The 142548-nt window shown below is 37.0% G+C and overlaps 12 protein-coding genes and 6 pseudogenes across 16 annotated transcripts; 11 read left to right on the forward strand and 7 right to left on the reverse strand.

Moving 5' to 3' along the window:
- Window positions 1–2707: 2707 nt before the first annotated feature.
- LOC137724347 (acetylserotonin O-methyltransferase-like) lies at window positions 2708–4075 on the reverse strand (annotated as a pseudogene).
- A 3373-nt stretch (window positions 4076–7448) lies between these two features.
- On the reverse strand, window positions 7449–7589 carry LOC137727164 (U4 spliceosomal RNA; annotated as a pseudogene).
- A 264-nt stretch (window positions 7590–7853) lies between these two features.
- LOC137724867 (acetylserotonin O-methyltransferase-like) lies at window positions 7854–23751 on the reverse strand (annotated as a pseudogene).
- An 8729-nt stretch (window positions 23752–32480) lies between these two features.
- LOC137722601 (acetylserotonin O-methyltransferase-like) lies at window positions 32481–34535 on the forward strand. The gene is made up of 2 exons (XM_068461646.1): window positions 32481–33260; window positions 34233–34535. Exons 1-2 carry the CDS (start codon window positions 32481–32483, stop codon window positions 34533–34535), a joined length of 1083 nt encoding a protein of 360 aa, XP_068317747.1.
- A 267-nt stretch (window positions 34536–34802) lies between these two features.
- On the forward strand, window positions 34803–34941 carry LOC137727165 (U4 spliceosomal RNA; annotated as a pseudogene).
- A 3004-nt stretch (window positions 34942–37945) lies between these two features.
- On the forward strand, window positions 37946–39390 carry LOC137724868 (acetylserotonin O-methyltransferase-like; annotated as a pseudogene).
- A 2296-nt stretch (window positions 39391–41686) lies between these two features.
- LOC137726341 (GPI mannosyltransferase 1-like) lies at window positions 41687–44199 on the reverse strand. The gene is made up of 4 exons (XM_068465256.1): window positions 43887–44199; window positions 43483–43665; window positions 42464–43008; window positions 41687–42216 (listed from the first exon to the last, which is right to left on the reverse strand). Exons 1-4 carry the CDS (start codon window positions 44155–44157, stop codon window positions 41905–41907), a joined length of 1311 nt encoding a protein of 436 aa, XP_068321357.1. The 5' UTR covers window positions 44158–44199; the 3' UTR covers window positions 41687–41904.
- Window positions 44200–49455: 5256 nt separating this feature from the next.
- On the forward strand, window positions 49456–50992 carry LOC137725793 (heterodimeric geranylgeranyl pyrophosphate synthase small subunit, chloroplastic-like). Its single transcript, XM_068464586.1, has 2 exons — window positions 49456–49934; window positions 50205–50992. Exons 1-2 carry the CDS (start codon window positions 49587–49589, stop codon window positions 50862–50864), a joined length of 1008 nt encoding a protein of 335 aa, XP_068320687.1. The 5' UTR covers window positions 49456–49586; the 3' UTR covers window positions 50865–50992.
- A 4478-nt stretch (window positions 50993–55470) lies between these two features.
- On the forward strand, window positions 55471–58570 carry LOC137725931 (F-box/LRR-repeat protein 10-like). Its single transcript, XM_068464773.1, has 4 exons — window positions 55471–55755; window positions 55863–56068; window positions 56206–56299; window positions 56831–58570. The coding sequence occupies exons 1-4, from the start codon at window positions 55570–55572 to the stop codon at window positions 58280–58282; spliced, it is 1938 nt and encodes a 645-aa protein (XP_068320874.1). The 5' UTR covers window positions 55471–55569; the 3' UTR covers window positions 58283–58570.
- Window positions 58571–60164: 1594 nt separating this feature from the next.
- LOC137727169 (U6 spliceosomal RNA) lies at window positions 60165–60274 on the forward strand (annotated as a pseudogene).
- A 10595-nt stretch (window positions 60275–70869) lies between these two features.
- On the forward strand, window positions 70870–77520 carry LOC137725698 (serine/threonine-protein kinase STY46-like). 2 transcript variants are annotated; one of them, XM_068464467.1, is made up of 16 exons: window positions 70870–71192; window positions 71577–71691; window positions 72463–72554; window positions 72720–72839; window positions 73262–73319; window positions 73618–73728; window positions 73951–74001; window positions 74219–74391; window positions 74507–74614; window positions 75094–75167; window positions 75295–75470; window positions 75600–75695; window positions 76249–76329; window positions 76416–76469; window positions 76584–76718; window positions 76809–77520. In XM_068464467.1, exons 1-16 carry the CDS (start codon window positions 70990–70992, stop codon window positions 76878–76880), a joined length of 1719 nt encoding a protein of 572 aa, XP_068320568.1. In that variant the 5' UTR covers window positions 70870–70989; the 3' UTR covers window positions 76881–77520. The 2 variants fall into 2 exon arrangements, 1 of the variants encoding a protein (XP_068320568.1); XR_011067536.1 differs by lacking the exon at window positions 76809–77520 and having other exon boundaries at window positions 76233–76329; window positions 76584–76669.
- Window positions 77521–84149: 6629 nt separating this feature from the next.
- Window positions 84150–88635, forward strand: LOC137726209 (mechanosensitive ion channel protein 6-like). The gene is made up of 5 exons (XM_068465096.1): window positions 84150–86318; window positions 86960–87083; window positions 87257–87550; window positions 87638–87840; window positions 87970–88635. Exons 1-5 carry the CDS (start codon window positions 84418–84420, stop codon window positions 88256–88258), a joined length of 2811 nt encoding a protein of 936 aa, XP_068321197.1. The 5' UTR covers window positions 84150–84417; the 3' UTR covers window positions 88259–88635.
- A 157-nt stretch (window positions 88636–88792) lies between these two features.
- Window positions 88793–90399, reverse strand: LOC137723628 (histone deacetylase 5-like). The gene is made up of 5 exons (XM_068462828.1): window positions 90064–90399; window positions 89811–89923; window positions 89267–89478; window positions 89058–89122; window positions 88793–88980 (listed from the first exon to the last, which is right to left on the reverse strand). Exons 1-5 carry the CDS (start codon window positions 90121–90123, stop codon window positions 88801–88803), a joined length of 630 nt encoding a protein of 209 aa, XP_068318929.1. The 5' UTR covers window positions 90124–90399; the 3' UTR covers window positions 88793–88800.
- A 7341-nt stretch (window positions 90400–97740) lies between these two features.
- On the forward strand, window positions 97741–111415 carry LOC137721088 (serine/threonine-protein kinase ATR). The gene is made up of 16 exons (XM_068460207.1): window positions 97741–97959; window positions 98038–98182; window positions 98386–98498; window positions 98650–98984; window positions 99139–99263; window positions 99947–100091; window positions 100224–100799; window positions 100879–100954; window positions 101529–101844; window positions 102297–103553; window positions 103786–107188; window positions 107282–107851; window positions 108281–108904; window positions 109253–109447; window positions 110050–110380; window positions 110914–111415. Exons 1-15 carry the CDS (start codon window positions 97800–97802, stop codon window positions 110215–110217), a joined length of 8208 nt encoding a protein of 2735 aa, XP_068316308.1. The 5' UTR covers window positions 97741–97799; the 3' UTR covers window positions 110218–110380; window positions 110914–111415.
- Window positions 111416–116334: 4919 nt separating this feature from the next.
- Window positions 116335–120030, forward strand: LOC137725428 (uncharacterized). Of its 3 annotated transcripts, XM_068464100.1 has the most exons (6): window positions 116335–116691; window positions 117212–117463; window positions 117555–117698; window positions 118026–118778; window positions 119395–119563; window positions 119664–119824. In XM_068464100.1, exons 1-6 carry the CDS (start codon window positions 116581–116583, stop codon window positions 119678–119680), a joined length of 1446 nt encoding a protein of 481 aa, XP_068320201.1. In that variant the 5' UTR covers window positions 116335–116580; the 3' UTR covers window positions 119681–119824. The 3 variants fall into 3 exon arrangements, with proteins under 3 accessions (XP_068320201.1, XP_068320199.1, XP_068320200.1); XM_068464098.1 differs by lacking the exon at window positions 119395–119563 and having other exon boundaries at window positions 119664–120030; XM_068464099.1 differs by lacking the exon at window positions 119395–119563 and having other exon boundaries at window positions 119667–120030.
- A 2344-nt stretch (window positions 120031–122374) lies between these two features.
- On the forward strand, window positions 122375–124389 carry LOC137725376 (uncharacterized). The gene is made up of 4 exons (XM_068464036.1): window positions 122375–122765; window positions 122950–123047; window positions 123309–123563; window positions 123951–124389. The coding sequence occupies exons 1-4, from the start codon at window positions 122645–122647 to the stop codon at window positions 124125–124127; spliced, it is 651 nt and encodes a 216-aa protein (XP_068320137.1). The 5' UTR covers window positions 122375–122644; the 3' UTR covers window positions 124128–124389.
- A 142-nt stretch (window positions 124390–124531) lies between these two features.
- On the reverse strand, window positions 124532–131869 carry LOC137725375 (uncharacterized). Of its 2 annotated transcripts, XM_068464034.1 has the most exons (15): window positions 131385–131866; window positions 129365–129476; window positions 128293–128405; window positions 127748–127870; window positions 127443–127654; window positions 127278–127353; window positions 127115–127201; window positions 126835–126915; window positions 126425–126457; window positions 126266–126319; window positions 126124–126165; window positions 125827–125905; window positions 125643–125713; window positions 125480–125559; window positions 124532–125348 (listed from the first exon to the last, which is right to left on the reverse strand). In XM_068464034.1, coding segments are annotated over exons 1-15 (1329 nt in total). In that variant the 5' UTR covers window positions 131550–131866; the 3' UTR covers window positions 124532–125347. The 2 variants fall into 2 exon arrangements, with proteins under 2 accessions (XP_068320135.1, XP_068320136.1); XM_068464035.1 differs by lacking the exon at window positions 124532–125348 and having other exon boundaries at window positions 125418–125559; window positions 131385–131869.
- A 6069-nt stretch (window positions 131870–137938) lies between these two features.
- LOC137724869 (uncharacterized) lies at window positions 137939–138892 on the reverse strand. The gene is made up of 2 exons (XM_068463528.1): window positions 138634–138892; window positions 137939–138531 (listed from the first exon to the last, which is right to left on the reverse strand). The coding sequence occupies exons 1-2, from the start codon at window positions 138890–138892 to the stop codon at window positions 137939–137941; spliced, it is 852 nt and encodes a 283-aa protein (XP_068319629.1).
- Window positions 138893–142548: the final 3656 nt, after the last annotated feature.

Consider the following 142548-nt stretch of genomic DNA (forward strand, 5'->3'; position numbering starts at 1 on the left):
TATTCGTAATTAAATAATGAAGAATAAACAATCATATATAAATTAATCAGAAGATAATCACTTAGATAACCATTTTAAAATAATTAATCAAGAGATAATCACTTAGATAATCAATCCACAATAATTCTAATTCGAATTTGATAACCAGAATAATATGAAAATCAAATCACCTAATTAGAATTAATCTCATGAAAAAAATATTCCACAAAAAGAATATTTTTCTCCATTTAAATGCTCAAGTCTCAAAAGGAGCAATTAAAATAATATAATATCTCGTTTAAAATATTCAATTGAGACTAAACTAATATCTCAAAATATTAGAGATTATCTTCCTCCAAGAAATGTGAAAATCCCAGATTTTCGATTTCATAAGGCCAAATTCCAAGACCGTATTTCACTCGATATGCTTCCGTTTTGATGTGTATCTTATACCACAGGAAATCCCAGATTGCAAGCTACAACTTCTATTTCAGGAACATATTCCAAAAACTGATTCTAGTATCACGAAAAAGAGATCCCAAATTTGAACATAAAATTACGTTTTTTTTTCCTCCAATTTTTCTGCAGAAATGTTTGTGAAGCCATATCTTATTCAATACTCGTCTAAATGACGTTATTTTATATGTTTTTGAAGCTTATGTGGCTGACTACAAACCCAAGCAAAAAACTACAGAAAAATAAGCTCCATGGACCCTAAATTCAACCCGCAAAAAGGCTGAAAAAACTGAAATTTTCAAGAAATCACAAAACTAGGGTTTGGGATTTCTCTCAAACTGTGGCACATAGTGGTTCTTACAATTTACATCGAATTGTAAGGCGAGGAACGAGCCCTATGGCACTGATACCACTGTTGGGAATTTATACTAATAATATAAGGAATTCGATATAGGACGTACCTTCCGGAATTAACGAATTCTGGATCGCCATCTCGTTCCTACAAATCGTTGCACGAACCATGAAGGAAAGCGTCATTCAAGGAAGGATTCGGTTGCATCTAGCCCTGTTAAATTGCCTACGTACCTTTGTGAAACCTTGCCTTGCATGAGATAGACTCATTTGGTCTTCACGAAGTAGCAGCTCCTCTTGAGCTCATCACCTCATGGCACCGAGATCAACACGATCAATGATATGATATGATTTTATGACATACACATGATATCAGAATTTAAATGACTAGTCTGATTTTCCAATTAAACAGTCAAAGGAAGAATCTAACTTGAATCCAAAAGCTTGGTCTAAAACGAATTTAAAGCTTAAAACCAAACCAAGACATAAATGTAAACCTTAAAACAATGAAACCCTAGTATAGAATGATTGGGTGTTTAATGCATGAAGAAGGTTTGACTGTTAGGGTTTCTTAAATGGAGAATATGCAAGCTCAAAGCCTTAAAGCAACTATATCTCTAACCAATAAATTTTGAACCCCCAAAGAACAAAATGAAACTCTAGGAGCAAATATACCCAAGGAAATCTGACTTTCCATCAGCCAACTTGTCCGACTTGTCCCAATGACACTTGTCGACTGCACAAGAGATCTAGGAAGCTGACTACCATCAGAAAAGTGTCAATCAACCCATGTGGGCTATCTTAGTGTGTGCCTATACAGTAGGAATCAGCGCGCAAAAATGACTAGACAATCAAACTAGATAGAATGCAACATAAAAGGAGATATGAAATGCACATGCATGAACAACCTTTTGATGTGAAATGAGCCACTTCATGAACATTTCCTCCAGCAGCAATAGCCCATAATCTAAGTATATTCTAAAGCTAGATTGAGCATGTGTGATGGTTCAATTACAATATTTGACAAGAAAAGTTAAACACTTAAAACTAGACTTTACAATCTCCCGCTTTGGCTTTCCTTGACAAAATATCACAAGCCTATAACTGAATTCACTCAAAATCCACACTTAAGAGAACATCAATCAACAGAAGAAGACCAAGTAACAACTTCTGTAAAAGAATAACTCTTGACAAGAACAAGTGAAATTTACCATGGGTAAAAGCTTGCAAGATATGAAGCACAATGACATTTTTTTCTCCCTCATGTTATCATGATAAGACAAAGAAATGGTGGAAATCACACATGATAGTTAAATTTGCTGCACAAACACATAAGAAGAACCATAAGAGCATAGCGGAGAAAGAAATTGCAATAGATCATATGGATATGCCCAAGCAAAGTGTAGCAACAAAAAGACTAACAACAAGTAAGCACAAAGAGATGCATACGTTGTGAATTGACTCCCCCATAATGGAAACTCCCCCAAAATTGATTCGCTTCATGTAAACACACTCCCTCATAATTCTAAATTATAATTTCATTTATTTGATGAGAGACAATGACTCAACAGAAAGAAGAGATGACCATTGAAATATGAATTTGAGCAAAGGCAAAGACAAAGCACCCAAACAACCAAATGCAGCTCATTAAGATGATAGAGATCAAGATAACAGTTGAAACTTTGCACCAAAAGACAACCAACAACATAATGACTAGATGAGAATGAACTACAATGTAGCTTGAGTATCTATGCTTCCAAAAGATATGTAATTTGAAGAACACAAAAAATGGATGTGCAATGCAATTCTTAATTGACAAATCTTCAAAGGCATAAACAAACATTACTAATGAGATTAAAGGTATGGGAGAAACAAAATTGGCATTCTCTTGCAGTAAATAATTCTCGACACCTTTACACCACTACCAAGCTTGAATCATTAATTGGACTGCATGAATAGGCGTGATTGTGTATCGGCTAAATCCAGCCTCACCAAGAACATATCCCCAATCCTTCAAGGTCATTTCTTTCCCTATGTTTGTATGGGCCAGCATCACTATGTCTAGCATCAATCTCACATCTGCTACCTTGTTGACTTCTTTTCCATCTTCTTCGATCACAGCTTCTATGATTATAACTTTCCCTCTATCGTTCGGAATAGCTTCTCTGCACTTTTCAGGATATGAATACAGTCGTCGTCTCTCCAGTTGTAAAGAACCCACTAAATTCACAAAAATATCATACTTTTCACATAACGCATCTTGTCTATCAAGCAAGAATAGAGGAACCCCATTTTTCTCGATGGTAATAAGCAAATCACGTGATGTGATAGTTGATATGTTTGTTAACTGACATCTTAATTATATTAAGTGATAAGTTGTTATCCCTAGCTCTTTTGAGGTTTCATTGGGGGATTAATATTAAACAAGACAACTGCTAACTAGTAATTTTTAAGCCAATAATCTTCCCAAATGTTTTAATTTTATTGGTTTCCATAAACTATAAATATATTGACCATGATAATGCAGCATCAACCTTTGGAACACTGAAAAAAAAGTCACCACCGACATTCTCAATCCGATCACACTCCTGAGAAACAAACACAACATGAGGAAGATCACAGCCTTGAATCCACGGACAAGTCTCGACCAACAAGCACAACGTAGTCCCATCACCACCACCGACACCTGCTATAGTCTCAAGCCCTTTGAACACCTCTAAACAGCTTTCAATCACTGCAAGCACAGCCACCTTTGCATCACAAGCCATTGCATCATTGATGAGCTTGCTGTGATTAGGATTGGCGATGGCAAAGCTCCATACATCTTCTCCATGCACTTCCTCAAATGACGGATTGGTATTTCCTCGAAGTCGAGCACTTAGGTCGTGCCATGGTGCCAGCATTACCAGGCTACTCTCAAGCAAAATGAACGCAGCCATGCTATTTTCTCTAGATTTTAATAGCCGTTTGGACAAAGGTGTTTGTGCATAACCTTTGGGGCCTAATTCCGTTGGTTTTTCTTTGAATATTTTGAGATGGACTAGTACCCTAATGACGTGGTAAAGGTGACAAGGATCACAGCTTAGAGCAGATGAGAGCTCTAATAGTGTTATTAGGCTGCCATGCTTTCAATTGCACCCTCTATCCCGAATTCAATGGCGCATTTTACCACCACGATTTCAACAAATCCGAACACATATTTCCACAAATCCACTTTCGCACGCTCTTCTGCTTCTTCTTCCCACCTTAACTCTCTTTTTGTATCTTCCGTTTTTCTCTGCGTGTGCATCTTGTTGGGCGAAAGCTCAACAAAATGTGTAAGATCGTGAGTGGAAACAAACAATGACAAGCAAGAGATAAACAAACAATGAAACCAAGGATGTTGAACCAAGGAGGTTACATATGGGTATTTGTAATACAATGAAATACACTCATATGATATGACACAATGTTACTAATTGAAACCTGAAATTATACTCCTGTAAATGAGTTCTTATGAATGGAGAATTATATACGAAAGGTTGTGAGTTGCCCACATCATATCTCCATAAGTAAATCCCTCAAGTATACATGGGAGCAAATTGCTCTATATAAGTTCTAAAGGGGTAATGTGTCATGAAGTGTAGAAAATCTCTAAAGGATTCAAATTGCTTGAAGTAAGCCCTGGAAGGGTAAATCATTATGTACTCAATAACCAATGGATGGTATAAATTGCCTTAGTGAGTACTTTCATTATGATATTGTTGCAACATACTAAATCTCTTGCAAAAGTTGATATTAGATTGAGACTCCTGAAGAGTCTAGAAAGATTATAAAGTGTTGAAAGAAATATTGTCTCGAGATGCAGATCGAACAATATGCCAACACGAATCTTATCCATCATGTTTATGATATTAAAGAACCATATGGATTGAAGATTATGAGTTGAATACTCAAATTATTAACCAATATTTAGACACTAAGAAGGATCATTTATCTTCGTGAGGGAAAAGATAAATTGATATTTGGTCCAAAAGTACCACATTTTAGTGAAGTATATGCTTTATTGTATTTAACACAATATATTGGAATGAAATGAAGCTTATCTATTAATTTATATTCTTGGAACTATAATATTTCATCGTTTCCTCATTTATTTATTGATTATGGAATCAGAAGTTTCTATGGGTTTCTATATCTAACAAGCTATAAAAGTTTTCAAGCATATAGGAGGAAATTTTCATACATACATTACTTACGAGAACCCTATAAGGAGGAGGCACTGGAGATTGATCATGTGACGCCTCAGTACTTGACGGAACTCTAGAAAAAAGAGGCACCGAAGGTTGATTATTTGGAGCCTCAATACTTGATAAAACTCCAGACAGCGAAGGCAATTGGTGCCTGTGGAATAAAGCCACAAACCTCTAATGGTCACTTTGAATCTGACTTTTGAATTCCGGCAGCTGGTCAAACTTTCTTTTCATGCTCGTTGAGTAATTATTTACAAGCCTATGCAACTCTCTATTCTATTGCTTGAGCCCTCTGATCTCTTGTTCAAGATTTGCCACCTCAGCCATTAATGACTCAACTTGGCGAGTTCGAGCAAGTAGACATTAGTCCATGTTGGATACAGAGCTCGCACACTGAACACTGAAAGCCAGGGGGTCTTGAACAACCAATTCATCGGACCGTTTTGGAAGTATCCTGTTATCCTTGGGAGTGAATTCCTAGCTACCACTGTAGTGGTTATGTCATTCTTCATCACAGAGTCCCCAACTGTAAGAGGACCATTACCGGATAAGGATGGGTGCCAAATATTGTCTTGAGGAGACATGTTTGCATTTTCCACAACATTCAAATTGAAACGACGGTCAGATGGGCAAGCCATTTTCAGAAATGATGAAAGAAAAAGATGTTAGATAAATTGAAATCTCAGAAATGCAAAAAAAAAAAAAGGAAATTTCTATAAGCTGCATCTTTCCGAGCGTGCATTTTAAACACAATTGTTGTCTTTATAAAAAAAGAGGCAACATGGCTACTTGTTCAAAAATTGAAGAGGTACTACTCTCCGAATTTCAAAAGCCAGATTTTCCTGAATTAAGTTCGTTGACACTTTTCAAACGCAATCTCGGGCAACTTTGTCAAAGATTTCTGACAAAGTTGAAACGCTTGAATTTTACATTTCCAATTACACCACTATTGATGACAAGCGTAAAGGAAATGATCCCAACAACACCACTACTTTTTATTGAGAAATCCCTATATATGTCGACATCTGTCCTTTATGGCAAGGCAAACCTGCAAGAATGTCTAACTCTTCATCCTCTCCGAGAATGCATTTTCAACAAAGCATCTCGAAATGCTCTACTTTCCTCCTCTCTGAGAATACCTCTTCAACCAAGTCACTCAAAATGCTCAACTCATTTCCTCAACAAGAAAATAGTTTTGATCGAGAAGTTTTGCATCAGTATCAAAACCTTTTACTGTTTTCTTCAAAAGCAAAAATATTTGATATCATTAGGGTTAAAAGCAAAAGTATCTCATATCATGTTTTTCCTTGTTTTTTCCTTTGCCCCTACTCTTACCTGCAAGACAAGGAGAAAGAAAGCAATCAGTCGAAACCTGAAATCAAACTTCCAATCAGGAACCGACTGTCTGAGACCTTTCCCTGATTGCTTACCTTGCATTACTTTCGAGAAGTCATCTTCAACTGTTGTTAGGTCTCAGATTTCCTCAACAAATACCTTATAACAGTTGATATGATGTTGACTCTTTATGCTGAAGCTGTCAATCATGGATGAGTCGCTGAGAATTGATGTTTTGAAGGATCATTCAAAGGCAAAGGTTGTGCACCACTTCTGCTATACAGGAGACTGAAGTAGAAGGATCAATGAAAAGCCCATAAACATTCAAATATTTCATTGACACGCATCAGCCTAAAGAATTTGAAATCAGGGGGAGCATCCAAAACTGATCAAGATTTTAACAATGCAACTGATATTTACATATGGCCATCTAAGGGGAAGTGCTATAAAAATATGTGGATGACCCACATGAATAGTGATTCCTTTGGCTATAAAATGAATGAGGGGAGAAGGAGGAGAGCATGCCAAACCGGAAGGAAGAAACATGAAGGAAGAGAGAAAAGAGAGAGAGAAAGAAGAGGGAAATAATAAGGAGAAAATAGTGAGAGTTATCTTTGTACTCTTATTATTCCAGATTATAAATGAAAGCACCACTGCCCCGAGGACGTACTTCAGTCACACTGATTGTAGAGAAACCTCATAAATATTGTGTCTTATTTCATTTATTCCACTACACACATACCGTCGATTTACTTCAATTAACTCATATACGCCAAATATTTTCTCGTATATGCAAGAAATGCGAAGAGCACTACAAAAGTGTTGTGCACAAAATAAATTTCTCTCTCGTATTTGAGCAAATTAATTAGAATCTAATATTGTTAATGATTAAAATAAAGGGAACTTTAACGAAAAGTTCCATGTACTGTTCACTTTAACGAAAAACCACATTTTTACACAAAAAAGTCAATCTTGGTACTATTCACTTTACCCTTTATTTTGTCCTTATCGTTAAAACTCAAAGTTTTCAAATCATTTTCATTAGTTTTCCTTAAAATAAATTGTTTGAACTAAAAATTGTAAGGGCTCCTCCAAAGACTTGACCCTTTCAAAAATTCTCAAAGAGACAATGCTGAACCCAAGCCTAAGAGGGAGTTTGTAAATAGTTTTCAACCAGCAATAGACTTGCCACGGTTGGAACCTCATTTGCTACGTCATTGCCCCAAGAGCAAAGATACATTCTAAACCGCCGTTGGCCCCATTTTACAGCGCATTTGCAACTCTGTATTCTTCACTTGACCGAAGTGGGACAAAGTTTTTCTCTTAAATATGTCTCAAGAATCTTAACAATCTAACACATCACACAATTATATATTATTGTCAAAACAATCCGCATACTACAAGACAGACGACAAAGCAACAGCACTAGAAAATTACTTTTGAAAAAAAAACCAACTGAGAATACCAATCGACATCCTTAAATTTAATTGCTGTGTAAATTTATGGAAAAGCTTGAATCACTGATTGGACTGCATGAATAGGTGTGACTGTGTATCGGCTAAATCCAGCCTCTCCAAGAACATATCCCCATTCCTTCAAGGTCCTCTCTTTGCCTGTGTTTGTATGGGCCAGCATCACCATGTCTAGCATCAATCTCACATCTGCTAGCTTGTTGTCTTCTTTTCCATCTTCTTCGATCACAGCTTCTATGATTATAACTTTCCCTTTATCGTTCGGAATAGCTTCTCTGCACTTCTTCAGGATACGAATGCAATCGTTGTCTCCCCAATCTTGAAGAACCGACTACAATTCACGAAAAGAGAATTAGATCATACCTGTTATCATAACATGTGTTGTAAATCAAGCAAGAATAGAAGGACCCCACTTTTTTTCTTCATAATAATAGCAGACTACATGATGTGATTGATGTGATAGCTGATATATTTATTAATCCATCATCTTAATATAATAAGTCATAAGTTGTGATCCCTAGTTTTATTGTGGTTTCATCCGGGATTTTATTAAAGAAGATGACTACTAGCAGGTAATTTTAAAGGATATAATCTTCCTAAGTGGTTTGTTTTTAAGTTTTTAAGCCAAAATGGTTCGTTTCTGAAATTGACATAACTCTTTACTTTGGTCCTTTAAATTTGAAATCAAAAGAAGTTGTCCCTGAATTTGTCTACCATCAATCGTTTTGGTCATTTCTTATAAAATCTTTCTTAAATAAGGAGAAAATGACAAAAATATCTTCAACTTAGTAAACAAAGGGCCAAAATAATTTGACAAAAGTTGAGGGTATTTTGTCATTTTAGTCCTTATTTAACAAAGATTTTTCATATAAGAACCAAAACGATTGATGGTGAACAATCTTAAAGACCGCTTCTATCGATTTTTAATCTGGAGGACCAAAGTTACGAGTTATACCAATCTTAGAAACCATTTTGGATTAAAAAAAACCCCCTAGTTTTATTGATTTCCTTATACAATAAATATACTGACCATGATAATTGCAGCATCAGCCCTTGGAACACAATAGAAAAAGTCACCTCCGACATTCTCAATCCGATCACACTCCTGAGCAACAGACACAACATGAGGAAGATCAAAGTTGATGCCTCGAATCCACGGACAAGTCTCGACCAACAAGCGCAACGTAGTCCCATCACCACCACCCACATTTACTATAGTCTCAAGCCCTTTGAACACCTATAAACAGCTTTCAATCACTGCAGGCACAGCCACCCTTGCATCACAAGCCATTGCCTCGTTGATGAGTTTGCTGTGATCGGGATTGGCGGCAGCAAAGCTCCATACATCTTCTCCATGCACTGCCTCAAATGACGGATTGCTATTTCCTCGAAGTCGGGCACATAGGCCGTGCCATGGGGCCAGCAGTACCGGGCTACTCTCGAGCAAAATGAGCGCAGCCATGCTATTTTCTCCGGATTTTAATAGCCGTTTGGACAAAGGTGTTTGTGCATAACCTTTGGGACCTAATTCCGTTGGCTTTTCTTTGAATATTTTGAGGTGGACTAGTACCCTCATGACGCGGTAAAGGTGAGAAGGATCACAACTTAGAGCAGACGAGAGCTCTAAGAGTGTCATGGGGCTGCCATGGCTTTCAATTGCATCGGCTATCCCAAGTTCAATGGCGCATTTTACCACCGCGATTTCAACAAGCCCGAACACATATTTCCACACATCCACTTTCGCATGCTCTTCTTCTTCTTCCGATGTTATCTCTTTTGGTATCTTCCGTTTCTCTCTGCGTGTCCATCTTGTTGTGCGAAAGCTCAAAAAAATGTGCAAGATCGTGAGTGGAAACAAACAATGACAAGAAAGAGATACGCAAACATTAATGAAACCAAGTAACAAGTACTCAAAGATTTATGCTAGTTGAAGTTTTGTAAACTGCAGGTTTAATATGAATGATTAGTAATCCACCATGATTAAAGAGGAGCATATGGATATAGTGTTTGAACACTCAACATTTAGGATGCACAAGTGAAAGATGGAAAAGTACGAGATTCAACCGCAAAAGAGTGGATGTAAATAGCTAGTGTGTTTTATTTGGGATTTCTAGCATCTACAAATATATGTTGAAAGCTTGGGATTTCTCACACACAATGGCCTTTATGGGGTGGGATACCATTTTTTTTTTCTTTCAAAAAATAGGGATTAGTGTTGGGACCTATTCAGCTATTGCACGTCGAACTTTAACAATCCAAACCATCTATTTTTTTCAAGTCCCGATTCATAGATCATCCATGCAAAACTTAAATTTAGTTTGAGACAATTTGCCCATTTAATTGTTATGAAGAAATTTCAATGTTTCTTAGAATATTGTGTTCCTCATCTTCTTTGAACTCAACAAAATGACTCAATTATTTCCGATTTGCCTTTTGAAAGAATGATCTTACACCTTGAAAAATAGATGGTTCGGATTATTGCCGTTCGACGTTGTGTGAGCCCAAAACAATCCCCATTTAAAACAAAGGGATGTGTAGTCATTCCCTTAGAGGCTTTGTGTATATATATATATATAACATCCAAAGGTTTCAGGCTGAATTGAATTTTTGCAAAAAGTTTTATACTCCTTTTAACCATTGGATTTTATAACATCCAAGTGTCTTTATTAAATGTGATGAGAATGTTTTTAAACATTAAATGACATGAATTATAACTAATTAAAAATAAGAAGGCTTATTATATTAACACCCCACAAATTATTGAATAAACCTCACATACTTAATACACCCCACATTTGCTTTTTCACTTATAAATTATCTTAATACACCTCACATACTTCCCCATAATACCTTCACACCCCACATTCCCAATATACACCTTATATTTTCTACATACACCCCACATTTCTCAAATCTTATAACACTTATTTTTAATTTTCAGGAACTAAATCTAAACATTTGAACGTTTAGTTTGTCGAATGATTTCAAATTATATGAACGTTTAGTTTGCTGAATGATTTCAAAATGAATGATTTGAAAAATGTTTAGATTCATTTGAACTTTTTCAATAATAATAATAATAGTAATTTTTTTTTAAACCTAATAAGATCAAAATTGTCATTGCATGGTGAGGGTAAATAAGTCATTTAATATTAAATTTTATTGTGAGGTGCATTCAACATTTTGTGGAATGTTAATATAAAAAGCCAATAAGAATGTTAAATGAATATCAAATAATTAAAATAATAAAACAATTAAAAATATCATCTAACTTAAGCTACTGGCCAAGAATGAGGTGAAGAAAAAATTTCAGCATCTTCAATAAATGTTGTTCTCATTCGATTGATACATAATTTCAAAAACATATTAAGCGATTCGCTTGATCTCTTGAATTATTTGTTAGGTAAACAAAACGAAATTCTGGATCCTAAATCTTCACTCTTGTATATTTGGGTGATAAATTAGGTTGTAGAAAAATCGCAATTCATTACGTAAAGAAACATGTGTTAAATATTGTAGATTATATATATACATTATACGCATACGCATGCGCACACATTACACATTATATGTTTGTGAATTGGGGTAGCTTTGGTTCATTGCATGGAGAAAATGTGTCAAATATTGTAGATTATCTGTCACGTTCAATGGGATCTCCGCAAGATTCAACCACCCTAGATATACAATGGCAGACATCCTTTTGCCCCTTGGTTGCAAGGATTTTGTCTTATATCAAAAAGGCTGGGCAAATGTGCAAACCAAAGAAGCCGGGGTTGATAGAAAAATTCGAATTCGGAAAGCGAGCCAAAATTAAAAATAAAATAATTAAAGAGAAGCTGAAAGTGAAGATAAATTCCTTTTATAGAAATAAATTATAATTCTTTACAAAGTTAAAATTAATAAATAAATAATTAAACTTCTAGTATCACATTTGATCTGATCTTATCTCGTCTATCCTTTTGATTGTCTAGTTCATAAATATGCATAACAATAGGGTGATGAGCTTTTAACAACTCAATAAAAACATAACTTTATCACAATAAATTGACAATACTAAATTAAGTGTCACGACATCGTACAATCAAGTATCAAATCATCAGCGATAATAATGCATGAATACAATGAAAAACACCTTAACTATACTCGTTAATTCATAAACCAAACAACCATAGCTCGGACATCCCATTATGTGTGTATACCCCTTGATCCCAAGTGACAAATTATACGAACTAACCCAGTAACTCAATCATCCCAATTTCTCTTTTGTTAGTCGTTTTGCCTAAACTTTTTGTTGCTATTCCCGAATTACTCTAAAAAATTATGCATTATGGACTCGCTTGAGATCTGGCACATGTTGAAATTTTAAGTGGTATTTCAAAACACAAATTCTCATCTTACACTACCCTTGTTGTTTATATTTCTTTTAATTCAAAATTACATTTGATTCTTTAATTTAATTTCCTTTTGGTATTAATGCATTTATAATCTTTGTTGACCGTACCTTTAGAAATAACTTTCCAGGTTGAATTCTTATACCACACATTCAATGCATTTGACATCAAATCTTTTATATGTTTGTTTTGATTCCAGTCTTACTTAATTGGACCGTTTGCACATCGCATTAGAATTGGTTTTTACTTACTGTTATTTTCAAGTTAGATGAGAACAAAATCCTTCAGTTTCATGAGTCTGGTTTTAACTTATTGGTTAAAAATCATATTTGAAAGCATAACATTGCAATCATTTGATTTAATTTGTTTTCATTGCCATGACTGTACACAGATTTTTGGGGCTCAGCCTCTGGCTATATATGGGCAGTCGTGAGTCTTTTTTGGGATCATATATACAAGATCATCATCTGTATTCCCTAATCGAATCCCTTATTTTTCCAAGTGTGGCTATATCATTCAATTGTTTTGTATCAATGGAAAAATCGAGTTATTCATCCGAGTCAAGTTGGCTGGCACAAATGGCGAGTGTGAATGTACCAAAAATTATTCATCCAAGTATATCATTCAATTGTTTTCTACAGTTAGACTTTTGAACAATTCGCATGTGAAGTTGAATCTAAGGTGAGCACACAGTGCGGATGTGAACATACACAGGAAAGACTGGCCATGGCCCTGGCCCTGGGCGAGCACTAACACCAGGTGTAGCAATGTATGATGAGCAGGTAAAATACATATGAACATGCCATGACAGTATATAATTCTCAACCACGTAATAACATTTCAAAAATGAAATAAAACATGGCATGATAGCCATAAATCAATCCAAAAGCATATGCGGAAACTATAAAGTTTATATATATATATATATATACACACACACACACGAAAACAAATGCCCACTCACTGATACGTCGATGGATCGTAGCCTCCTAGCCTTGCTTGACCTCGTAAGTCCTCAAGATAAGTCTCACCTATGTGCGAAATAACTAAACTAATTAATTAATAAGGACATAAACGAAAAGGCTAGGAAAAACCCCCATAGTTTGCTCAAATGGAGGGTTTAAATATACAAAAACATTCTACTCGACGACGTGGACCCGTACATGTCAACCACTCGCCAGCCGGTGGCCGGACGAACTCTCACGCGCCGCCAAGTCACGGCCACGCGCCTGACAGATTGACAGAGGAATATTCCATCAAATCTGACGAAATATTATGTTAAATCTAACGGCGACAGTTAAATACCTTAATGGCATTAGAATATTCTGTTAGTCTAACAGAATATTCCTCTTTCTCCAGTGGACCTCGTTTGCCGTCAGCCGCCGTCGTTGTCTGGTTTGCCAAAAATTGGGAAAATTTCACCGATTTTTGGAAAAATTTCAAATCTTCATATCTTGCTCATTTCTCAACCATTTTCAACGCACTTTATATAGAAATGAAGCTCTTGAGGAGTAGAATAAGATTATACATTTCAAAAGTCCAAAAAGTGGATGGAAATGGACTGAAATTGGCTCAAAAGTCTCAGACCTAAACTCGACTCCTTGAAACTAGGTATTCCGACATTGGCTCCTCTCCCAACTTAGGTTAGTGGCCATGGGGAGTTGCGTAGGTGCTTCCAAAACTCTCGAAACCTTGTAACTCGCATGGGAACACGTCGGGAAAACTCCACCCGAGTCGGAGCTCTGAGTTGGACTCAAAACTCGTCCATTTCATGATCAGTTGGTACATATGAGTTCGTCAGGATGAGGGGAGTGTGATGGTGGTAATTTTAAGTTCGATCTATGAGGGTTTGAAGGTGGTCATTGGAGTTGCAGAGAATAGAGAGTGACGATAAGGAGAGAGAGAGAGAGAGAGAGAGAGAGAGAAAGAGAAAGAGAATATGAGTGTGAGAGAAAGAGAGAGAGAGAGAGAGAGAGAGAGAGAGAGAGCTTTCTGATTGGGCAGATAGAAGAGAGAATGAGTGATGTCTGATTGGCTGAGAAAAGTGAGGAGAGTAATTGATTGGTGAGGGAGATAGGGTCACGGGATAAATTTTAAAGAGAAAAACAAATGATAAGATTGTACAATTCGAAATCCGACGTAATCTAACGTACCTTATCAAAAATAGTGTTTCCAATACTGAAATATTAGTATACACGTGTACAAATCTACCTATTGTTAACGCACTGTAACTAAGCGTAACTTTTTCGTTACAAGTCCGATCTAGGTCTAATTTGCACTCACACGATCGTAAAAATGAGTACTATTTAACTATGATAGCGAGAAAATAAATTAAAAGCCGAATAAGTACATCCACATCAGTTTCCACTTCTGCCAAAAAGGACATAAACGTCAATTTACACACTCGGGGAGAAAATTACATAAGAAATTAGGGACGGGTCATCACAAAGGTTGTTAAGCCTCAAATAAATATCTTTTCCAACAAGCGTCAACTCATGCTCCAATTCAAAGTGAACATGCATATCTATTTAATTAAGATATCTCTACCAAGCATGACATCTCAACATAATATGGCGTTTGCACGTATAACATTACCATAAGCTATATAATAATTACTGCTAATTCAAATTAATATATAATATATAGTACCTCAAGTTATTTAACATTCAGATTATGCCTCTGCAATGGTCCTGAAACTTTTTGGTACACTTGTTCAAATCTTTTACATCTCACCAGCTGAGTGTTAATATCATAATGGTTACATATAATTTCCATACCATAATTGGTGAGTACAAAACTGATTTTAAATTGTATCTCAAAATATTATATCAAATGCATATATGCTAGATAAATTTAAATTCAACTCAAGCTCATTGGTAGGATATCGCCACATATAAACACAGATAAACTAATCTCTTCCACATAAAGGATTCTAAAAACATTTTCCGTCCAATGTTGGTCTTCGTTAAGACTACCAACTGGATTTCATATTGGGAATGCATGTCTAATTAGGATAGCTCTAGACATCGCTTCTCAACATAACAAGGTAAGTATCACAGTTGAAATAATACTATCATCATACATGAAAGATAAAACTCACCATACATTATCTACTAATAAAGAGTACCTCTCATATATTTGTACGAGAAATATATGGCTCTTTAAAACTTTTGAATGTACTCCAATTAAGTGTTTCATCATATATGAATTCACAACTACATATTGTGGTTGTCTTGGTATCTTCTTAGCTATGTACCCCACATTTCCAAGTATGTTGTCACCTGAAAGAAGATTTTTCCATACAAGGTCTCTCCACCCCCACAATTTGAATGTATTCTGGAAAGGTGTATAGCATCAAGACCTGCAAACTTTAGCACTAACATAGTTCCACCGCTGTCATAATCGGTTAAATTGGAACCTTCTCGATTTGGAGCTGTCACAAGGGTCATCACAATTGTACTACCCCTTCTTTATAGTTACTCTGATTATAGTATTACAAAGGCTCAACCAATATCATTAGTTCCATACAGATCAAATTGACATCATGCACAAATCAACATCACAATTAAAATGCATGTAAGGAAACCTCATATTTAATTTCAAAATGGTGATAACCCCCCACAATTTCTAATCATATTGCAGTAAAAAGAGTAACCAATTTATTTTAATAAATCACAAGGTACGGTGAAAGAAACATCCACAAGTTCTAGAAAGCCTTAAAATTTTAACAAATCACACCTGATTTACTGTCATACGTATTGGACATGCTCCCACATATAGTGCAGTAATCTTTATCCCAATCTTCTCTAATTGAAAAAACAAAACCCCAATCTCTACCAATTCGAGATCTGACACCACCTGGCATCTCAAGTATTCCCAATCTACAGGATCTTCGGCTTCGTCTCCAACTAGAAAGCACGAGATCTCACCGCTGTATGTCTTGGTGGATTTCAAAGGCGAGGCTTTGGCACAATCACCGTTGTTAGTTTGAATGGGAATCGACCTCTCGAATCTGCTTTGGAATCGATATTTTCCCTCTCTATTGCTCTATTTCTTTCTCTTGATTTGTGTTGCTGTTTGTTTAGAATTTAAGATATGTGATTAAATTTTGTTGATTTGGGTTTGTTTACCTGTTGGGTTTTAGGCGAAGGTAACACAGGAGCAGATAAATAGGAAAATCTAGGGGTGCACGTACGGAATTGCGTTTCCACTGAAGATGGATCTTGAAAGGCAAATCCTTTCTCGGTATGTGATTCTTCTTTTTTTGACGAATTTTGACTTGTGTTTGTGAATTGTTGTAATGGTTTCCCCTTATTTTTTTTAGGATTATTATACAAAATGGTCTCTGAGATTTGCATGATCAATAGAAATGGTCTCTGACATTGAAAATTAATAGAAATGGTCCATGAGAATGTCCATCATCCATGATTTTGATCCTTCCGTTAAAAACGATTTTGGGCAATTTTCAAAGCTTTGTAACTCAATCGTTTCTTAACCAAATTCGACCCATAATATATCAAAATGAAGATAGGAAAGTTTAAAATAAGATTATACCTATTTGGAAGCCCAATGGTAGCCAGGGATGGCCGGAAAATAGCCTGAAATGTGACTGGTCCGCGGGAAAACTGTAAAACTCGCCGGAAACTGGGTAAACTTTAAACGTTCATAACTTCTTCAATACTCAACCAAATCGAGTAATTAAAAAACCAAAATCATACTTTTCAACGAGATGAAGAGAATGGTATCTTTCTTTACTGCTAACTCACCTTGGTTTGGCCGAAAAAAAGGCTCGAAAGTGGCTAACCATTTTCGAGTTAGCCACTTTCAAGCAGTTTTCCCGCCAAACCACAGCGATTTAGCAGTAAAAAAAGATATCATTCTCTTCATCTCATCGAGAAGTATGATTTTCTTTTTTGAATCATTCGATTTGGTTGAGTATTGAAGAAGTTATGAACGTTTAAAATTTACCCAGTTTCCGGCGAGTTTTCCAGTTTTCCCGCGGACCAGTCACCTTTCAGGCTATTTTCCTGCCATATCCAGCAATCATTGGGCTTCCAAATGGTATAATATTGTTCTACACTTTCTTATCTTTATTTTGATATATTATGGGTCGAATTTGGTTAAGAATCGATTGAGTTACGAAGTTTTGAAAATTGCCCAATGAGTTTTTAACGGAATGACCAAAATCATGGATGGTGGACAGTTGCAGGGACCATTTCTATTGATTTTCAATCTCAGAGATCATTTCTATTGATCATGCAAACTCAGGGACCATTTTGTATAATAACCCTTTTTTTATGATTGAGTAGAAGTAAACATGTGTTGCTATGTTGAAAAGTTAGGTTTTTCTTTTTTTTTTTTTTTTTTTTTTTGTTGTATTTGTCTATTATGCTGCCTTTTTATGTGAAACCCGGTTGCATTTTTTGTTTGGAATCGTTGGGGGATTGTTGGTTATTATTGGAAGAAGCATGGGTGTACAGACAGCACAGCACAGCAAGCAGCAAGCATGGGAAAAGGAAAGACAGCAAGGGTGTGCACTCTGGAAAGGAATGTGCATGTGATTGCTGACTCATGGACAGCAGGGAAAGGAAGGTGCATGTGCATGTGTGCTGTTGCATCCGATTACAAGGGTGTAAAGTGTAAAGCTTTCAGCTTTCTTTGTATTGTGTATAAGTATGCCTTCCCATAAGGCTTTCTATGATATGAGAAGTATTACAATTCAAATCAGAAAAATCAACAGTTATGTATCGTAACGGTTTTTCAGTATGAGTTTTGCATTAGAGCTATGTTGGTAGTTCTGTCTGTGCAGGTCTTAATCTCTTTATAACAGTTGTGCCCAGTTTGTGTCATTATTTCTCACTCATTGACGAAAAACTGATTCAATCAAGAATATGTTGATGGAAATTTGTGTTCTTATGTTCCTTCGTATCCTCTATATTGAGTCGATTATAACAACAGCTCCCTAACAATTTGAGGTTTCGTTTTATCAAATATCCAGACTGAGTATGAGTGTAAGAAAGAGCTTACGGAATCTCATTTTGTAGTCTGAGTTTCCTCTAAAGTCCTTATATTATTGGTGGATATAATTGTTTATGATAGAGCTTAAAACACCGAGTTTTTGTTTAGTTTAGTTTGTACACTCCAATGCATGCTAGTTCAGGTAGTGCATAAATGTGTAAAAGTGGAGTTAAATCTGAGTCTACTATTTGTACTCTGTTCTTCGAATGCAGCTTCAAGAGGCCTGCTGGTTTAAACTTTGAACTTTTTTCTCACTGACAACTCAAATCATTGAGTTAAAATAATAATAATAATAATAATAATAATAATAATAATACTTGTGTTCTCCTCATGGGGAATAAACATATTCCATTCCCAACTTGTGATTCTAATTTCCACTTCTTGGTCCTTAATCATCCTTCTCGTCGAATTGTGAAGTAGTAATCTAATGAAATTAATATTTCAAGTCACAAAATTTGATACTTTCTAGCACTTTTCTCCACAGGTAGTTTTTGTATGTTTTGAGTTTTTTAATACAAATTTTCAGTGATGTTTTCTAAACCTGTGGTTTTGGTAGCTTTGCGGTTTACCCTTTTTATTTGCACAAAGAACTTGCAGACAGGGTAAGAACTTGATATTGATTTCTGGGCTAATTAATGATTTAGCTTATAGCATTGGTTTGGTTCCTATTGTTTTATGTTTATAAAAACAAAATCTTTGTTTATGGTATTGGGTTGGCTAATCTTGTATCGTATATATTTGCAGTAATATATGTAGTGGCTCCATTTAGCAGGTTCATAATCTATCATGTGTTTATCTTTTCTCGAAGGACCCCCCTTAATATAATTTTTCAAGAGTTCTATTCACTTTTCTTGATTGAGATCAAATGTATATTTCTACCTATACAAGTACAAGATTTTTTTTCTTGATCCATATGATATGCTTATGTCCATGCAGATAGAGAGAGGCAACAATTGCTAAGGCTCAAGCATTAGGGGCAGTAGTTCGCTCTCAAGGTCATTTGTTTGGAGGTGTTCAAAGAAATGTGAAGTCTTCAAGTGACAATGTCCTTGTTTGTTGGAGGTCTTTAGATAGTTTGGTATTTCTTTGTATATCTCATCGTTTTGTTGTTAGCTTTAGTTTAGTGTACAACTGTAATGTTTGAATCTATGATTTTTTATTTAATTGTTATATTGTAGTAAATGTGTAATTTTGTGTATAAATATTATATAATACATTTATTAAACAATTTTTTTTTTTTTGGAAATTTTTTTAGAACAGGCATTAGCCGTGGCCAATTTGTAATCCACAACGGTTATAGTGCACGTGTTATTAGATCTTAATCTACAACCGGCACAATCCGTGATTATATTAAAATTGATAACGAGCATAACCTGTGATAGAATCTGTGACTTTCTATCACATCCAGATTACTAACGGACATAGTGGCCGTGGTGGATTGTAAGTTATCATGGACATCGACCATGATAGATGAGCTTTTTTCTACTATAGGGGCAAACCTTTACACAGTGAGGGACAAATACAGTGACCTACTCCATTAAATGAGCCTTCCTTGGAAGTGTTTGGTCATCACAAGTACATCACCCCCATTCCTAGGATCACTCGTATTGTTGCAGCTTCACCATAGAAGACAAACACAATACTACTCTATAGATATTGCAGACAAGTCAAATATATAAGTGACAAATAGCAGTCCATTAGAATTTGGAATGAATAATACGTCTTTCACAACTAATTAAGGAGATTAAAAAAACTCAAGCATGTATGTGTGTCTTAACTCTATAATGCATATGTTTTTCAATTTAAGCTATCTGATTATTAAGAAGTGTACCACACAAGAAGCATCAACAAGTTATCCAAAAACTAGCTCACCATGAACCCCCACAAATTGAGGTAAATCTCCAGCAAATGTAGGACTTGCAAACCTTATAGTGCATGCTCATATCACAAGGCTATCTTTAGCACATCACTGCTTTTCATCATAACCATGGTAAGCTCGTGAGGTACTTGACCAATATTATAATGGATTACTGATAAATTGACTTTTGACTATGGAATCATAATAGATTACTAATAGGCTAAATTACACAGAACTACCTCAACTATTGGGTCATTAACAGTTTCATACCTCGTCTTTAAAAAGTTTCAATGTCATACCTTATCTTCGAATTTGTTGCAATGTCATACCTCCCGTCAGTTGTCTGTTAATTCATCTGTTAAATGATGACGTGACTTGAGATGGAGCCCATTTTCTATTAAAATAATAATTTACCCTAAAAAAAAAAAAAAAAAAAAAAAAAAAAAAACCACACCCATCTTCCCTACCCCTTCCCCACACCCCCTTGCCAACATCTCCACCCGCCTCCACCTCATCTGCCCCCAACCCCTTCCCCACCCACACCAACAGCTCCAACCTTCCCCACATCCTCTCTTCCTCCTCCCTCCAATAGCTCCAACCCCCAATTCCCTTCCCATTTTCCCCGTAGGTTGCCCACCCCCCCCCCCCCATGCCCCCCAAAATCTTCCTTCCAATCCCAGAACCCCTCCCCCACCTCCCCCGCAACCCCCCTCTTCTCCCTCACGAGCCTCCCAACCACCTCCCTCTCCTCCACTCTCTTCACCTCCCCTCTCATTCAAAAAAAAAAAAACAAAAGAAAAGAAAAACAAATCTGAACCTAGATTGTCCAGATCGTCGCACCCCACCCAACCCTTCCTTCCCGATGAAGTCGGACCACCTCATCATTCCCGTCGAAGTCGGACCACCACAACTGGTTTTTTTTTTTTTTTTTAAGTTTTGAATGGGAAGGGAGGTGAAGAAAGTGGAGGAGTGGGAGGTGGTTAGGAGGCTCAGGAGGGAGAAGAGGGATGAGGGGGTTGCAGCAGAGGTAGGGGAGGGGTTCTCGGCTTGGAAGGAAGGTTTTGGGGGGTGCGGGGGGACCGACAGGGAAGATGGGAAGGGAATGGGGGGTTTCAGGAGGAAGGGGATCTACTTTCGAATAGTTTTCCGGCCAAACCATGGTGAGTTAGCAGTGAAAAAAGATATCATTCTCTTCGTCTCATCGAGAAGTATGATTTTTGTTTTTGAATCATTCGATTTGGTTGAGTATTGAAGAAGTTATGAACGTTTAAAATTTACCAAGTTTCTGGCGAGTTTTCCAGTTTTCCCGCGGACCAGTCACCTTTCAGGCTATTTTCCTGCCATCTCCGGCAATCATTGGGCTTCCAAATGGTATAATCTTGTTCTACACTTTCTTATCTTCATTTTGATAGATTATGGGTCGAATTTGGTTAAGAATCGATTGTGTTATGAAACTTTGAAAATTGCCCAAAGAATTTTTAACAGAATAACCAAAATCATGGATGGTGGACAATCGTGGCCAAAATCATGGATGGATGGAGGGGGCAGAGGGATGGGGGGGTTGTAGCGAAGGTGGGGGAGGGGTTCTAGGCTTGGAAGGAAGGTTTTGGGGGATGTGGGGGGACCGACAGGGAAGATGGGAAGGGAATGGGGGGTTTCAGGGGGAAGGGGATCTGGGTTTGGGATTTTTGGGTTTATATATATATATATATATATATATATATATATAATTTTTTTAATATTTAATTAATTTTTTAATAGAAAATGGGTCCCGCTTCAAGCCACGTCAGCATTTTAACGGAGAAATTGATAGACAACTGACGGAATGTATGAAATTGTAACAAATTCATATATGAGGTATGACATTAAAACTTTTTAAAAACGAGGTATGAAACTATTAATGATCCAATAGTTGAGGTAGTTCTATGTAATTTACTCTTACTAATAATTTTAATTTATATAGGAAAAAAAACAATAACTAATTAAAATAATGTGTCACTTATCTGTAAACTTCATAATGAAAATGGACCTTAATCCAGCACATCCGGGTCATCTAGGAAAGAACTTACTTTGAACGCTCTTGGTGATGAAGTGGAAAACTTTGGGATGCCAATCAATCAAGTGACACAAAAGTATCGTTTAGATTTGTCGACCTAGTTCTCAATCAAGTGACACAAAAGTATCGTTTAGATTTGTCGACCTAGTTCTTAGTTCACTTGTAAATATGACACAAATCAAAATAGGTAGCAATCGAATCACAAGGTCCATGGAAAACCCCCACAAATATAATATTATAAATGTAAACAAATATTCGTTAGTAACATTTCAAAAAAAATGTTTTCTACAAGCTCAAAGAATAGTAGGTATCTTTTAAGAATCAAAACTACCTTTTGTATACGCTGCAAACATTCTTACTTTCGAAGACACTTTGTAATGAATTGACACAAATGGTTGCAAAGTTTTGGTGGGGGCGTGAGCTTGGCAAGCGTAGAATCCATTGGGTACAGTGGCGTCGAATGTGTAAACCAAAATGTGAGGGAGGATTGGGCTTCAAAGACCTTTATGCTTTTAATCTTGCATTACTTGCGAAGCAGATTCAACAACCCACATCCCTTGCTGCTCGTGTTTTCAAAGCTCATTATTTCCCCAATTCGGATTTCATGCAAGCAGTGAAAACCAATGCGTTCTATTGTTGGCGTAGTCTTGCGAAGCCCGAACTATTATTCGACGAGGATCGAGATGGAGGATTGGGGATGGAGAAAAGGTTTTTTTTTTTTTTTTTTTTTTTTCTTTTGGTTGGGGGCTGGGGGAGAGAAGTGGATTGAGCATTTTTTTTCAAGGTTATTAGCCCAATTCCGCATGGCATTGATCACGGCACCAAGGTGGATTGGTTGCTAATGGAGGAAGGGGGTTTGAAATGGAAAGTGGATTTAATTACTTGCTTTTTTTTCAGTGGAAGAAGCGGGTTTGATCTTGAGTATTCCCCGTAGTTATTTTCAATCACCGGATACTCTGATAAGGATTGCGAAGAAGACCGGAACCTTCAGGATCCATGATGGGTGCAGGGATCCATTTGCTATAGAAAGCCTTATGGAGAGCATGTGTCCTCAGGAAAGTTAAAATCTGTGTATGGTGGGGATGTATGAACGCATTACCAACTAGAGCTAATTTGCAGAAGAGAATGGTGGGGATGTATGACACACATGTTTTTTGTGCAAGCGCGAGGGAAACTGTTGAACATCCATTGCTCGATTGACACGTTCAGTTTCAATTTGGTTTTCTAGCCCGTTGAGCTTGAGAACAAGGTGGCCTTCGAAGTTGGCTGGCACAAATGGCGAGTGCTTTATCCAGACAAAACTTTGAGTTAACTTTGATGTTGCTTTGGAGCATATGGAAGGAAAGAAATTCCTTCTTATGGACCGGGAAAGCGATGAACCAAGTGGATATACATTGTAGAACTCAAGCATGGCTCCAAGAGTATAGAAAGTGGCACGAATCGAAGAATTTGGGGGGATTGGTGCTGTGATCCGTGATGACCAAGGTGTGTTTGTAGCAGAGATGGCTGCACGTATGCGGGGTGTGAAATCTGCAGAAATGGCAGAAACAATGGCAGTGCGAGCTGCTGTCCATTTTGTGTAGGAGGTGTCATGCTCGGCCATGGAGATACATGGGGATGCTGTGGTGATAATTAATGCCCTCCAGGCAACTGATGTAGCGGCATTAAGTGGGGAATTTGGGCATATTCTAAAAGATGCTAGACATATTTTGAAGTCTTTCTCACAACGAAGGTCACGTTTGGTCGACGGGAAACAAATAAGGTAGATCACAGATTGGCCAGATTGGGTTTAACATTAGATAGTCAAATTTCTTGGTTTGAAGAACCACCGGATGTAATCTCTGATATTCTTTTCGAGGATAGTATTCAACATTAATTTTGATGTAGGTCGCTCTTTTTCCCTTCAACTAGGTTGAAATCCCCTACAAGTTTTTTATCAAGGCCCATTGTTAGCACCCTATACATATTCTTTCATCTTCAATGAATATCACACTCTTTTTCTTAAAAAAATAAAAAATAAATAAAAACCATTAGTCATAGGTCAATGACATGTTTTTGTTTTGAACTTAATCAATGACATATTTTTATTAATTAGACATAGGTCAATGATGAGTGCTACATGTACTTTAAGTCATTATATGTATTTAAAATTTGACTCTTTTATCCTTCTCTCTTTCTCTCTATGAATGCAACATGGCCTCCTCGACCTCAACAAAGTCCACCAATATCCCAGTACTAAAACCGAGACCCCAAGTTACGAACTCGAACTCAGACTTCTACCTCCATATTTTCTGGCGAGGTTTTGTGATTTTCCAACTAGGTGAGGGTTGGGAACTCAAGAACTTCTTCCTTTTTATGGTTCGGATCTTATGCCAGAGTTTGAATATGAAAATCCATTTGATTTGGTGAAGGTTAAACGAAAATCAACTCGAAGAAATTTCCCCCAGTTTCTGGCAAAGGACCAGCGATGTTGCAGGTATTTTTCGGTTAACTCTGGACATGGCTCGACCTCAATTAGGTGTATTTATATTCCTTACCTCTCGAGCTTTATTTTGGCTTTTGAATCTTTGAATTTGGTTGAGAAATGAAGCCGTTATGGCCATTTGAAGTTTTTCGTCCACCTCCCTTGCGATTTCGGTCTTCTTCTTCGTTGGTTTTCAATATGAATTCACAGAACAAGAAACAAACAATGCGTTGCAGTGTCTAAATCCACAAACCTATTTGAATCTCAATGCACAATCACAAAACAGGAAACATACACTGCAACAAAGTGTCTGAATCCACAAAACCGAAAACTGACACTGCGTTGCAGTGTCTAAATCCACAAACCTATATTTGAATCTCAATGCACAATCACAGAACAGGAAATAGACACTGCAACAAAGTGTCTGAATTCATAGAACAAGAAAGTTTGAATCCACAAACCTATTTGAATCTCAATGCACAATCACAGAAGAGGAAACAGACACTACAATGAAGTGTATGAATCCACAGAACCGAAAATAGACACTGCAATGCAGTGTCTGAATCCATAAACGTATTTGAATATGAATACACTATCACAGAATAGGAAACAGACACTATAACGAAGTGTCTGAATCCACAAACCTATATGAATTTGAATGCACAATCACTGAAGGTGGTGGGAGGCACGATTTACAATGAAGGAGATGGAAAGGTTTGGTGTTTTACGTATCTTAAAATCTCATTGACCTATTTATAATTCCAATAAATTTGATTGACCTATTATTAATATCATAACTTTTAATTGATTTTATACAAAATCACCCATAAATATAATATAATATATATATATATATATGTGTGTGTGAGAAGAATCCCATCATTTAAAGTATGGGAATTGTTATTAGCACTCCAAAAATCTCATTCTGCACTCCAAAAATCTCATTCTACACTCCAAACTTTCTATATTAGGAAAGAAAAATACAGTTGTGAGAAGTTTAGAATGAGATTTTTGGAGTGTCAATAACATTTCCCTAAAGTATATCCTTATTATGAAAATATAAAATATAGGGTAAATGACAAAAAATTACCTCAACTATTGGTGTCACGACACTTTCATACCTTATCTTTTAAAATTAACAATGCCATACCTCATCTTACGAATTTGTGACAATGTTAGACCTTCGTCAGTTTTTCTGTTAATTTCTCTGTTAAATGTTGACGTGGCTAGAGATGAGGTCCACTCCCTAATCCAACTGGATTAATAAATAATTAAATATTAAAAAAATTAAAAAATTAAGAATAAAAAAAAAAATTTAATGGCCTAGGGGTGCGGGCCTCCCCTTTCCTCCACCCGCACCAACCTTCTTCTTCTCTTCGACAGCCACCAAACTCTTCCCTGTCCCCTAAACCTTCCCCAACCCACCCCCACCCCCCACCTCTTCCATTCCCCTACCTCTTCCCATCCATTTCAAACCCAAGCCCTAACCCTAATTCCCCATTTTCAAACAGAAAACCCCAACCTTCCTCACCCATCCCCCCAACCTTCCCCACTCGTCCACCTTTCCCCACCCGACGTGGGAAAAGAGCTATCCCCGGCAAAGAGGTGGTCGGGAGGTGTCACAGGAGCATCCATGCAACAAGCCCAAAAAACAGGTTTGTATGCACCAAAATCTTTGCCATCAAAATCCGGTCTCGGCATTTGCTGGAGAGCTATGCGGTGATGATTTTGGGGTATTTGGACCCGTCGAAGATTTACAAATTGGCGAAGCTGAATCGGGCGTTTCGCGGCGATGATTCTGGGTTTTGTTTCTTGTTTTCTGTTTGGGTGCTGAGAAAGTGTGGGAAAATTGGGAAAGTTAGATTCTTTGAATTGAATTGTATCATTGTGTTGTGGGTTTGATTGGTTTCTCTGTTTTCTCATCTATCGAATTTCGTTTTCAATTTTTGTTTAGTCGAACCTTGGGAAGGAGGTGGAGATGGAGGAGGAGAGGGTGGCGGTGGAGTGGTGAAGGAAGGTTGGGGGGTACGGGTGGGAAGGGTAGGAAGGGTTTCTGGGTTTTGGGGATGCAGGTGTCCAGAGAAAGAGAGAAGAGAGAGAGGCGATAGAGAGATGAGAGAGAAAGGGTGGTGGAGGAAGGTTGGGGGGACGGGTGGTAAGGGTGGGAAAGGTTTCTGGGTTTTGGGGATGCAAGTGTCCAAAGAGAGAGAGAATAGAGAAAGGCGAAAGAGGAGAAAGGTGAGAGAGAGGGGAGAGAGTGGATCCCACAATTTTATATAAAAAATAATTTTATTTTTAATTTTATAATATTTAATTATTAAAAATATATTTAATTATTTTTTAATTCAATTGGATTAGTGAGTGAGCTCCGTCTCTAGCCACGTCAGCACTTAACAGAGAAATTAACAGAAAAACTAACAGATGTCTGACATTGTCACAAATTCTTAAGTTGAGGTATGACATTGTCATTTTTAAAAGATGAGGTATGAAAATGTCGTTCGACCCATAATTGAAGTAATTTTATGTAATTTACCCTAAAAAAAAAATAATATATATAGGGCTAATCACAAAAAACGTTGGCCAAATAGTGGGAATTCACGGAAAATTATTGCGCAATCATACGCTAACATTATAAATCCTTTCAATGCATCAGTTTTGGTTAAATAAAACTGAAATTAAGAATTAAAAGAAATCATTAGAAATGATATTAACATGACAAGTGAAGCATTGAAATACACACAAGTCGATGATATATGTGTATATATATACTACAAGATATCCCAAACCAAATATGCAGCGGCAGAACACCAACCATAATAATATTGACAACTATTATTTCAAAAAAAATGTATAAATCAAAATAAATATGTTGAAACCAATATGATCATAATCAAATCATTAAGACAATATGCTCTGCAACGTAAATTTATAAAACAACATCCTACCTTGTACTCGGAACAGACAACTGGTTATGTATGTTAGTGGTTACGGTAAGAAAGATAAATACTTTGGATTTAGGGGGGAGGGGGTGAAAAATTAAAAAATTAAAAAAAAAAAATAATCGCCACTATTCCATCGTGGTGTGCATCCATGAGCCCATCATCTGGGAAAGAGAGGAAGGAAATGACAAGCAAGATCACCATTACCCCTCCCTGCCGACATAGATAATAGTTGTGCGGAGATCAAGCGATATAGAAGTAGCTTCCAAATCTACTCTTAAGATGGTTGGAAATATAGGCGAGCCGAATGCTACTTCTTTTACAATAAATAATATAAAATAAATATATTAGTAAATATCATTTCACATCAAAATAACAAAATAGATAAAACTAATCTAATAACAACAAAATACTTGTCTTTTGTAATGTAGAAATCTTTCTTCGTCGATAGTTAATTAGAACAAGATTTTAGGCTGAGGCCTGTTAGTTTATTGTCCCTAAAGTAGATTTCGCCCTGCGAAGACAATGTCTCGGTGGAACAAGTTATGGCGTCCTATCCTTCAAGATACAACAACCTATGATCATTGCAAGTGTACACTCATCATACTTGAATCGGATGAATAACTCAATTTTTCCATTAGTACAAAACAATTGAATGATATAGCCACACTTGGAAAAATGAGGGATTCGATTAGGGAATACAGATGATGATCTTGTATATATGATCCCAAAAAAGACTCACGACTACCCATATATAGTAAAGGCAGAGCCCCAAAAACCTGTGTACATTCATGGCAATGAAAACAAATTAAATCAAATGATTGCAACGTTATGCATTCAAATGTGATTGTTAACAATACGTTAAAACCAGACTCATGAAACTGAAGGATTTTGTTCTCATCTAACTTGAAAATAATAGTAAGTAAAAACCAATTCTAATGCCATGTCCTAACGGTCCAATTAAGTAAGATTGGAATCAAAACAAACATATAAAAGATTTGATGTCAAATGCTTTGAATGTGTAGCATAAGAATTCAACACCTGGAAAGTTATTTCTAAAGGTACGGTCAACGAAAGATTATAAATGAATTAATACCAACCAAAAGGAAATTAATTTAAAGAATCAAACGTAATTTTGAATTAAAACAAATATTAACAACAATGGTAGTGTAAGATGAGAATTTGTGTTTTGAAATACCACTTAAAATTTCAACATTTGCCAGATCTCAAGCGAGTCCATAAATGCACCCTTTTTTTAGAGTAATTCAGGAATAACAATAAAGAGTTTAGGCAAGACGACTAACAAAAGAGAAATTTAGATGATTGAGTTACGGGGTTAGTTCGTATAATTTGTCACTTGGGATCAAGGGTATAAGTACATAATGGGACCTCCGAGCTATGGGTGTTTGGTTTACAGATTAACGAGTATAGTTAAGGTGCTTTGCATTGTATTCATGCATTATTATCGTTGATGATTTGATACCTGATTGTATGATGTCGTGATGTCATGATATCGTGATACTTAATTTAGTATTGTCAATTTATTGTGATAAAGTTATGTTCTTACTGAGCTACTAAAAGCTTACCCCTCTATTGTTATGCATGTTTACAAACTAGACAATCAAAATGATAGATGAGAAAAGATCGGATCAAATGTAATACTAGAAGTTTAATTATTTATTTATTTTCACTTTTTAAAGAATTATAATTTATTTCTATAAAAGGAATTTATCTTCACTTTCAGCTTCTCTTTAATTATTTTATTTTTAATTTTGGCTCGCTTTCCGAATTCGGATTTTTCTATCAACCCCGGGCAATCGGGTTTGCACATTTGCCAGCCTGTTTGATATTAAGACAAAATCCTTGCAACCAAAGGGCAAAAGGATGTCTGCCATTGTATATCTAGGGTGGTTGAATCTTGCAGAGATCCCATTGAATGTGACAGATAATCTACAATATTTGACACATCTTCTCCATGATCCTTTTGCCATTGTATATCTAGGGTGGTTGAATCTTGCAGAGATCCCATTGAATGTGACAGATAATCTACAATATTTGACACATTTTCTCCATGCAATGAACCAAAGCTACCCCAATTCACAAACATATAGTGTGTAATGTGTGCGTATGAGTATGCGTATAATGTGTATATATAATCTACAATATTTAACACATGTTTCTTCACGTAATGAATTGGGATTTTTCTACAACCTAATTTATCACCCCAAATATAAAGAATATTGCTTTGTCTGATATATTTTTCACTTACCAATGCTGCAATGGCAGCATGGTTTATATACAGTTTGCATATACACGCATGCAATAAACAACAATAAAGGTAGCATATAAAAAACATTAAAGGTGGCAGAAGCCATGTGATTGTCTGGCTGGGATTATTCCTTCTGTTGTCCAGGTTGTACAGCAGATAGTTGAGAGAGTTGTGCATGTTGGGATTATTCCTTCGGTTGCAGATTGCAGCGGGAAGGTTGTGATTGAATTGGTGGTGCTGACGTGGACCTTTTGTTAGGTTTATCACCTTTTGTTAGGTTTATCAAAATATACAAGAGTGAAGATTTAGGGTCTAGCATTTCGTTTTGTTTACCTACCAAATAATTCAAGAGATCAAGCTAATACCTTAATATGTTTTTGAATTTATGTATCAATCGAATGAGAACGACATTTAATGAAGGTGTTGAAATTTTTTCTTCACCTCATTCTTGGCCAGTGCCTTAAGTTAGATGATATTTTTACTTGTTTTATTATTTTAATTATTTGATATTCATTTAACATTCTTATTGGCTTTTGATATTAGCATCCCATAAAATGTTGAATGCACCTCACAATAAAATTTAATATTAAATGACTTATTTACCCTACTATGCAATGACAATTTTGACCTTATTAGGTATTAAAAAAATAAAAAATTTCTAAATACACCCAAATCACTTTTAGCGTATTATTTCTCTTCTTCAACTATCAAAACTCCTCCCACCCTCCATTATTGAACAAAACCCTAACCAATGAAACTTCATTATTGTGCAGTGGTGATTTTTTTATCCCGTTTGCAATGCCTCTCATTCCTACCTTTATATGTATTAGGAGATGATGAGTCCACAAATCTTCCTGAGATTGTTATTGGTTTAGTCAATGACAATCACTTTATACAAGTACTAAGAGATGACTTACTTTTTTTTGCAACATGGAACATTGTTTTTGAAAGCTAATTGACTCCTTTTGTTTTGTATAGCTACGTTTGGCACCAGGACATCCCATGCCACCGATTGCAAAAAATTGGCATATTCTTGCAGTAAATAACTCTCGACACCTTTACGCCACTACCAAGATCGTGTGGAACAATTTAAGCTATTACCAAGTCTAAATAATATAGCCACCACCAAAACGATATGTCTAGATTTTGACTAAGTTATGTTTTAGAAGCTGAACTAAAATATATTGATTGCCAGGCAAGAGTACAACTTAAACAACAAGACTTTTTTTTAATGGTGATTTTCAACTCGGCAATGGTGATTTTTAATGGTGCTTTCTTGCAGTATACTAAGATGTTTTCTTGCAATTCGAATTTGTTCGACCAAAATATGCACAAGAAAATGGAAACAGCATGGTAGCTTTGAAATTACTATTATTATATTGAAAAAGTTCAAATGAATCTAAACATTTTTCAAATCATTCATTTTGAAATCATTCGGCAAACTAAACGTTCATATAATTTGAAATCATTCGACAAACAAATGTTTGGATTTAGTTCTTGAAAATTAAAAATGAGTGTTGTAAGATTTGAGAAATGTGGGGTGTATAAAAAATATGGGTATGTAGAAAATAAAAGGTATATATTGAGAATGTGGGGTGTGAAGGTATTATGGGGAAGTATGTGGGGTGTATTAAGATAATTTATAAGTGAAAAAGCAAATGTGGGGTGGATTAAGTATGTGGGGTTTATTCAACAATTTGTGGGTTAATAAAATAAGCCTTCTTATTTTTAATTAGTTATAATTCATGTCATTTAATGTGTAAAAACATTCTCATCACATTTAATCAAGACCTTTGGATGTTATAAAATCTAATGGTTAAAAAGGAGTGTAAAACTTTTTGCAAAAATTCAATTCAGCCTAAAACCTTTGGATGTTATATATAGACACACAAAGCCTTTAAGGGAATGACTCCACATCCTTTTGTTTTAAATGGGGATTGTTTTGGGCTCACACGACATCGAACTTCAATAATCTGAACCATCTATTTTTCAAGGTGTAAGATCATTCTTACAAAATATTAGGCAAATCGGAAATAATTGAGTCATTTTGTTGAGTTCAAAAAAATTGAGGAACACAATATTCTAAGAAACATTGAAATTTCATCATAACAATTAAATGGGCAAATGGTTTCAAACTACATTAAATTTTGCATAGATGATCTATAAATTGGGACTTGAAAAAATAGACGGTTTGGGTTGTTGAAGTTCGACATGGAATAGCCGAGTAGGTCCCATAACTAATCCCTATTTTTTGAAAGGAAAAAAAATGGTATCCCTCCCCATAAAGGCCATTGTGTGTATATATACACACACATGTGTGTGAGAAATCCCAAGCTTTCAACATATATTTGTAGATGCTAGAAATCCCGAGAAAAACACACTAGCTATTTACATCCACTCTTTTGCGGTTGAGTCTCATATTTTTCCATCTTTCACTTGTGCATCCTAAATGTTGAGTGTTCAAACACTATATCCATATGCTCCTCTTTAATCATAGCGGATTACTAATTATTCATATTAAACCTGCAGTTTACAAAATTTCAACTAGCATAAATCTTTGAGTACTTGTTACTTGGTTTCATTGTTTGCTTATCTCTTGCTTGTCATTGTTTGTTTCCACTCACGATCTTGCACATTTTGTTGTGCTTTTGCACAACAAGATGGACACGCAGAGAGAAACGGAAGATACAAAAAGAGAGTTAACTTCGGAAGAAGAAGAAGAGCGTGCGAAAGTGGATGTGTGGAAATATGTGTTCGGGTTTGTTGAAATCGCGGTGGTAAAATGCGCCATTGAACTTGGGATAGCCGTTGCAATTGAAAGCCATGGCAGCCCCATGACACTCTTAGAACTCTCGTCTGCTCTAAGTTGTGATCCTTCTCACCTTTACCGCGTCATGAGGGTACTAGTCCACCTCAAAATATTCAAAGAAAAACCAACGGAATTAGGTCCCAAAGGTTATGCACAAACACCTTTGTCCAAACGGCTATTAAAATCCGGAGAAAATAGCATGGCTGCGCTCATTTTGCTCGAGAGTAGCCCGGTCATGCTGGCACCATGGCACGGCCTAAGTGCCCGACTTCAAGGAAATAGCAATCCGTCATTTGAGGCAGTGCATGGAGAAGATGTATGGAGCTTTGCCGCCGCCAATCCTGATCACAGCAAGCTCATCAATGATGCAATGGCTTGTGATGCAAGGGTGGCTGTGCCTGCAGTGATTGAAAGATGTTTAGAGGTGTTCAAAGGGCTCGAGACAATAGTAGATGTGGGTGGTGGTGATGGGACTACGTTGCGCTTATTGGTCGAGACTTGTCCGTGGATTCGAGGCATCAACTTTGATCTTCCTCATGTTGTGTCTGTTGCTCAGGAGTATGATCGGATTGAGAATGTCGGAGGTGACTTTTTCTGTTGTGTTCCAAAGGCTGATGCTGCAATTATCATGGTCAGTATATTTATTGTATAAGGAAATCAATAAAACTAATGGATTTTTTTTAATCCAAAATGGTTTCTAAAATTAATATAACTCGTTACTTTGGTCCCTCATATTAAAAATCGATAGAAGTGGTCTCTGAGATTGTCCATCGTCAATCATTTTGATTCTTATGTGAAAAATCTCAGTTAAATAAGGACTAAAATGACAAAATACCCTCAACTTTTGTCAAATTATTTTGGCCCTTTATTTATTAAGGTGAGGGTACTTTTGTCATTTTCTCCTTATTTAACATAGATTTTATAAGAAATGATTAAAACGATTGATGGTGAACAAACTCAAGGACAACTTCTATTGATTTCAAATTTGAATGATCAAAGTAATGAGTTATGCCAATCTCGTGGACAAACCATTTTGGCTTAAAAACTTTAAAACAAACAACTTAGGAAGATTATATCCTTTAAAATTACCTGCTAGTAGTCATCTTCTTCAATATAAATCCCGAATGAAACCACAATAGAGCTAGGGATCACAACTTATGACTTATTATATATTAAGATGATGGATTAATAAATATATCAGCTATTGCATCATGTAGTCTGCCATTATTATGAAGACAAAGAGTGGGGTCTATTAAACTTGGATCCAATCTATATTTGAATGAATGATCTGCTGCAATTGCAGCAAAGTTTTATACACAGTTTACTACATACGCATGCAAATAAACAAAGCAACTGGAAGTGGCATCCTTGCTGTCTATGATGCATCAGTCAGTATACACATGCAGTGGCCTTGCTGTCCACTATGCATAATCATACATCCTTAACGTGGGAACCATATTCCAATCTGTAAAGCACAGTGGAATCTGTAAAGCACAGTGCACTGCATGTGGAGCATCTTTAACAGGGTCCCTCTATTCTTGCTTGATTTACAACACATGTTATGATAAAAGGTATGATCCAATTCTCTTTTCGTGAATTGTAGTGGGTTCTTCACGATTGGGGAGACGACGACTGCATTCGTATCCTGAAGAAGTGCAAAGAAGCTATTCCGAACGATAAAGGGAAAGTTATAATCATAGAAGCTGTGATCGAAGAAGATGGAAAAGAAGACAACAAGCTAGCAGATGTGAGATTGATGCTAGACATGGTGATGCTGGCCCATACAAACACAGGCAAAGAGAGGACCTTGAAGGAATGGGGATATGTTCTTGGAGAGGCTGGATTTAGCCGATACACAATCACACCTATTCATGCAGTCCAATCAGTGATTCAAGCTTTTCCATAAATTTACACAGCAATTAAACTTAAGGATGTCGATTGGTATTCTCAATTGGTGGTTTTTTTTTCAAAAGTAATTTTCTAGTGCTGTTGCTTTGTCGTCTGTCTTGTAGTATCTGGATTGTTTTGACAATAATATATAATTGTGTGATGTGTTAGATTGTTAAGATTCTTGAGACATATTTAAGAGAAAAACTTTGTCCCATATCGGTCAAGTGAAGAATGCAGAGTTGCAAATGCGCTGTAAAATGGGGCCAACGGCGGTTTAGAATGCATCTTTGCGCTTGGGCCAATGACGTAGCCAATGAGGTTCTAAACGTGGTGTGTTTATTGTTGGTTGAAAATTATTTCCAGACTTCCTTTTAGGCTTGGGTTCAGCCTTATGTCTTTGAGAATTTTTGAAATGGTTAACTCTTTGGAGGAGCTCATACAATATTTAGTTCGAACAATTTATTTTAAAGAAAACTAATAAAAATAGTTTGAAAATTTTGAGTTTTAACGATAAAGACAAAATAAAAGGTAAAGTGAATAATATCAAAATTGACTTTTTAGTGTAAAAATATGGTTTTTTGTTAAAGTAAACAGTATCGGAAGTTTTTCGTTAAAGTTCTCTTTATTTTAATCATTAACAATAGTAGATTCTAATTAATTTGCTCAAATACAAGAGAGAAATTTATTTTGTGCATAACACTTTTGTAGTGTGCTCTTCACGTTTCATGCATATACGAGACAATATTTGGCGAATATGAGTTAATTGTTGTAAAATCGACGGTATGTGTGCAGTGGAATAAATGAAACAAGATACAATATTTACGAGGTTCCTCTACAATCAATGTGACTAAAGTACGTCATCGGGGCAGCAATAGTGCTTTCATTTATAATCTGGAATAATAAGAATACAAAGATAACTCTCACTATTTTTTCCTTATTATTTCCCTCTTCTTTCTCTCTCTCTTTTCTTTCTTTCTTTTCTCTCTTCCTTCATGTTTCTTCCTTCCGGTTTGGTGTGCTCTCCTCCTTCTCCCCTCATTCATTTTATAGCCAAGGGAATCACTATTCATGTGGGTCATCCACATATTTTTATAACACTCCCCCTTAGATAGCCATATGTAAATTCTTTAGGCCGATGCATGTCAATGAAATATTTGAATGTTTGTGGGCTCTTCATTGATCCTTCTGCTTCAGTCTCTTGCATAGCAAAAGTGATGCGCAACATTTATCTTTGAATGATCCTTCAAAACATCACTTCTCAGCGACTCATCCATGCTTGACAGCTTCAGTGTAAAAAAGCCAACATCATATCAACTATTCTGAGGTATTTGCTGAGGAAATCTGAGACCTAACAACAGTTAAAGATGACTTCTCGAGAGCAATGCTAGCAATCAGGGAAAGGTCTCAAACAGTCGGTTCCTAACTGGAAGTTTGATATCAGGTTCCGACTGATTGCTTTATTTCTCCTTGTCTTGCTAATTGGAAGTTTGATTTCAGGTTCCTAACTGGAAGTTTGATTTCAGGTTCCGACTAATTTCAGGTTCCGACTGATTTCAGGAAGTTTGATTTCAGGTTCCAACTGATTTTAGACAGTCGGTTCCTAACTGGAAGTTTGATTTCAGGTTCCGACTGATTTCAGGAAAATCTGGCTTTTGAAATTCGAACAGCAGTGCCTCTTCGATTTTTGACCAAGTGGCCCTGTTGCCTTTTCTTTTATAGAGGCATCAATTGTGTTCAAAATACACACTCGAAAAGTTGCAACTTGTAGAAATTTCCCTTTTTTTGCATTTCTAAGATTTCAATTTATCTAACTTCTTTTTCTTTCATCATTTTTGAAAATGGCTTGCCCATCTGACTGTCATTTCAATTTGAATGTTGTAAAAAATGCAAACATGTCTCCTCAAGACAATATATCGCCCCTATCCTTATCCAGTAATGGTCCTCTTATAGTTGGGGACTCTGTGATGAAGAATGACATAACTGCTACAGTGGTAACTAGGAATTTTCTTGCTCCCAAATATAACAGGATACTTCCAAAACAGTCTGATTTGTTCAAGACCCCCTGGCTTTCAGTGTTCAGTGTGTGAGCTCTATATCCAACATGGACCAACGTCTACTTACTCGAACTCGCCAAGTCGAATCATTAATGGCTGAGGTGGCAAATCTTATACAAGAGATCAAAGGGCTCAAGCACGAGAATAGAGAGTTGCACAGGCTTGTAATAATTACTCAACGAGCATAAAAAAAATTAAGCTTGACCAGCTGCAGGAATTCAAAAGTTGGATTCAAAGTGACCATCAGAGGTTTGTGTCTTTATTCCAAGGGCACCAATTGCCTTCGCTGTCCGGAGTTTTATCAAGTATTGAGGCTCCAAATAATCAACCTCCGGTGCCTCTTCTTTCTGGAGTTCCGCCAAGTACTAAGGTGTCACATAATCAATCTCCAGTGCCTCCTCCTTCTAGGGTTCTGCCAAGTAACGTATGTATAAAAATTTCCTCCCATATGCCTGAAAACTTTTATTCCAGCTTGTTAGATATAGAAACCCATAGAAACTTCTAGTTCCATAATCAATAAATACATGAGGAAATGATGCAATACTCTAGTTCCAAGAATATAAATTAATAGATAAGCTTCATTTCATTCCAATATATTGTGTTAAATACAATAAAGCATATCCTTTACTAAGATATGGTACTTCTGGGCCAATATCAATTTATCTTTTCCCTCACGAAGATAGATGATATGTCTTAGTGTCTAAATATTGGTTAATCATTTGAGTATTCAACTCATAATCTTCAATCCATATGGTTCTTTAATATCATAAACATCATGGATAAGATTCGTGTTGGCATATTGTTCGATCTGCAGCTCAAGACAATATCTCTTTCAACACTTTATAATCTTTCTAGACTCTTCAAGAGTCTCAATCTAATATTATCAACTCTTGCAAGAGGTTTAGTATGTTGCAACAATATCATAATGAAAGTACTCACTAAAGCAATTTATACCATCCATTGGTTATTGAGTACATAATTTATGATTTACCCTTCCACAACTTACTTCAAGCAATTTGAATCCTTCAAAGATTTCCTACACTTCATGACACATTACCTTTTTAGAACTTATACAAAGCAATTTGCTTCCATGTATACTTGAGGGATTTACTTATGGAGATATGATGTGGGCGACTCACAATCCTTCGTATATAATTCTCCATTCATATGAACTCATTTATAGGAGTATAGTTTCAGGTTTCAATTAGTAACCTAGTGTGATATCATATAAGTGTATTTCATTGTATTACAAATGCCCATAAGTAACCTCATTGGTTCAATACGTTGATTTCATTGTTTGTTTATCTGTCGCTTGTCATTGTTTGTTTCCGCTCACAATCTTACACATTTTGTTGAGCTTTCGCACAACAAGATGCACACGCAGAGAAAAACGAAAGATACAAAAAGAGATTTAAGGTGGGAAGAAGAAGAGGAAGAGCGTGCGAAAGTGGATGCGTGGAAATATGTATAGGATTTGTTGAAATCGTGGTGGTAAAATGCGCCATTGAACTCGGGATAGCCGATGCAATTGAAAGCCATGGCAGCCCCATGACACTCTTGGAGCTCTCGTCTGCTCTAAGTTGTGATCCTTCTCACCTTTACCGCGTCATGAGGGTACTAGTCCACCTCAAAGTATTCAAAGAAAAACCAACGGAATTAGGCCCCAAAGGTTATGCACAAACACCTTTGTCCAAACGGCTATTAAAATCCGGAGAAAATAGCGTGGCTGCAATCATTTTGCTCAAGAGTAGCCCGGTAATGCTGGCACCATGGCACGGCCTAAGTACCCAACTTCGAGGAAATAGCAATCCGTCATTCGAGGCAGTGCATCGAGAAGATGTATGGAGCTTTGCCACCGCCAATCCTGATCACAGCAAGCTCATCAATGATGCAATGGCTTGTGATGCAAGGGTGGCTGTGCCTGCAGTGATTGAAAGATGTTTAGAGGTGTTCAAAGGGTGTTTAGAGGTGTTCAAAGGGCTTGAGACAATAGTAGGTGTGGGTGGTGGTGATGGTACTACGTTGCGCTTGTTGGTCGAGACTTGTCTGTGGATTCGAGGCATCGATTTTGATCTTCCTCGTGTTGTGTCTGTTGCTCAGGAGTGTGATCGGATGGAGGTGACTTTTTTTTTTTTGTGTTCCAAAGGCTGATGCTGCACTTATCATGGTTAGTATATTTATAGTTTATGGAAACCAATAAAATTAAAACACTTAGGAAGATTATTGCCTTAAAAATTACTAGCTAGCAGTCGTTTTGTTTAATATTAATCCCCCAATGAAACCTCAATAGAGCTAGGGATCACAACTTATGACTTAAGATAATTAAGATGTCAGTTAACAAACATATCAACTATCACATCACGTGATTTGCTTATTACCATCGAGAAAAAATGGGGTGCCTCTATTCTTGCTTAATAGACAAGACGCGTTATGTGAAAAGTATGATCTTTTTGTGAATTTAGTGGGTTCTTCACAACTGGAGAGATGACGACTGTATTCGTATCCTGAAAAAGTGCAGAGAAGCTATTCCGAACGATAGAGGGAAAGTTATAAACATAGAAGCAACAATAGAGGGAATCATAGTTTTTGTTGGGAAACACATATTTCCAACCACTGTGCAAGGAACATCTCCCGTTTCTATCTGATGTTATATCACATTAGGTGATGGTGCTGGTTGTTTGGAATGACAATCGAGAAGTAGCTATTAATATTTAACACGACGAATCATGTCAAGATTGAATATCTTTGTGTTTTTGTTGTTTCTTTCAGGAGTTTGAGAAACTGCAACTTACAAGGGCCTATTCCTGATTTGAGTACGATTCCTATGCACAGGTTTAAGTTTAATTGTGTAAAAAATGGAGAGATTGATCGCCGTCACTCATAGCTGCGTTTCAGGAAACGAGTTTATCTCTTGCCAATTTTGTGTACCCACTTTTTATTCATGATGATTAGTGCTCGCTTGCAACCCAATTTGCTGCTATAGTGTTTTACGTTTTACAATCTGTTCATGCTTAAACCTCTTCCAATTTTGCAATTCTGTGTAAATTTTGCAGGTCAAGATGGGACACCTATTTGGGCAATGTTGGGATGTCTAGGCTTGGGTGGAGACGTAGACTTATGGAAGAGGCGAAGTAGCTTAGCTCTATCTCTTTAGCTCTTATCTGTTCTGTTTAAGCTCATTGGTGCTGACTCTAAGGTTTTTCGAAACTCTCTGTTTTCGAAATCTGAAGCTTAGAATCCCATTCAACCACAGGGAACAAGAATAATTGAAAAAGAAAATGTTTTGGCGTCCAAAAAGAAGCATGTGCAATCCTCTAATTTTATTAATATAAAAGAAGTGATGCAAATCCAGTAAAGATGTAAATAAGAGTTATTAGTGGAAAAAATAGTTGTATAATTCCAGGCCTTGAAGAAGGCTACAAAATATATGAGAATAACGTATCTTCATAGTGTTTATGTTTGTTCATTTCTCCCTTACGGTTTTTTATGCCTGTTAACGCTTGAACAATGATGCAGGTCAATCAAGCAGATAAGATTCAAAAAGAAAACTCCACATCTGTTGCCAGCAATGCTCATGGGGAGAAGTACAGGAAACCAAAGCCTACAAATCCAAAGCCTTTTAGGTTTAAAACTGATGTATGTGAAACCTGTTGTGACCAATTTCTTTACCCTCATGCACCACTTAAGGAGATCACATTAGTCAGGACTCCAGGAGCAAGGTCAAAAAGCAAGCATCATAATGTGATACAGGTATACTTGGGAGCTACAAATGCTTTGTGTGTGGTTTGAATCTGAACAATTACATTGTGTATCACCGTCATATAGGCAAATTTGTTATGTGTGATGGTGTATTTACGTATGACTGAAATGGATGATCTAATTTTATGCAATTTATAATTTTGGGTTTCTCTAATTTTCTGCTTTTTTGTGATTTATTTGATGAAACTTTCAATCTTGAAGTACATTTTTCATATATGTACTCATCAAATGTCATGATTACTGCTCCTCTGGTTTTTTGGGAACAAGGGAAAATGAGTAAGCCGGAGGACTCTGAAGGATGATTGTTGTTGTTGCTGCTATAGATATGCTGGCGGATCCTATGGAGGAAGAGTTAAGCTTGGATTGAGAAGTGGGATAATCCTCTGCAATGCTATCACAAAGTTCAAATTGGAGCTGTGCCCAAGGTGACCCTGATCCTTTGATCCTTTTCCAGATTCTCACATTTGTGGTTATTATTGAATGGTATGCATATGGAAGAAACACGGGAACCGTTGAAATGTTGAATACTCTGATTTGTGTGTTTTTTCAAGGAATGGGAGAACCTTTGAATAAGTATGGTTCCTTAATTGAAGCAATTCATGTTATGACTGGATCACTATTTCACCTCTACGTAAACTGCCATTTCTTATAATAACTCTTCTGTCAAATCATAGGTACATAACTATGTTCCAACCACCTACGGTATCTCAATGGGGTAGTCGAGCTATTATATCAATGCCACGGAAATCCTTGACAGTCAAAGAGTATACAATCAAGGAAATGCTAATAAGCTGCATAAGTAATGATGTAGTTCGCAATTGCCAAGAACATTGGCCTTACTACTTTGTCAGTTGTGCATCTAATCTTCTGTAGCTCGGCATTATTCATGCTATCAAAAAGCTCCACAGTGATCTTCTAGCTATGGAGTGACTCATGAAAAGCAACGTGCACACCTACACGGGAAAAACTCGGGAAATTGCTAGACATTTCAAGTGGAATGCTTTTTTCGTTTCTGAATTTTTTTTTTTATTATTATTAATTTTTTTTTTTTTTTTTGGGTTTTCAGATCATGGAATGCTTTTCTCATGCTGAGATTGTAACCCTATCAATAAGCAACTGAAACACAGAAGTTCTTCATCGCATGTTAGTTTTGATCCGTTTCTTAAAATCCTATGCGTGGTACAAGAAAAACATCTGTTTAGCAGCAAAGAAGAAAGAGGAGTGAAATACCGAACAAAAACGTGAAAAGTTGGAATATAGAAAACAAGATATTTTTTTGTGTATTATAACTATATGGATGTAAATAAGATAATTTTTATGTATGATTTGTTCTTTATAGAACATAGGATGTCAATAGATTTTTATATGGATGTAAATAAATTTTTACAAGTCCCACACATTTAACAAAGTTTTAAAACCCGCGGCATCGTGCAGGCTCTTTTGCTTGTGTGCTTATCTAATCGCCAAATACAGCCAAAATGTGCTTATCTAAACGCCAAATAAAGCGGGAAGAAACTGAGAACTAAATTGTCAACTTATACACAAACCTTCAAAACAAATCTGCATGTTCTATCACTTGAGTTTCTTCGAGTCCTTGGAGGTTTTCTCCAACGGTGCGAAAACTGGAGAAAATCTGTGGTCGCGGATGAGAGAAACTAAAACGTACGTGTTTGCAGCTAAGAATATGATGCTTGCCATCCAGAGTTGAAGAAAGACGTTTTGTCCCTTAAACTCAAGCATATAACCCCACAACAACCAATGAAGTTGACCGCCTACCCACAATGCGATGTATGATACACCTTTCCATTTAAGCTTCATGTTGCTCCAAGCGAGAACCAGCGGCAAGAGGCAAAAGAACCACACAAAGTATTGTGCAGTCATTACCTGTCAACAATGGACAGAAGTAATTTAGATTCAGTCGGGAAATCAAAATTTTCTAAGGCCGAAAGTACAGTATTCCACGCCAGCGAAAAAAAGTACAGTATTGAAGCAGAGGTTTTCAATGCGAATAACCACTAGGAATCCGACATCAAAAGTCAATCATATAAGTAAAAAATTTACTAAACGACATCAAAAGTCAATCATATAAGTAAAAAATTTACTAAGCCAGCAATTTTTAGAAGAGAAAAACCTTGTTGAATGCCACAAATGCCACTGTCTGAACTAAGCAGCAGAATGGAAGGTCTTTGGCGAAACTCAAGACAAGAACAACCTGAACTATCAACTGAGGCAAAAATGAGACGAGTTTCTCCAATATGGAAAGTTTACGGTGGTACTGAAGGTAGATGTGATAAAAGTAAATGGAAAAATTGTGCCTTGGATCAGTACGGGTAAGATGATACAGCAGGGCCTCGTACAGGAAATCCCACCCATACAGATGATAGAATAAACCAGTGAAAAGGAAGAATACGACTGCAGATATAAAGGAGAAAAGTATCCTTTCTCGTGTTAATGCACTTTTCAAAAGAAACCATGGGCAAAGAAGCTGAGCGAGTCTTGTAGCAGAACTGCTTTGAGGTGATTCTTGCCGACGATTCCAATATTGAAGTCTAGGTTTCTGACCAGGCTGAAACACATGCGGATCAAGAATCACAAGGATTGGTAGTGCATAGATAATGGGGTAGATTCTGAAGTGGACAACAAGCCCATACCAAAATGCAGCTTGTAACACACGTCCTGTCATGAAGAAAAATATCAGAGAGTTAGACAGTTATGGGCAGAAGCCATAACAACCATTCAAAATAATAGAATTTGACCAACACTAATTATAGCAGAATGCAATGCCAACTTGGGTTTTCGTAAAGAGATCATGCTCACAAAATGCAAAGGACCTTTCTGAATCCGAGGAACATTGGGAATATTAACATCATAATTCTAATATCGAAAATGGAAAACAACAAATACATTGCCATGCTTGTTGGTATCTAGCACGGTTGCCGCAAAAGAGAACAAATCATGAGAAGATTAAACGTCATTACAGAAAACTCAAGAGATAGAAGCGTATAGCTAGTTCGATTAATAATGCAACAGATAACTCTCACTCAATACAGAGAAAAATTCATTACTGAGTAATTTAGTAGCAGCAGTTATTCTCTGATGAGTTCAATGCCAAAAGGGAAATAAATTTTAGACAAGGAAAGAAACTTACACCGTTCATAAGACATATGAAGACCCAAAGAACCAAAGCGCAAACAATTGGCTCACAATTCCCTCGAGTCCCAATCGTAAAAGTAAACGGATTAAAGAACCAAACAATCACAGAAATCATGCTCAATTTCTCTGGCACCCCGCGAAGCTTCAGTATCATCCTTATAAACAAACCCACAAGCAAATCTACAGAATTTGCACAACACAAAAACAATGCCACTTGAATTCCTCCACTCAAACAAATAATAATACAAAACGAGAAATACTTGCAAATGGAACCGGTTACAAGATCAAAGCCATGATTTATATACGGGTATTGTCTGTTTAGTATCCGCAATTATATTTTCGATAAAAAGTTTGTAACCAGATCTATTTGTGCATATTTCCAAATATAAAAAGTAAAGTACCTGCAGCTGAGAAGATGAATTTGCCCCAAGAGCGATGGAGAATCGAATTGGGGATGAGCAGAAAGGCGAGGAGAGGAGAGTATCTGTAAGTGGATCTTTCAAATGGGGATTTGCCAGACATCATTAGAGAAGCTGCGTCTGAGAATACCATGTAATCGATGTCTGTGTACCTCACCTCCATGTGGGCGTCCTGCCACTCTCCGTAGAGGATTAAAACCACCCTCAGTATCGCCGAGACGATGAGAAGCGTACGGAATTGTACGGACACCATTGAGGATTAGAGGGGACGGAGATGGAGGAGGGAGTTGGAGGAAAGCGGTGAAGGGGGTTGAGTTGTATAGGTGGGGATAATATAGTGAATAAATGCATTGACCGAGGGGATTTTGGACACAAACATTTTAGAGTAATTCTATTCATCACATTTTCATACCACCTTAGCTGGTATTTAACGTGGACAATCACATCATTTGAATTAATCAAATTTTTAAATTTAGTTCATTATTTAATAAACTAATAATTAAGAAAAATTAATTAATTAAATGATAATTGTGGTATATAAGGAGTCTTTCACCTTCCTTTCCTTGGGTTTTACAAAATTTTCAAATGATGTGATTGTCCACATCAGATACCACCTAAGATGATATAAAAATGTAGTATAAAATATGTTATGAATAACATTACTCAACATTTTATTTTCTTTATAGTATAAAATGTTGAATCTTAACTAATCCAACCTATGCTTAGGAGATTCGAACACGAGTTGTAAAGATGTAGACATAATGTTTTGGCTAACTAATTTAACTCATATTGCTTGACCAAATAAATTAGGTCATCTCCAACTAAAAGGTCCAGAGGATCAAGGAGCCGAAAATAGCCCAAAAATCGTTTCTAATTAAGAGCCAAGCCAAATGGCTCATGGGCCCCACAGACAAAAAAGGGCCAAAAAGCCAACCGTTCAGCCCCAGGTCGGGCTATAATTTAAACACAACGGCTAGTTGACGTCATTTATCATTGGATTTTTTTTTTTTTTTTTTTTTTTGGGCAAAATTTTTTTTTAAATTTTGAAAAAATTCTCATTTTTTCCTATAAATACATTTTCACCGTTTCAATTCTCATATTTTCTTACCCCGTCCAATAATATTTCCTTCAACTTTTTCAATACTTTCAAATGGCCTCATCTGCAATGAAAGGTAGGGTTTGGACCCAAAAAGAAGATGAAGCTCTTTGCAGGGCTTATAGATGGGTTTTGGAAGATAGTGTGAGTGGGACTTCTCGAACAAGTGAAGGTATTTGGACTCGTGTGTCCAAAAATATTATGAGTTCTACAAAGGCCCCACTCCACCAAATGCTCGAAACCACGAGAGTTGTTCTTCAAGATGGAAGAAATATATTCATCCAAGTTTGAATAAATGGTATCAAGCACTAATAGCAGCCGCAAGTAAACATGAAAACGACGCCAATTACTACAACGAAGTAAGTGTTTTCACAATTTATTTTAAATATTTATTTATATTAAATTTAATTTCCTTTAATTTTTGTAATTATATTTTCTAGGTACGCCAAGTGGAGAAATTGTATATGGAGGGCAGCTCGAAATCCTTTCAGTTTGACGGTTGTTGGGAAATTTGTAAAGGGTGGGTGTTATTTGAAGATCCATCTCAACATATAGTAGGTCCTACGCCGGTGTTCGGAACTCAATCCTAAGTTGTAGATGGGGATGAAGATGGATCTCCTGCCATTCAAAAAACAAGGGTAGAAAATCAATCTTTGGGTGAAGGTTCCATACCTAGGGGCTAGGACTATGGGACGAAACAAGACCCGAAAGTTGAAGGAAAAGGGCAAGGCAAATAATGATTATGCCGCTCAACATGAAGTGGCGGCCTCATTGCAATTAATGACAGAGCAACATGCCTTTGCCGCGGAAGAAAGGAACCGTAGGCATGAAGAACGGCCCAAACAAATGGATGATAGGAATATGCAAAGGGACGCTTCAGATTATGAGTAAGGCCTATTTTGTTACGAAAAAAAGGGAAATTATGACCCAGCGGTAGTTGTTTATCTCCGACTATACTTCTATAATGGCAGATGATGAAGATGATGTTGATTATGGATTTTAAATTTTAAGTTGTAGTTTTTAAGTTTTAGTTTTAGTTTTTAAATATAAGTTGTAGTTTTTAAATTTAAGTTGTTGTAATTTTTAAATTTAAGTTGTTATAGTTTTTAAATTTAAATAATAAATTATGTTTGGCCTTATGGCCCTTACTTGGAGATAGTTTTTTGTGACAGCTATATTTGGCCCTTTGGCCCTCGGTTGAAGATGATAAGAAATATGACCCTGCACTATTTATTAAAATATTAATTTCTTGAAGAGTCAAAGGGCTAAAACGAGTCAGCTGGCCCTCTTTCAGTTAGAGATGGCCTTAGGGGTTATTAAGGAGTAAGGACATTTGTGAGATTTTTTTTTTTTTAAACAAACGGTATTATCTATACTAAAGGAGAGGGGGTGGGCTTAGCTTCACAATAGACTACTAAACTGTAGTACTAAGTGACAACATTTGTGACACTTTACAAGAGAAAATTGTAGTAATGGTCCCTCAACTAAAAATCTATAACTATTGGTCTCTTAACTCATAAAAATGTGCAACTATGGTCTTTTTTGTCAACTCCGTTAGAACTTTCATCAAAATAAGTCACGTATCACGCACATGAGGCTGAATCAAAGGGCAAATATGGAAAACCAATTGAACGTAATTGTAGCAATGGTCTCGCAACTTTAACTCAATTAGAGAAATTGTCCATTAACTTTAACCCAATTGTAGTAATAGTTCTTCCAACATGAGTCATTTTGATGGAATTCTGATGAAGTTAACGAAAATGACCATAGATGCACGTTTTGATGAGTTAAAGGACCAATGTTCATAAATTTTTAGTTAGGGATCATTGCTACAATTTTCTCACTTTACCATTCAAAGTATTGTTGAGTTTGAGTTTTTGTTTGTGTGTTAGTAAGCTCATGACGTTGCTCATTGTTTGGTCGGATGTGAGACCTCTTTAGTTCGTCAAAAGTGCCTTTCCTCTTAAGCCGAAAATCAGTGAAGCGAATCCCAATCATTTTGATTAAAAGCATAAAACCCACGTCAAGCTACGTTGTTTCAAAACCTTCTTCTTTATGTCATACTTTGCCATGCATTCTTTATTAGAAGTTTTAACGAAAAACTCACGATACTGTTCACTTTAACGAAAAATCACATTTTTACACTAAAAAATCAATCCTGGTACTATTCACTTTACCTTTATTTTGTCCTTACCATTAAAACTCAAAGTTTTCAAGTTTTTTTCATTAATTTTCCTTTCTTTATTTAACTTTCTTTCAGAACCTCATATACCAATTTCAATCCAGCGTCATGGTCAAATGGAATTTGACCCTAAAAGCTATAAATAGTGTATAAGCCCAAGGGATAAAGCCTAACATTAGTAACCATTTCTGAATGTATTATTTGACGATCGTAATGATGTTAATGAGTGACGTTTTATTGGAGATTTAGTTGAATGGTTCTCTACAATCGTGGTTGCCCACTAGTTTGATAACTCAACTATATATGTAATTGCAGTAAAAAAAAAAAAGGGTAAAGTACAAAAAATTACCTCAACTATTGGGGTCACGACAGTTTTATACCTCATCTTTTAAAATTGACAATGTCATACCGCATCTTACGAATTTGTGACAATGTCATACCTCCGTCAATTTTTCTGTTAGTTTTTCTGTTAAGTGCTAATGTAGCTTGATTCGAGACCTACTTTCTATTAAAAAAATTTTAAAAACTAAAAAACAATTATTTAACATTTTTTAAATATTAAAATAATAGTAAAAAGCAGAAGTAAAAAAACCCTCATTTCGTCCCTCCCTCCTCTCTCCTCTCGCCATCTTCATCTTCTTCCCCCACCTGCAAATCCCAACCTAAAAAAAAAAAAATCCAATTTGTCTTCCCCCCACACCCACACTCTTCTCCCTCTTGCAACCCTGAAGAAGGGAAAAAAAAAAAAAAAAAAAACCCCAGATCCTGTGGGCGAGAAAATGGGTGAGCAGAGAAGGTGGAGGATGGGTACGGAAGAGGATGTGGAGAATGGATGAAAGTGGTGGATTTGGGATTTGATGTTTTTTCAAATTTTTTTTTTTTTTTCCCTTCTTTTTTTCATTTTCTTCTTCTTCTTCTTCCGCAGGGGAGTTGATGGTTTTTTTTTAAAAAAAAAAATTCCCTCCTCCTTGTTTTTTCCTCTTCTTCTTCTTCTTCTCCTTCTCCTTCTCCTTCTTCCGCAGGGGGTGTTGATGGGTTTTCAAATTTTTATTTTTATTTTTTCTTCCTCTTCTTCTTCTTCCTCCTCCTTTTCTTCCTCTTCTTCTTCTTCCTCCTTCTCCTTCTCCCTTCTTCTTCTTCCGTGCCGACAGGGGGGAATTTTTTTTTTTTTTTTTTTTCCTTCCTCCTTTTTTTCCTCTTCTTCTTCTTCTTCCTCCTCCTCCTCCTCCTTCTCCTTCTTGTTCTTCCGTAGGGGGGTTGTTGGGTTTTCCAAATTTTTTTATTTTTATTTTTTATTTTTTTGGGTTTGCAGGTGGGGGAAGAAAATGAAGATGGGGAGAAGAGAGAGGAGGGGGGAGGGGGAGAGGAGGGACGAACTGATGGTTTTTTTTTTTTTTCTCTGCTTTTTATTATTATTTTAATATTTAAAAAAATATTAAATAATTGTTTTTTAGTTTTTAATAATTTTTTAATAGAATGTATGTCCCGAATCAAGCCACGTGATCACTTAACAGAAAAACTAACAGAAAAATTGACGGAGGTATGACATTGTCACAAATTCGTAAGATGCGGCATGACATTGTCAATTTTAAAAGATGAGGTATGAAACTGTCGTGACCCCAATAGTTGAGATAGTTTTTTGTACTTTACCCAAAAAAAACTATATATGTAATCAAACTCGCCTAATCCTTTTTTTGTTTGGTAGTGGCTAATTCTTATTAGGTAAGCTAGAGAACCAAATTTTGTAAACTAAATAATGTGATTGTTTATGATTTTTAATTGGACTATTACTTAAGTTTTAATTAACGCACTTATTTATTATTGATGACACATTATTTAGTTTGGAAATTTGTTTTAAAAATTTACTCTCCAATTATCCTTCTTGTTAAAGAGTAAAATTTTACAAATATATTGATTTTATTAAAATAAAATAAAATTGAGGGGGATGGCCAATTGAAATGAGGACAAGTGGTTGGACCAAGTTCATACGGATAATATATCACGTATATATAATGAAATATGTGTATTAAAAAGTTAATAATTTAAAAAATAAAAATTTTCATCATTTACATAAAAATACGCGGTATATCATCTGTATTCTCGTCATAACTAAAATTTTCTCCTAATCACATCCAAAATTTCGATAAACTTTTTATTATGATCGGAACACGAATACATTAAATGTTTTTATATAAATTGTACAGAATTTTATGTTTTAAGATTTTAACATTGTGAAACATATATCTTATTAGTTGTATAATAACACGTAGAATCACCAGTGCTGTGGTCAAATTGAAAAATCTCTCCAAAATCTCATCTTCTCCCCCCGCTTCCTCTCTCCCCACCATTAGAGCAGATCTCGTATTAGAGCTCCCAGTTGAGATTCAGAAGAACCCAGAAAAAAATGGCTTCTTTCTCGATGATATCGGCATCATCCCACCTCTATATCCCAAAGAAGCTAGCTTTTCCAATCCGGTGCTCCTCCGCTTCATCGTCGCCGTCCATTTCAACCCAATCGAGCCCCCTCAAGTTCGATTTGAAAACCTACTGGACTACCCTCATCGCCGACATGAATCAGAAGCTTCATGAAGCCATTCCGATTCGGTACCCAGAGCAGATATATCAATCCATGCGATACTCCGTTCTCGCTGATGGCGCCAAGCGAGCCTCACCGGTCATGTGCGTCGCAGCCTGTGAACTCTTCGGCGGCAACCGCCTTGCCGCCTTCCCCACCGCCTGCGCTCTCGAAATGGTTAGTAATTTCTTTCCCTTTTACCTTACAGAGACTTAATTAAACCGATTCATTCGCAATGAATATTCTTGCATCATTTGGATTTTTTGCGCAGAATCCGAATTGGGTTTTTCAGAAGAAGAAAAAAATTGTAGAATCTTGCTTTTAACCCTGTCTGGTTAATTGGGAGTAAATAGCTGCTAATTTTGCTCAATTTTTTACTTGGGTTTTGTATTTTGTGATTGGAATATTCATAAGGTTGTTTGCTTTTCTTTGATTGGCAATTGATAGGTACATGCGGCTTCACTCATACACGACGATCTTCCGTGCATGGATGACGACCCATCACGGCGAGGCCAGCCCTCGAACCACACAATTTACGGCGATGACATGGCGATTCTCGCCGGGGATGCTCTGTTTCCATTGGGGTTTCAGCACATTGTATCAAACACGCCTTCCAACCTCGTGCCGGAGCCGCGCCTCCTGCGTGTGATCACAGAGATTGCTCAGACCGTGGGGTCCACGGGAATGGCGGCCGGGCAGTTCCTGGACCTTGAAGGCGGGCCAGAGGCGGTGGAATTCGCCCAGGAGAAGAAGTTTGGGGAGATGAGTCAGTGCTCTGCTGTTTGCGGAGGACTGCTGGGGGGTGCTGAAGATGATGAGTTGGATAGGCTGAGGAGGTATGGGAGAGCTGTCGGGGTTTTGTACCAGGTGGTTGACGATCTTCTTGAGGAGAAGATGAAGGGCGGAGATGATGGTGATGGAGAGGGGAAGAAGAAGGGGTTCAGCTATGTGAAAATGTATGGGGTGGAGAAGGCTATGGAGGTGGCAGAGCAGCTCAAAACCAAAGCTAAACAGGAGTTGGATGGGTTTGAGAAGTATGGTGATGGAGTGGTGCCACTCTACAGCTTTGTGGATTATGCTGTTGATAGAGGGTTTAGTGTCAGTTGATGATAGAATTAGAGCATAAGCTTTATATGGTTTGATGCTTAATTTGCAGAAAATTGTATTAGCACCTTGGATTAATCTTGCATTAGCATAATCCCATTAATAACAAATAGCTTTTAAACAGTGTAAAAGATGATAGATTATGTTGAGCTGAATTTCCAAGTTGTGGGAAGAGTGGGGTTTGGGGGTTGGTTTTTAAGAGGGAACTTGGCATTTGTAGGGTACAAAATTTTCATTGGGAATTTTATTTGATTGGCTATGGGTTGATTGCAAATGTGGGTTAGACTTGTTGGCCAGGGCAACTCTTTATGTTCGCTTCTTGCACTCGAGTTCCAATCTGTTGTGTAAATTATAGTCTCTTTCTTGTATAAACAAAAACATATTAAAACCATTCACTAACTAATGATCATATTACTTGTCCTAAAAATAAAAAATAAAAAACTAATGATCATATCAGTATTCACATTTTTATAAAGTCAAAAGCTCATTCACATTAAGCAAATTTACAATAATATTAACATTGCAACATTTGTAATCTTTTAGAAACAACAAAGTGATACCCGCGTAATGCACATCAATTATGAAAGGCTTTTTAGCCAAAATGGTTCTTGAGATATGCACGACTTCTCATTTTGGTTCTTGAGATTTGAAATTAATAGAATTGGTCCTTGAGTTTGTTCATAATTAATCATTTTGATCATTCCATAAAAAATCTCCATAAAATAAGGATAAAATGATAAAATTACCCTTAATTCCATGACCAAAATAATTGATGCTAAACAATCTCAAAAACCACTTTTATTGACACAGCCCGATCGAGATCAGGGCATGCTGGCCGTCATGTGGAAGTGACGTAATCATGTGCACAGTGCGGAAGCTAATGAAATAATAATAAAAATAGTACGAATAAATAAAAACCGGCTTTATACAAGTAATAACAAACATGTGCAATCGTAAGTGTGAACACAAGGTTCAGAGCACGAAAACCTAATGCAGTCCGGGAGAAAACGACACGACAAAAGTACACCCGAAGTTGGTCCTACACTGATAGTAGTCTGTCAGATATGCCGGGGAAATCCTCAAGAAAGCCACCAAACGTGCTAGCCAACTAGAACCTGGAGGGGTGCAAAACAAAAAGTGTGAGTGGGCAAAAACAAAGTTTTTCAAAAACCATTACATAAACAAGTTCTAACCCCTCGCCATAAAACCTGTATACTTCCCAGAAAATAGAATATACATATATATATATATATATATATATATATAAATCATGCTTAGAAAATATGCTATGCCAAAACCTCGAAGTAAGATGCAAGTGATCAGGTAAAATCACATCAATGTCATATAATTTATCAGCCGGAGTCACCTAACGTGACCTGTACGGCTGAATCTAGAGCTCAAATCTCTGTCTCACTAACTAGACCTGCACACGAGTCGGAACCACCTAAAGTGGTCTGTACGATAAGCCTGGGTGTAATATAAGTACGCTCAAGTGCTACAATCACGTGAAGGCTGGGCGAATAATCGCGGGTCACTTACGAGTCGGAACCACCTAAAGTGGTTTGTACGACAGGACTGTGCACCTAACTTGGATCCAAGATGAGCGTGTGGTGCAGGAGGTGAACATCACGTGAAGGATTGTGCCCAAATCTAGGCGGGAGCACTAACACCGGGGGTGCAGGTTATGAGCTCTCTATATGCATCTCAAACCACTACTGAATATAAGTATAAACCATACTCACCTGACACTTACCTGTGCGTCGGCAACACCAAACATATATATATATATATATATATATATATATATATAGGCCACTAACAATGCATAAACAACGGCAATATAATGCATGGCATCTAAACGAATAAACGTTTCAAATCAATTTCTGGGAAAAGTATAAATATATAGGTATATACGGAAAACCAAAAGTCCACTCACTGGTATGTAGAAGGGTTGTAACCCCCTTGCCTTGAGTGACCACGCTCGTCCTCGGAATAGGTATCACCTATATGCGAAACAACTACAAAAACGTAAATTTTAAAGCACATAACCAACCTTAAGAAATAACTTCTCATACAATGCTCAAATGGGGTGTATGAATACACCAATGTGATCTACTCAACCTTAGGAACATCCCATTATTTTTAGAAAAAAATTTCACCGTCGCACGCGCCGGCCAAGGCACGGCCACGCGTAGGCACGTGTCTGGCACGCTGACGGCGTCAATTAACGCTGTCAGGAATATTCCGTTAACGCCGTTAGGAATATTCCGTCTAAACTGACGAAATATTCCGTCGTCTTCTCTGGCAAGGTTCCGGCGTCGGAAAATCGGGAAATTTTCAAATCGTCATATCTTCTTCGTTTTTCAACCAAATTTCACAAAATTGGTACCAAAATGAAGCTTACAACGAGAGGAACAAGTTCATACCACTTTCAAGAGCTAAAATCCACGAAATCTTGTCGGGAAAACACCACCAACTTCAGCCAACCTCGAAACTCGCGATCCCGACGTCCAAAACCTTCAAACGAACCACCCCGAGTCTCCTAAATACCTCACCAAGTTTCCTACAAGCTTGAAATTCCCAAAAACATAAGAATTTACGTGTGCATGAACAGTGACAAAAATCGGGTATCCCGAGTTCGACGTGAAAACGAAGGTATCCTTACCTGAAATGGGTATGGTTGAACTTCTACGGACCTCACGAGCATGGATATGTACTTTGTTTCTTCGATCTATGAAGATAACAAGGGTTTTGGGGTATGTCCGTACAAATGGAGGGGAAAATGGGAAGGGAAATGGCACGGGACAGGGTGAAGGAAAAGTGTAGGGAAATGTGTGTGGTCCACAACCAGCCACACCAAACTCAAAACAACCACACAACGTAAAAATCACACTAGGGGCAAAATCGTGTTTTCACGCGTACGTTTTAAAAATTTTCGGAACGGGCTGTCACATTTATTGATTTCAAATCTCAGAGATCATTTTGGTTAAAAAACCATTATAAAAATATATAATTAAATGACCTGAGAGAAATGCTAGCAACTTGACCTTCTCACCTTACCAAATGACATGTTTTATACCTTTATGACTCATTTACGTAACGGTAATTAAAATTAGAGGAATTTGATTAAAAATAATTGAATTGAGGAGAATCAAAATTCAGATTTCCATAAAAACTGTTTACTAAATGTTTTGGAATTAAAACAGAAATTGTACTAATTCTTTAAAATTGTTTAATAATTTAGCAAAATCGAAATATAACTAGTATAATTACTAAAATATCATTTTGCCGCACTCTTCCTAATTTCATGAAGGTGACTGAAAATTTTAGAGACCATAATTCTAGAAATGGTTATCGATTTCAGGGATGGAGTTGTTGACTAAGTTCTACCAATAAAAAAAAAACACCTTCGACGATGAAAGTAATCATTTCATCATGCAATTCTTTTCCACGATGAATTTTATGAAAACAAAAAATCAACATATTGATGAAAACGCGTAAGACAAAGAGGTTTTATGTCTCCATTAATTTGATGATAGCTGCGACTGAAGAGAAGGGAAGCTGCGCCGAAGAGAAAGTGAGACAGCTCTAGATGTATTTTTAAAAATAATGAGGGCATAATGGGGAGAAAAAGTTCATTCTGATTACCTAAGCAATTCGAAATTCAAATACATCAAATTGTAGGGAATTCAATACAAATATTGGAATTGGATTCTAAAACTTGCATGGATTCCACCAAATGTTTGATAAACACTAGAGTATTCCGTAATCGACATTCAAGTTTGCTTTTTAATTCTAATTACCCTTGCATAAATGTGCCATTAATTCCTAGCCAAAAGCCTTAAAGGTCTTTTTTCTTGTGCAAGCAAATGACACATGACATTTGAGAAAGTGAATGGTTCACATAAAAAGTTAGTGCAAAAGTTGTTAACACTCCCATTAAAGAATAAGATAAGAAAATGTAACTCCACTAGCTTACTTCTTCCAAATATATCAAAATTCAACAGCTAATTAGTGTAACCTATTAGTATCAAAATTATAACATTGTTCTTGTCAAATTGGTTGTTAAATTGTTAATAACTCTTTATAAAGGTTGCATACCGGGCATTTATATTGACTAGAATAACGTGTTCCCTTTTTTGTACCTATGTTTAAATTTCTTTGCTCATAATATAGATTAAATTAAGTAAAATATCGTTTGTATCAAAAATCTTATAAGGACTAGATCTTGTTGCTCAGTTGGTTATAAAAATAAAAAAATAAAAAAAAATCTTTACACCTGAAATCTCGTGGTTAAATCTCTCATCCTCCAGTATCATTTGTATGAATAAGTATAAGAAAATTGTTATTGACACTCTAAAGTCTCATTTTACACTGCTCAAAGGTGTATTATTCTTTTTAAATATAGAAAAATTGGGTGCAAAATAAGAATTTTAAAGTACTAATAAAAATTCTGTAAATATAAATAGAACTCTAACTTGATAAGGGCTTGGACTTTTGGGCTTTCGGCTTTGGATATAGTTTGGGCCAAGTAAAAACCAAAACCCAAATCCACATTACCTCGTGATTCTAAACTAAACAGTACAGGCACCGTTCGATTTGCGTCAAGATGCAGACTTGGCGGTTGTAGTGTCGTGTCGTCAATCGGTAAACACCAGTACGCAGATCCCACAAGATTGACGAAGAAGAAGACTTAGAAGAAGCAAAAATGGCGGGGGAGACGAGCGAAAGCAACAGCTCAATCGTTAGCCTTGATCATCTACCCTTGGCCCTGCTCGCCACCATCATGATAAAGCTCGACGTGGCCTCCGTCTGCTCCGTCGCATCCACCTGCACCGCCTTCAAAGCCTGCGCCTCTCACATCCTCTCCTTCATTCCCTCCTTCCACATCCTCGTAAGTCCTCCAATTTTTCACTTCTGGGTTTCCCCAAAATTTGAAATTTGGTAACTTTGTGGATTTTTTTTCTGAAAATTTTGGTACTTTTTGAATTGGGTTTTCAGGAAATAGCGCCTTCCATGGAGTTGCTGAGACCCCTGTTGCTCCCAAACCCCTGGCTGAAGAGCGTGAAGGTGAACTGCGGCCGGCTTGATGATTCCGCCATTCAGATTCTGCTTCAGCCGTCGCTGGAAGAGCTCTGTATGCTCAATTGCGCGGATTTTAGCGGCAAATTGCTTTCGGAAATCGGAGCCCGGTGCAAGGATCTGAGGTTGGTTTGGTTTCGATTTCGATTTCGGTCAAGCTCTGCTAATTATATGTATAGATTGCTGGTGACTTATTGAGTTGTGGAAAGTGAAAGGGGTGTTGTTGTTATTGGCTTTTGGGGATTATGAAATTTCCCTTCAGGTCTCTGTGCTTGGGGTCAGTTGCCGAAAAGAGAGGGCGGGCTATTCATATTTCTGATTTGGAGGAGTTGCTCAGTGGTTGCACTCAATTACAAGTAAGACTCAGTTAAATGATGATTCCATAACAAACAAATGTTTAATGATAAGTATTTGAGTAAAGATGTTGCCTTTTGAAATCTACAAAAGACGCTAACTTTATAATCGATGGGTTGTCGAAAATGCCGAGTTTGTTAATACGGTTAGGTTCCTCCTCGGCCATCTGGCTGAGTAATTAAATGTTTAGTAGCAGTCTTTTTAGCATCTTGACATTAGATGCTTAATATATACGTTTGCTTAGTAAGCAAATGTTTAACAAGAAGGATTTGAGTAAACATTTTGGCTTTTGAATCTGCGGAAGATGCTAACTTCAAGACTGATATGGCGAGTTTGTTAGGATGGATAGGTTCCTCTTCAGTCATCTGGCTTAATAATTAAATGGTTGATAGCAGTCTTGTTAGCATTTTGGCATTAGATGCTTCATATATAAGTTACCTTAATTGCAATGTACCGGTAAACCATATTTTGTTACTGTGCATTATAATTGCTTGATGTCTTTCGTCTAATCTCTGTTTGATTATGTTTGGTAGGCACTGGTCTTGATGTTTGATGTATCATCAATCTATCTCCGTCATAACTTTGCTCAAGTTTGGGCTTTGGCGTCGGAGAAACTCACGTCTCTCGAGATTGGCTACATTTCATCATTGATGGTGACTGAACTACTTTGCACGAATTTTGTATCCCATCAGCCATCAAACCGTATTCAGCCTTCAATATTGCCAAACATTCACAAATTGTGCCTTTCAGTTGACTATATAACTGATGCTATGGTTGGAGCGATTTCTAAAGGTCTCCTGTCCCTCACCCATTTGGATCTTAGAGATACACCCCTCATAGAACCAAGAGTTTCATTTGACCTTACAAACTCTGGCCTTCAACAGATTAATCAGTATGGGAAGTTGAAGCATCTCTCATTGGTTCGGAGCCAGGAGTATGTCGTTACCTATTTTAGAAGAGTAAATGATCTTGGGCTTCTCTTATTGGCTGACAAGTGTGAAAACATGGAAAGCATATTTCTCAGTGGCTTCTGTCGTGTTACAGACACGGGTTTCAAAACGATCTTGCATTCTTGCTCCAAGTTATATAAACTTAGGGTGTCTCATGGGACTCAATTAACTGATTTGGTTTTTCATGACATTTCTGCAACTTCCCTTTCTTTAACACATGTTAGCTTGAGACTGTGCACTCTTTTAACCAACCATGCAGTGACTAGTTTGGCGTCTAACAAGGATCTGAAAGTTTTGGATTTGAGAGATTGCAGAAACCTCGGGGATGAATCCCTCCGAGCCATAAGCACTCTTCCAAAGGTAAAGACATTGTTGCTGGATGGCTCTGATATTAGTGATGTGGGATTATCATATTTGAGACAAGTGGTCATAAGTTCACTAATTTCACTGTCTCTTAGAGGATGCAAGAAACTTACAGATAAATGTATCTCTGCTCTATTTGATGGCTCTTCCAAGTTGGAGTTGCAAGAATTAGACTTGTCCAATCTTCCTAATCTCTCCGACAATGCAGTTCTATTACTGGCAAAGAGTAGGATTCCGCTACTTGAACTGCGCATGCGGCAATGCCCACTCATAGGCGACACTTCGGTAATGGCATTAGCCTCTATGCAAGTTGATGAGGAGAGGTGGCATGGTAACGGCTTGAGGTTGTTGGATCTGTTTAATTGCGGTGGGATTACCCCTCTTTCATTCCGGTGGTTGAAGAAACCATATTTTCCAAGACTCAGATGGTTGGGAGTCACGGGCAGTGTAAATAGGGATGTGGTAGATGCTTTAGCTCGAAGTAGACCGTTCTTGCATGTGTCGTGCCGTGGTGAGGAGCTGGGAGTTGAGCAAGGGGATACCGCTGATGATGTTTACATGCATGACTATGATGAGATGGACGAGCTTGAACGCTGGCTTGCAGAAGATGATTATGTTGATGAAGATATGGTGGCAGATGAAGATATGGTGAATGCAGAAGCAGTGGAGTGATCAAACACTTAATTTCGTATTATGTTATTGTTAATAATGGTTGTTCTGTTGAAACTATAGTTTTTATGACGAACGATATTAGTACTCTAAACTATACTAAGGGGAGTGGTGAGGGTTTGAACCCGAAACAAAGCGGTTTGAAGAGAAATTCATCGGGACAATCCATCCCTTGCAAAGTGTAACATGTTTTATTGATTACTGTTGTATGATTTACTCCAATTCCGTTATCTGGACCTTTTAATCTCTGTACTTATTTTGGATAATTGGAAATAGTTTTTCACTTAATTATTCCGAATTTGTTCCACCTGTAGTGTCACTTGCATTTTTTTAAGCTACATTGCGATCTCTCTCAGATAGAAATTATAGGGTATTATCGGGTGCATGCAGCATAAATAAAACTAATTAATCCTATATCATGTTGTAATTAACCAAACCAGGTTTCATTAGGTTTAAATGTTACTTCTTGAACCAAATCACTCTTTGTATTTGAAATCTGTGTATATGTACAGCATGCTCCAAGTCTCCAATTTTCCTACATCCTTCTTGAAAAAGAAAAAAAGAAATTAAAATTTAGGGTACTTTTGAAAATTATTTGATTTTTATTTAGTTGTTTTTTGTGCATAAGATGTGGAGAAACTGTACGGAAACAAAAAAAATGAAGAAGAATGGTGAGAGGGAGCGGAAGAAATAAAGAAAATTGACGAAAACAAAATCATAAAAGTGATAACAACTTAAATAATTTTTACTTTTTACTTTTTAGCTTTTAAATTTCGTTAGGCAATTCTTCTACATATTTCCCCATCCTTCTTCACTCCTTATTTCCTCGTATGTTGTTCATATAAACACAAAAAAATGAAAACAAGAAAACGAAAAATTAAATGGTTATCAAACAACTTTTAAGTTCTTGGAATTAGTTCAAGTTGTGAAGATAGATTGGAAATAGGTCATGATCATGGTAGGTCAAAAACTCGAATTCATTTCATTATGGCGAGGAAAGAAAAACAAGTTGAAAACAACGTAAAATAGTTTTTTATTTGTTTTAATTTTTTTTTTTTTTTTTAAGTTTCTCTATACATTTCTTATATACATCTCTTCCGCAATTCTTCCACTCTCCTATATGCCTCTTTTCTTCGGTGTATATTTTCCTCGTCTCTAACACAAAATGGAAACGGAAACTAAAATTGAAAACGAAATGATTATTGTGGTAGCAAAAATTTATCATCTTCCGTCTTAACGAATTTATACCTACAAAATAATCAACACATTTGATCAAACCAAAGCCACAAGCGCCCACGAGGTGCGGTGATGGGGTTTGGCCAATGAATCTTTGATGTCTCTCAGTCAATATCTCATAGAAGAGTCGGTGTTTAGGGCATAATGTGTAGTTAAAAGCTAACCAGAATTTGGTAGAGATCAGGTATTTATACTGGAGCTTGGTAATGTCGTAGTCAGCTGCTCAAGCCTCTAGAGATGTTGAATTGCACATGAGAATATTTGTGTGTCGTGTCCATTTAATGAGGGAATTCTTGTCTTCTTCGAGAAGAAAAAAAAGTTCACATGTCGCCTTCTGAATTTTTAAGCTATTTTTCACTCCACAATTATCAAACAACTCCTTAATTTCTCTCGCCTAAAAAACAAAGAAACAAAAGTGTAACATCTTATATTCCAACAATCAAGTTAGCAAAGTAGCTTCTTTGAATTTCCAAAAATAAAGTATCTGAATGTGAATTTGAGTGCCAAAATATTGTGTAAAAGATTCATTGATCGAGAATGTGTGGATATTTCAAACTTTCTGGATGCCTTCTCAGTAACATGTCTCACTGCCTACAAATTATTCAAACTGATTGTGTTTTGGACTACATAAATGCATGGAGTAACAAGTCTCAAATTTTTGGATATCCAATAAATTTGCAACGTTACAAAGAAGATTAGCATCGTCTCTAACTCTGCGCAAGAATGGCACGCATAAATCGAAAAATGGTTTGTTTTTTGTTTTTTTTTTGTTTTTTGTTTTTAAGAAGATAACTGGTTGTAAATTATGGTTATTCACCCCTTTTATACAGGCAATCTAAATTTTTTTTCGCTTTTTCTTATTCTGAACCTGTATAACACGCATAAGAATGACACTTATTTACACATTTCGCCCAATAACATATCAAATGGTAGAACTAGGTAATATTATTATATAAATTACCATTCATAATGTAGCTTGTCTAGCCTTAAGATTAAGAAATTTTATTTAAAAAAATTAGGGAAAATTAACAAGAAAAGTAAGGGATAAATCAATCGTCGGTTCGTCATCAATGGAAGCGTTTGCTACAAAGAAAAGGGTAATGGTATGAAGATCAAAATTTTAAATCAAATTATGCGGTTATTAATGATTGGATTATTATTTTACTGATGACACATCATTTAATTTGAAATTTTAGTCTAAAAATTTAATTTATCTAGTATTATCCAAAAAAAATATGTCCTCATTCAATGAACAATGAAAAAAATTGTCTAGGTTCATTGAATGTGCCAACCCTTTTAATTTTGTTCTGCTACTATTTATTAAGAATATAATTAGTCACAGAATTAATGTGTTCTTTGAATCTTTGTTTTATCGCGCTTCTCTTTTGTTAATTTTCAATTGTCTTTAAATGCTTGATGTTATCAATCTCACTAATGTATTCTTTGGGAGATTACATGATGAAAGATTGTATCATGCAACAAGTGATGGATTGTCATGGTTAGGATATTCTTCTTCAACTCAGTGCCTTGTGGGTTTAAACTCTCCCTCATTCTCATAGTATAGTTTAGAATAGTAATATTAACTATATTATTATATAGGTAATGCTAGGAATATCGAAATTTTAAATCAAATTTGCAAATCAAACGATATGTCATCAATAGAAAATAAACACGTTAATCAACAGTTAAGTAATAATCCAATCATGGACAACCACATCATTTTGTTATATACAAGAACGTGTCTTACTGGAATATTTGATGAGGAGTACTCCTATAAAACATGTAATGAAATACCATAGATAAAAATGGAATTGTTGAGATGGACGTAAAAAAGAACTGAAATACCAAAAATTATAATACGTACGCTCTAGTATATGACATGTACCGAATAAATAAAAGGTATATTGAATGCGAATTTTAGTTTATAGTGCATACTAGAACAACCCCAGAAATGCACTCATACTTGATTTAAAAAAGGGGACGACCATATGAGTTTGGGCGACAATGTTGCAGTCAGGCTGTCAGCGAGGTACAATTGCTCTACTTGATCTTATCTTTAACTGTTAGGTAGGTTAACGTTGGACGGCTCCTTTGAGGGACAGACATTTTGGACCCACTCGCCAACCCCTTTGTTATCTTTTTTGTTCCTCATTTAATCATGGAGAAAACATCTCATTCGAGGGGCCTGTACATGTTGTCTCCCCTTCAACAAAAAGAGAGAAATGCTTGCAAAGAATTAAATACTAGTTTGTCGATGTTGCCCGAGCAACAATGATATTATTAACGAGAAAAATAATGGTAAAATGTCCAAATTAATATCAGTATCAATGAAACCACAACGGTGGCAAATACATTTTGTCATTTTTTATATATTAATAATATCACTGTTACTACAACAATAACAATCAAGAATTACATATTATTTCTTCATGATTATTGTTCTCTTTTTTTTGTAGTGCTACCTTACTCACACATCACCTTCATGGTTTTTCATCGATGTTGGACTATGGTACAAATTCGAATGCTAGTACTTGATAAAATGTCGATAGCGTGGGAGCTTTGATTGTATGTACTGTGGAGTAATAGTTCATCATACTTAAATTTTTGTGATTGTATGTACTGTGAAGTGATAGTTCATATATGCCTATATTGTTGCTTGCCGAATAACGAGTTTGGTTTAGAAATTAGACTAACATCGGCCGTACATAATCGCAGGACATAATCGTGTTACATTATCATAGTATTTGATACACATTGGGCCAAAACAAATAACTATGACTAGGGGAATATTCTCAAGATAGAGAAGTATATACTTCTTCTTTTGTATGTTGTTGCTTGCTCATTGATGAGTTTACTTTATTTATAAGTTAGATTAGCATTTGTTGTGCGTGATCGTTGTACTCTATTATAATCGTTGATAGATTTGTAATCTAATCAGTATAATGTTATTTTTAATATTCTATAACTTATCCGCAACTGACGCTACTAACCATTCTTTATTATTTGGGAATCGAAAAAGCACATTTACTTTTATTTTCCCATTTTGCTCCACATCAAACCTCCAAATAATCAAGAAAAATATTATAGGCAACCACCAAACAGGCAAAAAACACAGCTGAAAAAACTGGATAAGATTTTATAGTATTTATCTATGGGTTAGAGCGTTGGACTTTGGACTCGGAGAAGTCTCGCACCATTACTTTCTTCCCACCTTCCATTCCCTCGCCGACCGCCCGCCGCTTCGCTGGCACTCCTCCCCTCAATCCTCATCCATAATCTCCCTCCTTTTTGCCCCTTCATTGCCCTCAAGGGTCACTTTTCCACTTCCGCCAATCACCTCCCTCCACATGTCTCCACGTGGCTCCACGTCGCTCACACAGCGTCATTCCTCTGGGGGATGCGGATCCCCTGTCCGCTCGTGCTGGTCAACAGCCTCGTCGTGTCTTCCCCAGGCGCCATATGGTTTTACGATGCCGATTTTCCTCATCCCATGTGATTGTTTAATCCCGGACTAATCATACTTAAGGCTAGATAATATTTTTAATTTCAAGTATTATCTTGATTTAGAACGTAATTATTTATATATATGGATTTCCATGCAACAGCTACGAAGAATACACAGAAATTATCAACATGTTGGCGCCTTAATGTCATCATATACGGCAAAATTACGGAGTGTATTCAATTGAGAATTTGAGAAATTTTAATGGATTTTTATGAAATTTAATTGATTTGTAGAGATTCCATATAAAATTTTGATTCAATTCCCTTGAAATCTCATAGGAAGAGGTGAGATTGCGTATGCTTAAAATACACTACGAAATCTTTCCAATTCCCTGTAATTCCTTAACTTTCTTAAATTCTTTAAAATTAATTTCTAATTGAATACACCTGTAATATTATAAACTTCTTTAAATCCTAATTAGATACACCCGGATTTCTAAGGATTTTAATAAACTATCTTAAAATTCTAATTGAATCAACCTTGAATTTTAGATAATCACTTAAAATCCTAATTGAATACCCCTAGATTCATTAAAAAAATTAAAATCCCTTAAAATCTCAATTGAATACACGTCTTTAATTACATCACTTTCCTTGAATCCTTGTCATTTGATTTGAATTAATATTTAATTTAAACTCTAGTTAATCCACGATTTGCATGCTTAGCTTATGGGCCGCACATCGTCAACTTGGATTATTATAAAATAACCACCCTTAACTTCACCCTCGGCTTACATTATCAACGACTTATACTACATATGGTGTTCTTTCCATTTTTACTTAATAGCAGCCCTATCAACGACTTGTACTACAAATGGTGTTCTTTCCATTTTTACTTAATAGCAGCCCTATCAACGACTTGTACTACAAATGGTGTTCTTTCCATTTTTAGATAATAGCAGCCCAACCTCCATATACTTGCTTGTAGGGATGACAATTCAAACCGTTAAAATCGATAATCGTATATAACCACCCGAATGGAACGGATTTAGGTATGAAAATTCGGGTATATTATGGTTATGAGTAAAAACCATTAACTTTATTTGGTTATGGTTTTGGATATGGTTCTAGGATCTCTAATCCATATTCGTACCCGAATCCGAACCAAATAATATATTGCATACATATTATAATATATATATATATATATATATATATATGCATATATATACAAACACCTACATATTTATATGTATGTATTTATATTGAGTGAACCTATACCATTTTACCTTATTTATTATTCACCGCATAATATATTTAGTATATAATATAATAATATTCACCGAACCCTATATACTATATTCATTATGCGTCAAACATTATGCTATATTCATTATGCACCAAACATCATGCATATGGGAGATATCAACGACCAACATCATCAATGTTTTATTCAATACTCTTATTTTTATACTTACAAAATTCATTCATTGTTATGTTTTTTTATTATTGGAGGCTATTTAATGATGAAATTAGTATCTACTAAATTATTGTGTGTCAATTGTATGAATATAATTTTTTGTTTTTGACGAATATGGATATAACCGTTAACTGATGGGAAATCCGTTACCTGGTGGGTATGGTTATGGATAATACCCGATGGCTAATTTGCGGTTATGAATATGGTTAATTTCCGTGGTTATGGTGATGGATATAGCATTTCTGTCCCCAAATTGAATTGTTGCCATCCTTGCTTGCTTGGTACTTGTTGACCTTAAAAACTAGAGTAAATTGTAGTTGTGGTTCCTCCACTTTAATCAAATTGGAGCGGTGATCCATCAACTAAAATTTTATTACCATTGGTCCCACAACTCATCAAAATGTGTAGTTATGGTTCTTTTTGTCAACTTTGTCATAATTTTGTCAAAATAAGTTATGTTTGAAGAACCATTGCTACAATTGGGTTAAAGTTGAGTGATCATTGCTCTAATTGGGTTAAAGTTGAGGGACCATTTCTCCAATTGGATTAAAGTTGAGGGACCGATGGTAATGAATTTTTAGTTGAGGGACCATAGCTGCACGTTTTGATGAGTTGAGGGATGACCAATGGTAATGGATTTTTAGTTGAGGAACCATAATTGTACGTTTTGATGAGTTGAGGGACCAATGGTAATGAATTTTTAGTTAAGAGACCATTGCTCCAATTGGGTTAAAGTGAATAGACCATTACTACAATTTACTCTAGAAGTTATTTCGGGTCCAACCAGTACACACATATATCATTTTAAGGTTAATTTTACTTTACATGTATACCTGACGCACACTGTATTGTCATATTTTATGTAAACAATACTTCCAATGGTTGTCACACATTTATATATATATATATAGAGAGAGAGAGAGATAGAGAGAGAGAGAGAGAGAGAGAGAGAGAGAGGCTTTTTAGCCAAAATGGTCCTTCTCACTTTGGTCCATGAGATTTGAAATCAATAGAATTAGTCCCTGAGTTTGTCCATCATCAATTATTTTGATTATTCCTTGAAAAATCTCCATTAAATAAGAATAGAATGACCAAAATATCCTTAATTTCTGTCAAATTATTTTGGCCTATTGTTTATTAACTTGAGGGCATATTTGTCATTTTGATCCTTATTTAACATAATTTTGCACGGGATGACCAAAATGATTGATGGTGGACAATCTCAAAGACCAATTCTATTGATTTCAAATCTCAGGGACTAAAGTGATGTGCTATGCAAATCTCAAAGACTATTTTGGCTAAAAAGTCTATATATATATAGGGCTTAACATAGTTAAGTGCATATAGTTATTTATAGAAGTGATGATAGGAGAATTTACTCACCAAACATGCATAATTTGTGGTTGATAAATTATGAGTCTTTGTTTTCACCAAACTTATTTTCTTTCCTTCCTATGTAAAAGTTACGATATGTGGTGATAACATGTTCCCTGATCATTGAAAAAATTTTGGCTAATAGTCTATACACGTTTAAGTTTTAATTAATTCTAAACTTTGGCTAACCTCACGAAACCATGTGCACCCTAAGGCCATCTCCAAACAATCCAATCCTAAATAGCCCTAAATAACACGAAAACTGTCTCCAACCGAAGGCTAGGCCAAAGGGCTTGTGGGCCCCACCGAGCCACAAAGGAGAATCAGGCCAACCGGCTGCCCCAAATCAACCAACCAACCAGCCTCGATCGGTCCAGCGTTTTGAATCCCAAAGCCTAGTTGCTGACGTTAGCTAGCCGTTAAATTTGATTTTTTTTTTTTTTGTCCTATTACTACCTAAGCGATTAAACAACATTAAGTAACATTAAACAACAATAAAAAGAATTTAACGGCATGAAACTTAAACAACATTAAAAAAAATGTTTAACAACATAAAATTTAAACGCCTACTCCATGCTTCTTTTGGCCCAAAGATGTGCAACAAGATCTTGTTGTAGGTACTTGTTTGTGGCACACTAACGTATCATCCTATGACACATCATGTACTCATTTAAAGAGATATTACCTGTTCTTGGATTCAAAGGCAAATTAGGCCGATCATATATTTTTGCACGAGCCATTCTTGACCTATTTGGATCCTCTTGGTCATCATCAGACTCTCCATCAATATACCCATCTTGCTCATCCTCCATAATCATGTTGTATAATATGATGCAAGACATCATGATGGAGTTCAAATTTTCTCGACTCCACCTTCTTGTTGGTTCCTTAATGATCTTCCACTGTGCTTGTAGAATACCGAAAGCTCTCTCAACATCTTTCTGGCATGCCTCTTTATCATGCCCTGGGCCCGAAAATATTAATTTCGAGAAATGATATTGGTGACGGCCCAAAAACTTTGCTTTATTTCGCAGAATTTTAAATCACGATTCTTTATTTAAATTCCTTAACTCCCTGTCAATAAACATAAACTTATATATAATTAATTTATAAGGCATGTACCTAGGCTTTCTATTAAGTCAAAATTTACTTCTAATAACTCAACTTCTTAACATAAATTAATTCTTTATTATTTAATCTTACTTGTTTTATGGCTACATCTAACATCTTGTTAGACTGCCTACGTACCCTAAACAGGGATCAAGCTATTCGTAGTTCACAATTCATTATTTACCAACTTCCAAACGTAATCTAGAAACCACCATATTCAACACTAACCTTCATAATCCAATTCATATCAAATGGTTACCAATTATAGATTCAGAATATCGAAATTTACATGAAAAATGGCAACGTCGGCTCCCTGGCCGTGCGCCGCCGCACCTACCGCCGCCAATGGCAGCTGGCCGCCCCGACTCGTTGGAAGATTCAACTATTTTTAAAAATTCTCAAAAATTACAGAAATGAAGATCTCAAATAGTAGAGCAAACTTTATACCTACGGCGAAGTCTAATTTGGCCTGGAAAGTCTCCAATTTCCCTCGAACTCACCGGAAACCCTAGAAATGGGTGTTCTTGATTCAACTCCAAACAAGCTCCGAGGTCCCAACCATTGCTTGGGCTTTGTTCCTGGGGTTAAGGGAAGTCTATTAGTAGTGGTGGTTGACATGATAACCTTAAGAAATGATGGAAATTTCCGTTGTACTCCCCGCGAACCCAATTAACTCGGTTTTCTTTTTATGAAATTGGGAGAGGATTGGATGCTAGGTCAATTTCAGGTGGTGTGTGACTTCTAATCACCAAAGAAATCGCCTGAAAACGGCGTCGGAGATCATCAATTCCACCAGATCAAGCCTTGGGTCATGGGATGACCCGGTTAATTTGGTTAGGTGAATTCCCTTTGTTCCTCTCCTTTCTCTTCTTTTCCTTGGCCCTCCTTCGTCAGTCCTCCTCTTCTCCTTTTTCCCCTTTTTTCTTTCCCAACCGACTTCCTCCCTCCTTTTTTGTCAGCCACTCCCATGGCATATTTCCACCACAACACCCCAAAATCTAGAATTTTCCAAATCATGGTTAAATGATTATCTTGCCCTTACTTTCGTTTGCTTCTATGTTATTCGTTATAATTTCTTTTGACGAACGGTTTTCGCCTGTACACTCATAGAATCGAATTCTATCAAATTATGCTAAGAAATACGACAAGATGTATGAGAATAAAATACATCCTTGTATATCTACGTTATACCACTAGGGCATTTTTTCCTTTTCCCACGTATCGATAAAATTTACGACGTAAATTATAATAATTTCCATAAATAAAACTTTCAAATTCCCAATTCTATTTTCATAATCATAAATCGATTTATTTTCGATTTTCTCCATATATTCATAATTATATTATCTAATTCATATTTTTAATTTTTTTCAGGGTATTACACTCTTGGTGTAAGGTAAACCACATTTCAGCGTCATCCGCATGGTTTGCAATTGCTTGGACAAGTGTAGCCCACTTTGAGTGTGTGAATTATAGGCCAATATCCACCCTATTTATGGACATTGGAAGTTGAATATAACAAATGTCACACAGATAAAAATCCTATCTAAAATTCTCACAACTAATTACAACTCAACTTTTGGTTGGTAGACTAGATGCATCGCTCTTTTAGGCAAATCACAACAGATTGCTCTATAAATCACATGTTTAAACATTTCACAATAAGAAGTTTTCGATAAATTTTATGTCAAAGATAACATAAAGACGGAAATGGTGGTCCAACGTGGTCCAATGTGTATGATCAAGTGGCAATGGCAATATGATCCCCAAAGAAAATTATTGAAGATGGCGACTTCGATTCCTAGTATAAAGTAAGAGATGGAATCCAAGTCCTAAACCTTATAAAAATTGCGCCTTTTTTTTTTATTTATTTTTATTTATTTTTTATTTTTTTTATTTTTTTGACTACGTAACAAAAATACAGCGCAATTTAATTGAAGTGTCAATTTTGCCATCACTCCTCGTCATTCTCCACCTCAGAAGCTCGCATCAACACAGCAACGAGCAAAACAAACTGATATCTCTCAATTTACCCTTTTACCTTTATTCCTCTGCCCCTCACGTTTTTCTTATGAATTTTTAAGTTTAAACCCAACTGCTTTATGCCATTTAGTACTTCGGTCTGATGTTATTTTTCTTCACTTGTAAGTGAGAGATTTTATATTCAATTCTCGCGAAATGCGAATTTGAACCACATTATTGCTAACCTATTGTGAGGCTATGTCTACCTCTCCTCTTAGTACGATGATATCGTTTGTTAAAAAAAAAAATTCGAAATTATCAACGTGAAATTACACTTGTACCCCCTCAGTGCATGTCTTGTGGTCCACCCTTCCTCCAAACAATTAGGAGCCAAAACTTTGGCCCTACCTCCTGGCGGGGGATGCTGATCGTACAAGCCTACAAGGGGAGGCCAATACAAAAGTAAGTAGTGAGTGAGGGGTAGAATTGTCTTTGTGGCACAAGCTTATCCAAATCAGTGGGCGCCTCAGAATATGCTACTTTGTGTCTGCTTTTGGTAATTGTGAGGAAATGCGAGTGGAGAGGGAGGGAAGTCGGAGACGTCTAATTGGCAAAGAAAAAGGTGGCTTTGGCGTCACGACTCACGGGTTCATGGAAATTTATTAAATTTAGACATATGCCCCACAGTTAATCACACCGTCAATCAAGACAAATTTCTTTTAACACGTCAAAAATTGATGTTTGGAGTGCATATAGCTTAAACGAGAATTGCCGATTCACTACCCCTAATGTATTACTAATTCAATTTTTCAAAGCGCGATAAAAAAAATACATGTTCAAGCAATACAATATGAAATATCATACAATACTTCGTTGTGACAAGAAATGTCAATATAAAAAAATAAAGATAAGACACCGAATATGCCATGGATAAAACTTTCACCAGTTATCAATCTCATCATTACTTTTGTAATGTAATGAATCCAAATCATAATCTAGTCTAATTTGTTATTAAGAAGGGTGTATTCAATTGTGATTTTTAGAGATTTAGTTCTTTTTACAAATTCATGAGTATTCAATTAAAATTTTAAGTGATTTTCTGAGAATCTAGATTATTTAACCAATATTTAAGATGTTTATAACATTCCAAATTTATTTATTTAGAAATTGATTTTAAAGAATTTTTAAAAGTTAGAGAATTCGAGGAAATTTAAGAAATTTCGCAATGTATTTTAAGCATTATCAAATCTCACATTTTTCTCTTGAGAATTTGAGTGAATTCACTAATAAATTTACATAAAATTTCTAAAATTAAATTAAATTCCATTAAAATCTATGAACGTATAAATTCATTAAAAGCGCTCTCAATTTCAATTGAATATATACCCATAACATAATTGAATATACCCCTAAGTTATGCTGGTTGGAGTGGATGGATTCTTTGTCAATCAAAAGAGGTGGAAAAGACAACTTAATCTTCTATCACACAAAAAAAAAAAAAAAAAATGATGGGCAATAATTTAATTTCACAAATCTAAATTTTACTATTTTTTTTTATTGAAATCTCACCTACCGGTGATGTTAAAATATCTCTAATATTTAAAAATAAAAATAAAAAAACCAAAAACAAAAATCTCTTACTCCCCCCACGTTCTTTCTCTTTCTCCCCCCCTCTCTCCTTCTTATTTTCTAAAAAAATGTATTCATACACATAAAATATATAGGCAAATATTAGTATGAAGTAATTAAGTTGTTATTATCGAAGAATAAAATAAAATAAAATAAAATAAACAGAATTAACAAGCGGATCAGCATGCGTCGAGATATGGTAAGAGATACACCTCGGCATGATTCGCACCGCCAATGGTGCGCACTTTCTAATTTCCATTTTGTGGTAATTTATTATTTATTTACTCTTATTATTATTTTATTTTTTTATTTTTCAGTTTGAACCCTCACTCTGAAATCCTGCGCATATAAGCCCAGCTGCTCGTCGTATCACGTAAAAAGCGAACAAACCAACCGACGATCCTCCTCTCTCTCACCTTCTCTCTCCGCCATTTTTTCTTCCTCCGTTTACTTAATTCCGTCGCGCTCGCCGCCAATGGTGATGGAGGACAACAGCGAGAGCTGCGGGAGTAGAGCGCTGAACGACGCGTCGTCTTCTCCGCTTCAGTCTCGCCAGCAGAGAAAGCTCGGGGTTTACAATGAGGTCCTCCGCCGCCTCAAGGACTCCAAAAACGACGAAGCCATTTGCCCTGGCTTCGACGACGAGCTTTGGGCTCACTTCAATCGCCTCCCCACTCGGTACCTTTTAATCCTCATATTTTCCTTGAATTATTTATTTATTTATATTATACATGCATGTGTATATATATTACTCTCACTAGAATTAATTTCTAATTATTATTTTTATTAAGATTTTTTGTTGGTTCTGAATCTGTTATTTGAAATTTTTGTTTCTGAATCTTGGTTATGGAAATTGGTATCTGGAAATTTTCCTTTCGTTTTCTGTTACGTTATGGCGTAATTTTCTATTGAGCCAAACAGTAGTAAATAAAGCAGATTTAGCAATTCTCGAACAAATTATTCTACTTGTAATCGCTTCAGTACTCGCGGTTTACTGTTTTGTAGAATCACAAACGGTTTTTTCATGAGTTGAGGCATTTGGTTGTACTCGCGTATTTGCAGGTACGCATTAGATGTGAATGTGGAGAGGGCAGAAGATGTGCTTATGCACAAGAGATTACTGCATTTGGCTCATGATCCTGCTCATCGACCAGCGATCGAAGTCCGCCTTGTACAGGTTAGATGATCAACTACATATCTGACCCACCGCTGCCTCTGATGTATAAGATTTGGTGGTTGCCATTGATACTTAACTGCTAGCCTGTTTATCTTATCATTTCTGTGGCTGGTGCATCGTTATTGTCACCGCAGATTTTCTGCGATATTTTCTTGATTAAGTTTAGAAATTGAATTTGGATCTGGCCCCACTTTGAGACTGCATACCTAACATATGTAAATGTTTGTCATGTCACATTCAAAGAAGTTAGTGTTGTGCTAAGGAGTTGTCCCACAACCTTAATTTTATCCCAAAGAATGTTTTTTTCCCTTAGAGAAATCGTATGAAGGGTTCTACCCCGTGCAGCTTAGTTTCGTAGTGGTTATCGTTAAGTAAGATTAGATCTGTAAGCTGAGGGTCGCATTAATTGTTACTCTCAATGCAGTTTGCAGTTTGCACTTCGCACCTAATAACTTGGTCATGTTGTGAGAGACAAGGCCAGTCGGAATAGGTATGCGAGTAGCTGCCCGTTGAAACTAGGTTATTTCTATAAGAGCTACAAGTTTTCTTTACATGGAGGGCGGAAAATTTGCTGCCACTAGAGCCAAAGAATTTTAAGAAAACAAATGATCAATGAATAATTGAAAAATCAAAATTCAAACAAAGTCTTAAGTCCCATCTTCTGCTGGAACTTCCCTCATAATTTTATAGCAATTTATACCCCTTTATCATTCATTCTTAAAATTTGTTGCATGACCTCGTGCATTCTGGGAATCACAATATTGTACGCAGGTTCATTCTGTTGCAGATGGGAATACAGCAGATGCTACAGATTCTCCGGGTAAAGATGCTGCCCAAAGTTCTAACATATCTAGCAGACTAAGGTACTCTTATTTAGTTTCCTATAGTGTATCCAAATTTTCAAATGCAGCTCCAAAGATTTAACGCTTATAGTCTGCGAATAAAAGTTGTTCACCTTCTTTTTTTTCTGTCATCCTACTGCATTCTCAAACATTACTGACAACTCCAGCTGGCTTTTCGAGTATCAGTATACATCCTCCTCCAGCATTCGGCTCATCTCCTAACCTTGAAGCCCTTGCACTTGAGGCAAATAAATCTGAAGAGCATGATGATGAACATTCTGTACATGCCAGAACTCAGTTTACTCGGTATAGCTATTTGTCTCTAGTAAATATATTTTCACTGCACCTCTCCTTCTGAAGTTGTTTCAGTTTTGTTCATGAGTTTTGACTACAATATTTTCACTTTCCTAGTTTAAAATTAGTTTATGGAAGGCTCTAGGAATTATTTATCCTTCAAATTGGTTGCAAATTGGCTAGTTTGTTGTTAGCCATGGACTTAATTGATGGCTTGACGCACTGCATTTTAACAGTCATCCATGCTAGCTAGATTAAGTGTACTCATCTATGCCTAAACTTTAATTTTCATATTTCAGAATTTAAACTTTAAAAGAACCTGACCACTGGTAAATCAACTATATTCTCATGCTTTCTAATGTCTCTTTAAAGTAAAGTGACTACACTTGCAGATGGATAGTGATGTGTTTTTATTTTGATTGACAATGATGTAGGCCCATATTGCATGAAATTACTTTCTCAACAGACGACAAGCCTAAACTACTCAGTCAGGTATTTGCCAGTTTCTTATATGAAATTAAAACCAAGTAATATTCATAGGATCTTTTGAACCTTCGTGTGTGTGTGTGGACTTGTGTGAGCTAAGCTTATGGCAATAAACACATTTTGAGCTAGGAAATGTCGCAAGTTACTGTTGTAAAAACATAAAACTCACATATTTTCACTTGATGTTGCCTCCATATGAGGGTCACGCACATGAAATACATAGTTTTTCTGTGAACATTATATCCTCATATATTAGGGTACCTCTTATTTTTCATGGTCATTTCTCTCATGACAAATTTGGCAGTTGACTTCCTTGCTTGCGGAGATTGGGCTGAACATCCGAGAAGCACATGCTTTTTCCACATTAGATGGTTACTCCTTGGATGTCTTTGTTGTTGATGGCTGGCCTTACGAGGTACATACACATAATTCTTAGACATTTCAATTCGAATACTCAGTTTTTATTAAGGCATTCGTTTGCTTAAGATGGTAAACATGATTTTGATTGAATAGTGTTTTACCAAGGAAGTATTACAACATCAGGCTTTTCCAGTCTCCCAACAGCAGTTTTTTATTTTTTTTATATTTATTTTCTTTACAATGAGAAACTAAGTTGCCTGACTTGGTATTGAAACAGGAAACAGAGAAGCTTAAGATCGCAATACAAAAGGAAGTTTTAAAGATTGAGGTGATTCTTTTCTACTTGTTAATTTCATTTTGGATTGAGTAGGGTGGGTGACAATGCGTGATGTCCCATGGGTATAATGTTTTTGTTTTCATTTTTATGTTAGTTGAGGTGCACATCCTTATCTTTTCCTTATACCTTAACCTTTACCTTCCCATGGTCAACATGCAATTTCATGAGGAATGCATCATTACATTTGAAATTTTGTGTTTATGTGCAGAGGCCATGGCCGCCTACTCATCAATCATCTTCTGGCAGCGAGCATAATCAAGTAGTGATCAAAACTGAACCTGTTCATCTGCAAATACCTAATGATGGGACTGATGTATGGGAAATTGATCCTAGACAGTTGAAGTTTGGGAACAAAGTTGCATCTGGGTCTTGTGGAGATTTGTAAGTTTTGAAGTATAAGATACTTGTACTGTTCGAATCGGTTTTTCCCTTTTTCTGTTCCCTCCCAGCTAAGCATGCACTTTTGAGTGGTGACTGACTGTGGATCTGTTATCAGATATAAGGGTACATATTGTACTCAAGAAATCGCCATTAAAGTCCTCAAGCCTGAGTGTGTAAATTCTGATATGCAGAAAGATTTTGCCCAGGAAGTTTATATTATGAGGTATATCAATTTATATTAACCTACATGTGCACCATTTTTATTTAATCTGACTTTGCCCAGAATCAATAGCCATGAGAGCTGTATATAGGGCTTTGGCTCGCCAGGGAGATACTAGGCTGGCAAATTCCAGTGTAAATTTCCAAGAGAAATCATTTTTATCAACATTTTCTTGTGATGGCAGTTAAAAAAAGTGAAGATGGTATGTTTAAGGGACATGAATAGGGGTTTGTCAGGAATCATAAGGACTGCATTCCCAGTTGGTCTTTTAAATATTTTACGTTAATTTGATTTGACGCCTCAACTCAACGTTCTTTCAAATGTTTGTGTTTGTTATGTAACGTTCCCTTAAATGTTTGTTAGCTACTGAACGGTTTTCTTTCTTGTTCAAGAAAACGAGGAAGTGGTTGAAATCTACTATAATATTTTTACACTACGTTTTTTTTTCTCCTAGTTTGACAAAAAATTTCTGAAACTTGTAGGAAAGTTCGACACAAGAATGTTGTCCAATTCATTGGTGCATGTACCAAGCCTCCAAGCTTGTGCATTGTAACAGGTAAATTACAATGACTTTATCATTGCTGTTTGGTAATGTACATAAAAACCTTACTTGATGCCTTGATATTTCAAATAATGGTAGTTATTAGTTCCTTTTTTTAAGATTTATTTTCGTCGTATGACAGAATATATGTCTGGTGGAAGTGTGTATGACTACTTGCATAAACAAAAGGGTGTTTTTAAGCTCCCATCCTTGCTCAAGGTAGCAATCGATGTTTCCAAGGGAATGACCTACTTGCATCAGAATAACATAATCCACAGGGATTTGAAAGCGGCCAATCTCTTGATGGATGAAAATGAAGTAAGAGACCCCTGTGATACTTTAATCAAGTCAGCAAAGTAATTCTGCGTCTAGTTTAGCTGCTAATACTTTTAGAGATCAATAACTTACCATTTCTAAACCTTTTCTGATATATGCATCACTTTACAGGTCGTTAAGGTTGCTGATTTCGGGGTTGCTAGAGTGATATCTCAATCTGGAGTAATGACAGCAGAAACTGGGACATATAGGTGGATGGCTCCAGAGGTCTGTACTTCCACCTTGAAAGTTCTCTGAAATTGTTTTCATTCACTTCATCATTTAGTTTTACACAAATACAAATGCACAGAGAGAGATATATATATATATATATATAGAGAGAGAGAGAGAGAGAGAGAGAGAGAGAGAGAGAGAGATTATATTAGACCTGCATAGTTAGGTAACTTAGGTTTTCCCGTACTATTAAAATAAATAAACTAAGTGCTTCATCATCATCTATGCGGTAAACCTTCCTAATTAGTCAGCATAGAGTATTAGACTATTTTGGGTTGTGCCTGAGGGTTTCACATGGTCACAGCTCTCTTTGCAGCTCCAAATGTCCTTCCTAATTCTCACATTTACTATAACATAATAATATTATTATTATTATTTTCAATTTTTTGTTTTAGAAGTGTGCTTGAAAGTGAAAGCAACATTTAAGAAAATGGTTATTCGCTACCTAATTTCCGTCATGAATCTCTGTCCGTGTCCTTCCTATTACATGAATTCTAATTGGTCTTTCATCTTGTCATTTCCTTACAACAGTTCTTTTGCATTGAAGGTTATAGAACACAAGCCATATGATCACAAGGCTGATGTTTTTAGCTTTGGAGTTGTGTTATGGGAGTTGCTGACCGGAAAGGTATGCTTGGCGATGGGAATTTTACTTTTATCCTGTTTTTGCCCACCATTGCTATTGTTTTAAGATTTCTTCTGTTTCATCGACAGCTTCCATATGAATACTTGACCCCGTTACAAGCAGCCGTTGGAGTTGTTCAAAAGGTACATCATCATTCAACAATTTTGTTTCCTAGGGAGAAAAATGAAAAATCATTGAGTGATACATCTTGAATCCAAACGATGGACTGTGTATAAGTTTGCTTACCATCTTTCCAGGGCTTACGGCCGACCATCCCAAAGAACACTCCTCCCAAGCTTGCTGAGCTGCTCGAGAAATGCTGGCAACAAGATCCAAAATCAAGACCTGATTTCTTGGAAATCATAGAAATTTTGCAGGCATTAGCCAAAGAGGTATAAATTCTGGTTGCAGTTACTTGACAAAGCACGTATGTCATTAATAATACGAGCAAATTAACGGACTAAACTAACTTTTTGGAACAGGTTGGTGATGGAGAGGAACGACACAAATCATCGGGAGGATTACTGTCCATCCTGCGACGGGGTCACCACTAACCAAGGCAAGCAGATGTTTATTGCTTGATCAAAAGGAATTATAGTGCGGGGAATTCCCCAACTATTTTTCACATACCATGTACAGTAGTACATCCTCTTTTCCTTCGTCTGATAACTTGTTAGAGCCATTATTTTGACGGAGCACCGTCTTTTTATTTATTTATTTATTTTGCGTTTTCATATCGTAACAAGAGTTCAGAATGTAATGGTGATGGTTTGGATGAGCATTGTAACTTTGCAAGTATCCTGATGTTTAACAATGACAATGTTGTCGTGAGTTTTTCTTTCAACGATTAATGATTTTTGTAATTGGCTGCTTATGTTTCTTTCGATGCAAAAGTGAACAACAATGATTGTTACTAATATTATTCTATCATACTTTTCAATTTTTACTCATATTTGGGTAGAAGTGCTTGTTGGGGAAGCACGTGCCTCTGTAGGAAAGCACTATAAGTTTAGGAGACACTAGGATGTGTAACGAAACCTTACATGGTTTTGTAATAAAAATACTTCTAGCAAAAGTGCTTACTAGCATATATAATTCCAACAGAAATAGTCTAAACGGGCCTTTTTCGGTTCAGTAATTCATACAGATTGTGAAATGGGCTTGGGTGCCAAAGTCTGCCCAATTTACAGCTCAATCTCCCTGAAGCTAGATTTAAGCTAAGGCTCCAAAGTATTAATTTTCATTTCTCTTAATCAGATCAGCATTCTTTTTCTTTTGTGGTCAAATTAGAGGATTGATATATTAATAATTGTAGGCTTTTTCGTTTAAATAGTCCCTAAAATTGGTATAAACTCCTTACTTGGTCCCTCAAATTTGAAATCGATAAAATTAGTCCTAAGTTTGTCCATCATTAATCATTTTGGTTCTTTTGTGAAAAATCAAGTATTTTTGTCATTTTGGTCCTCATTTAACAGAATTTCTCACGGAATGCCCAAAATGATTTATAGTAGACAAACTGAAAGACTACTTCTATTGGTTTCACATCTCACATCTCAAGCACCAAAGTGAGGAGTTATGTCAATCTCAGACACTTATTATCTAAAAAACCTACATTTTATTAATAATTCCTTACTTGGTCCCTCAAATTTGAAATCAATAAAAGTGGTCTCTGAGACTACTTCTATGATTTCCACATCTCAGGGACCAAATGAAGAGTTATGTCAATCTCAAACACCCTTTAGCTTAAAAAAACCTAAATTTTATTAATAATTCATACAATGGGCGAAGAGAGTAACCTGTATTTTTTTTCTTAAATTTCTGATACCAATAAAATTGTATTTTAATATAATGTGAACTGCACAAATAGATATCGGACTCCAAGCATAAGGAAAGTACATCTGCTCAGGTCAATTAGCCGACGTTCACGGCGGCACAGTAGCCTATGATTTAGAAAGGAGGAAAAGATGATGCTAGACATATGTGGAATCGAATATAGTGGAGCTTAACATATGGCTGTGGGGCACTCCATGATACCTTTTTGCCTTCACGATCCTCTTTTCAAAGAGTAATCAAATAGGAAGTTCTGGATTTGGACTAGGAAAAAAAAATAGCTTTTATGAATATTCACATCAATATTTGAAATCATTCTTTTTTAATTTGGTCTTAAATTAGTTATTAGGACCCCAACACACACACACACATATATATATATATATACAGATTTTTAACAGAATAGATTCCTATTTTGTGTTTTTTTTTTTAAATGGAGATCAATAGTGGGGTTCACGCCACATCGAATTTACCTGAACCGTCTATTTTTCAAGTTGCACTTCATAAATCATCCTTACAAAATATTAGCCAAATTGAAAATATTTGAGACATCTAATTGAGTTAGAAATTGACAAACACTATGTGTTAAAGAAACATTGAAATTTTATCATGATAATTAAATGGTCAAATAGTTTTAGATTGAATTGAATTTTTGCATAGATAATCTACAAATCAAAACTTACAAAATAAACGGTTTGAATCGTTAAAATTCAATGTAAAATATATCTTACAACTAATCTTCATTTAAAAAAAGTAAATAGAAATCGCGTTTCTTAAAAGGCCTATATATATTCTGTCACACAATGATGACAACCGAATTCTATATATATATATATATATGTGTGTGTGTGTGTGTGTGTATTATTTATATATATACACATTCTATCTCACAATGATGACAACCGAATTCTATTCTCATGCAGCCGAAGTACAACATGAGGTAGTATCGTATTTTGATCTTCAGATCAAAAAATACATCAAAATGATGATATTTTTATTTATTTGTAAGTAAGAAGTTTTATATTTAAATCTTTTGAACGACGAATACAATACTAAATTAAATTACTCATTCTGTGATTTAATCGAACTTATATTCCTCTTAATAAAAAATATTTATTAGGACCGCTTTTGCACAGTGCTATTTTTAATATGTCCAACCATTTATTTATCGTTTCTCTTTCACTATCACAAATAAGCAAAGTGGATGTTTTTCATAAACGACAATTCTCGGATCTGATTAGAATTTAAAATTGGAAAGGTATATTTAACAACCTGGATTTGAGAGGCTGTCTATTTGTACTTATGTGTCAAGTGCATGCTAGTGCTTACAGGTGGGAATTGAGAAGAGAGACTATTTGGTTCTCCACCTTCTTTGCTTCCATATGACGTCAAAATTAACATTCCTCCCAATAAATAAAAATAATGTGCGAGGTTGCGGGTTAGATGTTCAAAGCTAATGAATTTGTTTGACTGTGATTATAGGTAAGGTGAAATTCCCCATAATCTTTCCAAACTCGAAAGAAATGAAGTATCATAACTTACCACCGGTTGTCTCTCTTAAAAAAAAAAAAAAAAAAAAAACAAAAAAATATTTTCAACGGAATAAAATAGATATTTTGTTAGAGAATAATTAATTCTATGTGCTGAGTGTGATAGTTTTATGATGAGACATTAGGAAAGGGATCCTCTCTGGATCTTGTCCACCTAATTCTCCTTATCAAACAATCTGGATTTTTAAAATTTGATCAAACGGCTATAAATACGGGCTCACTCTAAAAGTTATAATAACTTTAGCCATTTGATCAAATTTCAAGGGTTCGAATTGTTCGATGAGAAGGATTAGGTGGAAGAAATCCGAAGATGATCCCTACATGAGACATTATATACCAAGGTCTAAACTCTATTATTTTATTTTATTGTATTTAAATTAAATACAATATTATTGAGACAAAAAGAAGATAATGCAAAACTCAAGCAATACAACTTTAGGGGACGTTTGTTTGATATCGTTAGTATTCACTGGACAATACTGGACTAACAATCTGTGTAATCTTGTGTTTGGCGTAGCAAAGGACTAACTTAAATGTCGCTAGGTCGAACTCGCCTCGACTCCAAACTTCGCTAGGCGTCACTAGCTAGTCCTGACTGAAACCTTAGTATTAGTTATGACTATGTCATTACCTCTTGTCTTCCTAGAGCCCCTCGACCCACCACCACATGCTTGCATCGCGAGGGAGTGCAGAACCACCTAGAATCTGATTACGACCCATAACCCCCTAAAGTAGAACCACCCAGACAAGAAAACTCGCCATGGCCGCCGACGAAATTAGGAGAGAGAGGGATTTGGCGAGATGGATTTAGACGGGAAAACAAAGGAAAGAGATAGGTTGTCGGATGGGAAAACTCACCATGGCCGCCGACGAAATTGGAAGGAGCAGTCATTTGGGTTTTTGGTGGAAATTGGAAATTTGGGAAGAAAAAAAAAAATTTAGGAATTGAGAACTGAAAGTGAGGCATGTCTTCATTTTGTGCTTATCAATTTGTGCACTTTGACTAACTTAGGGGAATAATAAGAAAAAAGAAAGGGTAAAAAAAGACAGAGAGAGTTCCAAAAAATGGAAAGAAAAATAAAGATTATTTTTTTGTTATTTTTATTATTCTGTTTTTTAGTCCGACACTGCACTAAACGCTTCACTAAATCCGTCCAGCTTAGTGTAGTCTAAGCCAGTCCAGCTTAGTCCCTAAATCTAGTGCAGTCCGAGATCGTCCGGTGCAATAAACCCACCCTTAAAAGATAACAGGTTCTTCAACCCAACTGGAAGAGGCATGCATTGAAGAACAAATATGACGTTAAATATGGATACACTTTCTCAAGTGATCAGTAAGCTTCTAAGACAAACATAAAGCAAAATCGGCATGATTTGAAGAGAATCGCAACCAACAAGAGATAAAATATCAAGTTCAAACACTAAAATAACTTTGACTAAAAAAAAACACTAAAATAACATTGGTCATTAATACATATCGGATGCAAATCAGCATAACAAGATAAATATCCATCGGCTCTAGCGAGACTATAAAACACAACAAATTGTGATATTATTAAAAAGAAGACAGCCTATGATTGAAACAAATCGACCCACCAAAATAAAAGCCATAGTCCTAAGACCAAAGAACAAAAAACAATGTACCACAACGCTTCCATTGCAAGCCAAATGAAACTTGGAAAACAAGAAATGAGAGAAAAACAAGGGGGAAGGAACGGTAGGATTGCCGCCAACTCAAAAGCCAAAAGTCATAGGTCGGAGGCTTAAGGTGTGAGATATTTTCTCTGTGCATCATTATTCATCAAGTTTGAACACATTCCATCTTTTAACTAAACTATGGACGCTATCATCATTGTTTTGTTGCATAAATCAGCACACAAAAACTAACAGTCAAATCAAACATAAACTAAGAACACTGCCTAGCGACAAGAATCACGCCACTTTACCAATTTTTCTCCGGATAACGACTACAAGTCTAATCTAATTGGGTGATAAGTTGGAACTAATTCTTGTATCCAGATTCCAACCCAACATAGGCAAACACCTAAGCACCAATTGTGTCACGCAAAGCATGGAGCTGTAGATAGTGACCACCCTTCTTTTGGTTGGTTTTGGTTTCGCAAGCAACGAAAATATACCATCCGTTCATACTTACTAAATCAATCGATATTTCCTCCCAACGACATGCCCTTTTGGCGTTTTGTTACCTCCACCATTTCCGGCCCATGTCGTTTACAATACAATTAAATTATTAATTACCAAACATTGCCGTAGACTCAGTGTCCGAGACACGTAGCGCGTATATTGCTGTCGTATGGTTGCAAAGTTGTACTGTTACTTTGAGTGTTTGATGACTAAGAAACAGTCCGTTGGATGCGTGCCACGTATCGTTGATTGTATGGGCGTGTTGTGCTGATGCGGGTTCGAGTGCGTTACCGACGTGTCGTTTGAAAAGATTTCGCGGGCTTTTTGTGGGGTCTGAATGGAACGGCGCCACGTGACCGGGAGAAGAGAAGCAAGCGCGCCAAGGTCGAGGCAGTGCGCTGCAAAATTACCATTTTGCCTTTCAAGCTCGCGTAGCGTGTCGACCCAAATTTACAAAATCTTACAAGAAATATAATAAAAGTAGCTGGTTTTTTTATTTATTTATTTTTATCATGATTCATTTGTACAAATCAACTTTTGAAAAATATGAATAAATTTTTTTATGTAGTAGCTCCTGCGAATGTTTACCAAACGGTGATGCCACTCAATGTGATGATGAAAGAAAATTTTAAGGGTTTAATGCCTGATATCCTAGGCCGGGCGGTTTTTCTAATTTTAATTAAATTTATTACACAACATACAAATAAATATCTACTTATACTTCAAAAATATATATAATTGTATGGAAAAAAATTTTGAAATGTTATATGAACTTGTACGCATTTTTCAATTTTCCATATAAACTAAAATTTTAAACAATTTATCATACCAACTTTTTGAAATCATTAATTTGTCGTATGTCCCTAATTCTATTCAGTTTTTCATCCAATAGAAGTCATGTGCCTCACACATGACTTTTGTTTAAGGTTATTTCGGTCATTTTAATACCTTACTTCTCTTTTATTAAGTTGTATTCAACAAAAAAGGGTAGGTTTTCTTGCACCAATACCATTATTTTGAGATTTTTTTTTTTTTTTTTTTGTTACAAGAAAAATTCAACGCATGAGCTTTAATGTTTACTCGATTACACCAATTTCTCTGCCAAGCTTTTTTTAGGAGTTTTCTATGATCAATTTCTTTACATGTTTTATGATATGAATAACGATTTTTGAATCATTTGTTACTTTTTTTTTTGCCAAAACGATAGATTTGTTGAATTAGATATAAGATTAGCTATCGATAAGGTTCGAACCTATGTCGTCATGCAAGAGATAAACATCTTTCCACTACTATAGTAAAAAGCAACTTGCAATCATTTGTTACTTGTTGGATGAGTGCTAAAATTACTACTAGCCTATGGTAATTCAATTTTTTAGTAATGGTAAATCTTTTTGTATTCTCGTGAAAGGTAATTTCCTTTTTTTTTTTTTTTTTGGATTTTTCACCAAAGAAAAACACAAATGGCATAATAGTAATTAAACACCCAACTTAGTGTCATTTCTACGTAGCTGGACTAAACGATGCATATTTCAAAACCTTCCCCATGCAAAGCGGCCCAACCCATCCCTGTCCCTCTCCTTTCAATAACGCCGTACTCGTCGCCGTCCACACGTTTCTCTGTTGCAGCTTCACACTCTCTTTCCCCCTTCCTCTGCACTTTCTCTCTCCTCTGCTCTCTCTCGTGTGTTTTAACGTTTACTCGATTACAACAATTTCTCTGCCAAACTTTTTTTAGGAGTTTTCTATGATCAATTTCTTTACATGTTTTATGATATGAATAACAATTTTTGAATCATTTGTTACTTCTTCTTTTTTTTTTTTTTTTTTTTTTTTTTTGCCAAAACGATAAATTTGTTGAATTAGATGTAAGATTAGTTATTGATGAGGTTCGAATTCATGTTGTCATGTAAGAGATGAACATCTTTCCACCATTATGATAAAGAGTCACTTGCAATCATTTGTTACTTGTTGGATGAGTGCTAAAATGACCACTAGCCTATGGTAATTCAATTTTTCAGTAATGGTAAATCTTTTTATATTCTCGCGAAAGGTAATTTCGTTTTTTTTTTTGGATTTTTCACCAAAGAAAACCACAAATGGCATAATAGTAATTACCCCAACTTAGTGTCATTTTCTTCGTAGCTGGACTAAACGATGCAAATTTCAAAACCTTCCCCATGCAAAGCGGCCCAACCCATCTCTGTCCCTCTCCTTTCAATAACGCCGTACTCGTCGCCGTCCACACGTTTCTCTGTTGCAGCTTCACTCTCTCTTCCCCCCCTCCTCTGCACTTTCTCTCTCTCCTCTGCTCTCTCTCTCTCTCTCTCGTGTGTTCAATCAACTCATAAAAAAGAAGCTTCGTCTTGTTATACGAGGACACGCGTCAACCTAATCCCCCGCGAACCCTAATCAAAACCAAATTTTCCAACCTTTCTGTATTTTTTTTTCAACTTTTCTCTCACTTGTAGTTTATTTTTATTGTTTTTTATTTAAATTTAACAGAAAAAAAAGATTAATTTTTGATTGGGAGGAGATTGTTTATTATAATTACCAGTGGTGTCGTCGTGTAATGGAGTTCTCCATCAAGAAACCGTTTAAATCCCATGGCTCTGCCAAGCATATGAGGAAGATATCCGCCGGAGCAGAAGACATCAACCACGAGGAGCTCCCCATTCTTCTGGATCACGACCACCGCCACCACACCCAGCCGATGACGGACGTCGATTTGGCCGACCGCCGGGAAGTCATCGTCAAAATCGACGAAGGCGCAGATTCGTCCACAAGCACCAGCGACCCTGCCAAAAATGGCAGGAAGGTTTGGCGGCAGTCCAGCATCGATTTCTGGCACGGGGAAGGCAACGGCGCTGGCAATGCCGAGAATTTTGATTTCGTGCAGCGTGGGAAGACGGATGAGGGGACTGGGGAGGATCCGCCGTCGAAGCTGATTGGGCAGTTCCTGCATAAGCAGCGAGCCTCCGGCGACATGACGCTGGATATGGATTTGGAGATGGAGGAGCTGCAGAGCGAGCGCGATTTGCCGCCCCTGGCCGAGTCGCCGAGTCCGAGGAACTCCCGCAACTCGAAGGAGCTCAAAGTCTCGTTCCAATCGCCGGCGCCGGACCTCACCGATACGCCGCAAGCCGAGTCGGTTCGGAGGCGATACAGGGAGTCCCCCGATGAGGAGCGGCGCCGCAGCGAGAGGTTGAGCAACGGACAGGACGACGTCGTCCGGTGCACTTCCAACGCCTCATTCCGCCGAGAGCCTTCGTTCTCGAACAAGTCCGATTTGTTGAGAATAAAGACCAAGTCCAGACTAGTGGACCCGCCCGAAGAGCCGGATTTCAAGTCGGGCCGGATCCCGCGGTCGGGACAGATCCCGAAATCGGGTCAGATGAGGTCCGGGTTGCTGAGCCGCGGCGGCGACGACGACGACGACGACCCGTTTCTGGAGGAGGACGTGCCGCACGAGTACAAGAGGGCGAACTTCAACGCATTGACGCTGCTTCAGTGGGTAAGCTTGGTTTTGATCATTGGGGCGGTGGTTTGCACGCTGACGATTCCAGTTCTGAGGGAGAAGAGCTTGTGGAAACTGAAATTGTGGAAGTGGGAGGTCTTGATTTTGGTTCTGATATGCGGGAGATTGGTTTCGGGTTGGGGGATTAGGATCATAGTGTTTTTTGTGGAGAGGAATTTCCTTCTGCGGAAGAGAGTTTTGTATTTCGTGTATGGAGTCCGAAAGGCGGTGCAGAACTGCCTCTGGCTCGGCCTGGTTCTGATAGCATGGCATTTCATGTTTGATAAGAAGGTGGAAAGGGAGACCAATAGCGAGGTGGTCGCTTATGTGACGAAAATCTTGTTCTGTCTCTTGATTGGAGTGTTGCTGTGGCTGGTGAAGACGTTGATTGTGAAGGTGCTGGCTTCGTCATTCCATGTGAGGTCATATTTTGATCGGATTCAGGACTCGCTTTTTAATCAGTATGTGATTGAGACGCTGTCCGGGCGGCCTTTGATTGAGATGCAGAATGCGGAGGAGGAGGACGACAGGCTGGCGGATGAGGTCAGGAAGCTGCAGAATGCCGGGGCTACTATGCCTCCGGACCTCAAGGCAAATGCATTCCCGTCCGCTAGGATTGGGAGGGTGATTGGGAGTGGTTCGATAAGGAGTGGGAGGGTGATTGCGGGTAGCGGGCTTATTGGGAAGAGCACCAAGTATTCTAAGCCACTTTCCAAGAAGGCAGAGGAGACCGGGATCACGATTGATCACTTGCATAAGCTCAATCCCAAGAATGTGTCTGCTTGGAATATGAAGAGGCTGATGAATATTGTTAGAAAAGGGCATCTTAAGACGCTTGATGAGCAGATTCTGGATGCCACTGGTGAGGATGAAGCTGATACTCAGATCAGGAGTGAGGTTGAGGCAAAGGCTGCTGCTAAAAAGATATTCCAGAATGTGGCTAGGCGTGGTTCCAAGTAAGTTTCGAATGTTCCCATCTTCGTTATAATCACACGGGTTTACGAGTTGATCTGGACTGTTACTTGGTTTTACCTTGTTATGGTGTTTCTAAACTTCGGTTCCTATTTGTTTCTTGTGTGGTCCTGATTTTCCATCAGTTATTGTTTTCTTCACATTTGGAATGCCTAATGAATTCTATTAGCTGTTTTTGTTTCTAATTTTAGATATTCAATGCCATCTGTTGTATGGAAGATATAGATTTATGCTATGTTACTGTTAGTTGACTACTTCATATCACATGATTTGTGCAAGTATGCCATCTGTGTTAAGGTGCCAGTTTTGTGCCACGCATATCAAGGGATGATAATATGTTTGAGAAATTAAAAGGGGAAACGAGGAGATGCTCCTAAGTTGACGAGGAGACACTTCTAAGTCAACGAGGAAGTAAGAGAGAAAATAAAAAATAAGAATACAACCTAGAGTGAAAAAATGCTATATGCCAATGTTTTCTGCACTTATTGTTTTGAAGACCATAGAAACCCTTAGAAACATAAAAGTGGGTAATCTTCATTTTAATTTTTTCATTTTTTTTCTCTTGATTTTGTCTCCCTTACATTCTATCTTTTGATCGAATCTCACTTACCCATTTTTCTTTTAGGTTCATATACCTGGAGGACTTGATGCGTTTCATGGAAGAAGACGAGGCTGTGAAGACCATGAGTCTTTTTGAAGGGGCATCTGAGCACAAGAGAATCAGCAAATCTGCCTTGAAAAATTGGGTGGTAAGTTTCATATTTTAAGTGTTGGACTCTGAAACAAACCCTCATGTATGAACGTGAATGCAACTCTGCAGGAGAGTTTCATGTTAGAGTGTTTAAAACCCCCTACGTCATCAAAACAATGCCTGAACGTTGTTTTTATTAGCTTGATAAGTAACGTGCTGAATTGGTTCCAGGTCAGTGCCTTCAGAGAACGGAGAGCACTTGCTCTGACGCTGAATGATACCAAAACAGCTGTGAATACACTTCATCGCGTGGTGAACATAATAGTTGCTATTGTTATAATTGTTATATGGCTTCTGGTTCTAGGAATTGCCACCAGCAAATTTCTCTTGTTTGTGAGTTCTCAGCTTGTGGTTGTGGCATTTGTCTTTGGTAACACCTGCAAGACGATATTTGAAGCAATCATATTTTTATTCGTGATGCATCCATTTGACGTGGGAGATCGTTGCGAAATAGACGGAGTTCAGGTACATTTCCATCTTTATCTGTGTCACATGCGAAAGTTTTTTTCTTATCAATGTGTGGTGCCTAATTTGTTTATCAATCACTCTCAGATGGTAGTTGAAGAAATGAACATCTTGAGTACAGTTTTCCTAAGGTATGACAACACAAAAATCGTGTACCCAAACAGCATCCTCGCGACTTTGCCCATCCTTAACTACTATCGTAGTCCTGACACGGGAGATGCTATTGAGTTCTGCATCCATGTATCAACTCCGCCAGATAGGATTGTTTTAATGAGGGAAAGAATAATCAGGTATGCAGAACTATCTTTTGTCACTTCGTACTTTAAAATATTGTATTAGTTTTGTGAAAACGCGGAAAACCTCAACTCTTAACTGTAATGTCTGGTTAATAAATTATTTCATGTGGTTTGCGATTACAGTTACATCGAGAACAAGAAGGAGCACTGGTATCCAGCACCAATGATTATAACGAAGGATGTAGAAGAACTAAATAGGGTACGGTTTGCAATTTGGCCTCAACATAGAATGAACTTCCAGGACATAGGAGAAAGGTTTGTAAGGAGAGGCTATTTGGTCGAAGAGATGGTACGCATATTCCAGGAGCTTGACATCCAGTTCCGCCTTCTGCCTATTGACATAAACGTCCGAGCCATGCCTGGCATGACTGGCCAGGTTCCCTCTAATTACACGGCAACTAAAGCCGATTGAGGGAACAAGGTAGTCCATGAAAACTTATCCGATCTCGCCAAGAAGCACATAGAAACTTCTACATCCCCTGGCAGGCAAGTTGTAGAGAAGCACAGGGAATCAACATCGTCCGGATGCAGTAGGATCGTGTAGAGAAAAGGAAAGGATGATATCCATCTGATATGGTTTGATGGGTTGATCTCTCTAAGTTGGTTGCCTTCAGTCTTGAAATAGGGCAAACAATGGTGTACATTTTTTCTCTCTGATTTTGTAGATTTTTCGTAAAGTTATTACTCTCAATCTCTCTCAATATCTTCATCTCTATATATGTCTATGCATTTTTGTGTAACTGCTTATCTATTTGTAAAACTCAAAAATTACCAACCAATATTGGAGAATGTCTTTTGCACTTAACAATGTAGAAATTGTTATTGGGACTATGGAAAGGTCACCGTGCTATTAGGGGTGGGTTCGGTTCGGTTCGGTTCGGTTTTCCCCAAGTAGCTTAAAAAAAGTATATGAAAACAACTTGCATCCATTTTGTAATAAGTCCTATTTCAACATTAATATACCGCTTGTATCACACGCCATGTAGACTCAAATGGGTATGCCTCTGAAGACCCATGAATAGGATTGTCGTCCAGCAGAACTTCAACACAAGAAAGAGTTGAACTTGCAATAGATTCGAGATTGTATCCTCCTTCTAAAGCCAACACGATTTTTCCGTTGGCAAAACTCATCAACTGAGAGACAATAAAAATATGTCAAACATACAATAATCAAGGCCACATTAATGAGAAAAGAGACACTGTAAAATGACCTTTTTCAACATAACTGCGTATCCATATGGTGTGACACGACAACCCCCTACAGGATCACCGGCAGCTGTTTCAACAAATTTGAAAATTAACAATTATGATACTTAAATAGAAATCAAAGATAAGTACTACTGCAAGCTAAACTATCCACACAATAAAATGAAAACTCATTCTGCAACCTGCATTAAATAGAGAAAGTTAGCCCACCAACCTGCATCAAATCCTGCAGAGACCATAATTAAGTCTGGATTAAACACCTTGGCAACAGGAACCAAAACATGATCCCAAACTGCAAAATAGTCTGCGTCCCCACACTGGCCATTTTCCCAGGGGACATTAATGTTGTATCCTGCTCCTGGTCCTTCTCCAATCATAGTATAGAAGCCGTCACCATTAGCTGGATAAAAACTTCCAAACTCATGCCTGAAAAAAGCACAACACCATACTGTCATCAGAATTAGGAACTTTGATCTTATGCAAGACAAGTCAACCAAACAAGTTACATACTACAAGCTCCAATGTGATAACTTTTGATACAATGATAGAAGTTAGAAAATTGAAAATTACAGAATCCTTGAAAAGTGTAAATAAAAACCTTGTAGGAAACTTAAATTCAAGAAAAGAACAAAGGAATCCCAAGCAGCACATCTTAACAAAACACTACATGATGGAATCTAACTTCAACTTTGTTATGTTAAACATATGCTTAGAAGATCAAGGAAAAGAACAAGTATCAATTCAAAATTCTGGCATACCTATGAACCGAGAAGAATAAAACACGAGGATCCTTCCAGAACATCTTTTGAGTACTGTTACCATGATGCACATCCCAATCAACGATTAAAATTTTGTTGATACCCAATTCTGGCTGTCAATTAGAACGTGTGAAAAAAACAGTTGAATTTTCAAAACAAGTATTCCACGTTTCATAAGAAAATAAAATAAAAGGAAACTGCAAGGCTCAAAAGTGAAGTTCTAATTTCTGAATAACTACAAGGCAGGTCATACCTTTTCATTTAAAAGGACACTTGTTGCAATAGCTACATTGTTGTACAGAAAAAATCCCATAGCTTTGTTTTGTTCCGCATGATGTCCTGGAGGCCTAATGATAGCCACGGCAAGAACAAGCTGACGGCGAGATCAAAGATTGGCGCTGGCGGCGAGGGCAAGGTGTGAGTCATGTGACCATGTGAGAGATTGAGAGAGACAGAGCGAGAGAGAGATGAGGCTCACTGGCTCAGGGCCTCAGGCTGCGCGAGACTGAAGAAGAAGAACTGAAGGCAGGGAAGGCCGGAAGGGAAGTAGGGAATGAGAGAGAAGAGGCTTAAGGGTTAGGGTTACAACGGTGGCTTTAGTTACAGGGAGTCAAGGCAGGGTTTTGTTATTTGTTAAGGCTTAAGGGTTTTGTTAAAAACATTAAAAAATTAAAAATAACCTCACAAATCCTGGAGGCATGAGGGTTCGAACCCATGCCTTCAGCTTGTACAGTTTCATTGAAACCAACTTGGCAATAGGTTCTGTTTTGTTATGATTGTATGACTAAACAGTTTATAAATATTCAAAAAAATTATATATATATATATATATATATATCGGTTCGGTTCGGTTTCCGAGCCTCAAAAACCGAAACCGAACTGGTCAGATTCGGTTTGGTTCGGTTTTTTTGCGGTTCGGTTTTTTTCGGCCTCGATCCGGTTCGGTTGTCGGTTTTTTTCGGTTTTCGGTTTTTTGAACCCACCCCTACGTGCTATTTTCCCTTACAAAGAATATGAGAGAAAGTGCACATGATGTGCATAACGAGTTTGTAGGAGTGCTAATGAAAGCTTTCTTCATGACAAAATGATATTCCAAATTACACTAACTTAAAAAGAGAATTCAAACTCATATAAACAGGTGGGCTCCGATAACTACATTGAAATTTTACATGTCGACTACTTTGGCAATCTAATGCCTAAAATTCGAGTTATTATACTTGTGCTACTCCAGTGGATTCTCTTCTGTGTCATCTATCTAATAGAGGCAAACGAGTGAATTTTCCCTTTATTAAAACATCGGATGCGAATGGTCAATTGAGAAAATTATTATATTTTGGCAGTCTAATAACTAAAATTATGAGTTATTCTACTTGTGCTACTCAAGTGATCATCTTCTGTGTCATTTCTCTAATTGAGGCAAACAAGCGAGTGAGTTGAGAGTTGGGTGTGGATAGTGGATAAACAGAAGCCCTTCTGACCTAGCCACTCCCTCTCTTTTCTCTCCAGCAGAAGCCCTTTTTCGTTGATTTTTGTTGCTGACTCATTCCTTTGGTTAGGGTCGGCAGGCAACCCCTTACCTTCTCTTTTTTCTTCTCCTCCTTAATCTTTGGTCTGTGTCCTACCCTCTGCAACCTATGGTTGTCGATTTCGAGGTCACAGTCTCGGTCGTCCTTGTTGTTTTCCCAACACATCTTACCGGTTTTATCTATGGCTTTCTTGTTTTGTTGTCTTCCCTCTCTTCTCCTCCTCCTTGTTGCCCATGCTTCTTTTTCTATTTCCATTTATGCAGCCCTATTCCTTCACTCCCTTCTTCCTTTTTTTCCCTTGCCTACATCTCCATCTCCGACCCCGCTTCACCTCCCCTTAATCCCTACCAAAAATCAGATCTTTGAGTTTTGGACTCGATTTCCGATGTGGATCTCTACCCTATTGCCCTCTACTTTACCGGCATGTATAAAATTTTGGGTGAAGTGTTATGCAGCCTCCGTCGTAGTAAAGGTGTTTTACACATCCCTTTGGCCCTCTCCACCCCGTGTTATATCAACTTGGTTCGTTTCTTGCAGATGTGGTGGTTGGTGGTACAGATCTAAATGGCTCGGTGGATTGCACAGCTCTGAGATCTGATTTTTTATGTGGATTTTGTCTCTTTTTTTTGGTTAATGTTGATGTGATTGACTCTTTGTGGATCCTACTTCATTCCAGTTTCTATATGGTTGTCATTCCGATGATTGCTGGCAAAAGTTCGATTGTGGAGGGCTGCGTTTATGTGATGGATATTAGATTTTATTTCTTTTTGTCTTGTGTTTTCATTTTTAGGGCTCTATAGTTGTGGAATTTGGCATCCCACTGTTTGTCTTGAGCCGTTGGTTGGCTTTGTATTTTGTTTTAAGTTTAATGAAGTTAAGCTCTTGTCCAAAAATAAATAAATAAAGGCAAACAAGTGAATTTCACTTTTGTGGGACATTGATTTTTTGGGCGCATGACACGTGGCACCTTTGGTGGCAACAAGGACTGGTCAAGTTTCCTAGTCAGAATCAAAGTAAGCTATTCCAATGGGCTGGCTAGTCCAATGTGTAGTCAAACTGTGATATCCCATCTCCAAAATTATTATTTTATTTTATTCTTGACGTATTTCGAAGATTTGATTGGAACTAGTTCTTTATTTCTCCAAATTTGAGAAAAATGAAGTGAGGGGTACTTTAGTCATTTCCAATTTTCTCGATCTTTTTGGTCAACTCTTGAATTGGTTAGGTAGAGTTCGATCCCATGAGTGCGTAGGCATAAACGGATCTTATTTCCGAGTCAGAACGGAGAAGTTAGAGTCGTTTGAAGTTGATGGCATTTTGGTAATTTTACCAAAATGCTATAAATGGGAGTGAAACCTCCAGAAAAGGGAGAGGTTTCTGAAAATGGAAGGGGGTAGCTGTTACTAACCCGTTTTAGGGGAGATTTGGACCCATTAACCCACAAACTTGACCCATTTGTATCTTCTTCATCCGAGCTCCATTTTGGGTGATTTTGGTGTCCATGGAAAGCTTTTGACGAACCCTACATCTTTGTGGTGTTAGATTTTCTAATTTCTTTTCCATCTTTGCAGTTCGAAGCCACAAAGCTCACGACTTTTTTGGCGGTTTTATCATTTTCCCGGTGATTCCGGCAACCCTTTCCTTTGAGTGAGGTGCTTTCGTATTCATTTTAGAGTTAGGGGTTTAGAACCCTAGAAATCTGGTTTTCTCCGGTGAATTTGGACGGTTTCCGGTTAGAATTTATCGTCGGCCTAATTGTGAAAAGTGTTTCCCTTGTTGAGCTCTAGCTACCACGTAAATTTGAGCTCATCTAGTTAATGTTGAAAATTCGGGGTTTCTAAACCATCCATCTTGACTACCACCGCGTGTGGCGGTGCGTGAGATCGTTCACGAGTGTTGTCTAGGTTCCAAATACCTTTTAGTGACCTTGTGAACCTATGTCTAGCTCGGTTTCCCAAAATTCAATTGTTTGGTGTGGTGATCAATTTGGACCGCCACTTGTTTGTGTGATTGACGACAATCCGACCGTTGGATCATAATGAAATTTTAGTATGTTATTCTAGAAACATAATGTGGACTTTGGGAAGTTATGGATCATAAATCCGATGTGCGGATCTTCAAGATCGAATTACGTAGAGTGGTGGACCCTATCGTTGACCGAGAGTTGAATTGTTGTCAACATGTCTCATTACATTCTAAATAATAAAATTAGTACCATGGGAGACTTAAGTGAAGTCTAGTGGCCTACATTGGTTAGAGAGTGACTTGAACATATGTGATATGGTTATCACCTTAATTTCTTATATTGGTATCATCTGCGAATATGACTTGGTTTTATAATGTGAGTTCTATTGAAATGTAATTATATATATATATATATATATATGTATGTATGTATATATTTAGCCATAGACCTATGTTTATTAAACATGATTTGGCTTGTGTACTGATGATGATCGTGATATGTGTTTTGACGTGCATATTGAAAGGTGGTTGATTTGCATGGATGGTATGATATGATGAAATGTGAGTGACTTTAATATATGTGAATATGAATTGGTTTTATAATTATGTTTCCTATAAATTTTTAATTTTTATATTTAGCCATTGAGGTAGTTTATGAAGTGGGATTTGATGTGCATATTGGAAATATGGTTTGTTTTATATGATTGGCTTGATTTGCTGAAAGGTGAGGGCTAGTAGTGGACTAGGACCCTGCTTGGTTAATCCGCATTGGGGGGTCACTAGTGGTCTTGCTTGGTTAGTCCGCATTGGGGGACAATACTATATGCATGGATCGCGCTTGGTTAATTCGTGTTGGGCGATCCTTATAGCCATGTATGCTTAGGAGTGATCGTGCTTGGTTAATCCGCATTGGGTGATCACTTCCTAACAGTTGTAGGAGTGACTCTGCTTGGTTAATCCGCATTGGGGGGTCACTGCTTGCTTGGTTACTTTCTTAGGGGTGGCTCTGCTTGGTTAATCCGCTTTGGGGGGCCATTTCCTGTTTGGTTACTTATGTAGGGTTCGGTCAAACTGCATCCTTCTAGCCCTACTTTTCATTGTGTTGTATGAGATTATGGTTGTGAGATATTGTGATTTGTTTCAGACGAACCGTTGAATGTCTAAGTGACTTCTTCAGAGTTTTCAAAGGTTTGGTATTGATTTCTTATGAATGATTTATATTCAAGGTTTATAAATTGTGATTGATGGCTGGTTTTATTATTGTATCACATGCTTATATTATTGTCACTCACCCGAGCCTCATAGCCTATCTGAGTGCCTGATTTGCCAGAGCACCAATCCCATAATGTAGGCATTGACTTTACATATGACAGGTCTGGGTAGATTATGAGAAATCACTTGATATTTTGGTTCCGTTGAGTGGTCCGGAACCCGATGTTGTTGGATTCTGTTGAGTAGTCCGGAATCTTTGCTCTTGTTCATTCCATAAGGTGATCTTAGAATCCTAAATTTGAGTAGATGAGAATTACCCACAATAGATATTGTGAAAATAAATTAGAATTTCCATGTTTATTACTCATAATCCAAGTGGGGAATTATATAGAGTTTCTTGGTTAATTCGTGAAATGTTATGTTATCGCATTGTTTGATTAACGTAATTAAATGCTAAGATCGTTCATCTTAGATTCATGAATTGATTAATTGATGGGATTGTGGAATGACGTTGGATATGAGTGTGGTTATTATAAGTATTTTAGTTGATTAATATTTCTAGAGAATAATATGTACTTTGTTAATTCTTAAATATGTTACACGCTATGAAATGCGATTTTATGTGGGAAACGTGATGAATTATGTGATGGATGAAGTGGAAATGTTAATCGTCATGTAGGATTGTTATGTTGGATATCGTTGTTATTGTTATGATTAGACTTGTTGATAAATGTGGCTAGAGAATGGTATTGTGCTTCGTTGCTTCTTTGAAATGATATATGTTGTGAATTGCGGTATCATGTTGCGACATAATGACCTATATATAGATGGAGGGGAAATCATGATTTTCAGGTGGGTTTGTTATGTAACCCTGAGTCTAGTAATTTCATGCTTGTCAAGTTCTATTGATTGATTGAGAAATGTTATGCCTTTCGACTTAATTGGACTGTGGTATATGTCAATTATTGTGCATGATAAACTACGAATGGCTTGATCCCTGTTTAGGGTACGTAGGCAGTCTAATGGGGATGTTAGATGTAGCCATAAAGTATACAAAAAATTACTATGCGATTCGATTATTGAGTTGTGCTTTGCCCATATTCTGGAGGCGGGGGTATGATAGATACGGATTTTTGGTAACGTCACGTGTTAATTCTGGACGTATGTCGGGATTGAGACGTGACACAAACAGTCATTCTGCACCCTGTATTACTTGTCTCCCAAGTAAGGAAATCCTAATTAAAGTTAAATTATGATTGCTTGGGGATTAGACAACATAATCACAATCCTAGGAGGATTGGATATCTCATCGTAGATTTCTTCCTAAATAGTCTCCCAATTTACTTAGGATTACTTTCTCTACAAGGATTCTGAAGATCTCTATAAATACCCTAGCTTGGGCATTTATATCTCTAATCAAACATAGCTACAGTCACACTCACATCTCCTTCTAGTATATTATTCTCTATAAGATGATATGCAAGACTACCATACACATACAATCTCTCATATGCGTTGCTGTTTACGAGTAGACACATCATCACGTCCTTAACGCCCCGACATAGGTTATTCATCAAGGATGGTTTAGGATGTATTGCACATCATACCATTCTTTCTTAGAACTGCACTAGCGGTTTCATTCTCCTTCCTGGAGATATGTGGGCAGTCCGATCAAGATTTAATCACACCCTTAATCAACCTTATTCTTCCCTCGCTGGAGATCATGGGCAATTCCCAACTAGATCTCGCCTTCGTCTGCAGATGTGTGCGATTTTGATTCCAACAATTGGTGCTTTCATTGAGAATGAACTCATATTCCCCTAGATAGAGACCCCTGCCACGAGCGACGATGAAAGCAAAAAAATTCTAAAGATGGAACCTTTGATTAATGCTCCAGAGGACAAATCTCTTGCAATTTGTAACAACTACCAATTATGATAACTCACACAAACAATGCTTTTTGTATGGATTTGTTGCTACTACTGTCCATGATCAAGGACTGTGTTTCCCAACAAATACAAAAAAGGAGGGTTTCTAATACCTTTAGTTATTTGATTTCAATATCTTATTGCTTTCAAAAATTTAAATCCCTTTATCATGAAACAACTAAGAACACAATATGACTAATTGTTATCGTTTTACAAAAGGGATATATGCTGATTACACATCCCTTCTTCTTTTCACATCTTGCAGTGTTTGATTAACTCAGTCAAACATCATTCTGGTGGAGACAGTAACTCCAACAATGATACGGCTATTCTGACGGGAATGACAAAGTCTGATGGGAAGAAATTCACTAGGGGCAAGTCACCCCTAGAAAAAGCACAAACATCAACTCCAAAATAAAGCAACGATCATACTCCCAAACTAGGAAGTAAAGGCAGGTTTGCCTCTGTACAGATCAACACCTTGCAAGTTCGACTCATGGACTTCTCGTCTGAAGTTTAAAATCAACCTTCCATGTAACTCAGCCCAAGTCCTTCAAACACTTCGACTGGGGGCAATGTAATCGTGCCTAAAACCCGTTTCTGCACACTCGAATGATTTTTAACAACTGATTTCCTGAAGCCACTTAGTAATACAATCTAGCTGTATTCCTCTTCACTTGTAAGTGAGAGGTCTTAAGTTCGTTTATCTCCAAAGGTGAATTTAGACCACATTATTGCTAGCCCATTGTAAGGCTAAGCCCATCCCTATCCCCTTGAGTGTTGAAAATATTGTTTGTTCAAAACAATTGACTTCCCAAATGAATTTTGACACAAACTCAGTTGGAGACAAAAGCTAAGATGATGACGATTATTGTGTCAAAATTTCATAATTTCCTACATAGCCAATCCTTCTAGTTCTTCACGCAAAAGACACTCGAAGTTGCATTCCTGTCAGAACCGAACCACACATCCGTGGAAAAACAAATATTTTTATTAAAACAATCCTAAGTAAATGGTTTTTTTTTCTTTTCTTTTTGATAGGAAGATGGAATAGTGGTTTTTTTTTTTTTTTTTTTTTTTGCCCTTTCCCACCCCACCCCACTCACACCAGGCCTCGAACCTGGACCTAATCTACCCCAAAATTAATCCATGAGTGACAAAAAAAGATGATGTCATCAGTTTGGTCTGGGCCCAACTCAGATACACAAACAAATGGGTCCGTCCAATGGCAAGGGAGGCGGCTGATTTCTGACACAGCGACAGTGAAGCGGGTGGCTTTACTCTTGTAGTTCACTTCGAAATTAGGAGGGAAAGAAGAGAGAGAGAGAGAGAGAGAGAGAGAGAGGGCATGAGAGAGAATGGGAATGGCGAACCTGTCGAGCCTCGTCCACGAGCTCCGAGAGCGCATAGCGGCCTCCTCCACTCCTCCTAGCAACCGTTACGACGACGACTTGGTGATCCGATTCCGCGCCGTCCTCCCTGACCTCCTCCGCGCCTCCGTCGTTCCATCTCCCTCAGGTACCTATTCCCACGTTCTCTCTCTGTAGTAAAGTACAATGCGACGGCGTTTTGAGTGTAACTTTTCACTGTTTGCAGCGAACGAGCGAGAAGTGATAGCTGTTTTGAAGCTCATCGTTATCACTGCTAGGCATTTGCCCGGAGTTTTCTATCATGGAAAGGCCACCGCAATTCTTCCTCTGCTCGGTCGCATCTTGCCTTTCTTCGCAGAGCCCTCGTTCCGGTAAGCGAAGGATTTCAATTTTCATTCACCAATGTTTAATTGCTTTTCAGCCTCTTTTGCTTCGATTTGGGAAATTGAAAACTGCGAAAACGGATTTAGGGATTGAAAAATGAGCTCATTCCGCGCGAACAGTATGTGATTGTGGTTATTTAGATCGCTTTTCTTTGTGATTTTATGCTGAAGAGTAGTTTCTGTTGGTTTAGTTCTAGGCATGGAGTAATATTTGAGACTGTTGGACCACTTTTAGCGCTACTTCGTACTGGAGAACGGGATGCCTACCGTCAATTTTTCATTGATTCCATGCTTGTTGTTCGAGGTAAGAACGCAATGTTGTTCAACAAGATGTTATAGTTTGAGTATTTAACAAGTTTTTTTGGTTTTTCGTACTGATCCACAAGATGGGGTAGTTTGGGATTTGGACCTTTGTATGCACACAAGAAAGCTAATATGTCTTTGTCTTTGTTCAGATATTTTGTGTGTGGCATCAGTCTGTGCAGACGCTTCAAATATTACGGATTTGACGAAATTGACTTTAAGGTGTTTTTGTGAGTCCTTCAATGGAATTTTTGATGACCCTGATCATCTTGGGGATCTTCCGGCAAGTAATAAACCGGATGATGGGATTGGTGTCTTGATTAACCTTACGGGCAAAACAAGATGGCAACCTTTTGCAACCTGGATGATAAAGCTTCTTGGTAAATGCTTAACCGAAGGAACTCTGTATGTGGAAGGACTCATTAATATGCCTTTTGTTCTGGACGCATGTTCCCTCTTATGTTATGGGGATGCTGATTTGCAGATGGTGAGCATCGATTGCTTTATGCTGGCATTCTTAGTATAGAATTCAAATTTATGGTGTTGGTGCAACATGAAAGAAATATTATAAAGCTGATTCAGTTTCAGATATGTAAGCAGCCTTGTTCTGCAAAATTCTAACTATTTGAATTTTATGCAAGGCATGTTTTGAATTTGCACGTGTCGTTGGATCAGGGATAAATTATGACATCCTTCCTCACCAGAATATTATTCAGTCGATATCAACTATCTTAAGGGAGGACAAAGAGGGGTTTCCTGTGTTCAGGTCTGTCTTTGAATGCTCAAAACTTTGATTGTTTGCTATTAAAATTTTATTGGAGTGCAAAGTGAAAATCACCCTGTTGAATGAACTTTCAAGGCAATGTTTCTCATTTTGTTATAATTATGATACTATTTTGGGTCAAATTGATTAGTATTAACTTTTTATCCCATTAAATCACATCACAGTGTTGTAGACCTCTCTCATTAGTTCATCTTCTTTTTTGCATTTAGAAACATCACGTGTAGTTCTTAGGGTCTTGTGAGTTTACTGCTGAACTTTTCCATTAAAATTCTCGATGATTGAGAAGCACTTGTCTCCGAGTTGGGTTTATACACAATCTTGATGTTTAGGGACACTCTGTACGGTGCTGGGTTTCAAGTTGATTATGCATGAAACAGAAGAGAAGTGAATTTAGACTTGTAAAGACAGGTAATGCATGATGTTCTGTGGCAGATATCATATATAGATAGGCAAACCTGCAGGCGTTTATGTGGTCTGTAGCACATGGTTCAAAGAGTCATTAGTGCGTTTGGTCATTATTATGTATTAGTGGTCTTTGTGGCATAATAAGTGTTATTTTTGGGGAATTTTATTTTGTTGTATGTGTGACTTATAAATGAAATCCTCACATCCAGTATTTATTCTAATTTTACCTTGGCATGCCAACACTTGGGCTTACATTGCAGAAACATCGTTTATGATTCGTCCTTGGGTGGTTGCCTTGATGCATTACACTGTAATTGCCCTGAAGATGTTGTTGAGCTAACAGCTGCCGATTTAGTAGATGTCTTTTCTCATTCAATGGGGAGAACCAAAAGCCAGGAGCTTAAGGTTAATAATCATGTTTCGTCTGCTGTCTTTGAGAAAATTATTTATTCTTTTGACCCATTCATGCCATGTGGATTGGTAACAGATCTGAGGGATTGCTTTGTTCTAGGGTCCTGAAAATAATTTCTATTTCAGGTTGCGCTGTGCAATGCATACATACGGATTGCAATGATATGCTCTCCTAATATCTGGAGGCCAGAATCTCTCCTTTATGTGCTTTCTTATCCAGAACCCTGCTTCTCGTTGATAGATTGCCTACAAGTAGCTCTCTCTATACTTGGTCCCAATCTTGTTGGATGGAGAATTACAAACAGTAACTGTCAGAGTTTATCATCACTAAGTGACAAATCAAATGAAAACTTGAGGGTTGGAGAAAAAAGGCCTATAGAGGATTTGGACACTTTCAAGAATAAATGGCAAAGGGTAGATGAAGATATTATGAGTTTGCATTCTAATTTTCAGGGGGAGCACAAGCGTACTCATACAGTTGCTTGTGAAAGAGAGAATTATGCAGATTATATGCATAAATCGGTACTTTCTTTTGTTGAATCTTTGGAACCTCCTGGTGTCCATCCTGATTCTTTAAGACCAGATGCCGCATTAAGAGCTCTTAGCATGCTTTGCATGGCCTTCTGTAGTTATCCAGAGACCAATCTGTCACTAAGCATCTTTCGTCAGATGTACACATGGATGCCACGGGTATTCCAGCAGGTATGTTGGTTTAGATTTGTGGACTTTTCATTAGTGTACTCATTTTCACCTACTACTAAATGAGAGTTATATTATGTAGGCAAAGCAAGGAATTTCAGTTGCACTTGATATTTCCATCTACCTGGAAGGAATTCACAGCATGCTGCTTTTGCAGAGTAAGTAGATGGGTCCTCAAGAAGGGTCTTGCTTTTGCCATATTGATGTGTTACCTCAGTTTTTGTTCTTAAATTATTTCAAGATAATTGATAATCTTTTATGAGAGTTCTATGTTTCTTCCAGATGAAGTCTTTCTTCCTTTTCTTTCATCTTTTCTCGAAGTACATTGGGTGTTGTCTTTTGGTAAATGCTGAGTATCCAAGCCTGATCATCTCATTTTGTGCACCTTCGTGGTTAATAAATGGTACCCATTCTGAAGTCAGAAAAGAGGCATGATTTCACATTGGATATTAATCTCATTTCTTGGTTAAAATTTCCCCTGAAGATGAGTCTTAGTTGTCAGAGATGCACCAATGACCGAGATCTCCCATATGGAACTCCAGTGTGTGTGTGTTTGATAGTTCTCTTTCAGTGATGCTGGGAAATGGTGTGCTATTGTTGCACTGAAATTTCTTTTGTCTGTATTCTTACTAACACCCCATTCTATGGGGTTTGACTGTTAAATACTGGAGTTCCAGGCATAAGTTGTGATTCCATCATTGTGAATGTTAATAGTTTTATGTTTGTATCCAGGTCCCTTAATGATGGAGAGTATGGGGTTCAAAAATAAGAATGTTGCTGCAGACCTTGTATGCATCCTAAAGCTTCCGTGGACCTATCCTCGTGTAGTTCCTGACCCACATCCTCTGTGGAAACTTAAATGCATCTCTGTTCAAGTTGCATGCAAACTTGGTAATATAACAAGTACTGAAACTCAGCTTGAAGTCCTGGATTTGAGCCTTCATGATGAATTTGAAGAAGTTATTATTGAAGCTATAATCTCTATGCCTATGATTGTCATGTGGTCTGGTGTTGGTTGGCTGCCACATATATCAAGAAGGCTTGTTGAGTAAGCGAACACTTTAAGTTCACTTATTTTTTCTTTCATTTTCACATACATTATTAGTAATATATGTAATTAAAATTCTTAAATGTATGAATACATTGATAATGCCTGGAGATAGAAAATGGGACCCTATAATTAACGTTCATTGGTGAAAAAAGAGAAAATTATGAAACTTCTCTTCTTGCTTGAAAAATAATCACAGAAATGGGTTATCAGGGATGGCCATATGCAGGGAAACGAGCAATTCTTACAGTCTTACGTAAACTGTATTTGGAATGGTATTCTGTTTAACTACTTGGGGTATTTGGGAGTGGAATGCTTTGCAATGCCTTTGTAGTTTTGGCTTGCCCTATACTTGCACAATAAGTTCTAGAGTCCTGATGATGTGATTATAGAAGTAATAATGTTTTACTAACTCTGCTGTTCCTTAAATTACATTTTTATCGCACTTACAGGTTCTTGGGGGGAGAGAGAAGTGAGAAGGTTAGGAATATTATTCCCTCTTCTCTTGGTTTTTTGTCATGCCTGTTTGGTTCTTGTAATGATGGAGATGGTATGAATAGAAGTCGGTGCAAATTAGTTTTAAATATGAATAATGAGAAATGTAGCCAAACAGTGGATTATCTTCTGCAAGGATTCTGGTGTTCAGAGTGTGACAAAAGTGTTCAACTCAATACTGAGTCATGTTCAAAAGTGATATATCCACCTGATATGCACAACAGAGAAACGAGTTTGGATTGTGATTTTGCCCATCTGCAGTCTCTGTTTCTCAAACTTCTTTATGATGAATCATCGGAGGAGGTCCAAGTTGCTTGTGTGAAAAATATTCGCCGAATATTTGTACATGGGAGCATAAGGAATCTGATTGTGTCTAGATTTGAATGGATTAAATGTGTGGAATATTTACTCCTTAATGGGAAGAAGGCTGTAAGGGATGCATTCTGCACTCAGATCAGTTCATTCCTTGAGGATTCTTTTTTGAGCTGCTTATTTCCTGTTGAGGACGCATCGAATAAAAGTAAAGAACAAGAGTTTTTTAACATAATGAAGCATGCCTTTTCAGAAACTAAAGATCCCCAAATCTTTGAGACTCTTTTGGAATCTACAGCAGAAATAATGATTGCAGTTGACATTCACAGTCAATTGTTCTTGTTTTCTGTATTATTGTTGGTTGATCAGCTTGATAATCCACACATGACAGTGAGACTGATGGCATCAAAGTTGATAAAGAAATCTTGCTACTTTCATCTTAAAGGAGGATTTGAACTAATCCTTTCAAAAGTTGTTCATGTTCGAAATGAACTATTTGATTATTTATCTGTGAGGCTGTCTAGCCGTCCAATTATGGTCAAAGAGTTTACAGAATCCGTTCTTGGTATTGCAACAGAAGAACTTGTCAAGAAAATGATTCCTACTGTTCTTCCGAAACTTGTAGTGTCTCAGCAGGGTGATGATCAAGCACTTGAAACATTATATGAACTGGCCAAGTGTTTAAACACTGATTTGGTGCCTCTTATAGTTAATTGGCTACCAAAAGTGCTAGCTTTTGCTCTCCATCAAGTAGATGCACGAGAGTTAGTTGTTGCTTTGCAGTTTTACCATACGCAGACTGGTTCTGACAAACAAGAAATCTTCGCAGCTGCATTACCTGCCCTTTTGGACGAACTCATATGCTTTTTAGATGGAGGTGATTCAGATGAGATAAACAGAAGGTATAAAGTTGTACTTCCCCCATTGTTTTTGCAAGTGCATCCTGTTGGTTATAATGTTCTTTTCACTCAGATATGCCGAAGCAATTCAATACTTTAAATTTTAATTGCTTTCAGCTACTAACTAGCAAAATTGTGAATATCTGTAGCAGGGATATGTATTAGTACAGTTTTTCTGTGCTGCAACAGATGCAAGAATTCTGCCAACGTATTAACATTTCATATATGCTTGCAGGTTAGCAAGAGTTCCTGAGATGATAAAAGAGGTTGCTAGAGTTCTGACTGGTGGTGAAGATCTTCCAAGCTTTTTGAGGAATCATTTTGTTGGCCTTCTTAACAGTATTGACAGAAAGATGCTCCATGCAGAAGACATTTCATTGCATAAACAAGCCTTACAACGTATTGAGATGCTGATTAAAATGATGGGTTCTCACCTTACTACTTATGTGCCTAAACTGATGGTTCTTCTCATGCATGCTATTGGTAAAGAAGCCCTCCAGAGTGAGGGTCTTTCTGTGCTGCATTTTTTCATTGTGCAGCTGGTAAAAATATCGCCAGATAGCACTAAACATGTTATCTCTCAAGTTTTTGCTGCCCTTATTCCTTTTTTAGAGAGACATGACGAAAATCCTATACATCTAGATAAAGTGGTAAACATTTTGGAAGAACTTGTACTAAATAACAGGGCCGTTCTAAAGCTGTATATACGCGAGTTCCCTCCGTTGCCCAGCATTTCAGCTCTAATAGAAGTGAACAAAGCTATACAAGAAGTGCGCGGGTCAATGAAATTGAAGGATCGATTGCGTGATGTCGTTGATGGTTTGAATCATGAGAGCTTAAATGTGAGATATATGGTAGTTTGTGAGTTGAGCAAGTTGCTGAGCCTGAAACAGGAAGAGGTTACAGCTCTGATAACTGCTGAAGGTGGTACAGATATGGATATTTTGAGTTCTTTAATTACATCCTTACTAAGAGGATGCGCAGAAGAATCAAGGACCGCAGTTGGACAGCGGCTGAAGTTGGTCTGTGCTGATTGCCTTGGGGCCCTAGGAGCGGTTGATCCTGCTAAACTGAAAGGATTTTCATGCCAACGCTTTAAAATTGAATGCTCCGATGATGACCTTATATATGAGTTAATTCACAAGCACCTTGCAAGGGCTTTTAGAGCTGCACCTGACACTGTAATTCAAGACTCAGCTGCATTGGCTATACAGGAACTGTTAAAGATTGCAGGTTGTGAGGCCTCTTTAGACGAGAATGCTTCTTCATCCACATCAGAGACTCCTAAGGGCAAAGAGCCTTTAAATGTTGCTGCATCTGGGATTAAGGGTACTGATGGTAGCAGTGAGATGAATAGAAGGGGTCAGAGATTATGGGATAGATTCTCCAATTATGTTAAAGAGATAATTGCCCCTTGCTTAACCTCTAGGTTTCAACTTCCCAATTTTGCTGATTCTTCATTTGTCGGCCCAATTTACAGGCCAACTATGTCATTCAGGAGATGGATATTCTCCTGGATAAGAAAGCTGACTGCACATGCCACTGGTTCTCGTAGCAGCATTTTCAATTCCTGTCGAGGTATTGTGCGTCATGATATGCAGACAGCAATATATCTGCTTCCATATCTGGTTCTTAATGCTGTTTGTCATGGCACGGAGGAGGCACGTCATGGCATAACAGAAGAAATCCTACATGTTCTTGATGTTGCAGCATCTGATAACAGTGGGGATGGAGCTCATGGAGTGAAGGGTGGGAAAATTGAAGTTTGCATTCAAGCTGTGTTCACTCTCCTTGATAATCTTGGTCAATGGGTGGATGACATTAAACAAGAATTAGCTCTTTCCCAGGCTTCTCAATCACTGGCTTCTAAGCAACAAGCATCCAAGACAAGGGATCAAACTCGTAACTCTTCTGCAGATCAGGAGCATCTCCTTGTACAATGTAAATATGTTTCAGAACTGTTGTCAGCAATTCCTAAAGTAACCCTTGCCAGGGCCTCCTTCAGGTGCCAGGCTTATGCAAGGTCTTTAATGTACTTTGAGTCATACGTGAGGGGAAAGTCAGGTTCTTTCAACCCTGCATCTGATAAAAGTGGCATCTTTGATGATGAAGACGTTTCATATCTAATGGAAATATACAGCTGCCTAGATGAGCCTGATGGTCTTTCTGGCTTTGCATGTTTACGTAAATCTATGGGATTACAATTACAGGACCAACTCTTAATAAACAAAAAAGCGGGAAACTGGGCAGAGGCTTTAACTTCTTGTGAACAAGCTTTGCAAATGGAACCAACATCAGTTCAAAGGCATTCTGATGTCCTTAACTGTTTGTTAAACATGTGTCACCTTCAGGCAATGGTTACTCATGTGGATGGCTTAATCTCTAGGGTTCCCCAGTACAAGAAAACATGGTGCATGCAAGGTGTGCAGGCAGCATGGAGGCTTGGCAGGTGGGATTTGATGGATGAATATCTTAGTGGAGCTGATGAAGAAGGTCTACTTTGTAGCAGTTCTGAAAGTAATGCCTCATTTGATATGGATGTTGCAAAGATTCTCCAGGCAATGATGAAGAAGGATCAGTTCTCAGTTGCTGAAAAAATTGCCCTCTCAAAGCAAGCGCTCATTGCTCCTCTCGCTGCTGCAGGCATGGATTCCTATGTACGGGCCTACCCATTTGTTGTAAAACTTCACCTTCTACGAGAGCTTGAGGACTTTCACTCTCTTCTTGTTGATGATTCTTTCTTGGAGAAATCATTTCAACTGGGTGATCATGGGTTCTCCCAGTTGATGGAGAACTGGGAAAACCGTCTCAGGTTTACACAGCCATCACTCTGGGCAAGAGAGCCACTTTTGGCCTTCCGCAGATTAGTTTTTGTTGCCAGTGCTTTGGGTGCTCAAGTTGGGAACTGCTGGCTTCAATATGCAAAGCTCTGTCGCATGGCTGGTCATTATGAGACAGCAAACCAGGCGATTCTAGAAGCTCAAGCTACAGGTGGACCTAATGTTCACATGGAGAAGGCTAAACTTCTATGGAGCACCCGGCGATCTGATGGTGCCATTGCACAGTTGCAGCAGTCTCTCCTGAACATGCCTGTAGAGATTGTTGGTTCCTCTGCAATTTCATCAATTACTAGTCTTTCACTGGTTCCACTGAACCAGCCGCTGTTAGTTTGTGATACTCAAGCTTTGAATGAGAATCGAGATATTGCAAAGACCCTACTCCTCTATACTAGGTGGATCCAACACACTAGGCAAAAGCAGAAAGAAGATGTATTATGTCTTTATACGAGGGTGAGGGAACTGCAGCCTAAGTGGGAGAAAGGATATTTCTACATTGCTAAGTATTGTGAGGAATTGCTTGCTGATGCCAGGAAACGCCAGGAAGAAAATATAGAACTCAGTGCAAGGAAAATGCCATCAAATAGTGCTATTGTTGGTTCTCCAAATTTAAGCACTGAGAAGCCTTGGTGGTCGTATGTACCTGATGTACTGTTATTTTATGCAAGGGGGCTTCTTAAGGGTCACAAAAATCTCTTTCAAGCACTTCCAAGATTGTTAACCCTATGGTTTGACTTTGGAAGTATGTATCTAACATGTGGCACAGCATCCAGTAAAGAGTTGAAAAAAACTCATGAGAAGGTAACTATTGTATGTCGAAGACGAACTTAAATTTGTTTAGTTACATTTAAACTTTGATTTCTCCATTGTATGTTCCTTTCTTATTTTGTTTAGGTAATAAAAATCATGCAAGGATGTTTGAAGGATTTGCCAACGTACCAGTGGTTAACAGTACTACCCCAGTTGGTTTCCAGAATTTGCCACCAGAATGAGGAAGTTGTTCGATTGGTCAAAAACATAATAACAACTGTTCTCCGGCAATACCCACAACAAGCGCTCTGGATTATGGCGGCAGTTTCAAAATCGACTGTTCCTTCAAGGCGGGAGGCAGCTGCAGAAATCCTACAGGCTGCACGAAAAGGGTTCACCCAAGGAAATACGGGTAGCAATCTATTTGTTCAGTTTGCAAGTCTGATTGATCACTTAATTAAGTTGTGCTTCCATCCTGGTCAGTCAAAGGCAAAAGCGATTAATATCTCAACTGAATTTAGTGCCTTAAAGAGGATGATGCCACTGGGCATTATCATGCCAATTCAGCAGTCTCTAACTGTTAGCCTACCAACATATGACGGGAAGCTCAGTGACTCACTTAGATCTGATATTTTTTCGGCGACTGATCTTCCTACAATATCAGGAATTGGTGATGAGGCTGAGATTCTTTCATCTCTTCAACGGCCTAAAAAAGTAGGTTCTATATCTTATCATACTTGTAATTCAAGTGATTAATCTGTGGTATGCCATAGCAGGGAATATATTGAGAAGGCATCATATTACCAAATTTCTTATGCATGCTGGTTTGCCCTCCTAAATGCTGTTAAAATTATGAACTAGCAGAATAAACCCTCCCACCCCTTTTTTTCTAACTTAATAAAAAGCTAAAATCACCAATCACCATCTGGAAATCAATTCTAAATTTACGTGCAGAGTCCAAATACTAACCGGATAGATTTCTAAAATAACTTGTGGTAAAGCGCAAAAACTGTGGATTTGGAGAATATTTCTGGCGAGTTATCTTTTTCCTATTGTCTCTTGGGCATGTCCTGTGAACTGTCTATTATGTATGTCATTACACATCATCTTTGTAATATTTAATCATTCTCTTTGGCATTTCAGATTGTTTTATTAGGCAGTGATGGCATTGAACGCCCATTCCTCTGCAAACCCAAGGATGACCTTAGGAAAGATGCCCGCATGATGGAGTTCACTGCAATGATAAACCGTTTGCTGTCTAAATACCCAGAAAGCCGTCTGAGGAAACTCTACATTCGCACCTTTGCGGTAATTCCTTTGACAGAGGACTGTGGTATGATAGAATGGGTGCCTCACACTCGTGGACTTCGGCATATACTTCAAGACATATATATAAACTGTGGAAAATTTGATAGGCAAAAGACAAATCCTCATATCAAACGGATTTATGATCAATGCCAAGGTAAAATACCAGAAGATGTGATGCTGAAGGACAAAATTCTTCCAATGTTCCCCCCAGTATTCCACAAATGGTTCTTGACCACTTTTTCTGAGCCAGCTGCTTGGTTTAGGGCTCGGATTGCTTATGCACATACCACTGCAGTTTGGTCCATGGTTGGCCATATTGTAGGGCTGGGTGATAGACACGGTGAAAACATTCTTTTTGATTCTACAACAGGAGACTGTGTTCATGTTGATTTCAGTTGCTTATTTGACAAAGGCTTGCAGTTGGAGAAGCCTGAGCTGGTGCCTTTTAGGTTGACTCAGGTGAGAGAAGCGTATGAATAAATGTTGTTTCCCCTGTGGCAAGTTTTCTAATACTTTTCTTTTTTTCTTGGAGGAAAAAGTTAAACTATATTTTATTGGGCTGTTTATACATTGGTTGATGAGTACCTCTCCTTCTGCAAAAAGAAAATAGAAAGATAACATCTGTATCCGAAATAAAAATAAAGTCATTGTGTGCTGGTTATCAAAATTATGTAACATGACTAGAGCGTTGTAGTCTGAGCACAGTTAATACTTCATCCACTAATGATTGTTATATAATCATATCCAGTCTTAATTGTTTCTTATTACTGGTATTTATTTTCATGGGGACTGTTATGACACCTGCAGAATATGATTGATGGCTTGGGCATCACTGGTTATGAGGGAATCTTTTTGAGGGTCTGTGAAATCACACTTTCGGTACTGAGGATGCATAGGGAGACTTTAATGAGCGTTCTTGAAACTTTTGTCCACGATCCTCTTGTGGAATGGACAAAATCACACAAGTCCAGTGGAGTAGAGGTTCAGAATCCACATGCACAGGTTTCAATCTTTCGTTATCTCCTATTGACGTTGTTGTGACAGGTTTACCTTAACCATCATATTTTTTTTTAAATGTAAAGTTAGTAATGGCATTGACTTATAATTTCATAATTGATCTAAGTTGGGATTTTCGCAAGGCCTTCCATGTTGAACTGTTGCAAGTTGACTAAAAAGCAATTCTTACAGTAAATTGTCCCTAGTAGACAGAATAACCCTGTATCATTATTGATTGACATTCAAGGACCACTGTAGTGTTTCTTATTCTTTCATAAGCAATATCCGCCTGATAGAATGAGTGCAAGGATTTTCTTTATGCAATGGCCATTGGTATTGAACTATAATCTGAAATTTCTTAAATTTTATGCATCTTTTTAAAATAATATCCAACTGATGAATGTGGAAAGATATTAATGGGTTGGGAGGGAGTAAGGAATTTTTTATGGTAGTGATGCTGTTCCGTTGCACGTTTAAACCGAATTGATAAGTTTTGATGTCCCTTTCTTTAAAGTTCCCTGCATAGGGATTTAAGATCAGAAGTTGCATTTGTGATCCATGGTTTGTGAAACAATCACTAAATTGTGTTATATATATCAACATTTCAGCGAGCAATCAGTAACATTGAGGCAAGGTTGCAAGGAGTAGTTGTTGGTGTCGGAGCGGCACCATCTTTGCCACTGGCAGTAGAAGGTCAGGCTCGTCGATTAATAGCCGAAGCAGTCGCCCACAAAAATCTTGGAAAGATGTATATCTGGTGGATGCCTTGGTTTTGAAGTGTAATTGATAAAGGGTTCTCCTGTTTTATAGTTGAATCAACGAAGCGTTTGTGCTTCATCAGATATTTTTTGAAGCAGCCTTACGAAAAATCTTAGAAATATGCAGTTGGCTTTTCAAGGGTTCGTTGCTAAAGATTCCTGCAGCGTATTTTTTGTTCAGGTATGCTCTTATTTCTCTGTTCTTAAGGTCTTTTTTCAATGCTATAGTGACTTTAATATCGACAATGGAATGCGGAAGACATTAGGTTCATAGTGTTGTTTGCTGTACTATTTTACATCAATCACACATGAGGTGAAGGAATTAGATCAGCGTGGATGACTAACAGATCATGAATTTTTTTTATGGCTAATTGAAGTAAAATTGATTAGGGAATGGTATCAATGTAATAGTAGCATCAGGATTTGATGCCTGTGCGGTTAAGGAGGCTACACCAATAGATTGTAGGCGCACAAAATACAATTTTCTTACAATGTTATCGGAGACCAGGGCTTGTAACAAACTAACCAAGAAATGTGGCATCGCCATTCCACATGGAAGACAATATTTAATGTATCTTTGGTATTCCTTAAACTTTCTGTTTTTGCATTTTCGCTATAATGATGTTCTGTTTCGGAAATGAGTTTTTGATTTCTATTCTGCTATGATGACGCTTTGTGATAAGAAATGCCATTCTCGTGTTGTCTTGCTAGCAGATACTGGAGGAATCTGAACGGCCCGACTGAACTTGACAACCCCGGAGTTGGCCAACAGCAAAAAACTAGACAGAGATTATTGTTTGGGTGGTATTATGGCTTTATGGTTCAGTAGATCCATCAAAAGAGGCCTCAATTGTAGAGTTTTTCCACTCTTAACAGATGAATGTGCTCTGTATCATCCCCTTACTGTGACGGCTTGCTTGCTCAGTAGCCATTTTGTGTGGTGTAGGGGTTAGGATTCGACGAGCATAAACCATTCTCTGCATATGTGATGTTGTTTTGGAGATATCGACGATAATGTGTATACTTCATGCGTACTTTCACTTGACAATTACTACATGTATCCCTATCAAGCTCCTTTGATGGTATTTTTGGATGAACCTGGAAAAGCCAGTTTTGCTATCCAATTTTTGTGGATGCAATCATGTAATTTACTGCAACTTCTAGAGTAAATATTTCTGTATCAAAAGCTTGATTATATTTTCAACTAGAGAGTTGTTTAAGGACCACTTTGAAGTGCTCTTCGAAAAAGCACTTGTTAGATGCTTCTTCGAGGAATTGCTTGGATTTGTTTCTACTGAAAGCACTTTTAGCAGCAGCACTTATAAGTTTTCCACAAGAGCAACTCCACTCGAACATAACCAGCACTTCACAGCTCTCCCCTTGGCAATGAAACAACCAACATTCTTCCTGTTGATTCTCATCGGACTTCCTGCATCATCACCTTAACCAGAACTTTAACCGGCAGCTCCCCTCTAACACTGTTATGCTTCTCCAACCTGTAAACGACGACAACCTCTGTCGGGATCACACATTCCCCACAGTTAAACTTGTGTCTCATTGCCTCAAACCACTCCAACATTATCAAGTAAAGCGAACCCAAATGCAAACCATGCAAATCCAACTTGGCCTCCAAGGACTCCCACACCATCGACTCCTCCAAAACCGTTGATCCAACCAACTCTTTAACCACCATACCCTCATCACCATTCGAAACCCCATTGAGTTCTTCAATTGAACACGGAACACCTTCGAGTCTTGTAGCATTGCCATGACCATAGGGCAGGAATTGAAGACCGAACTGCAAGTCCTAATAGAGAAAGGAAAGGCTCACATTTTACATTTTTCGGAGCCACAGAACCATTGCGGCCAGCTTATGTAGTGTTATACAATGAGATTTGATGATTAGTGTGAACGCTTTATCATGTGCCAATCTGGTGGATATGAAGCACACATGTTGCTATTGTAATGTTTACGAACACCTTGCTGTTTCTTCCTATTTGGCCTACAAGTCAGAGTAACCGATGAATTTTGTGGTCGGTGACAGAAACAGGTGAGAAGCAGGTACATTACTAATTTAACCTCTGCCAAGTCCTCATCGGTGAAGTATGGTAAATATGTTGTCTATCTACTCTTCAACCTTGGAAGTTGACAAACTGTATTTTCTGGTCCTAATTTCTTCAGATTCGAGTGAGATGCAAGAGGAAAGGCATTTTCCTTTTACCTTCCTCTGGGATAGGATCTGCGCTATGCATCCAGAGTTTAAGAATGCTTTTTTTTACTCGTCAAGAGAGGGAAAAGTCTCATGGGTGTCGGGTTTTGTTACTTTGATACTGCTCAGGTAGTCTGGCTATACAATTAGTTGATCAAGAATTCATCGGCGCTTCTCGATTCATCCGCTCAAATAGATAACACAAATGTGTTAGTCCTCTCAATCAAGTGGTCAACAACAATCTTTGAATTGGATTATCTATTTGAGCGGACTACCACATTTGTGTTATAGGAGCAATTTTAAGAAGTTTTCGCCAGCCATTCTACTTTAAAAGGGCATCAGAAAAAAGCAGACGTGAAACCATGAACTTAGTTTTTCTTTGCCCTTGATGTTCAAGCAACTTTGTTGTTTCTGATCATAACGGTTTTCTTGTTCATAGAATATTGGAGTTACATATTCTACTTTCTTGTTTGGATGACAGAAATTTCCGTAGAAAAGCCAAGAAGAAACTGTTAGATATTCGAAAATCATTAGACAACACGTTGATTGAAATAACAAAGTTGCTGAAAATACAGTCTGTTTCTCAAGATATAACTACTATTATTTTCTTTGGTAACCTAAGTGTTACTTTGTAATGAAAAACGAAATTGAGACCTCGATGAATATGGTTTTGTCTTAAATGATTGTCAGCTTCTGAATTATTTTCATGTAAATTGTTCTTTATGCAAAGTAATTTCCTTTTACACTTAACGATACCCGAACAACAGGTTTAATTTTAGTTTGTTGGTTGATCGAATTTATGGGTTTGGTTGGCGATAAATTGTGGAGTGGTTTACTTTTTGTCATTGGGTAAAATTTGGTATTGAATTTATTGGATCATAAATTAGGATTCAGTTTCCTCTTCTGGTTGAGGTTGGAGTTTTCGGAATTGGTGAGTTGAGTTTTTGGGTTGGCTTGTTTGATTGATTGGAGTCCCAATGTGAGAACATAGTAAATTTCACACAACGGATTTGCTGTTTTTGATAACGGATTTGCTGTTTTTGATTGTTGTGTTTTTTTGGTATATTTAGAAGTTTGATTGTGCTTACAAGTTACAACTCAAAAATATATATTTTTTTTCCAAGAACATTGTGCTGAAGCCACTTGTAGGAGCTCTTTGTTTGTTTCCTTAATCTAGTGATACTTCTGAAAACAGAAAAGGACGAGTTTATGATTTGTTCACGATACTTTGCAAGTGCGTATTGAGTCTTATTTCCAGAACATTGTGCCGAAACTAAATTAACTGCAATCTTTTTGGTCTCCTCCAACATATCTTGTATTGTATGACTACAACCATTACAAATGTAAATTGATACCAATACCATCACAAATGTAAATTGACACCAATACCATCACAATTAATAGACGAAACAACTATAGAAACAAAGAACATTTTCTCTAATATTGCTTGTATGTTGTGATCCATATAGAATACTTAAATATCTACTATATTTCTTTATCTCACTAAGTAAGCGTGAATTTCAGGCTAACATGCCATATACATTCCACAAGGATAAAAATGATAAACTTGTGATTCACTTAACGATGAAATGGCGTGGATAATACAGCATAACCTCGATAATTTAATACCCAACATACTAATAACGTCAGTCAAATAATTTTTTTGGCCACTCTTGATTTAGGGATAACGTCCTAAATTAATAATTTGCTAAATTTATAAGATAATTCATCATAAAAAATTCATATAGATCTCACGTAATATATGAATTAATAATTTCCTGATACAATAAACAATCTATATTTAGAAAAGATAAATAGATTACGAATTTTACTTAGTTAAATAAATACATCAAATATTTTTTTTGAGAAGGAATACATCAAATTATTAATTCATGAAACGAGAAACTAAAACTAATTTACAATATTTAAGAAATAAAGAACACGTTGGTAAATGTATGCAATTGAAATATGTTTTAATGACATTGTATGAGATTGTAATTGCATCAAAACCTGAAAGAATAAAATATAATTTACCCAATTTTTTATTTAATGAATGAATTAATAATTAATTAATTATCAGTTATTTAATATTCACCAAATTAATAGATTTTTCTTGGTGCCAAGGCTATTCATTTATAAAGGTTTAATTGTATAGAAGGACGAGGCGCAAATTAACTTGTAACCAAGAATAATAATAAAGATGTCGCTTAGGCAAAAGAGAAAATATCACAATGAAGAAACTCCGGTCTTACCCACGAGGATCCTCTTCGGATTCTCTTTGTGAGGATCTCAAAGATCCTTAAATCATGTACGTTCATCACACATCGTGTGATCAGTTTTCGTCATATACTATTTATATTTAATTTTAAATAAAAGTATTTAAAATGATTTATGACCGCACGATGTATGATGAACAGACACGATTTGAGGATTCCCGGATCCTCACAATGAAGATCTGGAGAGGATCCTCATTCCATTTGTGCCTCCTCCATAAGATATATCACATAGGGATGACAACGGTTGGTTTGGAGACGGAAATGACATATCCATCCCATAACTTGAAAACTAATCATATTCATAACTGCAAATTAACCATCGTGGATTATCCATACCATACCCACCGGGTAACAGATTCTCTATCAGCTAACGGTTATATCCATCTTCGTCAATAGAAAAACATTATTCGTTCAACTTACGCATTATAATTTAATAGATACTAATCCCGTCATCAAATATCCACATCCAAACAACCAAAAAAATAACAATATTTTATGGAAGTGTTCATGGTAAAAAAATTATCAAATAATTTCAATACTTGTGAATATACATATATGTATGTGTGTGTGTGTGTGTGTATATATTATTTGGAATGGATTTGGGGATGAATACGGATCGGGAACCTGTATAACCATATTCAAAACTGTAACCGAATCATATTCATGGTTTTCCCCCATAACCGAAAAATAATCGAGTTTTCATTCCCAAATCCAACCTATTCGGACAATTATCAATAGTTATAGGATTTAATAGGTTGAATTGTCATCTCTAATATCACATAGTCAATGAAATAACAACTGAAAATAAACTCAAATTATGAGCGTGATAGAGAAAGACATTTAGGATTGACGAGTAAATGTAGCGCTTCGAATTAAATGAAATTCATACATAGGATACATCAAATAATCAATGCAATAACAACTAAAAATTAACTCTAGTTCATAAGTGAACTAGTCCAATAGATAACTAAATTAACTATAAAAGGTCACAGATCCTACTATCAAGTGCCCTTTGTACAACTAGGGGTGAGATTTTTTGCCAAATTATCGTATTAACCGAATTACCAATTATATTATATTAAATTTGTACCAACTAGTAATGGTAAAGTATTTGTGTCAAACTATACATAAGGGTATACAAAAGATAAAATCCATTACCGGTGGTACCAAATATATATAAAAGAAGCTTTTAGGGAAAAAGATACACATTTTCTTTGAAAATGAAGATTTGTTGTGAGGTCCACATCACATCGAACTTTAATGATTTGAATCGTCTATTTTTTAAGTTACATCTCATAAATCATCATTGCAAAATATTAGCTAAATCGGAAATATTTAAGACATCTAATTGGGTTTAAAAAAAAAACAAATACTTTGTTATATAAGAAATAATGAAATGTTATCTTGATAATTAAATAAGCAAATAGTTTCAGATTGAATTGAATTTTTGTAAGGATGATCTATAAATCAAAACTTACAAAATAGACGATTCGGATAATTGAAGTTTGACGGAGGGAGACCAACACATAATTCCAATTTAAAAAAAATAAAAATCCTTTTAAATAAAGAGCCTGATATATATATATATATATATATATATATATATATATATATATATATAAATTAGTATTATTGTGTATTTTTTACTAGTCTAGCATCTCAATCTTTCTCAGTGTCTCTTTGTTTCCAGTTTCCCCTACCCTCATCTTTTTCTCGCGACTTCGTCTCTCTCATCTTGGCGGTGAGTTCATCTCTTCCGGTGACTCTCTCTCCTCAGTCCATCTCATCTTCTCCTTCATCAATCGCGACTCGCTCCGATTCCACCGAGTCATCATCTACCGATCATCGATCAATTCGATCAGAGTGATTTGATTGCTGCTGCTGCGAGTTCTGACGATGAACACGAGGCATCGAACAAGTATCGACAAGGCTGTCGTCAATGTTTGGCAGCGGGAGGTCGGCCAGCTCTCCGCCAGAAATTTCAAGCAGCGCCTCGCCGGCTCTGAGGTATCTCATCCTCTGGATAATCTTGTCCCGCCATTTTTTTTTATTATCATTATCGTTATCGGATTTACATTGGAAGTAATTCGATCTATTTCTGACAAGGGAAAAGAAGTGATTTAGATTCACTCCTCAAAATCAGAGGAAGCTTTTCGTCTCCTTGATAGTGGAAGTTTGAACATTTTTTTGAACAAAAGGAACAATCTCTATGGCTTCTGATATACAACATATTCTATTTCTTTTCTTTTGGATTATGTGTGTTTTGCTTTTATGGATAAAATTAAGACCATATTTGTGTGATGCTGGATTAAAGTTGGATTTTTATTCCTTCTTGCTATGTTATATTGAGGAACTCACTGATAGTAGCGAAATTCGATGCGTTATGGCTGTGAAATTTGTATTGAAGGTTGTGGATATGAGTTCTTGCTCTAATCTCTTCAGGAGAATTTGAGTGTGGTGTGTCATGCATGGAGTTGAAGAGGCTTATATCAGTTTTGTACTGAAGGTTGTGGATATCATTTTTCAGGATCTCGTGCTCCGACTGGAAATCTATCGGAAGCTAGAGAAGCATAAAGGATGTGTGAACACTGTAAGCTTCAATGCCGATGGTGATATTCTGGTTTCGGGCTCTGATGACAGGCGGGTTATCCTATGGAGTTGGGAAACTGGGAAAGCTCAGCTTTCTTTCCATTCAGGTCATAATAATAATATATTCCAAGCAAAGATCATGCCTTATACCGATGATCGCACAATTGTTACTTGTGCTGCTGATGGGCAGGTACTTGTGTTTATTTAAAGCAGTGTCATCATGCCATGGAACATCCAAGTTTCATTAAAATAATCCTAGTATGTGTATTTGATGTATATAGGTGAGACGTTCTCAAATTCTAGAGCGGGGACAAGTGAATACTTCATTGTTGGGCAGACACATGGGCCGCGCTCATAAGTTGGCCGTTGAGCCTGGGAGTCCTCATATTTTTTACACCTGTGGTGAAGATGGATTGGTGCAACATGTGAGTAATAATTTCCTTTGCTAGTCGTAAACACTAATATGGAATCTTTTAATTTGCGATGTTATGTGTTCTTGCACAAGCTGAAAATTGGTAAACTGTACTCAAGAGGATGAGGTCCTTTTCTAGCATTTTTGTTGACTTCAAAACTTTCAAAATTTAATGGCTCATTGAGTCTTTCTAGATGAGAATGAGCAAATTTATGTGGTAAGCTCTTACAATTCTTAATGATGGTGGTGATGTTGGTAGTGCTTTTGTTTTAAATGTTTGGCTTTTTTTTCCTTGTTCTGTTGTGCTATACAACCATGTGACTTGGGTCTTACTTTACAGTTTGATCTGAGGACTGATGCTGCCACAGAACTTTTCACGTGCAAACCTCTTGATAATAGGAGGAGTTACATGCCAGCCATCCATCTAAATGCAATTGCAATTGACCCAAGAAACCCAAATTTCTTTGCAGTGGCAGGTGCTGATGAATATGCACGACTTTTTGATATCCGTAAGTATAACTGGGATGGGTCATCTGATGTTGGCCAACCCGCAGACTTCTTTTGCCCACCACACTTGATTGATGATGCACAAGTGGGAATTACAGGATTGGCCTTCTCAGAACAGAGCGAACTTCTTGTCTCATATAATGATGAGTTCATATATCTTTTTACTCGAGATATGGGATTGGGACCTAATCCAATTCCATCCTCTCCAGTTTCTATGGGAAGTGATGCAAGTGAAACGAGTGGTGATCATCAGTGTGAAAAGTCTCCATCAACTATGGATGTTGATAAAAGATTTGGTCCTCAAGATTACAAGGGTCATATGAACCGTGAGACAGTAAAAGGTGTGAACTTCTTTGGGCCTAATTGTGAGTATGTTGTGAGCGGGTCTGATTGTGGGCGGATATTCATATGGAAGAAAAAGGGTGGGGAGCTGATTCGTGTTATGGAAGCAGATAAGCATGTGGTAAATTGCATCGAGTCTCATCCTCACACCACAGTTCTTGCAAGTAGTGGAATTGAAAATGACATAAAGATGTGGACTCCCAAGGCCAATGAGAGAGCTATTCTGCCTCAGAAAATCGAGCAGGTATGCTTTGTTATCCTAAACTATTTCGTTTACTTTAAAAATCTCTTTTTAAGGTTTAGATTTTGCTTCATGGACCAACTTGCATGACCTATGAAAAGTAAATTTTTCTCATCCTTCTTTTATATGGTGCTTGCATCACCTGTTCTTCTGAGTCTCGGATGATGATGTTGATGGCATTGAAATTAACATTTCTCTTCAAGGGAAAGTGGAAAATGGGATGGGAGTGGGAGGCTCAGGACATGGCATTTTCATTTATTCCAAAAAAATTAGTTGTTTGTTACTTGCGGTAATTTTTATTTTGTGTTTGCTCAGAAGACCATAATTTGCATTTTCAACATTTAGGCATTTATTGTTTAATACATGCTTTGGAGAGAACTCTTCTTTCTAAACCTCAATATCGCTTAGAGATTCAGGTGGGGTCTATAAAGCTGATTTGGTGCAGCTTCACGTGGTTGCTGACCCTACTAGGTAGTCCTAGAAACGCCTGTATGTATGCCAATGTTGGTACTATTATGTTAATAAACAATTAGATACAGACTAGGGCTATATTACCGATGCTAGAACCTATATGGGCAGCAGAGGAACTGATTTCTCTGCTGTTACTTGTGTGGTAAAGGTCGTGATACCTGGCCGAATAATGTGGTATGCTAGTGAGGAGGAGGAGGATGAGGATGATGATGAATATTTTTCAGAAGACAATATTTTTGATGATGATGATTACGACTACGATGACGATGATGATGATGACGACGAAGATGACGATGATGATTTAGATGACCATGCAGGTGGCATCGATTGAATGTCATGTTGATGATACAACGCTAGAAGTTTTCTTGATGGTTATCATTATGCTAATGATGATCGTAATTTTATAATTGTGTCCAGAAGAAACCGAAGGCTAGGGGCTGGATGTACCGCTTATCGCCCCCTCAGGATTTGATGATGCAACTATTTTCACTGCAAAGGCAGAGTGAAAGCCCAGATCGCACGGGGGAGAACTCATCTTCCGGTCGGGACCTTCTAGAGCTAATACTTTCATTTGAGCCAAACAATGATGATTCTTCAGGCGATGAAGGAGACGCGGCAAGCCTGGATGATTTGTTTAGTTGAGTCATGAGTGGCAATGAAGCCTATGAATTGTTGATAGTAATTGTACATAATTAGGTTCTAAGTTATACTCTTTGGATAATTATCATGTGTACTGGATCTTATATTTCATGTTATTTCTTTATTCATAAGTGGTTTTCTAATATTTTCTGTGCATGAGTTTTGAGATTATGTATTTGTTAATCTAGTGTTCCCTGAGTGTCTCACTTTACCAATAAGGAAACTTATCGTTTTCAATTCTCTTTACAATGGTAGGATTAGAAGAGAGAATGTTCCATCTCATTTTAGTCCTAAAGATTTTAGCAGGTGAATTATTATCAGTGAGTTCTATGGACACCCTTATTGCATTTAAGACATTAAGAAGTTGAAGAAAATAAGAAAATGAGAGGGAGGACCTAGCGGTGCACTGGTAACCGTCATCCCATTCTTCTGCTTCTCTCTCTAGATAGGAAGCTTTTTAATGGAAGGGATTTCGATTTTTAATAAAAAGAGAATTATTTGTGGGGTCCACACCACATCAAAATTTAACAATTCGAACTATCTATTTTTCAAGTAGCTCCTTGTAAAATATTAGCCAAATCGGAAATATTTGATGCATCTAATTGAGTTTAAAGAAATTGGCGAACATTTTGTTTGCTAAGAAATATAGAAATTTCATCGTGATAATTAAATAGGCAAATGATTTTGGATTGAGTTGAATTTTTGTAAAGATGATCTATGAATCGAGACTTACAAAATAGACAGTTTGGATTGTTGAAGTTCGATGTAGAGTGGATCTCACAACTAATCTCCTTTTTTTGAAAAAAATTGAGATCCCTTATCTTAAAAGGCCTGTATACGTATGTGCGTGTGTGTATATATAAATGCAGTGTACCATTGTCCATAAAGCCCAAGTCTCATTCTTCACCTGCAAGTTATGCACATTGAATCCCACGGTTAGAATATAATCCAGGTGGTTAAACTAGTATAATTCTAGTATATACACTCTCTGCAGACCGCAGCCTAGACCTGTATGTCTGCTACACAAAACACAACGACGATATTCTAGTCAGTCACAGGATCTTCATGAACTCGGGTCTCCATATGAACAAATATCGCGCTGAGTGATTTGATCGTGATGTTGCAACTGAACACTGTATCAACGCCATAGGTACAATGTAAGCTCCAAGCATTTTAAATGAGTAGTAGTAGAACGTGGACGAGGATCTGCTTTCTTCAGATGTCTTATTTTCAGCCTGTTGTTCTATTTCATGGTTCACTTGGACCGAAATTATTGGAACTTTGGAAGCTAAACTCTGCATATACCTACACAAACTTGAAATCCCATCTAGGCTGATAGGTCTCGTGTATTGGAGAGTTTGGAGATGAGCGAGAATAGCAGTCGGAGCTGGCTCCATTTGTGAGGTAGAGGATTGCATAAGTAACATCACCAATCGATAGAACACGATCAGGATTGTTACTTATCAAGTGATTTATTGTGGTAGTTGGGCTATTCTCTCCTGGTAGCTCCGAGGACCAGAAGCTGGCATGGTCCATCCTCAAAATGGTGGATTTCACTCGTTGCAGGTATAGAAAGATCCCCTCACCGATAAAAATAAATGTGGTCGGCTCAACCCTACATCGAAACAGAAATTAAATCATCAACTTATCAGAAGATTCACATTTCCATCACAACTTATGCTGGGGAAGTTAAAAGTTGATTCATTTCAGTCAGCCCCAATTTTGTAATTCTTCGTACTTTGAAGTTTAAAAAGTTAAAAGTTGATACTTTGAAGCAAAAGAAGAAGCGAACAAAATCAACCCTGTGAGACGAACACGGTGTAATTTTGGAGGCCCTCAAAAGGGTAGAGCTGACTGTAAAACATTCATATCTTGGTGGATATGAACAACGCTTTGCACACTTTTGGTTTGGGGTCCAATCCAAGGGCTTTATGTTGTCTCCAGTCTGATACTCCCGTAAAACAACAATCCATGAAAAATCAAGCCCAATTAGGCAAACCCAAAATGTGAAAAATCCCATTTCTCAATTGCCAAAGCTTAAATCGTTAACTAAAAAACCTGGGCTTGTATGGGACTGCCTGTACACGAAGTACTTTTTCTCATAAGCACTTTCATTAGAAACACAACTCAGAAAGTGCTTCTATCATCCAAAAACATTTCAAGTTTTTATATCAAATGTTATGGGAAGCAGTGACAATGTGATTCTAAAGGAAATATTAATTTATGTTATTAGTGTAGATATTATCGTTTGTTAAAAAAAAAAAAATAATAATAATAATAAAAAAATCAATGTATGTTTTGTATCAAAACATACATTGATATTTCCTAGCTATGCACTAACCACGGTTGCCCCATTCTTGGGGCCGGTTGCCCTTCCTTTACATCTAGGTCTTGTGTTCGACTTTCCTCTTCTCTAATATCATTTGTATCAATAAAAAAATTTGAGTAAGACGCTTGTACCTTGAGTATTTCAATGAACTCAGCATCGGAGATCGGATAAATGAAACGTCATATGACCTAAATAAGGCAAAATGAGCCGGTTAGGCCTCCAATTCTAACAGAGAACCGGACCTACCCGACCCAAACAGATCCAGTCCAGGAAGAGCTAACTGATGCTAAATCCTCCCGTCCACGTAACTCCCGCGATATTTTTCAACGACGAGTTTTATTTATCAACCCCGACTCGACTCACCGAGTCCTCTTCGATCGTCATCGTCTTCGTCTGAGATTCTGGAATCAGCTGCTTTCCGCAGATTCCCATGGAAGCCCTGATTAGCTCGTCTTCTCCTACAATCACGTCGTCCGCTTCTTCCTTCTCCGTTTTCTCTCCCCGAAAGTCCCTCCCTTCACGGCCCTTTCAGCCTCCGCTCGCCTCCAAAGGTAAAATCTTCGTTCTATTTCCCTCTTATGCTTCGCTTGGTTGCCAATTGATCGATGAAATTTCCAAAATTTTCAAGTTTTATGAGAGTGGTTCGAGATTCCGAGTTTCCTTTGATTTTTTTCCGGCAACCAAACGCGGCAATTTGTTATTTTATCTGATTGGAATGGAAATTTTCGGTTTCAGGAAACGAGAATGAATCAAATCCGAAGTCCGATTCCAAAGAAATCAATCGCCTTCCGATTCTCAGCAATCGCCACCTCTCCCTCTCACCACTCTCCAAGGTACTATATATATTCACAAGCTTTTACTTTTGAAACTTTTCTTTTGGATAAATTGGTGGAGGAAAGCAGGGAAAGATCAGAAACCAAATTCATGTCAGATGTTTGACATTACAAAATGTATGTGCTTTTGTTGCAAAATTATGCATTTAATAATAAATTAACTTGTCTGAGTGATTGAGGTGATGGAATTTTGTTGTGTAAAAGCTTTGATTGTGCATTTTGTGTTGAATGAAAATTGATTCGTCGAAAACCTGATGTTAGGACGCAGCAATGGGACTGGTGATGGGTGCGGCGACAGGAAGAGGGTGGACTACGGGTTCTGGAATGGAAGGCCCTCCTGCCCCTGCTGGGGTTCAGACACAAAGCACAGAGAATGTCTCCACTTTTCCCTGGTCTCTCTTCACCAAATCGCCTCGCCGGAGGATGCTTGTAGCTTTCACTTGTAACATTTGTGGGCAAAGGACAACGCGGGCAATTAACCCCCATGCTTACACTGATGGCACCGTCTTTGTGCAGGTAGTAACTTAGGCTTTAATCATGGTGCTGCAGATTGAGTGATTATTTTCTAAGTCCTTATTTTTGTGTATTTAATATGATTCAAATGGGGAAAAGTTAGGCAGGCAAAGGTGAAAAAAAAAAAAAAAAAAAAAGAAGATTTGGTTTAGAACTTTTAACAATGCAATTCAGGGGAGGTGAGTATCAAATTTGGCGTAGACGTATATAATACGTTACTGAACATCTTTTGCCTGTGACTTTGGACAAGTAATTCTGGAATTTTTAATAATAAATTATATTGCGGTTGAATTAAGCGTTTAATCAAGTATTATGAATGTACTGCGCTAAAGGAAAAGATATGGTTGATAAGAAGCTAACGGTTATGCTTGTTTTCTTCTGGTTCTGCAGTGTTGTGGATGCAATGCATTTCATAAGCTTGTGGATCATTTGAACCTGTTTCATGAGATGAAGTGCTATGTGAGTCCAGGTTTTAATTACAAAGGTAACGGGTGGGAAGCTGTTAACTTCAAATATCTGGAGATGGATGATGATAAAGGTAATGATGACATATTTCCCATCCAATGAGGTGGATCGACCGCTTCAGGAGTATGTATATTCTACGGTAATGTGTTGGAACCTTTGCTTAGTCTTCACATGTATATGTCACTGTCTGGGTCTCTCCTTGATGTCACATTTCTAAATTCAGCATTGTATTCTCTAGATTATTTACGGCTTATTAGGAGATGTTTGAACGGCAGAAACGCTTATTAAGATGATTCTTATTTGGAGCTTATGTATAGTATTGTCTAACAATGTGCAAATCTGAATGCAATGCCTGAATTTTCAACGACTCTTCTTAACCTGTGGAATGATTTATCCTAATTTAGTATACTGTTGTGTGATGGTCTGCTGCAAATTGTTGTGCTATATATTTAAATGTGAGCAATTCGTTGTGGGTGCTGTCTTTAACTTAAGGTGTTTTTATTTTCTATTTTTATTGCATGATTTCGTTGCCTTTTATTTGAATGATTCCATTCCGACATCCACTTCGTCGAAGGAACAAACTTTTTCTTGGTTGAGATCTCCCATCCTCTTTAACTGAGCAGGCTTTTCTTCTCTCTTTGGTTTTTTTTCCATCACCGCCTTGACCAACTTTGCTAGACGATGTCACTCAATGGTTGCACGATCAATCCTTCGTGCAACCTCAACACCCAGACCCACTTCATTTTCCTGCATTTAGGAGTTGAATCACGGCCCTCCAGCATCGGCGTAAAGGCCACCCAATGATCTATATCACTGACTGAATCCTTTCCCGCACAGAGTTCCATCCACAGTTGATAGAAATTCGTTTTATAGAGGCCAATGTATTATACACTGCCAAAAGAGCTTCGCCAGCTAGAATGTTTCTTTGTTTGTATACTTGCCTTCGGAAATCAGATTAGTTCGAGTTTTCTGGTTGCAGATAAATTAGTCTTCCTCTTGGTTATATAATCCTCTATGTTCCTGTTTTCTCTTGCACAGAGATCACTTACTGAATTTGCCTTCTTAGAAATAATTTATCTGATAAAATCCCAACTTATATATAATAATTTTTGTAACATTATAATTACAAAAACACTAAAGAAAGAAGTATACAAGAGCACTAGGTTACAAACTGTTTTTTACTGAATTTAACCATATATGTCTGCGTCATCTCATTTACCGTGAAAATGCCACACCGTTCTGTCAAGGCCGGCTCTGCGGGTTCCGGCCGCCCATTATCTTTGAGATTTTGGTAGGCATGAGCTTTATCTTGTTCTTAGGTTTCTTGTATGAATTAAAGGGCTCCATAAGATAAAACTTTTTTTAAGATAAAACTTTTTTTTTTTTTTTCTCTCTCTCTCTGTTGAGAAAAGGTATTGCTGTAAGTAAGAAATATGTATAATTTGAATTCTTACTAGGGAGATTCCACGCAGACGTTGGTGATGGTTTGTTTAGGAGAAGCCTTTATCATTAGGCTCTGAACGAAGCCAATCAGCTGCACAAATAAATAAATAAATAAATATGAAATGAAAAATGAAATTATACATGTCAAGAAAATCCATCGGAAATTATACTTACCGGTGCTAGGCCAATGCACATAATACTGAAGCCAGGGAAATTAAATGGAGCTTCTTCAGACAGGAATAAAGCTGGATATATATGTATATTTGATAGGACAAATTGGTCAAATTTTGGATTACAGGATTTATCTATCCAAAAATCACAAATAAAAATAATAATAAATGATAAATTCCACAAATACCTGTTAGAGGACTAAAAAGTAATGGAGAAACAATGTTGGCAAAGGAGCTTATGCCTAAAATGCATCCTTGAGCCCTTCCCTGAACATGAGTTTTGCTTTTTTAAATAAGTCGATTTAAACATATATGAACATGAGCAAAGAAAAAAAAAAACCATTTTTTTGGAACGTTTTTCAGAAGCACTTTTAAGTGCTTTTTTTTCTTCAGGGTTTTAATAAAAATTCCAAACATAATGAGCTTATGAGGAGAAGTGCTTCGTACATGCCCTAAAAGTCGACTAAAGTTCTTAGTAAAATTACCTGATCATGGGGTCCAACTTGTTTTGATGCAATGCTGCGTATCTGTGAAAGTAAAAGATTTTCACCGTCAACTAGTCATAGTTCTTCAACCAGCGAAGATGGGGAAAATAGTTTTTACCAAAGATTAAAGCAAAAAACATACGCTTGGCTGCACTAAATATCCGAAAACATTAAACAGAGTCGCAGCATAAGGAACCTGCAACATTTGAACATCTCTTTCAACGACTTTATAAAACAGAGGAAACGCAAATATGTGAAGAAACATGAAGGAAGTTTGCAAATTCAGCAATGGAAGATTTACCCAAACTGCCCATGAAATGCTGTTAAGAAACATCTGCACAAGGCAAGATCTAAGAGTCAGAAATGTTTTGAATCAGTATATATATAGTGAGAGCTATGCTATAGGCCGTCTGTCGTCCACGTGCGCATGTGTGATTTTTTACTGTAGATCACTATGGAATGATGCTTGACCTTAAATCACACTTGCACATGGTGATTTCTAACCATAGATCACTATGGGATCCACATTCGATCTATGCTCATAAGTCACATGTGCAAACATGCATGGACGACTGACTTTAGCAATTTTGGGATAGAAGGGTTTATCATTTTTATCATCCTATGTTACGATCTCAAAATCATTAGTTAACACTTCACAATGACACATTTAATTATAGGATCGTAAGGAAGAATTGGAGCAAAGGCACATACACTCATACTGCCCATTATGAGCCCAATTGTAAGCAGCTTTTCCTCTCCTATAGCAGTTGCAAACATAGGCATGAAAAGCAACTGCAGAATTCACAAACAGAAAATTAAGGAGTCTACATATAAGAAGTATATAAAAATGTATGTATATTATACAATATATGTGTATAAATATGTGTAGGTGTGTGTGTATATATATATATTATATGTATATATATGTGTATTTGTGTGTGTATATATATTATATGTATAATGTAGCAGCAGAAGGTTAGGTATTGCTAGCCTGTGATGTGGCCCCTGATATCGAAAAAATCAGCATTAGATCAGCAAACTGATTCTTGTTGAAGTGGAAACGAGCCTTTAAGAAATACTGCACGGTAAAAATTTGGATTTGAGCAACTAAAAAGACTAAGAAAGTTCGAAATTAGGGTAAATGAAAATTGTACCAATAATGAAGCTTGCATGCCACCGTCTGCCAGGCTCTGAAAGAAGGAAACAACTGTTGCTTGTGACAGAATCTTACTGCAACGCACAGGGTTTTACAAGTTATAGCTTAGTAAGATACGGGGTTTTATTACGATGATTTTTGCACAAATTTACAAAACTCTTACCTACTCCTCAGTAGGGAAATCAACTCTCCTGGAGATGGAATTTTCTTAAATACTTGTATCGTCTTCGGTGAGTAGACATCACCTTCATCAGCAACTTCTGATACTCCTCCTTTCAAGATAGGCTGCCTCAAAGAACTATCGCCGCCCGGCAAGCTCTCCTTGAGAAAAATTCTCATGTAGACAGTTGACAGTATTGATGCAAAGGCAGCAACCTAAACCATACATAAACAAGGATTATTAATTAGAATTATCACGAAGATTAATTGGTATAGTAGGACTTATTGGTAGAGGTTGGGAATGGAAACCTGAAATATTGACGCGGTGGTGAGGAAACGAGCTGCTAAGGTTCCACATACAATTGCTGCTGAAGTAATACCAGCAAGAATTGCAAATGCAGATATTCGTTCTCTCTCTGAAACATTGTCGGCCTGGAATTAAGAAAGCAATTTTATATGTCATTTTAGCAACGAGAGATCAAATTAATGCCCCTCGTTAAATTATGTCATGGCTCATAACTAAGGAAAAACAATATGCAATAACTTGCTTAATCATACATCATATATAGTTAACTTGTTTAATCATGGATTTGTTTGCTTTAGGCAACTGATTGACTTTGAAAAAACTTAACATGTCAAGAAATGAGACAACGATGTATATCTAACGGACATCATTCTTTCAATACACTTTGATTTTGCACGTTAAACTAGAACTATAATACTATGTTAAACAAGCGCTAGATTCTCAAATATGAAGTTGCTCAATTAATTAAGGCCAACATATTACACTCAAGTAATCAATTGCTTGAATAGTAATATAATACAAGTTTTAGGGAATGCATATTTATGCTTACCACATAAGCAAGAGCGAGGCAGTTGATGCTGGTTTCGCCTACCAAAGCGGTTACTGTCCTCAGCACATAGAAGGCATAAAAGAAGCTTGTCTCCCTGCTACACGCCATTATCACTACCAAAAAAGAAGATACAGAAAGGGCATATAATTAACCCCAGAATTAATGCCATCTACTGAAATACAAAAAATAAAAAGGGTATGATATCCACACATTTTTTTACCTTTTCTACATCTTTTTAGTTTTCGGCCGTCGGATTGGATGAATTAAAGAAGATCAACAGATATAAATTAACAGGAATGTGTAAGAAGTAAAAAAATGTACGTGAATAACACATCCCAAAATAAAATTTAGGTAGAGTATCGCTGCCCACCAACAAGTGGACGGTGAAATTGAGTGTTTGACCAGCATACCCATTACCCCACAATAAAGACAAAAGTCTAGCCAAAACAAATATCTACTAGATTCTTAACTGGAGTAGTGTTATTTACACATTTATTTTTTACGTAATTATTGTTAATTTTTATCTTTTAATTTTCTTTAATGCATTTGAATTGAAAGTTAAAATTTAATAAGAATATGTGAAAGATAAAAAGAGACATATGAATAACATTACTCTTCTTAAGATGTCAAAAATATTTTGAAACTATTTTAAAATTGTCACATCATGCTTGTATTAATTTATTAATACTAGACATTAAAGTAAACATATTTTGTTCAATAACATGTGAATTCAAACTGAGTAGGAATTATTAATATAGTGAAGAGGTGGAAGATTCTTAGCTCAAATAACATTGGTACCGAAGTTACGGTTTAGAGAGTTTTAACGAAACACTTATGATATTATTCATTTTAATAAAAAATTATATTTTTATTTTTAAAAAATCACTCATTGTACTATTCATTTACAACACATTTTTATCATTTTGATTAAAACTCAAAATCTTCAAATCATTTTCGTTAATTTTCTTTAAAGGTTAGCACTAACGAAACATAGTTATCATCAAGCAAAAGAGAAAGGAAGAAAATCAATGAAACTATACACATAAAAATTACTGATGAGTGGAATACAAACCTAGTGGAATAATGGATAATGTCAATGGGATCGTGAGAAGCGACTTCCTCCCGTACACATCCGACAGATTCCCAATTACTGGAGTCATCACCACCGTTCCCACTCCTATGATCTGCATCCAACACGCACACACGCGTATGCCCATTAGTTTACACCAAATATCTTCACACAGTCCTTAATTCGACTATGTCTAATTAATCTTTTGTGTTGCGATACAGTGTATTTGAACTATTAATTAAGTTCACTTTTGTCTAAACTTTGCATTGAATCTTGTGATTGATAGTCCCATTAACATTAACTTTGTTTGCCAAAATACTGGGTTAGAAATCTTGAGTTTGAGTCTAATAAGGGGAAGTTCAATCGTTTAATTTAATAAGTCTCACACAACTATTAGAAACGCACGCAACAAAAACATTGTTATCGAAATCAAACTCATACAGCTTGATTTGTTTATATAAGAATCAAAATCATATAAACCGATGTACTGCTAAACGACTTAAGAGGACATAACTCCCACGCAATACTGTGATCTATAAGTGTTATCATTGCTTTACTCCTCATTTCAAGATGGAGGATTACCTTAATTGACCATATATATATATATATATATATATATATATATATATATATAAAGGGGTATGATATTCACACCCTTTTTTACTTCTCATACATCCTTTTAATTTTCGGTCATTGGATCAGATGAATTGAAGAAGATTAAGAGACAGAAATCAACAAGAGATATGTGTGAAGTAAAAAAAAAAAAAAAAAAAAATATGTGGATAACACATCCCATCTAATAAACACATAGGCTCTAAGTAGTACACACAAAAATTAGAAATTGCAGCATTATTAGGACCGCGACGGAGATTTGTTTGGTTGCCAGCAAAGTGCTGACGATGCTTCGTTTGTTTGTATCTAATTAAATAGCATGTATCTTTCCAAAAAAAAAAAAAAAAAAAAGAAAAAAGAAAAAAGAAAAAAAAAGCATGTAATATTTAAAGTAATTCATGAGCTCAAATGGTTAAATGTACTAACGATTATATAACTGAAACGTATGGACATGGACAGCCGGTTTGGTAGGTATGAAGTTTAGTTGGGAAGATGTATTTAGGGTTTGCAAGCTTCAGTTCACGTACACACGTTTAGACTAATATTAGAGGCACGCATCTAATTACTTATCCAGTTGAGATAAAAATCTAGCTATGCATTAAATCAACAAAATTATTTTGTTGAAATAATAAAAATATAGGTAAAAGTAATAAGGGTAACTTAATACTCTTTTCCTAAACAAGGTAAGGTTGAAAAAAAATCCATTGAACCCTACCAAAAGTTTGATGTTTTCTCTGATGTTACTTTTTTTTTTCTTCTTCTTATTAATGTGCTTAGTTACTTTAACCATCTAACATATAAAATTGTGCTTAATGAAATTGATTCCACTTATTTTTTAAGATAGTGCTATCCATATACCTTTTTAACCTTTCACACACACTTTTTAATTGTTGGTTGTCCAATCGAATGAATTAAAAATAATAAAATGATAGAAATTAACAGTGTGTTGGAGGTAAAAAAAAAAGTATGTGAATAGCACTATCTATTTTTTAATGAATAATTTTTATAAAATGGATTTGCAACGTCAAACCCATAAAATGAACTAAGAAATTTTATGATATCATCGGTGGATTAAACTAAATATCATGACCATACATGACCAGGCATGAGAGAGAGCATAGAAAATTTTCGAGTATATTGATAAATACAAACGCTAAAATCAAAATCAAAATCAAAACTTTTTATATATGGCTCCTCTTCGATGTCATCGGTGGAATTAATCAATTGAAAAAGGGAATTAATCAATTGAAAGAGGGATCAATTAAGGGAGATGAAAGTAGAAATTAATATATATCCATGATGCATATGTATGAAGAATTAGCATATATTATACATAAAAAGGAAACCATAAGGCAACGAGAAATTAATTAACATATATATTATATATAATTATATATATGCATTTACATACCGCTTGTTGAAAACCAGAGAGGTAAATGGCAAGGGAGCACTCATCTCGACCAGGGCAAAGAGCCAGCATGGTGATATCAGTTATGGCTGGAAGCACCACGAAGCTTGCAAACCCGTGAAAAAACACGGTCACAAACAGATGCCACAATCCTCGAATGCCCTCCATCTCTCTCTCTCTCTCTCTCTCTCTCTCTCTCTCTCTCTCTCTCTCGAAACTACCACTTCACTGATGATCCCAAATACAGTAAAGGTCAGCTTAAAAGCGAAAAAGCAGTGTGGCTCTCTCTCTTGTTTCTTAACGGTGATGAAGATTGAACAGTGAACAGGTTAGTTGTGCTTTGCTTTTAAGCATACGCTTGTGTTTTTGCCTTTAACTTTGGCTTTGTTTTTTACCGTCAGTGGGCAGCCACAGAGAGAGAGAGAGAGAGAGAGAGAAATGGGAGGTCCCCGTATATAAGGAGATGGGAGGTCCCCATATATAAAGGTTGTGGGGACCTTATTTTAACCGACCAATCACCAAATCAAAAAATACAACCAAACAAGTCAATGACAAAGAAAACTGAAACGAATTAAAGAGTAGATAGGGCCAGGGAGAAATACGCACCCTTATTTTAATACTTTTATTTATTTAATTATTTTCATATTTTAAATTTTGACGAGAAATTCTTTTTTGAATTTATAATTTTCACGTAGATTTCTTAATAACACATGGCGTCCAGTCATAATTCATATGGGCATCACATCATCAGTTAATGGGAAATTTAACAGTCAGACTAACGGATGTATAAGACTGTTCCAAATTAACACTTTAGGTATGACTTTGAGACGAAAAAAACTTCATGTACTAAATGTTGAAAATCACTAAGGATAGTAAACTGAAATTTACCCAAAATAAATTGATCACGCAACTCAATTTATCTACATATAATGGAGACTATCCAACAAACGGCAGGGGTGTCTCCAATTTGATGCCTCTTTTATGTTTGTCTTTTTTTTTAAAAAATTTTGACACTTGTCCATCAGCTTAACACCAAATTTAACACTGTTAAATTTTCATAAACTAAACAGAAAACTAACAATTAAAGAAAATAAAAAACAACACCTGATAACCACCCAACCACACCAACCCATCGCCGCTGACGTTGCTCCTCGCAGTTGGGAAAGCTTTATTTCCTTTCGTTTCTTTCTCTTCAAATTCTCACACTAGATCGTGATAGATCCACCCATCTCATCAAACAACAAACAGTGTGTGAAGTTTGAAATTTGGGGATATCTAATCGATCGATACGCGACGGCAACGAATGTCGATAACGGCTTTGCCAGCAAGAGAGAGAAAGGGAGAAATATAGAAAGAGAGAAAAAGAAGCTTTGCCCCGACGAGGAAGAGCCCTCGTCCGAAATGAATGGTGGGGAGGTTCGGTATTGCTGTTAGGTTTTTGCAGTCGCCTTTTGTTTTCCCTTAATTTTTCAGTTTTTAAATTAAACTACTGCAAAATAGAGTGTTAAATTTAAAGTTAAGTAGAGGAACATGTGTAAAAAAAACTAGAGATGAGAAGACATAAGGGAAACACATGATTGAGGACAACAAATCCGCAACCCCGACAAACAAAACTAATTCATGTAACAGCTTAGTTTTTCTTAATGTTGTGTAATAATAACTATCTAAATTATACGCAAACTTCAAATTGTGTTACAATTTACCGACTAAGTGTGCACTTTCATTTAGCTTTACATTATTTAATGGCATGTGACGATAACAACACTCGTTTTTCAAGAGCATTCTCATAAAGTCTAAAGATGTGATGGAATGAGAACGAAAAAATTGGAGGGGAAGTGCGAAAGTCTTTAGGGCTTAAAAACCCGCAAAACATGTTTTGGTAAAAATATTGATAAAAATACACAAAATTAACAAGTTCACGTGTCATTTGGACAATTTTTACTAACCCATTAGCCTTAATCTTTGATAAATACTTGTTGACATTAATAAATAGATATGTTATAATATTAATACATACACACATATATAGTATAATGATTATAATAAATATGTAACTGTTGTGGTCTATATTTAACTGACAGTGAGAGGGGACCGACAACACAGAAAAAATACAGAGAGATATATGTGTTGTAGAGTTGTGTAGAGGATATGTTATTCCCTTACGCAGTGCCTTTATTTATAATAATAAGAGAGAAAAGAAATCCTTCTCCTCTAAGGAATACAAGTCCTAATAGAAAAGAATAACTAAAATCAAATATAATCTAGAATTTACACAATCACATTTAAATAAGAAGTTTATAACACTCCCGCTTGAGTGTGTAAATACTCAAGTAAATTCAGCATCATGTAGAGGTTGAGGAAGTCGACTTGTTGGCACTGATTATGGGAATACGCTATTCTTAAATAAGGTAGGAACTTGCATAAGGAACTAAGTCTCACAAAAAACCCTATGGCTATGGTCAAAACCCGAGTAGGGACAAAATTCATAGTCTAAGGAAAAATGCGTAAGAAATACAAAATCAAATGAAACGTCTACGGGACATCATCAGGGATATGATCAACCCAAGGTGGGTGCCTCGTCAAAACCTCGTCAGATAGCAAAAACCCAGTAGGAAAAATGCCCTAATCGTAGGGAAAAAGAGTACATTAAGATCAAGCAAGTATAATTTAGGATACTCCCCCTGAGTTTGACACAATTCCAAAGAGAACTAGCAATGTTACAACTCAGAAAATTTACGCATACTAATTCCTTGAATAAGCTTCTGAAACATCACCTTCGGTAGTGATTTGGTGAAGAGGTCGGCCGAATTGTCTTGTGAACGGATTTGCATGACCTCAATCTTCTGATGCTCTTGTTGTTGATGTGAGAAGAAGAACTTCGACGCAATGTGCTTGGTGTTGTCTCCTTTGGTGTAACCCTTCTTAAGCTGTTCGATGTATGCTGTGTTGTCTTCATAGATCGTCGTCGGGACATAAACGACGCGGTAAAAATGGCAGAAGCTTCGAATATGGCCCACTACTACTTTCAACCAAAAGCATTCTTGAGTTGCTTCGTGTAAGGCGAGAATTTCAGCATGGTTAGACGAAGTGGCAACTAAGGTCTGTTTAGTTAACTTCTAAGAGATTGTTGTGCCTCCAACGGTAAAGACATAACCCATTTGAGAACGTGCCTTGTGCGGATCAGATAAGTATCATGCGTCGGCATAACCAACAAGTCAAGAATCAACTCGAGATAAGGGGGTGCGGCATCACTCGAGGATATGTAGGGATAGACCATGCCCAGATATGTAATACCCTTAAGGTAGCGGAAGATGTCTTTAACCCCAGTCCAGTGTCTGTATGTTGGTGCCTTACTATATCTTACCAAAAGATTAACAACGAATGAGATGTCGGGTCTAGTGCATTGAGCTAAGTATAATAAAGTGCCTAACTCACTTAGATAAGGAACGTTAAGATCCAAAATCTCTTCATCATCCTCCTTCAGATGGAAGGGATCTTGTTTTTCATCTAGCGATTGAATGATCATAGGAGTACTTGAAGGCTTTGCTTTATCCTCGTTAAAGCAGCGCAACACCTTCTGGGTGTAGTTCGATTGATGTACTAAGATTCCATCTAAACAATGCTCTATCTCAAGATTGAGGACAGTATTGAGTCTTTCTTAGATATTTCATCTCAAATTCCGACTTCATGTGCGCAGCAGTTCTCGGAAGCCCTTTAGGAGTTTCGATGAGATTTATGTCGTCGACATAAACTACAGCAATCAAAAAATCGGAATATGACTTCTTAATGAACACACAAGGGCATAGTTCGTTGTTCATATATCCCTAACTAGTCAAATACTCACTCAGATGTTTATACCACATTCTTCCGGATTGCATCAAATCGTAGAGTGAACGCCTCAGTTGAATTGAGAGCATGTTTCAGGGTTTAGAAATATTTGATCCAGTCAATGTAAGTCATTCGGGAACTTTTCGTATCAAGATTCTCATAAAGATACGCAGTTACTACGTCCATCAGCTGTATACTCAGTTTTTCGAAAACTACCAAACTGATAAGGTAGCGAAAAGTAATCATATCCATAACGGGTGAATAAGTTTCGTCGTAGTCAATCTCGGGGCATTGTGAGAAGCCTTGTGCAACAAGATGAGCTTTGTAATGCACAATTTCATTCTTCTTATCACGTTTCCAAACGAAAACCCATTTGTAGCCAACGAGCTTCACATGTGGATGAGTATAAGCTATAGGTCCAAACACCTTACGTTTCGCAAGCGAATCGAGTTCGACTTAGATTGTTTGTTTCTAATTTGACCAATTAGTTCTCATCAACGGAACAAGGTTCAATGTCATCGCTCAACATGATCTTAGTAGCTACTGTATATGTTAATGCATCGTCGACGATCATCTCATTTCTACACCAAACATCATCCAAGCTAGCATAATGGACCGAAATCTCACGATTCTCGAAAGGTGGATTCGTCTCTTTAAGGATGCTTCCGTAATCTAGAATTTCCTCACGAGTTGGATAAAAGTAAACGATAGTAGGATTCACAATAGGCTCTTCAGAAGCCTGTGTCGTGGGCTTCATCTTCTAGGGGTGTGAATACTTTGAACAAAGAGGTATGCCACACTTTTGTGTAGGGGTAGATGATTGGCTAGCTACTAATGTACAAGGATCACCAAGATTGGCGTCCTAGGCCTCCAGGAGGGAATGTCATCGTACATTTGGTGCATCCATCTTTGCAGACGTATTCGCATTTGGAATATGTCATCTTGTCACGCACGCTACATTGGTGAAAGCATCTGGCATGTTCTGAGCTATGCTATGAAGATCTAATATGCGCTACACCTTAGTTTCAGACTGAGCCATACGGGGATCTAAATGAGACAAAGTGGGAGTTGTCCATGATAATTCGCGTCGTTCTTCAGGAACATTGACGTTCTTATCTCCCCCTAACGATGTGAATATTGTTTCATAAAGTGACAATTTGCAAAACGAGCGGTAAACAGATCACCTGCCAAAGGTTCTAAGTAACGATTAATCAAAGGAAAATCATATCTGACATAGATTCTCATCCTTCGTTAAAGCCCCATTTTTGTACGTAAGGACGGCGAAATCAGCACATAGACCGCACAACAAAAACGCGCAGATGCGATATGTCAGGTTCGTATCCGGTAACCAACTAAAGGGCGCTATATGTTTGGGTTGTAATAGGCCTTAGGCGGACCAATATGACTGCGTGCAATATTGCATGGCCCCAAGAAGCGATCAAGAGCTTGGTACGTATGACTAACGATTGAGCAATCATTTGTAAGCGCTTAATGAATGCCTTTGCGAAGCCGTTCTGGGTGCGAACATGGGGTACTGGATGTTCAACTTCAATCCCAACCGACATGCAATAGTCATCAAAAGTTTTAGATGTAAATTCTCTAGCATTATCCAATTGAATATATTTGATCGGACAATTAGGTTGGTGAGCTCTAAGCTTGATAACTTGAGCCAATAGTTTGGAGAATACAACATTCCTTGTGGACAACAAGGACACTTGTGACCAATGTGTGGAAGCGTCAACCAAAACCATAAAGTGTCTAAATGGTCCGCACAGAGGGTGAATCGATCCACAAATGTCCCCCTGAACTCGTTGTAGAAAAATGGGAAGATTCGAACGAATCTTGTCATAAGAAGGCTTAGTAATAAGCTTTCCCATAGAACATATTTGACATGCGATTCCTTGAATTGAACCTAAACTTTGGGTTAGTGGATGCCCATGTGATGATTTGAGGATACGGCACATCACTATTCGTCTAGGATGTCCCAAACGATAAGTGTAATTTCATGAGCGGTTCCAGAGGTAGGGCTAGCCACATAGTGGCTTTCTATGGGGTGTATGGTCGTAGTATACAGACCACTTGGGATATGCTCCATCTTATCTAGAATACGCTTCTAGCCATATTCATACGAAGTTATGCACATAAATTCAACTCCTTTTTCTATGTGGGTTTCAGCTTGGTAATTGTTTTATCTAATGTCCTTAAAGCTCAACAACGTTCTTTTAGAATGTGGAGAATAAAGAGCCTCATCAATGATCAAGATTATACCATTGGACAACATTATACGTGCCTTACCGTATCATTCGATCAAGTTGGATAGGCCTTAGAGGGTTGTCAGATGTGCATTCTTGGGTATGAAGTTAATGAAATAGATGCGTTCACGCAAAACGATGTGTGTGGTTGCACTATCTGCTAGACAACTAACTTCCCCACTAGTCATACCTAAAATGAAAAATTAATTTCAATCGGTCACATGCATAAAAGTTCTAAAAAAGAATTATCCATTCAAAATAATTTTTAAATATTCAAGGACGGAAATTAATTAAAAACTTAATATCCAAAAACACATCACCAATAAATAATCTAAACATAAAGAAAAATTGTTCAAAATTAACCAAAAAACAGGGGGGTTTGGCCATTACTGTGGAATTCGACCCCAAGGTCTTATGTCAACTAAAAAAAAAAAGTCTATGTCTAAGATTCTAATCTTCCATAGGTTTGATAGCCTCTTAAAAGTCAGAAACCTTCATCTTCAAACTCTCCGATTCGTCTACTTGCATAAAGTTTAATTCAAACTTATTACGATGAGAATGATATTCAGCTACAACCTTTTGGGGAGCTCGGCAAACACGGAACCAATGGTCATTTGAATCACAATGATAACACATATCTGCATCCATGGTTTCAGGTGTTTTGCCCTTATTCTCGAAGTTTGGGGCATTGGGAGCGAGGTGTGGGCTCTTTTGGGCTTTGTTTCCTCCCTTAGATGGGCCTTGGCTCTGTTGACATTGGCGAGGTGGCTTATGGCCACCCATACCATGCCTCTTTTGGCATTTTGGGTGTTGGTTCATGCTATAGTGTGTTTTAGGCACAACAGTCGCCCCAGAAGGTCGAGCTTGATGATTCTTCATTAACAGCTGGTTCTGCTTTTTAGTGAGAAGTAAAACAGATATCAAATTCGAGAACTTAGTGAACTTTTGAGCTCTATATTGTTGCTGCAGGACAATATTAGTAGCAGAGAAGGTCGAATAGGTCTTCTCCAGGAGATCCTCTTCGGTCAAAGTTTCGTTACAAAACTTGAGAAGGGATAAGATTCGATAAACTTCAGAATTATATTCATTCACAGACTTAAAGTCTTGGAAGCGCAACTGTTGCCAGTCATGTTTTGCTTTAGGCAAGAAGATGTCCTTTTAGTGATCAAAACGATCAGCTAAAGCGACCCATAGTGGTCGTGGATCATCCTCAGCAAGAAATTCAGTTTGCAGGGCATCATGGATATGTCTTCGAATGAAGATCATAGTAGTGGCTTTCTTAGCTTCGCCAATAGGGTTGTTTGTCTCATCTTTAATGGCGGGATGCAAATTCTTTGCAGTGAAGTGGAGCTTTACATCTTGGACCCATTTGAGGTAGTTTCTTCCAAAGAACTCCAAAGCGGTAAAGTTGAGTTTGTTCAAATTCGACATGTTCCTATCACAAACTAAAGGACAAGATGTGATTAGTCCAATGAAGAAAAAAAAATCAATCCATTCACATATGAGTAGAATATTCAGGTTCTAATAGACATATATTGGTTAAATTCGCATAAAAAAGTTTCGGATTTTCATGGGTGATGTTTGTAATGAAAAATTTCAGGTTTTCAAACAAGGCATGTTTATCGAAACTTCAGGTTTCAAAATAATTATGAACTTCAGGTTCATATGTTCCTGCAGACAAATGCATATATATATATATATATACACACACACATAGAAATAAGCAACAAGAAAAATATGCAAATAGAACTCCAGTTCTAAAATTATAATTGAATTAATTATTTGGACTTCGGGCCAAAATTAAGTGTGGGTGAAAAAATATAAAACCCAAATTGTCTAAAAATATTAAACAATCGAAGCTCGAGGCCCAAAACTATAGGCCAAAGCCCACGAATGGGCTGAGCAAGTCTTTTGCCCTGAGGTCCAGGCCTAGATTAGGTTGGGTTGATATTAGTTGGGTTGTAGGCCCAAAGGTGAGAGAGAAAAGAAGAAAGGGTCCGGATCCAAAAGAGAAGCCCATGAAAGGGTATGATCTGGTGCGGTGTGAATAGTGAAATCGAGGAAGGACGCGATCTAGTGCGTCGCAACGTATGGGACACCATAGCCCTTAGGCTGGTGTCATGCTTGGGCTGGGTTTCAATGTATGGGCTACAATCTGGGAGCCCAGATTGTTATGTCTCTCTAATAGACTTCAAACAGAACACCAAAGCCCAAATGGTTGGTGTTGGGACCGAGTGTAGCCAAGCCCCAATGGGCTCGGGTCAGAACCAAAACATCCCAGCGTTTTCTGGGTGAATATTGGTCAGGGGAAGCATGGGTTCGACTTGGAACCCTATATTGAACGCAGAAAATTCGATTTCTCGACGTTTGGGTGTGAAAAAGCATAGGCTTTCAAGTCGAAATCCTTGAAAACCTAATGAAATTCATCAAGAATTTCAAAGAACATCGTTGGAGACAATGAATTTGTCTCAAAAATCACAACTTCAGGATGTGGTTTTTCTATGGAAGTCGGCGTTGGTGCCGTGACTCGGCTGCGGGCGAGTGAAGGTTTTCTGGAGAAAGGGAGAGCTGCTAGCTCTAGACTAGTGGCTTGGCTCGGCTTGGCCACACAGGTTGTGGGCTTGGGCGAATTGAGGTCCTTGGTTTGAAGAACCCTAGCACTGCCAATTTCAATTTTGTTTGTTTGGTTTGTTTGGTTTTTTTTTTTTTTTTTTTTTCACAATTCAATTCAATTCAATTTGATGAATATTCAATTTTATTTAATAGTTTAATGCCTGTACATATATTTGATGCAATTCATGGCAATATCAAATTCACATAATTTAACATTTATGAATATAATGCAAACACAATTTATGTAGAATCTAAAATTTGTAAAATGTAAAGTTGGGTCATGCATTATGGTGAATGTGCATGTTATCAGGGCTACAAAAATATCGAGATAAAAACCGTTATTTTGGAAGAACCTGATTACGTGATGATATGGATGAATTGGTTTGATGCAGAAAAACTTCAACATCAAATTCCTAAGCGTAGTGGTAAGAGCGTGTTGATAACGTGTTGTAGCCTATTTTATCTGACAAAGGAGAGAGGCCGACGGCAAAGGAAAAGAGAGAGGAGAGATCTGTTTGTAGAATCGTAGGGGAATGTGTGTGTTGAGGATATGATATCCCTGGTAATATCCTGAAAAATTTAAGTATATGAAATTGATATTCATATTTATGAATATGTGGGCAAAGTATGGAAATGAATCACTAAATGGTTAAGAATATTTCAGTGGGGAAATGTGAAATCTCGTTCTTGATTTTGATTATTAAATTAAGTATTTTGTAGTTGTATTAGTGGTTACGATGCATTTATATTTACGGCGGATATTTGTTCGATAAGTGAAAAGACAAAAATACCCTAGTTGGCTCAATGTAATTATACGACGTATTTTATCCTCACATATTTGATCATATTCTTGATATATTTGGATAGAGGACGATCCTACAAGCGCTTAGGAAAAAACCGTTCGTCCATTGGAACGAGAAACAAAAAGTTACGGATGTTAGAAGTTCTTAAATAAAATAGAAATTTAATATTTTTGGGTTCCCATTAAATTGGGAAGGGACCAATTAGAAAAAAGGAGAAATAAAAAGAAAAGGTGGGGAGGAAGGGAAAAAAGAAAAAAATAAACGAAAAAGGGAGGAAGAAAGAGAAAAGGGAGAGACCAATGACAGACAGGAGAAAAGAGAGAAAGGAAAGGGAAGAAAAAGAGAGGAACCGCGCGCCGGGCGGGGGGGGGGGGTGCGTAACAACCCAGCCAAACCGGGTCATCTTTTGACTTGCGGCCCGACCTGGCGAAAGACATGGTTTCCGATGCCTTTTTAGGCGATTTCTCCAGCGATTAGAAGCCACACACCACCTGGAATTTACCTGGCAGCTTTTCCTTTTCCAATTTCATCAAAAAATCGAATTAAATTGGTTTGATTTCGTGATAAACTCACCGGTAGGTTCATGGGGTGTACAGCTAAATTCCTCCATTTTTGAAGGTAGTACAGTCGACCACCACCATCAAAATACTCCTCATAAGGTCTGGAACAAAGCCCAAACAACTATAGGGGTGGCGGAGCACCAGAGGTGACGGATCGAAGCCACCTATTTTTAGGGTTTCCGGTGAGTTTGAGTGAAATTGGGGCCTTTCTCGGCCAAATTGGCCTTGGTCACAGGTATGAAACTTGCTCTATTCATCAAGATATACAATTTTGTAAAATTTTATAATTTTTGGAGTTAGTTGAATTTTTCGGCAAGTCGGGGCGGACGGTCGCAGTGTGCGGCGACGCGTGGGCGAATGCATCTCCTGACCATCCTAAGATAAATTTTGATGCCCTGATTCCATATTTGATATCCGACTAACGAAATTCCATTGTTTGAGTATAATTTTGTTAAGGTTCGACAGTTGAATACTATAGCAATCGACGATTCGACCGTTGGATTGTCACCAAACTTTGATACATTATAGTACATAATATTTGAGGACCATAGAAACTCAGGGATCTGGAATCCGATGAATGGATCTTCCCGAATTGGATTTGTCAGTTTGTAAAATAAAACGTTGACCGCCATTGAATATTGTGATCTGACCGTCGGATCGTGGTAAGATTTTAGTATGATGTTCTATGAGCATAGTGAGGACCTTAGGAAGTTACGGATCCAAAATCTGATGCGCGGATCTTTCGGATCAAATTACGGAGAGTTGTGGACCCTACCATTGACTGAGACTTGACTTTTGGTCAACATGTCTCACAACGTTCTAAATACTAAAATTAGTACTACAGGAGACTAAGTGAAGTCTAGTGGGCCTACATTGGTTAGAGAGTGACTTGAAGATTTTCGGAAATGAATTAAAAATGAATGGTGAACTACGAAATGCTTGATCCCGCTCAAGGGTACGTAGGCAGTCTAACAGGGTTAGATGCAACCTTAAATAATTGAGATTAATCTTTTGTTGGGAATTTGAATTAAGAAAAGAAATTTGGTGATTAATTGTAAAATTAAATCTTATGTTTTGGGTAATTAATTTTTTGTTATAGATTTTGTGAGTG

Source organism: Pyrus communis, chromosome 2 (genome assembly GCF_963583255.1).
Source record: "Pyrus communis chromosome 2, drPyrComm1.1, whole genome shotgun sequence".
NCBI classification, from domain to species: domain Eukaryota; kingdom Viridiplantae; phylum Streptophyta; class Magnoliopsida; order Rosales; family Rosaceae; genus Pyrus; species Pyrus communis.

Excerpts from the sequence above, each read along its gene's own strand:
- LOC137722601 (XM_068461646.1), top strand. The coding sequence starts at position 32,481 with ATGGACACGCAGAGAGAAACGGAAGATACAAAAAGAGAGTTAACTTCG. Across the intron at positions 33,261-34,232 it reads CTGATGCTGCAATTATCATG|TGGGTTCTTCACGATTGGGG; the intron begins GTCAGTATATTT and ends CGTGAATTGTAG.
- LOC137726341 (XM_068465256.1), bottom strand. The coding sequence starts at position 44,157 with ATGGTGTCCGTACAATTCCGTACGCTTCTCATCGTCTCGGCGATACTG. Across the intron at positions 43,009-43,482 it reads CTTCATATGTCTTATGAACG|GACGTGTGTTACAAGCTGCA; the intron begins GTGTAAGTTTCT and ends TCTTCATGACAG. Across the intron at positions 42,217-42,463 it reads CATTTGTGGCATTCAACAAG|GTAATGACTGCACAATACTT; the intron begins GTTTTTCTCTTC and ends CATTGTTGACAG.
- LOC137725793 (XM_068464586.1), top strand. The coding sequence starts at position 49,587 with ATGGCTTCTTTCTCGATGATATCGGCATCATCCCACCTCTATATCCCA. Across the intron at positions 49,935-50,204 it reads CCGCCTGCGCTCTCGAAATG|GTACATGCGGCTTCACTCAT; the intron begins GTTAGTAATTTC and ends GGCAATTGATAG.
- LOC137725931 (XM_068464773.1), top strand. The coding sequence starts at position 55,570 with ATGGCGGGGGAGACGAGCGAAAGCAACAGCTCAATCGTTAGCCTTGAT. Across the intron at positions 55,756-55,862 it reads TTCCCTCCTTCCACATCCTC|GAAATAGCGCCTTCCATGGA; the intron begins GTAAGTCCTCCA and ends TTGGGTTTTCAG. Across the intron at positions 56,069-56,205 it reads GCCCGGTGCAAGGATCTGAG|GTCTCTGTGCTTGGGGTCAG; the intron begins GTTGGTTTGGTT and ends ATTTCCCTTCAG.
- LOC137725698 (XM_068464467.1), top strand. The coding sequence starts at position 70,990 with ATGGTGATGGAGGACAACAGCGAGAGCTGCGGGAGTAGAGCGCTGAAC. Across the intron at positions 74,392-74,506 it reads TCTGGGTCTTGTGGAGATTT|ATATAAGGGTACATATTGTA; the intron begins GTAAGTTTTGAA and ends ATCTGTTATCAG. Across the intron at positions 76,470-76,583 it reads CCGTTGGAGTTGTTCAAAAG|GGCTTACGGCCGACCATCCC; the intron begins GTACATCATCAT and ends CCATCTTTCCAG.
- LOC137726209 (XM_068465096.1), top strand. The coding sequence starts at position 84,418 with ATGGAGTTCTCCATCAAGAAACCGTTTAAATCCCATGGCTCTGCCAAG. Across the intron at positions 86,319-86,959 it reads GTGGCTAGGCGTGGTTCCAA|GTTCATATACCTGGAGGACT; the intron begins GTAAGTTTCGAA and ends TTTTTCTTTTAG. Across the intron at positions 87,841-87,969 it reads ATGAGGGAAAGAATAATCAG|TTACATCGAGAACAAGAAGG; the intron begins GTATGCAGAACT and ends TTGCGATTACAG.
- LOC137723628 (XM_068462828.1), bottom strand. The coding sequence starts at position 90,123 with ATGGGATTTTTTCTGTACAACAATGTAGCTATTGCAACAAGTGTCCTT. Across the intron at positions 89,479-89,810 it reads TTATTCTTCTCGGTTCATAG|GCATGAGTTTGGAAGTTTTT; the intron begins GTATGCCAGAAT and ends TGCTTTTTTCAG. Across the intron at positions 89,123-89,266 it reads CTCTGCAGGATTTGATGCAG|CTGCCGGTGATCCTGTAGGG; the intron begins GTTGGTGGGCTA and ends TTGTTGAAACAG.
- LOC137721088 (XM_068460207.1), top strand. The coding sequence starts at position 97,800 with ATGGGAATGGCGAACCTGTCGAGCCTCGTCCACGAGCTCCGAGAGCGC. Across the intron at positions 98,183-98,385 it reads TTCGCAGAGCCCTCGTTCCG|TTCTAGGCATGGAGTAATAT; the intron begins GTAAGCGAAGGA and ends CTGTTGGTTTAG. Across the intron at positions 107,189-107,281 it reads TGAAAAAAACTCATGAGAAG|GTAATAAAAATCATGCAAGG; the intron begins GTAACTATTGTA and ends TATTTTGTTTAG.
- LOC137725428 (XM_068464098.1), top strand. The coding sequence starts at position 116,581 with ATGAACACGAGGCATCGAACAAGTATCGACAAGGCTGTCGTCAATGTT. Across the intron at positions 116,692-117,211 it reads AGCGCCTCGCCGGCTCTGAG|GATCTCGTGCTCCGACTGGA; the intron begins GTATCTCATCCT and ends ATCATTTTTCAG. Across the intron at positions 117,464-117,554 it reads CTTGTGCTGCTGATGGGCAG|GTGAGACGTTCTCAAATTCT; the intron begins GTACTTGTGTTT and ends TGATGTATATAG.
- LOC137725376 (XM_068464036.1), top strand. The coding sequence starts at position 122,645 with ATGGAAGCCCTGATTAGCTCGTCTTCTCCTACAATCACGTCGTCCGCT. Across the intron at positions 122,766-122,949 it reads GCCTCCGCTCGCCTCCAAAG|GAAACGAGAATGAATCAAAT; the intron begins GTAAAATCTTCG and ends TTTCGGTTTCAG. Across the intron at positions 123,564-123,950 it reads ATGGCACCGTCTTTGTGCAG|TGTTGTGGATGCAATGCATT; the intron begins GTAGTAACTTAG and ends CTGGTTCTGCAG.
- LOC137725375 (XM_068464034.1), bottom strand. The coding sequence starts at position 131,549 with ATGGAGGGCATTCGAGGATTGTGGCATCTGTTTGTGACCGTGTTTTTT. Across the intron at positions 126,458-126,834 it reads TCATAATGGGCAGTATGAGT|ATGTTTCTTAACAGCATTTC; the intron begins GTATGTGCCTTT and ends TGCCTTGTGCAG. Across the intron at positions 125,560-125,642 it reads TGTGCATTGGCCTAGCACCG|CTGATTGGCTTCGTTCAGAG; the intron begins GTAAGTATAATT and ends TTATTTGTGCAG.
- LOC137724869 (XM_068463528.1), bottom strand. The coding sequence starts at position 138,892 with ATGTCGAATTTGAACAAACTCAACTTTACCGCTTTGGAGTTCTTTGGA. Across the intron at positions 138,532-138,633 it reads ATGGGTCGCTTTAGCTGATC|TTTATCGAATCTTATCCCTT; the intron begins GTTTTGATCACT and ends ATAATTCTGAAG.